Here is a 144,179-nt window from a genome sequence, read left to right on the forward strand (position 1 = left end):
AGTGATGTTGAGCATCTTTGCACAGGCATCAGTATATTTAAAGATTCCGTTTGCAACAAAGTTTGGGAACCACTGTCTTAACAGACTCCTTTTCCTTTTGTGTTTAGGGTGCTGTATAAATCAAAGCCTTTACCTGGGACATTGTTTCATTTTTCTAAGTAATGTATATTAAACTATTGAAAGTACCAGGGCTGTCTTCAAGTTGTGAACTGCGTTAACTGCTTTTCAGACAAATGGTCAATAGTGACCTCTGGTGGTGTGATGAGAACCTAAAATAAAAATCTAATTTTGTCCCTGTGGGAATGCTGTTAACACAGGGAAAAGGTGTCAATGACCACTCTCCACTACTCCATGCCCCTCTGCCACATACACATATTATCCAGAAAGGGAAATAGAGAGTAAGTTGACCAAGATCACACAAGAATCATTGATAGCTGTGGAACTGAAACTTGACTGGTCCGCCAATTTCCCCTTCCTCTCAACGGCATTCTCCCTCAGAGTGGTCTCATCTTCACAACTTCCCAGTATGAGCACCACCAGTGTGCATCAATAGTTTCCAAGTTCTATTGCTAGTTCCTAAGCATGACCTTGATTCCTGCAAATGCCAAACACAGTCACATAACTGATCTGAGCCAGAAGTGCCTGGAGAGGAGTGATGATCTCTCTCCTCTATGCCCTACAGTTTTGATTTCTCCTGTGGGGTAGAAGACAAAGGTTGCACTGTTGGCAAGCCTTCTGGTTAAGGTTAACCATTCTACAAATGGAGAGAATAAGGCTCAACGTAAGATATTGCCTAGACCATCCATCTCAACACACCCCATTCTCTCTGTCTTGAATCCAAGAGGCTTCATATCAGGTGGGGAAACTGAGGCCCAAGTACAGAACTGTCCTCTCCAGGCAGGCTTCTGAAAACGCCTGGCTAATCTAATCTCTCATTAGAGCCCCAGCTCTAATGAGACCCTAGAGGTATGACATTCTCACTATGAGGTAATATGGAGTGATGCTGAGGTAAGTACAAGGGCAAAGTATGGGGTCGTAGCGTCTGAAGGAAGAAGCTAGTATATCAGTAGAGGTTGAAGATTTAGGGACTGGAGGATGGGGGTAGGGTGGATCCTTGTACCCACATTGGCAGAGTTGAGTCCCTGAAGCAGAAATGGAGTGGAATTTGTGACTGAGGAGCAGGAGCAAGGGAGAAGGGGAATCTGGGGCCCCATTCAGGTAGCTTCCTTAGAGACTGAGAACAGCCAGCCGCGCCACTGCTTCTACCTCTCCTTCTGCAACAGATGCCCAGTGGCCACCAAGGCATGATACCCAGGGCACTGGGACCCTTGGGAACCAATAAAACCTTTCAGGCCAGCGTGAGTTGGAGAAAAACCCCAGGTCTTCTACCCATGCCTCCGCCAGGCACTAGGCAGCTTCAGGCGCAGCTGTGGCAATCCCCACCTCTTGTACTCCCTCTCCCATCTCCACTTCCCGGACCTTCTAATACACCATGACCCAACGAACTTTCAACTCTGAGCGAAACCCTGCGGGGAAGTCTGGAAAATATAGCTCCGGATGAAGCAGTTGCACTCCCAGAGGATTCTGGGAATAGTAGTTTTCGGGCTCTGGATAGCCTGCCCAACTCCTGCGAGTCACTGCACTTTGGAGCCTGGCGCTTGATCTCGCGGGCGGTAGGCAGTGAGGTCATCTCCTGAGGCTTGGATTGGTGCAGCCTGAAGGCAAGCCGGTGGGCATGCGCAGCTTTTGCTCCTCCCTCTGCCTCTAAACGGTGGCTGTATTTGACTTTCCTACAGGATAGGATTTAGTCCTTCCAAAGCTCGCAATCTGGAAAGAGCTAACAGGCAAACTGACGAAACCATGTAAGTCAAAGAGCACGCGTTTTAATTGCTGCGTTGGGCAGAAGCATGTGGGTGGGGAAGGTTTCCTTGAGCGTTTGAGGTTCTACCTGAAACCTGAAGGCCCGATAGGCAAGAACTCGGCAAGGCATGTGGCCATGTTAACACACGTTCGTGTGCCCCACGCACAGTGAGGCCAAACAAATTGAAACGTCGTAATGTGGAGCAGAGAAAGGTTTATTGCAAGGCCAGGCAAGGAGGAGAGGTGGCTCAGGCCCTGAAAAGCCTCCCCAAAGGATTTCGGCAAAGCGTTTTAAAGGCCAGGAGAGGGGTGGGTGGTCGCAGGGCACGTGATCAGCTTGTGCACAGTTCTCTGATTGGCTGATGGTGAGGCAGCAGGGTGGTGTCACAGGGGTTAACATTATCAGTCCTTAGGCTCCAGGAGGCGTGGGGATCTGTGCTGTTGGTCATCCGGTAGTTGTTCCATTTGGTGGCGGTGGTGGGGTTTCACATCTGCAAAACCACTCTGGAAATGTGCATCAAATGCTATTATCTAGGCCTTTCAGAGAGGAGCCACAGCAGAGGATACGGGAGAAGGCCTGTCCCGGGAAAGCCCCATAGGGTCCTGCTCCGTTAGGCCAAGGTCCCTGGTGGAGGAATCGCCCACAGGGCCAAAGAACAGAGCGGAAGTGATCAACACAACGTCACCATTTTGTAGGGAGAGAGATGAAGGTAAGGGGAGGGGGGCGGGGGAGAAGGACCACCTAAAGCGGAATTGAGCAACGTGACTATTATCCCGAGGGCAGTGTGGAGACATTAGAGCTGTAGGCAGAGACCTTACCTGCTCTGAATCGGATATTAGAAAAACTGGGCACCACTGTGAAGCCAATTGGAGGGGTTGAAGTTGGAGTCAGGAATTCGTGGGAAGAGATGATAATGGTCTGGGCTAGAGTAGGAGCAGTGGAGATAGATAGATGATATGATGGCAATGAGATATATGTAGGAGATGGGCTAGAAAAAGAATGGTTATTGATGTATGGGGGATGATGGATTCCTTTGGGCCGTCATGGGGTATCAAGGTGCCAGTTTCATGATAGGGAAATTCACACACGTGTACCCGAACATTCTTATACAAAGATGTCCTTATTTATAAGTAATCTCATTGTAAACGTAAACTTAAAGGAGATTCCTAGCCATGTGTACAACATGTGCCTGTGGACTCACAATCTTCCTGATAAACAGACATAACATTTACACAAATGCACATGTTGTGTTAAACAGGGAGGACACAAAAAATCAAACTTATGTCCCTTTCTGGGATCTAAGCTCCTCACCCCTCCCCTCACACACAGCAGGGTCTGTTCCTTTTCACCATGTGCTGTTTTTTGTTTTTTCTGTTTTTTTTAGAAACTTGGCTTCAGCCTCATGTGCTTCTCTCTCTCTCTTTTTTTTAAAAGTTTATTTGGCTGCATCGGGTCTCAGTTGCGGCACTCAGGATCTTTGTTGCGGCCCATGGGATCTTTTGCTGCAGCACACGGGCTTTCTCTAGTTGTGGTGCAGGCTCCAGAGCATGTAGGCTCAGTAGTTGCGGCACGCAGGCTCAGTAGTTGCGGCACACAGGCTCCAGAGAACACAGACTCAGTAGCTGCAGCTCACAGGCTTAGTTGCCCTGAGGCATGTGGGATCTTAGTTCCCCAAACAGGGATTGAACCCAAGTTCCCTGCATTGGAAGGTGGATTCTTAACCACTGGACCACCAGGGAAGTCCCTCACCGTGTGTCTTGAACAAGTCATTTAACCTCTCTTGGTTTAGCTTCCAAAAGGCAACTGCTTAGGGAGTGACTTTGTAAGGAGGATGTGACACTTTAAACATGACTCTTAAATACTAAAGGATTTCTGGTGTGTCTGTCCATGGATGATGGCACCTGGAGATAAGAGATGCCTCCTTAGAAGAGAGGAACCCAGTATGACAGCTTAAGGAGAAGTGGGAAGAAGGGTTGAGATAACACATCTTACAAGATTTGGAAATGCAAGTATGGTGGTGAGGTGGGGATGCGGGAGATCAGGATTTATTTGTGTTGATTTAACCAGATGGAGGTTATGGTGAAGAAGTTAACAAACAGCTTCCTTCTAACCACAGAACTGTCAGCATACATATTTGGGGTGGAGGTGGGGGACAAACTGGGAAATGACAGGGAAACCAAAAAGTTGTTTTCTTCTCATGCTCTCCCAGAGGCAGGCTGGGGCCACAGACAGTGCCAGGCTGAGCCAGGGCAGGTAAGGACCTTCCCTGTTAGGCAGATTCTTGTTGGCCAAGCTGAGCAGAGGCTCCACAGGGCTTGTAACACAGGTCCTTGGCAGGAGGAAAATAGAAGGGACCTAGTTTACCCACAGGGACAGAGAAGTGAAAACTAGGCTAATGGTTTTATTCCCATGAGAAGTAGAGAAGAGTACAGAGGAGACCTCAAGTTGAGCAGAGAGCGGGGGACTTCCATTTCAGAAGAAGCCCTAAGTCTCCATCTCCCTCTGGACTGGTTCCCAGATGTGAGGTAACTGAAGGGGGCCTATAGCAGGGCAAATCTTAGCCTATTGGCTTGGAGGAGATGGTGGTAGAGGGATGGTTTTTCTCTGGGGATTGTATGAGGTTTTTAAGTTCCTGAGAGATTTCCACACCTGGAGAAATCTTCCCAAATAGAGGCGGCCTTTGCTACTGTTTGTTTCTCAGACCTACCCAGGGGTCCAAGCTGCTTCCTTACAAGTATCGGCGGTGTCAGGGAAAGGACAGATAGAGGCTGCATTGGGCAATGGAGGGAGAGGGGGTTGTCATTCAGCAGAACCTCCCATATAGCTAACACTTGGGAGGCCCTTATGGCCCCAGGACGTTTATTCTTCTAAACTGTTCTTCCCAATGACTAATCAATAGGGCAGCCCACTATTTTCCTGTGACAAGCAGATGGGAATTGAATCAGTGTGACAGTATAATGACCTCCACACATAAACTAGATTGTCAGCTACTTAACACCTCCAGTGTCTAGTAGAAGGCTCTGTCACATAGGAGGTGACCAAGAAATATTTTTCAAATTACTAAATGAAAAATTGAATACAAACAGTATTTAGTGCTATCTTAGCTAATGCAATAAAATAGAGAGGCCTGAGGGGGAAATTAAGATATGTTCTCACCTGGAGAGAAGAGACCTCTCTAATTTTGACAAATCCTAGAAGAATCATACTTTAACCATCCATTATGCCTCTGACTTAATATTTTTTGAATAGGCTAAGTGTAGTCCTTATTTCTTATAGCATGTATTCTCAGGTTTTACTACCTCCAGCTTCAGGAGATAAAAATACAGTAACATTCAATGCCTATTTTAAGAGTTGTATAGATTTTCATTTGGAAGACAAGTGGAGTGAATTTTAGATCTAAATTCCAAAAACTACCTCACAACTTCTTCTACCCAAAAGATAATGTGAAACTTTTAAGTCTGAACACTAACCGCTAATTACGCAGGGATCTTCTATTCAAAATTTCCATGTTACATGGACCACTTTGAGGAACACTTTGAGGAGGACTAAAAATGCCCCCAAGAAATTTAAAAGCATCAGTAGCACCTCCATAAAAACTACAGAATGAGCAGAAAGCTGACTGTGGTTGGTCTATGCAAGAAATGTACAAATTCTAAGTGCCAAAGCCTGAGGAATGGCAGAAGGAGGACAAGGAAAGAAGAATATGAATTGGGAGACTAATTGGTTATGGGATGAGTTATCGCAGGTTCTCTGGTGAAGGAGACCTCCCTTGCTGTCCTCTAGACATACAAATTTTGTCAAGGTTGTCAGATTTGTATGACTATTTTCTTTAAAAGTAAAAATATAGGTGTATTTTGTATAAATGTAGAGAAAAAGATCTGATTGGAAGCAGGAGTGATTTGGATAAATTGTCTGAGATATCTAAGAAAAAGTTTTCGATACGTTTCTGAGAAGTTTTCGGGGGTTACCAATTATCTTCTTTCAATTGTATTAATGTAAGCATCTATAAGAGGAAGCATCTTTTATGTAGAATCGAATCTGGTTTTTACGTGATTTCATTAATTATATCAAGTGCAGGGAAAGTTAATTTGCTTCATGGATTCAATCAACAAAATTACTGAGCACCTAGACTATCTTCTAGGTACTGCAGGATATAAACTGTGAACAACATAAGGTCCTTTTTTTGGTGGAGCTTATCTAGGGAAAGGAGACAGGAAGTAATCAAGAAAACGAACAGGGTAATTCCAGTTAGTTGTAAGTTCTATGAAGATGATATAGCAGGATAATGTGATAGAGTAGGGGCAAGCAAACTATGGCCAGCTGTCTGTTTTGTAAATAAAGTTTTATTGGGACACAGCCACTCCCATTCATTTAAGTACTGTCCATGGTTGCTTTTCTGTTACTGCAGCAGAGTTGTGTAGACAAAGCTGAACATATTTATTCACTAGCCTTTTACGGAACAAGTTTGCTAACCCCTGGGAGAGAGGGTAAGTGAGCAATGAGTATTTTAGTCAAGTACTCATTTAGTCAAGGAAGGCCTTTCTGAGGAGGTGGCTTTTGAGCTGAGACCTGAAACGTGAGGAAGAGCCCAGCATGGAAAGGTCTGGGGGTCCACACAAAAGGAATAGGAATTTCAGAAGCCTGGAGGCCGGAACAATCTTGGAGGCCTGAACAAGCTTGGGGGTACCTATGCCATAAAAACAGAAAGAGGGCCGGTATTTCTAGAACATCGGGAGCCCAGGGAAATGTGGAATGAAATGAGATAAAAAAGAGAGAGGCAGGGCTAGATACTAATGTACTGTGGAAGAATTTGGATTTCATTTTAAGGCAAAGATAATTTATTGGACCATTTTTAGCAGGGGGATATGATATCACTTACATTATAAAAAGATCTCTCTGGCTGCTGAATGAAGAATGGAACTAGGAGTAGGGTTAGATGAGGAAAACAGAAGGTAGGAAGGAGTTCATTCAGACCATCGCAATATTGCAGTTCAGGTGAGAAAACAGTGGTTTGGACAGGGTGATAATAGAGAATTAGGTACATTTGTGTTATATTTTGGAGATAGATCTAATAGGAGGGATAAAATGTGTGCTGTGAGAGCAAGAGAAAATACAAGGATGACTACAAGTGTTTTTACATGCTGTTTACTGAAATGGGGGAAACCAGAAGAATTAGTGCGTTGAGGAAGGGGAGAGGTGGAATTAATAGTCCTGTTTCAGGGAATTCCCTGGCGGACTAGTGGTTAGGACTCTTGTGCTCTCACTGTTGAAGGCCTGGGTTCAGTCCCTGGTTGGGGCACTAAGATCCCACAAGCCGCCTGTTCCGGCGAAAAAAAAAAATAGAGTCCTGTTTGTAAGTCCAGCTTTGTAAATTTAAGATGTCTGTTACATATGAGTCTGGAGCTCATAGAAGAAGCTGGGGTTAGAGATACACATTTGGGAGTGATCAGCATACAGATAGAATTTAAAGTCATGTGTAGGTGGCAGTAGTTCTTAACTGAGAATAATTTTGTGCCCCAGGGATAACTTTGAAGCCAGCATGAGGAAAAAAGCAAAGTGAAACGGCTTGAAAATTTACCTCATGTATGATTCAGCCTAAGAACGGTCTCTACTCCCACCTGAAATTTTTACCTTATTTTTATAAACTGTTAATTTCACAAGTACTTTCTCAAATACCTGCAGTTTAAGAAAAACAATTATGTGTCTTTAGCTAAGTTTAGTCTGTAGTGTGATGCCACTTATTAATTTCCTTTTTTTTTTGGCATTTTTTAAAAACTTAATTTTCGTGTGCTTTTAATCTCTTTGTGTATATTTTCAATTATTAGATTAAATTGTATAATCTGGGGGAAAACATTACGCTAGTCTGGGAATCAGGAAATGAGGATTTAGATTATAGGCCTTTTGGGATAAGTAATCCTCAGTGATGATGAAGAAAAATGTGTAATTTTGTTGTGTTTGTTTTGGGACTTCCAACCACCTCAAGGATAGAAATCTAAAACAGTAATATGTGTAATGCTTCCCTTCCTCTTTGAATGGGGATATTCGTAAATAGGTAGCTATTTATATATTATGTAATCCTACTAGGATAACAACATCCTAGTTATGCAGTTGTATTACAGTAAGATTTTTAGTCAGATGTGGACTTTTATTTTTTTGTTTGCATGGTGTTTAATGTGTGGGGTGGAAGAAGGGTGAGGTGCCAAGGGAGCTAGTAGCAAAAGAAAAGATTACTTTTAGGCCAGGACATCTTCTTTTTTGGGGTGGGGTAGGGTGGGTAGGGTAGGGAACAGCAAGGGTTTTATCATGCAGATTGCCTCTTCTTCCTCTGGGGGATTGAGAAGGCCCAAGTAACAGATTACTTTACTGGTGCTTGACCAGAAAATTCCAGATGGGTGGATTAAGATGACATTTCTAGGAGAGGTTGAAACTGCAATTAGATCAGGTATTAAAACTAGGTTTGGTAGCATGGGCTTTTTAGCATGAGTGACACCATTTTTGGACTACGTTTTTCTTTTTAACAGACCAGAGTGGTGCTTTCCTGAAGCTGAGACAAAGATCCTGGGCACGAGGCAAAGGAGGGGACAGATCCCAGGCAGGCCTAATTCTTCGGCAACTCTGGTCTTCAGCCAGGTAGGAGCACAAAGTGAGCCAAGGCCCTAAAGGAGGAGGAAACAATTATCTCCTGGGAAAGGCCTCTGTTATCTGGAACACCACAGATTTCTCAGGGTGGGAGTTGGGAATCAGAGTGTCTTCTGGTTCTTGATGAAACATTTCAGTCTGTTTCAAGGACTTGCACCTGGGAAAACGATTGGCTTCTGGAAACAGTGTTATTCTGGGACTCAGGAACAACTTGCTGATGAGCGCCAGGAAACAAGCCACCATCAACGATATTCCTTGTTAAGTGCTGGAAGACTCATTAGATAATAACTCTATTACAACAATAATAGTAATAATAATAAGAGCATTTATTGCATGCTTACTTCAAGGCAGGCACTAGATATTCATGACATTACTTCATTAATAATTTACTTGGCATTCATTTTACATTACTTCCTCTACCCCATCAGCTGTTGTTCTACCCATGAATCTGCCCCCACATCTGTAGCAGTCCTGATTAAGTGTAAGAAAATTCAGTTGTAAATAACGAAGTCACAAAAGATTTTATTTTCTATCATTTCCTCTGACTTGTCTTATTTACAAAAATGGTTCAGAAATATTATTGTACCAATGTTAATTTCCTGATTTTGATCATTGTACTGTGATGATGTATGTTAAAATTGATGGGGTAAGAGATACGAGGTAACTTTTTGTACTAATTTTGCAACCTTTCTACAAGTCTAAAATGAATTAAAACAGAAAGTTGAAAAACTATAATTTCTTTATGACATTCAGTTTGTATCTTTTATTATTTCCTTACAGCAAAAAAACAATACATGTTAAATACAGAGACTATTTTACATTCATATAAGCAAAAAGAAGAAAATGTAAATCCCCTTATCAACCAGCTAGAGATATCTGCTATAAATATCTAGATGTAAATTCATTGAGATGTGTGTGTGTATATGGATGTATAGCATGTATTAATTTCAATTACTGACTTTGCAAGGACAAAACGTCATAATTTTTTATTGAACTTAATTTGTCTTAAACCTTCAGTTTGCCTAAAGGGAGGTAACTTAATTTAGTCACTTCCAGGTAGTTAAGTCATTTTAAGACTTAAAGTCAATTAAATTCAGGTTTCGAATTCAGTCTCCTTTCTCTAACCCTCTAGGGGGCTTATGTTTGGACTTCATTCATCTTCTGTGGCCACCCACTGCTGGTATAACTCATCCCACCTCATCTTTAGGCACCAGCCTTCTGCTTCTGCTTGCTAGAATTGTGATCCTGGAGACCCACCAGAGACTCCAGTAGGATTTGCAGGACGGCCTTTGGGCCCCTTGACAGAACCACCTCATTAGCCTTTATTCCTTTCCTGCCCTGGCACACTTCTGATCTCTGAGGCTTTCTCTAAGATCTGCAGAATCTTCTCTTTCTGACTTACTTCACTCTGCATGACAGACTCTAGGTCCATCCACCTCACTACAAATAACTCAATTTCGTTTCTTTTTATGGCTGAGTAATATTCCATTGTATACATGTGCCCACATCTTCTTTATCCATTCATCTGTTGATGGACACTTAGGTTGCTTCCATGTCCTGGCTATTGTAAATAGAGCTGCAATGAACACTGTGCTACATGACTCTTTTTGAATTATGGTTTCCTCAGGGTATATGCCCAGTAGTGGGATTGCTGGGTTGTATGGTAGTTCTATTTGTAACAAATACCGTATGCTAACACATATATATGGAATCTAAGAAAAAAAAAAAGTCATGAAGTACCTAGGGGTAAGACAGGAATAAAGACACAGACCTACTAGAGCATGGAGTTGAGGATATGGGGAGAGGGAAGGGTAAGCTGGGACAAAGTGAGAGAGTGGCATGGACATATATACACTACCAAATGTAAAATAGATAGCTAGTGGGAAGCAGCTGCATAGCACAGGGAGATCAGCTCGGTGGTTTGTGACCACCTAGAGGGGTGGGATAGGGAGGGTGGGAGGCAGGGAGACGCAAGAGGGAAGAGATATGGGAACATATGTATATATATAACAGATTCACTTTGTTATAAAGCAGAAACTAACACACCACTGAAAAGCAATTATACTCCAATACAGATGTTAAAAAAAAAAAAAGATCTGCAGAATCTTGAGGCTACTCTCTGGAAAATGAATCACAGTTTCCTTTTCTTGTAGGATCTCTAGGAACTTTGCTAAGCTACCATCCCTCGTTCTGTGGCTGTTGGCCCAGGCATTCCAGGCCCTTTCCCTAAGATTCACTTAGAGATTTTCTCTGAACTCTCCTACGTCATTCCCAAAAATCCTCTTCCATTGAACTTTGTCTCTATCTCCTTTTGGGTGAATGAATTGAAAAAATAGCAGGTTCTTACAACATCATATATTCTTCCAGAATCTATTAGTTATGACATAAACTTGGAAGTTTTTGTACTGAAGCCAGAATTTTGGAAAGTCAGACTCTTAAGTTATTTTCTTTGCCAAGGGCTTCAAAATTCTAGTTTTGTTAACAAACTATTAAAGCACATTTTTTGAGACAATTGTGAAAATTGGACTATGAACTCATTATTAGAAGACATCAAGGATTGATTATTAATTTTGTTGGATGTGAGAATGGCCTTATGGTTATGTATGTGAAGGCCATTATAGGCAGGGTGGGTTGGGAAGTGACAGGAGTGGGAAGTAGGAGACATTATAAAAAGCCATACATGCCATTCTTTTGTGTTTTTAAAATTTTTTAATTTAATTTTATTATCTTTTATTTTTTTGGCCATGCCGTGAGGCATGTGGGATCTTAGTTCCCCGACCAGGGATAGAACATGTGCCCCCTGCGGTGGAAGCATGGAGTCTTAACCACTGGACCGCCAGGGAAGTCCCCATGCCATTCTTTTGATTGCATGCTCACAGCATCAAACAGGGGAATGACATGTTTAATTTGCATAAAGGGGGGTAGAGGATGAGAAAGCATGCTTATGACTAGTAGTTGGGTGGCTGGCTGGAGGAATTTTTTATTCCTTCCCCTCCCTCAGCTCCCATATCCAAATCCATCAGTAAACGCTTTTGGTCATCTTAGCTTCATCACCTCCCCGTTCCAAGCTATCATCATCTCTTACCTGGACACAATCGTTTTCTAATGGTCAACTAACCAGTTTCTCCATTTCTGTTCTTGTTCCCTATAATCCATTCTCACAGAGCTGACAGAGTGAATTTTTTAAAGCCTAATCTAGATTGTCATTCTCCTGCTTAAAACATTTAATGGATTTCTATTGCATTGAACATAAAATACAAACTCTACCACAGACCATAAATTTCTATGTAATCTGGCCCTTATCTTCCTCACTGTCCTCTTTGTGACACTCTCCTCCTTACACATCAGTCCAACACACAAGCCACTGTACAGTTCCCTTTCTCTTTTTTCCAGTTACAAATGTTTATTTTTCAGAAAACATTTTCCCGTCTGAATTCGTAAGTGTTGTGACATTTTAATCAAACTAGTACAAATGGCACTTCTTTTTTAAAACTAAAAATAATAAAGAACAATTAAATGAAAGTATTCAAGTTTAAGTTCAGCTACTAGATCTGAGATGTAAAATAGTGACAATATGGACAAAAATGTTGACTTTAAATAACAAATTTTTACTTCATTCAATCCACATTCTTTAACCATGGGATAGTCATTATTCATAGGTTTCAAGTCTTGAAAGGGTCAGGTTTACCTGATAGGTATTGCCAGATTTGAAATTTATCTTTCAGTCTGACGAGCACAACTTCTTTTTTAACTTTACACACAAAACATTTTCAATTTGGGCATTTTCTGGCATATTTTTCAAGAAATTATTTAGCTCTGGCACATTCAAAATTGAACTATATTGCCATTTGCCTCATAATACTTCCAGAAGAAAGTAAAATAACTAAAATAGGGCTTCCCTGGTGGTGCAGTGGTTAAGAATCCACCTGCCAATGCAGGGAACACGGGTTCGAGCCCTGGTCTGGGAAGATCCCACACGCCGCGGAGCAACTAAGCCCATGCGCCCCAACTACTGAGCCTGTGCTCTAGAGCCCGCGAACCACAAGTACTGAAGCCCGCGCGCCTAGAGCCCGTGCTCCGCAACAAGAGAAGCCACCACAATGAGAAGCCTGCAAACTGCAACGAAGAGTAGACCCTGCTCGCTGCAGCTAGAGAGAGCCTGCACGCAGCATCAAAGACCCAACGCAGCCAAAAATAAATAATTAATTTTAAAAATAACTAAAATAACTTGAAATGCCACTCCCTTCATCTTCCTTCTGTTTAGTGAGATGAAGTAATAAGTTGCTGAAAGTTTTATTTCTCATTCTACTGCAGCTTCATATTTACAGATCGAATAGTTTAAGATAGTGAACAAATGCCTCCTGAAAAACTGTTTCATTGACCATCTCTCTTACTCTGCGTACGGAAGTGTGAAATGGACCACTCTTTGAAGGGCAAGGGTCAATACTAATCACTTTCTCAAATACATTTCCTCTTTAATCCTGCACATCTCTTGACAGTTAACACCTAGCCCTAAGCACAGGTCAGGGCCACCACCAGCTTCTTACCTCGGTGCTGTTGCTGCACCAGGTATTACACAAGGCTCCCAAGGCATAGAGACCAGCCCTGCCAGCACCTTGGCTGGCAGCGGGACGAACTGGCCCACCCACTCAAAGCTGAATTCTCCCGTCTCCTCACATTCTCAGAAGCCGTCTACGGAGCAGTCGGGAGCGACCCCTATAGTTCCCCGAGGAAAACCAGCTTCTTCCCACCCTGCAGGGACAGCTACATGCCCTCAGGGGAGGCTGGGCCACTTCCAGCTACCACCAACAAGGTTCTTGTGCTCTCATCACATTTTATGGCTTTCCTCTAGTAGAAATGAAAATTCCCCCCCCAAAAAAGGTGGGGGTGGTGGGAGAGGGGGAGAGGGAGAGATGGAGAGATGGAGGGGGAACGCCATAAATCTAAATTGCGATTAAGCTCTCTGTACCCGGTGTGGCTCATTGATTCGCTCGTGGGGCTTAAAATGCATATTTTGAGGGCAACTACCCGGATTCACCGCAGATAAACGAAGGAAAGGAGCTTACGCAGTGGAAGACACTACTACATGTCCCATAAGATAAAGGGAAAATTAGAGGCAGGATGGTGGTAGGACCTGAAGAATGGGGCCTTGGCTTAGGGCCTGAGGGAAACAGCGGAAAGGAGAGGCGTCGCCCTTTCATTGAGTCGGGGAATCAAACAGAAACGTGTACACCCCGTGCACTGCAGGCGGGCTCCTCGAACCGCGTGGCTTTCCCTCGCCCCTGCCTTGGGGGTGGGGAAGAACCCGGATGGAACCGCCCCTGCAGCCGGGACCCCCTCCTCGCGTCTTTGAATCGCTGCGCGGGGCGGAGTTGCTCACCCTTCTGTGCTCTGCTTGGTTGGTCTCCGTAGGCTCCTCCTCGGGATTGGACGTTCCGGGTGCCAGTCACAAAGCGTCGCTGGCCTCTCACATTGCTGCTGGAAGGAGACGGCGTCGACGTCTGGCTCGGCTCGCTGCGTCTTACCTTGCCGAAGCGCGCTCTTGCTTCGGCCCTCGGAACCTGTGCCAGGCTTTTCGGCCCCGGGGCCTGGAAGGAGGCTTATCCAGGCGGCTCGAGAACGAAACCGGGCGCCTAAGTACCTCTCGTCATCCACTCAGCGCCATGTCCTGGATGTTCAAGAGGTGAAGGGGGTGAAGGGGGCGGAGGGGGTGGGGCGCCGAGGGTAACGGCGTGGCCGCGTCCCCAGATGAACCTGACCTTCCCCGCGTTTCCTTCGCGTTCCCCTTGCGAGCTGCGCAGCTGGCGTTCGTCCCGCTGGCGGCTCCTATAGCCGCGGGAGAAATAAATGCAGAGTCTCCGCGGGCGAGGGGAGGCTTCTCAGGCGAGTCTCTTGCCAGGGCCTTGGGGAAATCTCTGTCAAAGGCTGTACGGGGCCTGGGGCTCTAAGCTCCCCTCCTTAGCCGGGGTCTCTTCTCGCCCTGTGCTTTATTCCACAAAACACCCATGAGATACCCACTGTGCGCCGGGCATTGTGCTCGGCCGAAAGGGCCGGGTAAGACAGCCCCTGTCCCCAAGCACCTCACAATTGATGTGTATGCACAGACGTGCAAATACATATCTGCAGAGGAGCCAGAAGCAGGACGCGTGACGTGCAAGTAGAACGCAGGGGAAATAGCTTCTCTCTGTTCTTAGCAAAGTAGAAGCTTCCTGGAAGTCTCCCAGCCGACTTCCTCTTACTTTTTGTCCAAATTGGTTTACATACCCATTCCGGAAACAATTCTCCATCGGGGGGTTGAGGTTACCCTTAAACCAACGGGAGTCGGGGGCTTGAGGTCAGCTTCCCATGATGGCACCGTTAGGATACCTGAATAAAATAAGGGTTCTAGTCGAAGGGAATTAAAGTAGTGGTTGCTGGATGTATTATTTGTAAAGCTATAAATGGCTTTGTGTAAAAAAGTGCAGTGTTTTCAAGTCTCTTCTACCTCAAGATGTATTGAAATTTTGGTGTATAGTTACAGACATCACATATATTTCAGTTTAAGTAGGTGATGCAGACTAGGAAAGAGATTTGTGAACCCTCATTGGGGTTTTCACTTTGAATACCTCAGGGTAGAAGACACATTATTGAACAGGTAGGGTTTCTAGAAACGTCCGCCACTCCAATTCTTGCTTTAACCAGAGGAACGCGATTAATCTTTATACAGCACTTCCCACATAAGATTTAATCTGTTGAAGTAAAATGTGAGAAAACAATTGGCCTTTAAATATGGTATGGTCTTTGAGAAATATTTGGTTAAATATTGTATTGTTTTTCTGTGTGTGTGGTTTTTTTTTTTGTTGTTGTTGTTTTTTTGTTTTTTTAATAGAGATCCTGTTTGGAAGTACTTGCAGACTGTCCAGTATGGAGTCCATGGAAATTTTCCACGCCTCTCATATCCAACTTTCTTTCCTCGTTTTGAATTCCAAGATATTATTCCTCCAGATGATTTCCTAACGAGCGATGAAGAGCTAGATTCAGTATTATTTGGAACTTTGAGAGGTCATGTAGTTGGACTACGCTATTACACAGGAGTAGTGAGTATAACATTAGATATTAAGTTAAAGTGATATGATATGTTATTTATGTAGAAAATGAGGATTAGAAGGTGATATATGCAGTAAATATTTACTTTAATTGAAATATATCTGGGCAAGAGATAACAAATACCTAATTATTAATATTCTTTTACTTTATATCATGGTTATAATATACAAAGCATTGTTTCCTGTATGGTCTCATTTGATCATTACAGTGTCTCTGAGGTAGATAGGACATCTGTTATCCCCTTATAGAAGTGAAGCTCAGGAAGGTTAAATGATTTGCTCAAAAAGCACAGATACTATGTGGTACACTTGCAAAATGACTTCCAAGTCAGTCCATTGCTTTCTCCTCTCCTGTCCCTTAGCACATTTCTACAGTTTAATATTTTTAATTTAGGAAGATCAATTCATACTAGATAAAGGAATTGTCTATTTTTAGGTACTTTTTTTTCTTCCTGTGTTTATCTTTTTGTATCTCTATTCTCTGCATTGTGTGTGTGTGTGTGTGTGTGTGTGAGAGAGAGAGAGAGAGAGAGAAGAGAACAGAGACAAAGATAAAGCAGTTGTCTTTGTCATGGTTGTCTAGTATGCCTCTGTGTTATCTGGATGATATATCTCTAGCTTTATTTTTTTAATTATGAAAAATTTCAGACATGCATAAAAGAAGAATAATACAGTAAACTTCCATATACCCATGATCCAGATTCAGTAGTTAACAAGCTTTTTGCAGATTAGCTTCATCACTTTTTCTCTTTTTCTTGGGTATTAAATATTCCAGCTGTATCACTTTACAACATTTAAGTGTGTATCTCTAAAAAAATTCAGGGATTTTCTTACATCGTTGTACTTAACAAAATTAATAATAATTCTCTATTACATCCTATAACTAATACATAATCAGTTTTCTTAATTGTTTAAAAATGCCTTTTTATTGTTAATTTGTTTGAATCAGGATCAAAACAAGTTAATAATAGTACCTTTGGTTGTTATGTAAGTCACCTCCCTGCTCTTTGTTTCATGTCATTGATTTATTGCAGAAACTGCATATATTGTTCTATGGAAAGTTGGATTTACCAGTTCTTCCATTCCCCCGTATTTTTCTTATGGCGAAGCTTCTCAGATCATTTTTTGGTTGTCTGAAGTATATTTTGTGGGAGATTCCTTGGGAAAGAGTTGTCTAGTGTTTTATTCTCTCATATTTTCTTTGTAATATTAGAGCTTCTCAGGTCATTCTATGGTTGTCTGAAGTGTGTTGTCTAGGAGATTCCTTAGGAAGGAACAATATTTCCTGAGTTTTGTTGTTTGTACTTGTGGTACTTATATGCTTCAAGGACAGTTTGGTTGAATATAAAATCCTTGACCCATATTTTCTCTCCATAATATCTTGGTGTTGTATAACATGTTGCTGGTTAAAATTCTGATGCCAATATGATTTCTCTCCCATGTAGATCAATTGGAATTATTTTGCTTGGATAACTAAAGGATATTTTTCCTTATCTTGAAAGTCCAAAAGTTTCATTAGGCAATGTCTTAGTGTTGACTGTTGTGTAACTTCATTTTCTTCTATTTCAGAAAACTTTAATTATGGTTTTTTGTTTGTTTGTTTTTTGCGGTACGCGGGCCTCTCACTGTTGTGGCCTCTCCCGTTGCGGAGCACAGGCTCCGGACGCGCAGGCTCAGTGGCCATGGCTCACGGGCCCAGCCGCTCCGCGGCATGTGGGATCTTCCCGGACCGGGGCACAAACCCGTGTCCCCTGCATTGGCAGGTGGACTCTCAACCACTGCGCCACCAGGGAAGCCCTAATTATGGTTTTAAATGTTTGTTTTGTTTCAGAGCTTGTTTTTCTTCAAAGGACTCCATTCTGTTCTCTCGGTATTACATCTCCTCTGCATATACGTATGCCGTATGTAAATGTTTGTTCCTCTGAAATCCTTTTTATCATATTTTTTTACTTTTCTGTTTTTCATCATTTATTTCCCTTACCATGTTTTTTACAAGATCTGTTCACTTTTGTGTTCTTTCTACTTTATTCTTTAATTCTGAAATAGTTTTTCTTTTCTAATTTTTTCCTGAATCTGTCAGTTCTCAGTTCATATATCCATCTGTTTTCTAGCTCTCGTATTCATTTAGGAACTTTCCTATTTTGGATTTGTGAAATATTTTCAAAATGTAACATTGTTTTTAAATTATTTTAAACCATTGTGAAATATTAGCTCATGCTTGTTATTGATCTTAGAACTATCACTATTTGTTGATCTTAGAATAATTTCTGTGACACTGGTAAGCTAATACAAATGTGATGAGCTGATTAAAACTAATCGTTAATTCTTTTATTTTACAAAATGTATATTATTTATTTTATAAGTAATACACATTTATTATTTTAAAATGGCTAAAGGAAAAAGTATCAACTCTGCCTGAATCCAGAATCACAACTTATGTTGTTATGTCCTCCACGCTTTACTCTGAGAAAATATACATGTGACTTTAAGTCATATTATATATTAATAAAAATGAGGATCAGGGCTTCCCTGGTGGCGCAGTGGTTGAGAGTCCGCCTGCCGATGCAGGGGACGCGGGTTCGAGCCCCGGTCCGGGAGGATCCCACATGCCGCGGAGTGGCTGGGCCCGTGAGCCATGGCCGCTGAGCCTGTGCGTCTGGGGCCTGTCCTCCGCAGCGGGAGAGGCCACAGCAGTGAGAGGCCCGTGTACCACAAAAAAAAAAAAAAAAAAAAAAAGAGGATCATATTATGTCTACTATAGTAATCACCTTTTCTAAAGTAAAATATTAGGAATATCTTTTCATGTCAATACAGATCTTTATTGTACTTTTTCTTGTTGATGTTTTCGAGTTCATAACTGACAGAAATCTTGTAATAAAAATTGAGGTATTTATCTTTGCATGCTTTTTATTATTTTCAACTTTTTTCCGCTTTATTGAGATGTGATTTATATATATATATTTATAAATGCAAGCATTTGAAGTGTATGATTCCAAGAGTTTTAACAAAGATATATACCTGATCATCACCACCCCATCAACATATAGATCATTTCCATTACCTCTAAAGTTCTTTTGTGTTCTGTTGCAGTCCTTCATCCCTGCCTCTGCCTGAAGAACCACCAGTCTGATTTCTATCACTGTAGTTTAGCTTATTCTAGAGCTTCATATACTTTTTTTTTTGGCTGCACCACGCGGCATGCAGAAATGTGAGACCTTAGTTCCCTGACTAGGGATCGAACCCGTACCCTCTGTGGTGGAAGCACAGAGTCCTAAGCACTGGACTGCCAGGGAATTCCCTAGAGCTTCATATACATTGAATCATATAGTGTGTACTTTTTAAGTCTGGCTTCATTCAAACTCACCGTAATTCAGATACGTCTTGAGTCAATTTGGGCAATTCATATTTTTAAAGAAAAGCATCCATTTATATTTTCAAACTTATTGCCACGGAGTTTGCATAGTAGTCATATACATGTAAAACTGTTTTAACTGTTTATGGTTGTATTCCTCTTTTCATTGTTTGTGTTATGTATTTGTGTCTATTCTTATTTTTTATTCATTAGCCTTGATAGAGATTTATCTGTTTCATCTTTTCAAGTAATCTTTCTTGGATTTTTTAATGATTATCATTTCTTTTTTTAAAATTTTTTAATTTTTTTATACAGCAGGTTCTTATTAGTCATCAGTTTTATACACATCAGTGTATACTTGTCAATCCCAATCGCCCAATTCAGCACACTACCATCCCCACACCCCTGCGGCTTTCCCACCTTGGTGTCCATATGTTTGTTCTCTACATCTGTGTCTCAACTTCTGCCCTGTAAACCGGTTCATCTGTACCATTTTTCTAGGTTCCACATACATGTGTTAATATACAATATTTGTTTTTCTCATTCTGACTTACTTCACTCTGTATGACAGTCTCTAGATCCATCCACATCTCAAAAAATGACTCAGTTTTGTTCCTTTTTATGGCTGAGTAATATTCCATTGTATATATGTACCACATCTTCTTTATTCATTCGTCTGTCGTTGGGCATTTAGGTTGCTTCCATGACCTGGCTATTGTAAATAGTGCTGCAATGGACATTGGGGTGCATGTGTCTTTCTGAATTATGGTTTTCTCTGGGTATATGCCCAGTAGTGGGATTGCTGGATCATATGGTAATTCTATTTTTACTTTTTAAGGAACCTCCATATTGTTTTCCATAGTGGCTGTATCAATTTACATTTCCACCAACAGTGCAAGAGGGTTCCCTTTGCTCCACACCCTCTCCAGCATTTGTTTGTAGATTTTCTTATGAAGCCCATTCTAACTGGTGTGAAGTGATACCTCATTGAAGTTTTGATTTGCATTTCTCTAATAATTAGTGATGTTGAGCAGCTTTTCCTGTGCTTCTTGGCCATGTGTATGTCTTCTTTGGAGAAATGTCTATTAAGGTCTTCTGCACATTTTTGGATTGGGTTGTTTGTTTTTTTAATATTGAGCTGCATGAGTTGTTTATACATTTTGGAGATTAAACCTTTGTCCGTTGATTCCTTTGCAAATATTTTCTCCCATTCTGAGGGTTGTCTTTTCGTCTTGTTTATGGTTTCCTTTGCTTTGCAAAAGTTTTTAAGTTTCATTAGGTCCCATTTGTTTATTTTTGTTTTTATTTCTGTAACTCTAGGAGGCGGATCAAAAAAGATCTTGTTCTGATTTATGTCAAAGAGTGTTCTTCCTATGTGTTCCTCTAAGAGTTTTATAGTGTCCAGTCTTACATTTAGGTCTCTAACCCATATTGACTTTATTTTTGTGTATGGTGTTAGGGAGTGTTCTAATTTCATTCTTTTACATGTAGCTGTCCAGTTTTCCCAGCACCACTTATTGAAGAGACTATCTTTTCTCCATTGTATATCCTTGCCTCCTTTGTCATAGATTAGTTGACCATAGGTGCGTGGGTTTATCTCTGGGCTTTCTATCTTGTTCCATTGATCTATGTTTCTGTTTTTGTGCCAGTACCATATTGTCTTGATTACTGTAGCTTTGTAGTATAGTCTGAAGTCAGGGAGTCTGATGCCTCCAGCTCGGTTTTTTCCCTCAAGACTGCTTTGGCTATTCGGGGTCTTTGGTGTCTCCATACAAATTTTAAGATTTTTTGTTCTAGTTCCATAAAAAATGCCATTGGTAATTTGATAGGGATTGCATTCAATCTGTAGATTGCTTTCGGTAGTATAGTCATTTTCACAATATTGATTCTTCCAATCCAAGAACATAGTATATCTCTCCATCTGTTGGTATTATTTTTAATTTCTTTCATCACTGTCTTATAGTTTTCTGCATACAGGTCTTTTGTCTCCCTAGGTAGGTTTATGCCTAGTTATTTTATTCTTTTTGTTGCATTGGTAAATGGGAGTGTTTCCTTAATTTCTCTTTCAGATTTTTCATCATTAGTGTATAGGAATGCAAGAGATTTCTGTGCGTTAAACTTGTATCCTGCAATTTTACCAAATTCATTGATTAACTCTAGTAGTTTTCTGGTGGCATTTTTAGGATTCTCTATGTATAGTAACATGACATCTGCAAACAGAGACAGTTTTACTTTTTCTTTTCCAATTTGTATTCCTTTTATTTCTTTTTCTTCTCTGATTGCTGTGGCTAGGACTTCTAAAACTATGTTGAATGATAGTGGTGAGAGTGGACATCCTTGTCTTGTTCCTGATCTTAGAGGAAATGCTTTCAATTTTTCACCATTGAGAATGATGTTTGCTGTGGGTTTGTCGTATATGGCCTTTATTATGTTGAGGTAGGTTCCCTCTATGCCCACTTTCTATAGAGTTTTTATCATAAATGGGTGTTGAATTTTTTAGAAGCTTTTTCTGCATGTATTGAGATGACCATATGGTTTTTATTCTTCAATTTGTTAATATGGTGTATCACATTGATTGATTTCCTTACATTGAAGAATCCTTGCATCCCTGGGATAAATCCCACTTTATCATGGTGTATGATCCTTTTAATGCATTGTTGGATTTTGTTTGCTAGTATTTTGTTGAGGACTTTCGCATCTATATTCATGAGTGATACTGATCTGTAATTTTCTTTTTTTGCAGTATCTTTGTCTGGTTTTGGTATCAGGGTGATGGTGGCCTCATGGAATGAGTTTGGGAGTGTTCCTTCCTCTGCAGTTCTTTGGAAGAGTTTGAGAGGATGGGTGTTCACTCTTTAAATATTTGATAGAATTCACCTGTGAAGCCATCTGGTCCTGGACTTTTGTTTGTTGGAAGATTTTTAATGACAGTTTCAATTTCATTACTTGTGATTGGTCTGTTCATATTTTCTGTACCTTCCTGGTTCAGTCTTGGAAGTTTATACCTTTCTAAGAATTTGTCCATTTCTTCCAGGTTGTCTAATTTATTGGCATAGAGTTGCTTGTAGTAGTCTCTTAGGATGGTTTGTATTTCTGTGGTGCCTGTTGTAACTTCTTTTTCATTTCTAATTTTATTGATTTGAGTCCTCTCCCTCTTTTTCTTGATGAGTCTGGCTAACGGTTTATCAATTTTGTTTATCCTCAGAGAACCAACTTTTAGTTTTATTGATCTTTGCTATTGTTTTCTTTGTTTCTATTTCATTTACTTCTGCTCTGATCTTTATGATTTCTTTCCTTCTGCTAACTTTGGGTTTTGTTTGTTCTTCTTTCTCTAGTTCCTTTAGGTGTAAGGTTATATTGTATATTTGAGATTTTTCTTGTTTCTTGAGGTAGGCTTGTATAGCTATAAATTTCCCTCTCAGAACTGCTTTTGCTGCATCCCATAGGTTTTGTTTGTTTGTTTTTTGCGGTACGCGGGCCTCTCACTGTTGTGGCCTCTCCTGTTGCGGAGCACAGGCTCTGGACGTGCAGGCCTGGCAGCCATGGCTCACAGGCCCAGCCGCTCTGCCATCCCATAAATTTGGATCTTCGTGTTTTCACTGTCATTTGTCTCTATGTATTTTTTGATTTCCTCTTTGATTTCTTCAGTAATCTCTTGGTTATTTAGTAATGTATTGTTTAGCCTCCATGTGTTTGTGTTTTTTACGGTTTTTTTCCCTGTAATTGATTTCTAATCTCATAGCGTTTTCGTCAGAAAAGATGCTTGATATGATTTCAGTTTTCTTAAATTTACTGAGGCTTGCTTTGTGACCCAAGATGTGATCTATCCTGGAGAATATTCCATACGCACTTGAGAAGAAAGTGTAATATGCTGTTTTTCGATGGAACGTCCTATAAATATCAATTAAATCTATCTGGTCTTGTATCATTTAAAGCTTGTGTTTCCTTATTTATTTTCATTTTGGATGATCTGTCCATTGGTGTAAGTGAGGTGTTGAAGTCCCCCACTATTACTGTGTTACTGTCGATTTCCTCTTTTAGAGCTGTTAGTAGTTGCCTTATGTATTGAGGTGCTCCTATGTTGGGTGCATATGTATTTATAATTGTTATATCTTCTTCTTGGATTGATCCCTTGATCATTATGTAGTGTCCTTCCGTGTCTGTTGTAACATTCTTTATTTTAAAGTCTATTTGATATGAGTATTGCTACTCCAGCTTTCTTTTGACTTCCATTTGCATGGAATATCTTTTTCCATCTCCATCCCCTCACTTTCATTCTGTATGTGTCCCTAGGTCTGAAGTGGGTCTCTTGTAGACAGCATATATATGGGTCTTGTTTTTGTATCCTTTCAGCAAGCCTGAATGTCTTTTGGTTGGAACATTTAATACATTCACATTTAAGGTAATTATTGATATGTATGTTCCTATTACCATTTTCTTAATTGTTTTGTTTTTGTTTTTATAGGTCCTTTTCTTCTCTTGTGTTTCCCACTTAGAGAAGTTCCTTTGGCGTTTGTTGTAGAGCTGGTTTGGTGGTGCTGAATTCTCTTAGCTTTTGCTTGCCTGTAAAGCTTTTGGTTCCTCATCGAATCTGAATGAGATCCTTGCCAGGTAGAGTAATCTTGGTTGTAGGTTCTTCCCTTTTATCACTTTAAGTATATCATGCTACTTCCTTCTGGCTTGTAGAGTTTCTGCTGAGAAATCAGCTGTTAACCTTATGGGAGTTCCCTTTTATGTTATTTGTCGTTTTTCCCTTGCTGCTTTCAATAATTTTTCTTTGTCTTTAATTTTTGCCAATTTAATTACTCTGTGTATCGGCATGTTTCTCCTTGGGTTTATCCTGTATGTGACTCGCTGTGCTTCCTGGACTTGGGTGGCTATTTCCTTTCCCATGTTAGGGAAGTTTTCGACTATAATCTCTTCAGATATTTTCTCTGGTCCTTTCTCTCTCTCTTCTTCTTCTGGGACCCCTATAATGCGAATGTTGTTGCGTTTAATATTGTCCCAGAGGTCTCTTAGTCTGTCTTCGTTTCTTTCCATTCTTTTTTCTTTAGTCTGTTCCGCAGCAGTGAATTCCACCGTTCTGTCTTCTAGGTCACTTATCCATTCTTCTGCCTCAGTTATCCTGCTCTTGATTCCTTCTAGTGTAGTTTTCATTTATTTTATTGTTCATGTCTGTTTTTTTGTTCTTTAATTCTTCTATGTCTTTGTTAAACATTTCTTGCATCTTTTCGATCTTTGCTTCCATTCTTTTTCCGAGGTCCTGGATCATCTTCACTATCATTATTCTGAATTCCTCTTCTGGAAGGTTGCCTATCTCCACTTCATTTAGTTGTTTTTCTGGGGTTTTATCTTGTTCCTTCATCTGGTACATAGCCCTCTGCCTTTTCATCTTTCTGTGAATGTGGTTTTTGTTCCACAGGCTGCAGGATTGTAGTTCTTCTTGCTTCTGCTGTCTACCCTCTGGTGGATGAGGCTATCCAAGAGGCTTGATGAGAGGGACTGGTGGTGGGTAGAGCTGACTGTTGCTTTGGTGGGCAGAGCTCAGTAGAACTTTAATCCACTTGACTGCTGATGGGTGGGCTGGGTTCCCTCCCTGTTGGTTGTTTGGCCTGGGGCAACCCAACACTGGACCCTACCTGGGCTCTTTGGTGGGGCTAATGGCGGACTCCGGAGGGCTCACGCCAAGGAGTACTAACCAGAACTTCTGCTGCCAGTGTCCTTGTCCCCATGGTGAGCCACAGCCACCCCCTGCCTCTGCAGGAGACCCTCCAGCACTAGCAGGTATGTCTGGTTCAGTCTCCTATGGGGTCACTGCTCCTTCCCCTGGGTCCCGATGCGCACACTACTTTGTGCCCTCCAAGAGTGGAGTCTCTGTTTCCCCCTGTCCTGTCGAAGTCCTGTAATCAAATCCCACTAGGCTTCAAATTCTGATTCTCTGAGAATTCCTCTTCCCATTGCTGGACCCCCAGGTTGGGAAGCCTGATGGGGGGCTCAGTACCTTCACTGCAGTGGGTGGACTTCTGTAGAATAAGTGTTCTCCGGTCTGTGAGTCACCCACGCAGCAGTTATGGGATTTGACTTTACTGTGATTGCACCCCTCCTACAATCTCATTTTGGCTCCTCCTTTGTCTTTGGATGTGGGGTATCTTTTTTTGGTGAGTTCTAGTGTCTTCCTGTCGATGTTTGTCCAGCAGCTAGTTGTGATTCTGGTGTTCTCATAAGAGGGAGTGAGAGCACATCCTTTTACTCCGCCATCTTGGTTCCTCCTGGCACAACAATCTATCATCTTGCTTTGGTCATTGATTTCTCTTTTACATTCTGTTATCCTATTTTCCTTAGGTCCATTTTATTTTATTTTATTTTATTTTTGCATTCTTGATTCGAACACTTAATTTTAATGTTAATAATAAAAGATTTTAATCTTTTAAACGTTCTTCAAAGAATGACATTGGCTGTATCACCTAAGATTTGTTATATAGTATTGGCATTATTAATTTTTAACTTTTTAAAAATGTTTTCAATTTGCTTATGTTTACATTTTTTATGTCTTGACCCATCAAAATCTTTATTTTATAATAAAGTAGATTATTTCTTTTCCATTCTATTCTAAAAGTATTGTTATAATTAGTCCTATTTCTGTCTTTTTGTTGTCATCTTAATCTTGTTTTACTAATATATCCTTTTTTGTCATGTGCTTGGATCATGTTTTCTTTGTTTTTATAGTCTCAACGTTTTGCCCTACTTTTTTTGGTTATATATTTTCTGGAATTTGCATATCTGGTTTAACGAAGATCATGCTATAAGCAGTGGCAATGGGGAGGTGGTCTGGTAGAGAACAGTGCTATGCCTCACAGAATATCTTCAAAGAGGAATTATTAGAGAGAATTATTAGAGAGGAATATTTGTCTGATAATCTGGTTGGTCAGGCTGTAGTCTCTTGAGTCAGTAAATAGATGCTGGGAGAGGTTTAAAGCAGGTTTCCTGTGTATTTTTCAGGAAGTTAAAAAAATTTAGGTAATTCACGTACCATAAAATTTATCATTTGTAAGTGTACAATTCAGTGGTTTTTAGATATTCACAAGGTTGTAAAACCATCCGCACTGTCTGATTCCAAAACATTTTCATCATTCCCAAAACCCTGTACCCATTAGTAATCACTCCATATTACTCTCTCCCCTTAGCCCGTGGCATCCATCAATTTATGTTGTTTCTATGGATTTACTTAACTCTAGACATTTCATGTAAATGGAATCATAGAATATGTGGCCCTTGGGTCTGGCCTTCATTTCCGCCTTCTTTTGTGTTAAATCTTTTGTGTTAAATATTTCCTAGTGTACCATAGTAGTTCCCTGGTTGTTTCTTTATTATATATTTTGAGTTGTTTTCTTAGTAGTTGCCCTTGGGAATTACTAACATCTTAATTCATAAGAATCTAGTTTGGATTTATGACAACTTAATTTCAGTTGTTTATAAAAACCTTGCTTTGAGATAGTTCCATTGTCTTCCTTCCTACTTCTTTATGCTGTTTTCATACAGATTAATTCTTTATATACATCATATGTTCATCAATACAGGTTTATAATGATTATGTCCTTTCAAATCAGATAGGAGGGAAAAGTTACAACTAAAAAATTTTATACTGTCTTTTATATTTACCTGTGTAATTACCTTTACCTGTGATTTTTATTTCTTCATGTAGATTCAAGTTACTGTTTAGTGCCTTTGATTTCAGCCTGAAGGTCTTCTTTTAATATTTCTTGTAGGGTAGGTCAGCTAGTGATGGATTCTGTAAGTTTTTGTTTATCTGGGAACTTCTTAATTTCTTCTTTATTTTTGAAGGATAGTTTTGCCAGATATAGAATTCTTGGTCGAATTTTTTTCTTTTAGCACTTTGAGAAGTTATCCCACTGTATTCTGGTCTCCATGGTTTCTGGTGAAAAATCAGATGTTAATCTTATTGAGGATCCCCTGTATGTAATGAGTTGTCTCTCTCAGTTGCTTTCAGTGTTCTTTCCACAGTTTGATTTTGATGTGTCTGGGTTTGAATGTCTTTGAGTTTTTTTTACTTGGAGTTTGTTGAGCTTCTTTTTTTTTTTTTTTGCGGTATGCAGGCCTCTCACTGTTGTGGCCTCTCCTGTTGCGGAGCACAACCTCCGAATGTGCAGGCCCAGCGGCCATGGCTCACGGGCCCAGCCACTCCATGGCACGTGGGATCCTCCCAGACCGGGGCACGAACTCATGTCCTCTACATCAGCAGGTGGACTCTCAACCACTGTGCCACCAGGGAAGCCCTGTTGAGCTTCTTAAATATGTAGATTCATGTTTTTTCATCAAATTTGGGAAGTTTTCAGCTATTATTTCTTCAAATATTCTCTCTACCTCTTTTTCTCCTCTCCTTCTGAGACTCTCACCATGTGTGTGTTGGTATGCTTGCTGTTATCCCACAGGATCTGTTCATCTTTCATCATTCTTTTTTCTTTCTGTTCCTCAAACTATAACTGTTCCTCAGACGTTATAGTCTCAGTTGACCTGTCAGCAACTTCATTGATTCTTTCTTCTGCCTGCTCATATCTGATGTTTGAGCCTCTCTAGTGAATCTTAGACTTTAGTTAACTACGTACATTTTGACTCCAGAATTTCTATTTGGCAAGACATAGTTCTCATGCTTTCCTTTAGTTCTGCAGACATGGTTTGCTTTAGATCTTTGAACATATTTAAAATTAAAACTTAAGTTTTTTTCTAGTAGGTCAAGCATCTGTGCTTCCTTATGGGTAGATGATTGATAGCTTTTTTCCTTTGTGTGAGCTGTACTTTCTTGTTTCTTTGCATGTCTCTCTTGTTGTTGTTGAAAAGTAGACGTTTTAAATAATATAGCAACTCTAAATCATATGATCCTGTAATCCCACTCCTGGGCATATATCCAGAGAAAACTGTAATTCAAAAAGATCTATGCACACCAATGTTCATTGCAGCACTATTTACAATAGCCAAGACATGGAAGCAACCTAAGTGTCCATCAACAGATGGATGGATAAAGATGTGGTATATCTGTACAATGGAATATTACTCAGCCATAGAAGAGAATGAGATAATGCCCTTTGCAGCAACGTGGATGGACCTAAAGATTATCATAATAAGTGAAGTAAGCCAGACAGAGAAACATAAATATCGTATGATATCACTTATATGTGGAACCTAAAAAAAATAATACAAATGAACTTATTTACAAAACAGAAATAGATCCACAGACATAGAAAACAAACTTATGGTTACCAAAGGGGGAATGGGGGGATGGATAAATTAGGAGTTTGGGATAAAATAAACACACTGCTATATAACCAAGAAGGACCTACTGTATAGAACGGGAAACTATATGCAATATTTTGTAATAGCCTATAAGTGAAAAGAATCTGAAAAAGAATAGATTTTATATATATCTATAAATTATGTGTGTATATATGTATATGTGTATGTACTTATATACATGTATAACTGAATCACTGTGCTGTACACCTGAAACTAACAATAGTATAAATCAACTATACTTCAACTAAAAATACCTATATGTGATGATGAATGTGAGCTTAAAAAAAAATAATTTGGCAGCTCTAGAAATCAGATTCTTCCTTCTCCCCTGGATTGGTTGTTGCTGATTTTGGTTATTGTTGTTTGTTTAGTAACTTTTGCTAAATTAACCCTGTGAAAGTCTTTGTTGTGTCTGGCCACTGATATCTGTATTGGTTAGCTTAGTGGTCAGGTAATGACTGAACTAGAACCGGTAAATTTCCCAGTCTTTACTGAGAGGATCTGTGTGCATTTGGGGCACTCCTTCAACCCTCAGCTTGGCAGTTGACAGCTCTGCCTTAGCCTTTATTTCCTGCCTGTTCAGAGCTTCAAGTTTAGCCAGAGGTGAGAGCTTGAGACCTTCTCAGGTCTTTGCTGAACATATTCACAGCCCTGAGTATGCATACAGCCCTGTGCTTGCATTTGGCCTTCTAGATTTCCAGGAATATGTTGGAGCTTTGAACATCTTATTCTCTGCTTTTTCCTCTTAAGCCCTTTGGTTATTGTTTTGTTTGCCCTAGCTGTTACCCACTGCCTGTAAAATTGTTTTTGACAAACACCCACCCAAGGGAGAATGTTTTATGTACTGAGTAAGCTCAGAGGTCAAATAGAAACAGCTTTGCAAGTGGGGGTCTTCTAGGGAACCACCATACAGGTCAAATAATGACAATTCTATAGGAATAAATCTTTGAAATTCTGCTCCAGTGTGCTCACTCTGGTAACTGCTAGGCTGTACTAAGAAGTGCAGCAGGTTGTTATTTTTAAAGGCTATCGTGTAACTGAGAGCTGGAGATGAGACTAGGGCACTGATATTCAGCTGTTTTCTTGAATTAAGACTCCCCAGGTTTCTACAACCCTTTGGTTAGTTTCCAGAGTTCTGAAAAAGTTGATTCAAACAGTTTTTGCCAGTTTTTTCATTGCTTTTATTATGGAAGAGAGAATTTTTGGAAGTCCTTACTCTTCCATTTTCAATTATGTCACCCTCAGGCAATTTTTAATTAAGTGGAATCAGATAATGGCATGAGTTGAAGGCTGGATGTATTTTCTTGTTCCAGTTCCATTCTCTCTTATAATTAATGCCTTTTAACCCTTTGAGATTCTGGAGAATTTAGGCTTAGGAGCCGGCCTGCCTGGATTCAGATCTAGCTCTGCTACTTATTAACTTTATGACCTTGGGCAAGTTACTTAACTTTTCTGTGCTTTAGTGTCTTCATCTGTAAAATGGAGATAATGATAACACCTACCAAAAGGGTTGTGACAGTTTTAAAAGTCAGTCTATGTAATGTACTTAGAACAATGTGTGGCCCATAGTAGGCACTCAAGAGATTACCTGTTTTCGAAGTTATAATGTTGAATAATTTTAGATAATGTGCATCTGTTAGTTTTGATTGTATTTTTTATATATCAAGGATTTGTTAACTTCCAATGAATATAAATTAGGAAAATATTGTAAAAGAATTATTATAAAATATGTTAATATTTCTATAGAAATATGAGTCCAAGAAAATGTGCATTTCTTACATGTGGTGTTATTCAGTAAGCATTAAAAAATGAATGGAAATCCCAGATAAAGTATGTTGAAGAAAGGTATCATTATATGTTTATTATTTATAATAATATCTGTTTATTATCTTTATTAGGTTAATAATAATGAAATGGTTGCATTACAACGAGAACCCGATAACCCTTATGATAAGAATGCAATTAAAGTGAACAATGTGAATGGAAATCAGGTCGGCCATATAAAGAAAGATCTTGCAGCTGCCTTGGCCTATATCATGGACAACAAATTGGCTCAAGTTGAAGGGTAATGCACTTTTGGAGTTCAGTTTTAATAATTGTGAGTTGTAGTGATCTTTGAATGTAAGGGTATGTAAAGTTGCCCTGACAGCTTTTGTTGCTATACCTTTAGTATGCATTCAATAAATGTTTTAATTCTTCTTTCATCTGCCTGCACTACCCTAGCCATCAAATAGCTGTTCCCTCACTTTCCTGGTAAATTATTACCATGGAGAAAAATAGACTTTGGTTCAAATATTAGAAAGTCCACACCATCTTTTAAGAAAAAAGCTTTTTAAAAAGCCTTTTAGTGCATTGATTTGAGAAGTTTGGAAGTGTTTGTTTAAATCAGGTTGTAAGCTGATAGCCTGTGATCAGATGTACATGAGTTTGGTTTTGCCTACACAGTGTTTAATTTTTTTTTCAGTTATTTCCGATATTCGAATATCTGGACATTCTACATTTTATGCATATTAATTTTTCCCTAATTATACAAAATTATTTATAAATATTTCTCTTGATAAATGGAAGATCTGGTAATGCAGGATACTTATTTCCACATGACGTCATTTGATTGGAGATAAGTAGCAGCTGTTGCATTATCTAGGCATATACCTTCTTAGTTCTACCACCTGTTCCTTTTTTAAATCTCCCAGTCTCTTTGGTTACATTTTCTCTTTTATGCATTTGTGTCTGTGACCTCAATTTTAGTATATTAGTATATTAGATATATTTAGGATATTAAAAGGTGAATTTGGAAGATAAATATTTAGCAGTGTCTTCTCACTTGTTTACTTGTTTTCTCCTTCCTCAGTTCATCACATTTTTCAGATATTGAGAGTAAACTTTCAGTGAATCCTGGATCAGAAATAGTTCTTGGAAATCCTTCCCCATGCTCCCAGAATGGGTTGCTACACTCAGTGGTTCTGTTAGTGGAAGCTCTGCCTTCTGAATTAAACTTGCTATTTTACCTATCTTATGATCTTGGTAATAGGCTAACTACGCATTTAAACACTTTTACCTCACCTGAGTTTCTTCTGGCATTCTGGTCCTAAAAACTGCCTTTTCTTCTCATTGTTGGTCCTAGTCCGTGTCCGTTTTCTTTCTAGTCTGCTCAGTTAGTTCCTTTCTGTTTTGCTTGCATGCAGAATTTGAACGTGGCAGTTATTTAACAAGATTTTTAATGAGACTTAAATGTAAAAAAATAACACTTCTAATTTCTCTTTTTTTTTTTTCTTTCTTAATTATAATAGGGTAGTTCCTTTTGGTGCAAACAATGCTTTTACCATGCCTTTGCATATGACTTTTTGGGGAAAAGAAGAAAATAGAAAAGCAGTTTTAGATCAGTTGAAGAAACATGGATTTAAATTGGGTCCTGCACCAAAAAGTAAGTTCAGGGTTTAACCTACTATTATTGTGATATTGTTAAGATGCTGGAATTGTAAAACATTTATTCTCTTAAGTAATACCTTGAATTTGGGTGGCTAAATTAATTAGTGCTGAAGGCTCCAAGTTCTTTTGTTAGGAATCTTTTTAAGGAAATCCTTGAATTTTTTTTCTCTTTATTTTGAAATAACTATAGATTCATAGGAGGTTGCACACATACACAGAAAAATGTGCAAGGAGGTCCCTCCCCTAACTTCCCCCAGTGATAATATCTGGAAATCCCTGATTTTAAACATTCTCTTTAATAAGTTACAGACAATAAGAATCTCCCAATAGAGAATGAAAAAGTATTATTTGTTTTTCAAAAGTTTGTTTAAATAATGTGGAATTCTTTTAATGTATTTTTTGAATAACCTAGTAGATTTAGTTTTAAAATTTTTAAAACACATATTAAGGGAATTTTTAATTCAGCTTATTAGACAAGCTTTAAAAGCTATTTACTAAAAGATAATTTATTTCATTTGGTGATTTTATTCTTTTCATTTTGTAAATTATAGCTTTAGGATTCAGTTTGGAAAGTGGTTGGGGCTCTGGAAGAGCGGGACCAAGCTATAGTGTGCCAGTTCATGCTGCAGTACAGATTACAACTGAACAGGTGCACTTCTCTTTTATTTCGTAACTAAAAGTGAAGAGTGAATTTTAAATGCTGAAGGTTGATGTTTAAAAATATAAGATAAATATGCATCTGTTAGTATTAGTGATCTTTATATTGTTATGGAACATGTAGAATAAATAAAATATAGCAAATATTTATGTAGAAAGAAAGCAGTGATAAGGAATATGTCCACATACATGCATTCATATATACATTGAAACACACACATTGCTGTATACACCTGTGATGTTTTACTCTGTTTTGATGTTTTTGTATTATTTGAAATTTTTAAAATAGCCATAATTTTTAAAAAGTTGAAGCTTGAAACTTAACTCCTTTCAGGAAGGTTGCAAATGCAGTACTAAAAAAACTGGTTCTGAATCTCTGGCCTTAGTCTGTTTCTTACTTTGTCTGCTTTGTGATCCAGGATACTGTTATGCTGGGTTAGTTTGGGGAAAAAAGGTTATAAAGTAAATTAATGCAGATCAATCTACCAATTACATCAAAATTTTTTTTGTCTCTACTCATCAGTGTTATTAGTCTTTTTATATTCTAATTGTAGTTACTGTACTTTCCCTGCTCATTGTTAGAAGGGCTTGAGCCTGTGTCTGTCATTCTTTTTTTTTTTTAAATTTATTTATTTTATTTTTGGCTGCGTTGGGTCTTCATTGTTGCACTCAGGCTTGCTCTAGTTGAGGCAGGCAGGGGCTACTCTTCCATGCGATGCGCAGGCTTCTCATTGCAGTGGCTTCCCTTTGTTGTGGAGCGTGGGCTCAGTAGTCGTGGTTCGCGGGCTCTAGAGCAGTCTTAGTATCTGTGGCGCAAAGGCCCAGCTGCTCCGTGGCATGTGGTATCCTCCCGGACCAGGGATTGAACCCATGTCTGCATTGGCAGGCAGATTCTTAACAACTGCGCCACCAGGGAAGCTCTTGAGCTTGTGTCTGGTGGGTAAACCCCAGATTACCTCTCCTCACTTTTTAGATTTGGCCTGATTTCTTCTGGGCTGTTGCTATGTATTTATTTGCTAATTTACAAAAGTAATTATAATATATATATGTTACTCTACGATTGGACTAGATCAATTTAAAGAACCAACTAAAGATTAGCATAAGATTGAAATTATCCTAATATTTTGTAGCACATAGCAAATTTCTGATTGCAGTAATAATCAATGAAATGTCATTTACTCGAAAAAGTCAAATATACTTGGTAGGATCTGCCAAAATGGTTTGAATACAGCTAATAGAATCACAGAATTTCAATGGCAGAAGGAACCTTAGAGACACTCTAAATCTAGTTTATCCCATTTCTTTTGTGGTAATAAGATACAGGGCCATATAGGTTAAGTGTCTTGCCCAAAGTTATATAAAGGTTTTTTTGTGACAGAGTTGTGACTGAAACCCAGGACTTAAAACTCTATCCTGTATTCTTTCGACTGTAACAGTTACCTAAAGGATCTATTTATTCTGCCATTATTGAGCAGCGTAGTATCTCAAAGAATTAATTTATTTTATGTACCTTTTGGTATTCGACTCTTTTAGTTAATTAAATGACTTGAAATCTCTGAATTAAGTGCAATTATTGTTTGAATTGGTTTGTTTCATAATGTTTCTTGTTGCTGTTTGTTGTAGCTTAAGACAGAGTTCGACAAATTGTTCGAAGATTTAAAGGAAGATGATAAAACTCAGGAAATGGAACCAGCTGAGGTACTGAGCCAGTATTTTCTATTTAAAAGTATTTGGAATTTAAAAATACGGTATTAATCTATACATTTTTCATCACAAGATCAACTTTTCTAGATTCTGCATGGGGTAAAAGAAAGGGCTTATTGTATTTCTATTTATGACGTTTCTTTTATTTTTAGGCTGTTGAAACACCGTTGCTTCCACATCAAAAACAAGCTCTAGCTTGGATGGTTTCACGGGAAAACAGTAAAGAACTTCCACCATTCTGGGAACAGCGAAGTGACTTATACTATAACACAATAACAAATTTTTCTGAAAAGGACCGACCAGAAAATGTTCATGGAGGAATTTTAGCTGATGATATGGGTTTGGTAATTATATTTTTCCTTGAGTTAATAACGTTTTATTTTGTAACTAAGATTTTATATGAAGTAATTTTGAAGTAGATAGAGATGGGAATATGTTGGTGCCAGTTTGGGACTCGATATCACTGTGAGTATAGAACATAATTTTTCCTGTGGTTTTCACTTAAAATAATGCTGAGCTTTTTTTTTTTTTTTCTTTTGGCTTGTTTGCCTAAGGTACAATTAAAATAATTGGCAGTAATGATATAAACATGTGTTTTTCAATTTTCTTTTGAAATTCAGGGTAGCTTATCTTTCATGGGTTTTCTTAAAGAAAAGATATGATTCCTTACACCAGCAGTCTTTATACTTTTTGGTCTCAGCAGCTCTTTATGTTCTTAAAAATTATTGAGGATCCCAAAGAGTGTCTGTCTTTGTGGGTTATCTCTATTACTATATCTATTAATATTTATGGTACTAAATATTAAAATTTTTTATTATTTTAAAAATAACAGTTAAAAAACTCATTATGTGTTAACAGAAATAGCATATTTTTCAATGAAATGTACTCCAAGACAAAAGCAATTTTGATGAGAAGACTGGCACTGTTTTACATTTTTGCAAGTCTCTTTAATGTTTGGCCTAATAATTGACAGCTGAATTCTCATATCTGTTCTTTCATTCATTCTGTGTGATACGTTGTTTTTGTTGAAGAATACAAAGAAAATTAGTCCTCATGCAGATATGTATTTGAAAGGGAGTATTTTAAAAGACTTTTTAAGATAACTAGATTTTCTTTGCTACAAGAAGATTAAGCAAATATTAGTTTATTAAAGGTTAATAATTATAATGTGGAACTTTTTTGTTTTTTGGCTGTACCATGCGGGATCTTAGCTCCCCGACTGGGGATCAAACCAGTGCTCCCTGCATTGGGAACACAGAGTCGTAACCCCTGGACTGCCAGGAAAGTTCCTATGATGTGGAACTTAAAAAATCATATCAATGAACTTTTTATACTTTGTTTCATTAATATCCATTGGTGTAGCTTGCACATTGAATGGATATTTTACCCATGCACGGTTTTTAGCATTTAGGTGTTGCTCATTTGGAATATATTGGTTCACTGAGTTACACAGATCTGCCAAATGTTGATGCATTTCATTATACAGTGCAAAAACATTTACATTAATTGATACTACTGCTGATCTTGTTAGAAAGGCATTTACATTTGGGAAGCTTTTCTACTCATAGTGTTGGATGCAAGTTTTCTAACGTAATTTTTGCTTGAAAGCTCAAATTTTATCGTTAACAACAAACACTGTCAGTTGTTTCCTTTGGAGTTGATAGGCTCATTTTATTCATTTTTTTCAAGAAAATGTCTGCCACTCAGTCATGAATAACTAGTTACCAGTCATTCTTTCAAGTTAAAATGGTGGTACTTGAAAGTGACGATGCATGGTAGCTAGTTGGGCTTGTAATTCAGTCTCACAAGTGATTTTTCTCTAGATAACCTTCATATTTTGGTATGCAAAAGAAGTATTTTGTGTACTTGCCATCTTGTTACACAGAATATTTAAAACGTGTATACTTAAGAGGTGAGATTTGGTAAAATGAATGTGTACTGCTTTATCAAGAACATTCTTTTTGTGGGCTTCTTAGTTGCAAAGTGCCGGCTCCTTAGTTGCAGCATGTGGGCTCCTTAGTTGTGGCAGGCAGGCTCCTTAGTTGCAGCAGGTGGACTCCTTAGCTGCGGCAGGCAGGCTCCTTGATTGTGGCATGCGAACTCTTAGTTGTGGCATGCACGTGTGATCTAGTTCCTTGACCAGGAATTGAAACCAGCCCCTAGCATTGGGAGTGTGGAGTCATATCCACTGCGCCACCAGGGAAGTCCCTCAAGAACATTCGTAAAGAGCATTCTTAAAGTGAAACTGTTTCTTTGGTTTGTCTTTTTTTTTTTTTTTAACTGTATGTGGCGGTTAAAAATACAGTGACCACTAGTATAATGTAGTGCCAACTGCTTTGTGTCATGCTAAGGCAGCAGCAGTTTTACCCACCATTGCTTTCTGTGGAATTACTACAGATATCAACACAAGTAAGGTCTTAGTAGAATTATTAAAATAGTTTTGACTGCACATACTTCTGAAAGGGTCCTGGGGAGCTCCTAGGACTTGTGGACCACACTTTGAAAACTGCTGCTTTACAATGCTTTCAACTTGAAAGAGGTTTATTTCTGTGTTGCTAATTATAAATTCAGCTATGGAAAATAATGAAAATTTTCATGATTCTGTTTTTAAAAAATGCACAAGAAATATCTTGTCCTGTATGCTTTATTGGTAAGGTATATAGTCTTTAAGTCTTGGAAATATCTTTAAATGAAATTTAATAAAGTAATTATCTTATGTCCATACTGGGATTACTAATCATTTTAAGTTAGCTCTGAATTACATGGCAAGCAAGTAGTTGTAGTTTTGTGATAAAGTTATTAGTTCAGGGTTAAATGTGACATTTAAATGGCAGTAATTCAATAAAGTGACATTTCCCTAAAAACATACGTTTATGGAAAACGTACATACTTGTACTGCTAGCTGCTCCAGCTTAATTCATAGTAGTCAAAAACTGGAAACAATCTAAAGGTCCACCAACAGGTGAATGCACAAATAAGTGTGCCATGTATGCATATACGATGGAATATTACTCAGCAATAAAAAAACACAATGAATTGCTAATAAGCATTTCTCTATATTACTCCATTCTTCTTAAGGAACAACTTATACCAGCTCATGTCACCACATGCTCTGAATCAGGTCTGGGCCTAAAATTGTATTGAGCAGAAGAAACTAAACAAAGAAGAGTACATTGAGTAATTCCATTTATATCAAGTTCAAAGGCAGGCAAAATTAATATATAGTGATAGAGACAAATCAGCCGTTGTCTGGTACAGAGGTGGGGAGATGGACTGCAGAGGAATACAGGGCAACTTCTAGGTGATAAAATTTTTCTGTATCTTAATTGTGTGGTGGTTACACCAGTGTATACAGTTGTCAAACCTATCAAACCATACACTTTAAGTCTGTGAATTTCATTGTATGAAAATTATACCTCAATTAAAAAAATGACATTTCTCAATGATGCTTACAGTATTTTACACAGTAAATTATTTAATACTCCTAGTAATATGGCATGGTAAAGCATTTACTAACTTAATGAATGAAATAACTTCACTAATATGTATATTATTTAGTATAATAATTAGCATACTTCTCTGGCCCTGAATGCTGTTTGATATTTTCTTACTTGATTTAAATATTAGTTTCGGAATGTTGTCTGGTCAACTGGGTTTCAGAATCTGACCATTTTTCTTTGTAAAACATTTTAAAGGGCAAAACTCTGACAGCCATTGCAGTGATTCTTACCAACTTCCATGATGGCAAATCTCTTCCTATTGAAAGAATTAAGAAAAATCAGCTGAAGAAGGTGAAGTATTAGTGTGTTTTTTCGAAAGTCTCTGGTTTATTGTAAAACCTTTTAATTTTGTCATTAAAAAAATTATTGCCAGAAAATTGATAATATCTGGTTTTTAGAGATATGATGAATGGCCTTTCTCGTGTGTTGCTGGTGAGAGTGAAAGTTTATGCTACATTCTTGAAGGCAATTTGGTAATGTGTATCAAAAGCCTTAAAAGTGTTTATAATCTTTGATTCAGCAATGCCATTTCAAAGAAACTAAAGAAGTTATCAGAAATGCATTTTTTCCAAAGAGAAAAATACAAGTCTATTTCCCCAGCATTATTTTAAAGGCAGAAAAGAAATACCTGTCAATAAGTTAACAGTTAAATTATGATACAACCATAAAATTTAATATTATGCAACTACAAAGTCCTATTTTTGAAGAATACTTCCATGATCTTTTTTAGTTAAAAGGCCAGATACACCTCTGTGTATAGAGTTTGAGTCTTCATTTTGTAAATACATATTTATATACGTCTAAGTGTAGTCACACATACTTTATGTGCCAAAATGTTAATAGTGGTAATTATGTCCTAATGATGAGAGAATGGGTGACTATTCTTGATGCTTAATTTGTGTATATTTTTATATATAGCATATATACACATAATACATGTATATTCAATTTCTAAGAATTAATAATGAATTAGTTTTGTAGGGAAAATAAATGTTACAAGAATGAAACGGTTGTTCTTCATTCTCAGCTGAAAATCCAAAGAACTTAAAGTAGGAAGTAACTAGGTGCAAGGTGTATGCAAAATATCTCTTTTTTGGACTTTTCTCTACTGTTCTTCTTATTTTTTACTTTTCAAAGATGCTGCATATCACTTTCCTACAACTGTTTATTAAGATTCTATTTTATTAATTTCTGCGCTTAGTTGCATTTCCTTCTTCATACTTTTAGTGGGAGTTTAACTCTGTTGTTAATGTCTAAGATTCAGTTCCCTACCCTGAATAGTCCAGTGCTTTCCACATCTGTCCTTTCTACATTTAGTTATTAAAACTGAAGAATAGCACCTAAGACTACTTACAGCTTCATTGTCAATTACCAATTAAAAAATTATTATCAATAAGGCTTTCCCTTTTTCTCCAAGATCAGCCATGCATTTAACATGTTATGTAGTAGGAAGGTTTTAGGATATTTAGTTTGCTATATTAGTTGAAATTGAGGCTGAAAATGTGATTTCCAGCTAAGCATTTATTGCAACAGAAATTTCATTATTTCAGATAGATTTGGATATTCCAAGCTTACAGAGTGAAGTGTTATTAAATTTCATGAGATTGGAGCATAGTATGATTTGATAGGTTGGACTTTATATCTTTGAACTCTATGAAGAAAAGGCTTACTAAGAGTCATTTAATATGAAATGAATAATGTAAAGGACATCCTTTATTTGTAGATAAACTTTAGAATTACTTTTTGCATACTATTTATTATAATATAAATGATTGTACTGATTATTGAAGACTGGGTAGAATGATGAAAGGCATATTTTTTTTAAGTGACAAACCTTTTTTTTTTTAAATAAATTTATTTATTTGTTTTTGGCTGCGTTGGGTCTTCGTTGCTGCGTGCGAGCTTTCTTTAGTTGCGCCAAGCAGGGGATTACTCTTTGTTGCAGTGTACGGGCTTCTCATTGCAGTGGCTTCTCTTGTTACGGAGCACGGGTTCTAGGCACACGGGTTTCAGTAGTTGTGGCTCGCGGGCTCTAGAGCGCAGGCTCAGTAGTTCTGGTGCACAGGATTAGTTGCTCCACAGCATGTTGGATCTTCCCGGACCAGGGCTCGAACCCGTGTCCCCTGCATTGGCAGGCAGTTTCTTAACCACTGAGCCACCAGGGAAGCCATGAAAGGCATTTTTAACATCAGTTTCTTGAAGCTAATGCTTTAAAAAGTTAATTATCTAAATAACTTCTAGTTACATATCTCTAAAAATGGTACATCTTGGATTTTTAATTTATTTAGACTCATACCATTGGAAGGGGATGGATTTTCTTTTCAACCACATTTTAAATAAAACATAAACTCTAATGAGATTTTGTAAGATGTTTAAATTTCTATTTTTTAAAAAACTAAAATAAAATATCCTTTATTGGCCCTAATTCTAGGCAAAAATTACATTGTACTCCTGCTAACCAATCCTGAACACCACTCTGAGGTTTTGATTCAAAATATGACCTACCTTTCACAATATGACCTACCTTTCTTTTTATTTTTTGTAAATTTATTTATTTATTAATTTTTGGCTGCTTTGGGTTTTCATTGCTGCGCGCGGGCTTTCTCTAGTTGCGGCGAGCGGGGGCTACTCTTCCTTGCGGCGTGTGGGTTTCTCATTGCGGTGACTTCTCTTGTTGTGGAGCACGGGCTCTAGGCGCACAGGCTTCAGTAGCTGTGGCGCATGGGCTTAGTTGCTCCCCGGCATGTAGGGTCTTCCTGGACCAGGGCTCGAACCCATGTCCCCTCCATTGGCAGGCAGATCCTTAACCACTGGGCTGTCAGGGAAGCCCCTACCTTTCTTTTTACACTGGAAGAATTAATTTAATTAAACCCAATTTTATTTGTCATTCCTACCTACAGAATCAAGTCTAGAATTAAGATTAGAGGAACCCTGCCCTACTAGACTCAGTTGAAAATATTTCACAGAGAAGTATAAAATTTTACTTTTATAGAAGTTCTTGTGCTCATGTACACATAGTTGCACTTTGAAACAAAGGAGAACACATGAAGGGAAAAGGACAAAGTCAGAGTTGGCAGGGAAAATCCCTGATAGAGTAAGGGAGGAGGCATTCTGAAACCTGACTATTTCATCTACCCATTCTGAGAATTCCAGAAAAAAAGGATGTCAATGGCAGCCTCATTAAAGATCTATTAGGGACTCTTGGTTTGAAAGTTTGTAGTCTTAGAATTCCTTCTAATTCTAAAGTAAATCCCATTTTGTGAATGTTTCTCATAGTAACTAATATGCCATTTATAATTGAGGTTTGCTTTTTGTATTCCTTTTGAAAAGGTTAAGACAGACTAGTTTTCTTTTTTGAGATACCTGTGAAAAAAATTTTTCATCAATTTGTACATTTTTCTCCTTAATGCACCTCCTTCCACTGCTCCAGAATAGGGTAGCAATTTACGTAGTCTTTATTATGTAAAGTAAAGCAATATAAAATAGGATGCATTTTTAAGTTTACTTAAAACTGACGGCAGTACTATGTAAGAAATATGCCTTTTCATCCAGGAATGTAATGTTTACGATGAATCTATGAAACTTGGAGGGAACAATACCAGTGAAAAGGCAGATGGACTAATCAAAGGTAAACTTTAATTTTGAACATGACCCCATGTTTGATTTAGATTTTTCCAATTTAATGACGTAATTCCAGCTTTGGCTTAGTACTATACAAAGATTTCCGATCTCTTTTTCTAAAGAATCTCATGAGGACTGGTAGGAAAAATTTCATCAAGGAAGCGATGCGATGATGGAATTGGCTTGGTAGCACATTAGAGGAGGAAAAGCAGTTTTGGTTGAGGAAAAAAAACCCATGAAAGGGCGGTTAAAAGCAAGACAAAACAGAGTATATTGCTCTGGGACCTCAGAGTAGTTTATGGTATTTATAATGTAAATGAATAACAGAAGAATGTGCATGAATAAACAGCAGATAAAAATAGAAAGATAGGTTAGAGCCAAATTAGGCAGAGGAGAAATGAGAAGGGATCTGTGGATTTAACAGTTACGTGGCTGGATTTAGCAGTCGGTGACGTTCATAAAATTAATTTCTTAAGATTGCTTAGAACAGAGCAAGACTGAAAATATTTTAAAATAAGACTAGTAGATGAAGAATTGTTAATAACAACTGTGTGCTGTTATGAATTTTGCTGTGTTTCAGATAGGAGAAAAATAGAGAGAGGCAGAATTGAGGGCTTTTGGGGGGCGTGGTTTAAGAAGGAAATCCATGGATAGGAAAAAATTTTGTATACAATGGAGAGAATAATTTGGTGGCCTGTGGGAGGAAATGAGATCAAGAAAATAGGTACATGAGTTAGCACGAGAAGGAAAGGAAGTAAGGTTGAGGAAAAATATAGATAATTGAGGGAATAAAAAGGTAGGAAAATTGATAATTTACGGAAGATGACATCTGATTTTTTTTGTAAAGTGAAGTAGGTCATCTGGGAGTAAAAGGAGTTTAAAATCTAGGCAGAGGATCCAGTGTAGTATAGATCATCCAGGTGAGTGGGTAGGGAGAACATGTGATAGGTAAAAGAGTTGCTAAGTGATACAAGGTGACCCTAACCCTAATACCACCTGTTTATTGTTCTTTTTTTTTTTTCCAGCAGCTCTTAGCTGCCTTGGTATAGCAGGAAATTCAGCCAGTGTAGGGATTGGCTAGATGACTACAGGGGAAAGACTGGGCACAAAAAAATTGAAGGTGCTTTTCAGTGAGAAAATACTAGATTAGGAAACTGTAGAGAGTACAGCTGGCTGATTGAAAGAATAGGAATGACAATATTAAGAAAGTTGAGCTATTGAGTTGGAAAACCAAGGTTTTAAGAAGGATACTGCTAGTCTAAGACAATTTACTAATACTCTGTATATTTGTCCTTTTTTTTGAAATGGAAGGATCTAGATGTAGTGGAGAACCCAGTATTTCAGATGACAAGGGAAAGAATAAATATCCCAAGTCAGAATTCTCTAGCTCCCGCCCCAAAAGGTAAACTCTGTTATGGTTTAATTTTATGTAATATGTTTAAACTCTTTCTCCGTTTTCTTACATATGGGAGAGAGCTATGACCATTATCTCAGTTGCAAAGTTCTTTCAAATACATTCTTTAATTTGAAACTGCTAAAGTCACTGTGACTTAGGTAGGTAGACCGTTCTCATTTTATAGGTGAAAAAAAATATTAATATATAAAAGAGCTGAATTGGTAATTTTTAATAATCACTTGTCTTTCTACTGTTTTCCTATTTCTTTCACATAGGAACTGAGATCTAGCTCTTGGGTGTTCTGCTTTTGTTAAGACTTTAGAAGAATTTTCTTTATGAATTTGAGGAGTTGAGAACTGATGTATATGTGTCGGATGGTTTGACAAAAGCATTCTTTGCTCATCTGAGTTCGTTCTCACTTTACCTTTAGTGGAAATAAGACATGATAAAGTTATTCATGGAGAGTATTATATTAATGTAGACTGGAGGGAGAATTTGAATAAAACACATAATGCCCCTCTGCTCTGCGTTTGAATCTGTTAACTTTATAAATTTTATTTACTCTCTGAGGTAGATCTAAATACTTGGCTTTTGTGTTTTATTGTCCACCATCAATATCTGCAGGCATGACCTCAAATCTGAGTCCCTCTTAGCTATTCCACCAATAGAGATTTCAAAACTGGGGCTTTGTTAATTGTTCTCTATCTTTAGTACCTGTCTGAACTGAGCACAAAACCAGGACTCATGAGGTTCCCTCTCATCTAGATATCAAATCTTATAACTCTGAACTGACCATGAGCGTTGGTAACAGGGCACTGTTAGATAGCCCAGATCAGATTAAAGGGTGTGGAAATAATGATGACATGGGAAAAACAACCACCAACACACATACCATAACTAATACATATATACTTACTGTGCAACTAGCACTATTTTAGAGGCTTTGCATGTGGTAACACATTTTATCCTACAAAGTGGATTGTATCTTTATTCCTGTTTTCCAAGTGAGGGAACTGAAGCTCAGAAGAGTATTAGGTGGCTTGCCTAAAGTCACATAGCAAATAAATGGTGGAATGGACATTTGAATCTAAGCAGTCTCTCTCCAGAGTCCATTGTTCTTAGGCACTTAACCACCATATTGTACATATTGTATAAATTCTACACAGAATTTATAAAAATTTTCACTGTGGAAGAATTATATTTTTGCCCCTTAGCTGCCTATTTCATTATATTGGAGGGTTATCTTTGATAATCAGAGTCACTTCTTTTTTGTTCTAGTTTTAATATAAATGTTTGAATTGAATTACCAAATACTGAACAAAGTGTTGAAGGGATTACTATCTTAGAATGGTTTACTTTCTCAAACTTATTTTAACGATAGTGATACTGCATTTTGTATAGTGAATGCTTCTGGCTATGAAAGCAAAATGCTTTCAGCAAATTTGACTTTCATTTGTCAAATAAAAATTTTTTTCCCTTGATATTTTTTCAAAAAATAAACTGGGGCAAGACAAAAAACATTTGTATTACATTTATTAAACATAAGTATTTATATCCCGTTTTGTTTTGGATTGATAAAAAATTTGTGTATACTTAATTTTAGGAGAAAAACTGCGGTACAGTACACTGAAAGCAGCGATTCAGAGGAAAGTGAAACAAATGAATTGCCACAGAAAATGAAAGGTAATAGGAAATGAGTTTGATTTGATAATGTGTCCTGTGTTTTAATTTCCTAGTGTGACCAACGTTATATTTGGTTTTGCTTTTAGGCAAACTGAAAAATACACAGTCAGAGACTAAAATCAGAGAAAAAGGTATGTATATCTCAATATCCCCTTTTTAAAAAAATATTTATGTATTTATTTGGTTGTGCTGGATCTTAGTTGTGGCAGGAGGGCTCCTTAGTTGCGGCATGCATGTGGGATGTAGTTCCTTAAGCAGGGATGGAACCCGGGCCCCCTGCATTGGGAGCATGGAGTCTTAACCACTGTGCCACCAGGAAAGTCCTTTTCTCAGTATCCCTAACCTACACTTAAAGATTATTAAAGTAAAACCTCACTGATTTGTATCTGTCTGGCTTGGAATTCTTTAGTAATAGGTCGTAAACTTGACTGCTTTTTACATTTGAACTATTTATGCTTATCAAGGGTGTTAAATGAATGAAGCAAATTGAAAGAACAGTTTCAAATTAAAATTTAAGAGAATATATTTAAACCAGCTTTAGACAAAACAAAGTACTCTCTACTAATAAAATGACTTCAATAAAACCTTTTTTGTATATGTATAAATTGTAGTTACAAAAGTAGGCTGAGACTGCCTTGTCAGTATAGTACTGCTATTACCGTTACTTAGCGTTATACAGATTTACAAATATTCAGTGAGTATCTTTACTTTTTCCTGTATCTTTAAAACATACGGTTTACTTTGTTTTTCTCTTAATCTGATCGTGTTGTATTCCTAATAAGTTAAGAAATTGTATTGCACTTGGAAGATAACTCATCATCATTGACTGATCTGAAAATTTGGCAGCATCTTCATTAAAAGTTAAAACACCTGTTTCATTGAAAACATTCTCCTTCCACCTGGGAGCTGAATCACTTTGCATATGGCTGCTTCTACTTTCACATCTTTCCTCAAGAGAATCAACAGTGAATCATGAATGACTACATTTCTTCTTTGAGCTGGAAAGATAGTGTCAAAGAGGCAATTTTGGTTACTAGAAATTATTTTATTTTTATTTAGTAATATAAGCTCTTAAGAAAGTGTGGAAGTGGTATTATATTTCCTATCCTTAGAAAGTACCTGTACTTAAGTACAGGAGAGAATTGGTTTTCAAATATCTTAATGATTCTGTGGTTTTCACTTCAGCAGGATCATCTAAGGTTAAAGAAGATGCAGAGTTTGCATGTGCACTTACTTCATCTACCCCTGCAACCAAAAAGAAAATGTTGAAAAAGAGTAAGTAAATCTGCTGGGTTTTTACCTTTTGTTTGGTTTGTTTTTTCTGTTTTTCAAAGAAAGAAATTTTAAATGACAAAAGTTATAAAACCGTATTACAAGAAGTTAAGAAAGTAGAGAAAAGAAAAAAGACAATCTCATTTTTAAAAGTGCACTTTGATGTATTTTCCTATTCTATTTGTTTTAGTTAGGTCAAAAAATATGATGGGAATAGGTCCCTTACTCATCTGAGTAGCATAGATATTTTTTCTAATAAAGGCACAGAGCAATTTATGGCTGCTTTAAAACTTAATTTAATTTGGATTAATTAGAATTATTATATTTATTTTTGGTATGAGAAGAATATGCTTTTCAATTAAAAATGTAAGTGATCTTTATTATTACTTTGTGTTTTGTAATTCATAGGGAAATGACAGTGCTTAAGAGTCTGAATATTTGAAATAGAAAGAGATTGAACTGTGGTTAAGGTGATCTGGGACAAGTTATTATATCGCTGCACCTTAGTATCCTCTGTTTTACGTGTTGGAGATACAGCAGACAAAAGTCTATTTTCACAGAGCTTATGTCTAATGTTCGGGGGGGGAATATAAAATAAACAAGTAAACACATAATTAAAAGTAAAAAAATTTTTTTAATTGAAGTATAGTTGCTGTATAATATTACCTGTTATAGGTGTACAATATAGTGATTCACAATTTTTAAAGGTAATACTCCACTTACAGTTATTATAAAATATTGGCTATATTCCTCATGTTGTACAGTATATCCTTGTAGCTTATCTTACACCTAACAGTTTGTACCTCTTACTCCCCTACTCCTACACTGCCCCTTCCCTATTCCTTCTCCCTACTGGTAACCACTAGTTCTCTACATCTGTGAGTTTGCGTCTTGTTTTTTATATTCACTAGTTTGTTGTATTTTTTAGATTCCACATATAAGTGATATCGCACAGTATTTGTCTTCTCTGTCTGACTTATTTCACTTAGCCTAATGCCTTCCAAGTCCATTCATGATGCTGCAGATGGCAAAATTTTGTTCTTTTTTGTGTGTGTGTGTGAAAACAGTTGTTTTATTTATTTAAAAAATTTTTTTTGGCCACACCACTTGTCTTGTGAGATCATAGTTCCCCAATCAGGGATTGAACCTGGGCCACAGCAGTTAAAGCACTAAGTCCTAAACACTGGACCGTCAGGGAATTCCCAAAATTTCATTCTTTTTAACAGGTAATATTCCATTGTATGTATATGCCACATCTTCTTTATCCATTTCATCTGCTGATGGACACTTAGGTTGCTTCCATATCTTGGCAGTTGTAAATAATGCTGCCGTGAACGTTCGGGCTGCATGTATTTCTTAGAATTAGTGCTTTTATCTTTTCTGGATATATACCCAAGAGTGGAATTGCTGGGTCATATGGTAGTTCTATTTTTAGTTTTTTGAGAAACTTCCATACTGTTTTCCACAGTGGCTGCACCAATTTACATTCTTACCAACAGTATATGAGGGTTCCCTTTTCTCTACATCCTCACCAACATTTGTTATTTGTGTTCTTTTTGATGATAGCCAGTCTGACAAGTGTGAGGTGATATCTCGCTGTTGTGATTTGCATTTCCCTGATGATTACCGATGTTGAGCATGTTTTCATGTGCCTGTGGCCATCTACATCTCGTTTTTGGAAAAATGTCTATTCAGGTCTTCTGCCCATTTTTTAATCGAGTTGTTTGTGTTTTTGATATTGAGTTGTATGAGCTGTTTATGTATGTTGGATATTAGTCCATTATCAGTCATATCATTTGCAAATATATTCTCCCATTTAGTAGGTTGTCTTTTTGTTTTGTTGATGGTTTCCTTTGCTGTGCAAAAGCTTTTAAGTTTAATTAGGTCCCATTTGTTTATTTTTGCTTTTATTTCCTTTACTTTAGGAGATGGATCCAAAAAATACTGCTGTGATTTATTTCAAAGAGTGTTATGCCTGTTTTCCTTTAGGCGTTTCATAGTATCTGGTCTTACATTTAAGTCTTCAGTCTATTTTGAGTTTATTTTTGTATTTGGTGTTAGAGAATATTTTACTTTTGCATTCTTGAACATGTAGCTGTCCAGTTTTCCCAGCACCACTTATTGAAGAGATTGTCTTTTCTCCATTGTATATTCTTGCCTTTTTTTTTATTGTAGATTAATTGATCATAAGTGTGTGGGTTTATTTCTGGGCTTTCTATCCTGTTCCATTGATCTATGTGTATATTTTTGTGCCAGTACTATACTTTTTCTTTTCTTTTTTTTTTTTTTGCGGTACACGGGCCTCTCACTGTTGTGGCCTCTCCCGCTGCGGAGCACAGGCTCCGGACGCGCAGGCCCAGCGGCCACGGCTCACGGGCCCAGCTGCTCCGTGGCACACGGGATCCTCCCGGACCGGGGCACGAACCCGTGTCCCCGGCATCGGCAGGCAGACTCTCAACCACTGCACCACCAGGGAAGCCCAGAAGTCTTTCATTTTAATTCTTCCTAATTTCTCTTCATAGAGGCACATTTTTGTCATATCTTCATTGACTTTGTGTATGTTTGAGGAAAAAAACAACAGCTGAAGTATGTATCTCCTTTCAGGAGCATCTGCAGTGGAGAGTTCAAAGAAAACTGATACTGAAGAGAGACCAAGAACAACACTGATCATCTGTCCACTTTCTGTGTTAAGCAACTGGATTGTAAGTCTTCACAGCCCTTTAAAAACATGTAATTTGTATTTGTCTGACACTATAAAAAGAGTCTTTCATTGCAAGAAATATGCTTGGTCAGCACTTTATATTTAAATTGAAGTAACTGTTAAGTGAATTGGGATTATATTTGCTGAATTGAAGTTATTTTTCTTTGAAAATTTATAGTAGAGAAAGAAACATTGTCAGTTGCTGTCATAAGATTTGGCTTGTACTTCTTCCTCTTCCATTTCTGTCCCCCAGAGTGTATAATTTAAGACCACACCTTATTTATGAACTGTTGGAACCTCTTTTTTAAGAACACCACTAATGATAACTTTTGTTTTTATAACAGCTTATAACATTCAGTGAGCTCCTATGTGCTCAGTTTTTTCCTAAGCTCTTTTCATAGATTTTCTCATTTAATCTTCACAACTATTATTCTCATTTTCCAGGTGACCGAATTGAAACACAGAGAAATTAAGTAACTTGCCTAAGGTCATCTAGCCAATAATTGATGGAGCTGGGATATAGTCTCCAACATTCTGACTCTAGAGCCTATGCTTTTAAGGCTACGTCTTTTTTTTTTTTTTCCTTCTTCTTCCAGATTGCTTTTCTGTTCTAAAACATTGCATTGGAATGGAACCTCTTTATGTGTTACGTGTAGGAGCAGCTTGGTTCTATTTCCTTTCCAGTTTGAGCTTCAAGCTGCATGTTATAATGAAATAATGACTCTGTTGGAAGCACTGTGAACAAAAAGACCACTGGATGTGAACTTCCATTCTTGCCATCTCCAAGGTTATCTGCATCTCTCCTGGCCTTTCCTCCTCTAATCTCAGAGGTGGAAGAGGTCCTACTCTTTGTAAGAGCGATACCTTAGTCTATACATTAGATTCCATCTCTTTCTGCCTTTTCATTTTGTGTGTTATTTTTCCCCTTGCCTGGTTATTCAGTCTCTCTCCACTGGCTCTTTCATGAAACATAGTCAGATCTTTTACATTTTTAAATACTTTCTCTTGATTATGTCTCACCTTTAAGTTGCTACTCTTCTTGCATTCACTGTCTTAACTCTTGGGGTTTAATTTCCACTTTATGCTTTTATTTACTAACTCCTTAGCTCATTGTAACTTGGCTTCTGCCACCAGTTCTCTAAATTTCCTTGGAAAAAATTAGTAGTTATTGTCTAATTGTCAAATTCTGTGACCTCTTTCATATCTTCTTGACTTTTATGTAGCTTTGCCTTCTTTGGCTCTTATCTTTTTATTATAAGTTTTTGGTGTATTTATTATTTTTTTTAATTACACTGTCTTCTCATTAGTGTCATTTTTCCTCTTAGGACCAGGATGAGTTTTAGTTCTCTCTTGCTCTTTTTTTTTTTATTCCAACAAAGCTATGCTATTTCTTTTGATGTGTGGTCCATTGCTGGAAAGACAGTACATTGGTACTTAAATAGCAGTTTCAGGGTGAGGTTTACAAGTATTAATGGAGGTATAAACAAAAGAACAGTGACTTTTTAACTGCTTGGGGCCATGGATATGTATTTTTAAAATCGGTAATCAGTATGTCATTATAATTTTATATTTGGAAAAAACCCAAAAGTTTAGTATATAAACTTAAGAAAGGAAACCTTGGCAAAATCATGCCTACTGAGGTTATGGAAAAACTGACTTTGAAAGGAATGAGTGATGGTTGAACATATAGGGATAAGAATTAGAATTTTGCAATTTCTTGACAAGCTGCTCTCTTCCAAGCCCCCGGTAACATAACCTAGCACTGTAATAAACAAGCTGGAAGTACCTTATCTTCCCTTCTTTGTCTTCAAACATGGGAAAGAATCCAGTTAAAGGAGGAAGATACCAATCCCACTTACACTACATAATTTTTCTGGATATTCAGACAGATTATTTATCCTCCCAATGGAAAATTAAATAATAACACCTGTTTCATTCTCACAGACACACACACACACGCAACCTAGTACAGTGACTAGAAACTCAGTACTATAATTCTCTTTCTCCAAAAGAGTTAATTTTCTTTTATGTCAAGTCTGATCTTTCCACAGATACTCTGTTTCATTTCAAGGTAACCCGTTGATTCAGTTTCCTCTTACTGTACTCTTTCTCCTTTCATTTTCCACCAGATTTCTTGATAAGATTCTCTGCATTTTCACCTTTACTCTTTCATGTTTTATGCTCTTTTCTGTATTTTTGCCTTAACTGTTTCAGATTTCATTCTCTCTTTAGCCCACAGTAAGTCTGGTTTTTGCTCCCACCTTCCATAGAAACTCTTTTTGAAGGGCTTCAAAGACTTCATTGTTGCCATGTCCAGTGAGTTCCCTTTTTCTTTTCCTCTGCCCTGACTTTGTTTCCCTTTTATTACTTTTTGTTATGTGTTATTTGTTAATCTTCAATCCTTTTGGTAAAGAGAGGGAATGAACATAAACTACAAATTAAAAAATTGATCTTGGGGCTTCCCTGGTGGTGCAGTGGTTGAGAGTCCGACTGCCGATGTAGGGGACATGGGTTCGTGCCCCAGTCCAGGAAGATCCCACATGCCACAGAGCGGCTGGCCCCATCAGCCATGGCCGCTGAGCCTGCGCATCCAGGGCCTGTGCTCCGCAACGGGAGAGGCCACAACAGTGAGAGGCCTGCATATCACAAAAAAAAAAAAAAATTGATCTTGTATTCATTCTTGAAACTTTGATATTCTTTGGTCCCCTGCCCAAGAGTTTGTTTGCTATCCCAATTTTCTGACCACTGTTTTTCTCTGCCTCTTCCTTCCATGCTTCCTATGTAGTCTGCCTTTTTTTCACTTAAAGCTTTTTTTTTTTGTATTATGAAAATTTGTAATGAGATCTCCATTAGTCATCTAGATTCAAGAATCAAAAGTTTACCACATTTGCTTTATTTTTTTCTTTGCTGGAATATTTAAAATCATATCTCAGACATCATGTCTTAGCTCCCAATGAAGCATAAGCTGTGCTCTTTAAGTATTGCTCTCTGCAGGCTCTTCCCCTAACCTGGTTTCCTCATTGTATTTGTTCTCCTTAGAAAATCTTATTCATTCCTGTAGCTTCATGTACTGTCTACTGATAACTTTAAAGTCTGTATCTACACCTGCATTACAGGCCAGTATTTAAATTTTTGGAGTATGTTTCTCTAGTCAGATATTCTGTGGTGACCAAAAATTTTAAATGTCTAAAATAATAATACTCATTATCTCTTTCTCATCTTTATGCCTGCTTTCCCTTCTTTTTTTAAACTTCTCTGTATCTTTATCACACAGTTCTAGTAGTTAAGTATCAGAGTCTTCTTTTGTCTTCTCCCTTTTCTTCATATCCCATATTTAATTAGTTCTCAAGTCCCATCAGTCACTGTCTTTCACACCAGTCCTTTCCATTCTGTTCTTACTTTTGCCAGTCTGGTATAGGTCTTCATCATCTTTTTCATTTTTCATCTAATAGTTTCCCAGCTGTGTCTCCTTAGTACCTTCTGTCTCTTTCTAATCTTTTTTTTTTTTTCCTGCTCAGAATCTCCCAGATCTACTGTTTTCTTGAGTTAAAAAAACCAAAGCAGACAAAAAATTCTCGTTTTTAAAACTGATCATGTTGTCAAGGAGGACAGGGACCAGGTCTTGTTTTTCTCTTTAGCTGCACCACCTTTCTGGTTGATACCTGGCAAACAGTAGGCCTATAATAAATGAATGAAAGTAGATACTGTGCTTGAATCTCTACCTACATTCTTGAAAATATTGCCTACTGTTCTTTCAGTGTTTAATTTTGATAATATTAAGTCACTAAATGGAAGCATTAAAGACCCTTTTTGTAAAATACTAAATTAAAAAAAACTTACTGTTTTAAAAAAGCTTGGTTGTTTTTTCCTTCTAAAAATGAAGGAGGTGCCCACTGGTAGGGACAGGAAAAATTTATAAAATGTATTATTATTGTATATATGTCAGTTTCCCTGGCAATAAAATAACTAGTATTGTTATTATCATTGTTGTTGTTTTAGTTTAGATTGCATGAAACTTGTTTTTATGCAATTTTAGTAGTTTGATTTGTGACACTATTGCCAAAACAGTACATTTTATACACATATTGAACCTGACACTAACCTACTTCTTATTAAAATATTTCTAATTTTCTTTTAGGACCAGTTTGGACAACATATAAAATCAGATGTGCACTTGAATTTTTATGTTTATTATGGTCCTGATCGTGTTAGAGACCCAGCCTTGCTTTCGAAACAGGATATTGTTTTGACTACATATAATATTTTAACTCATGACTATGGAGTAAGTATGTTGATACTCAGAGATTTTCGGAAGTTGAATTTAAGTAATTGCTTCAGGTTTCTAAAGTGTTCTAAAATTCAGGCTTTATACTCTTCCCTTAATATATATAGGAAGTAAATAGGAAATTTTTTTAAATAAAATACTTTATTAAAATTTATTTTACCTATATCTTGTTACTTTTTAAAGTGTAGCTGCTGGAAAATTTAATATGACATACGTGGCTTGCATGACATTCCTATTCGACAGTGCTGCTCTAGTCGCTTTTTCCAGAAGCATTCATGTGCATACATATCCACATAATTTTGTATATAATTTCAGGAACTGGTAGGAGTGCCCTAAATCCCATCCATGCGTTCTAGCCCCAAATTAAGGATCTCTAAATCAGGAGTTTCACAGGTTTCTTCAGGTGCGGCATTTACCACACTATGTGCACAGATTTGCCATACTGTACAGATGGGGAAACTTGAGCATCAGGCTGTCCTCACAGCCCAGCAGCTGAGCCCAGGGACTTCATCTGCTGGGGTGTGGGGCTGCCTGGCCCTCCTGTACTGGTGTGGAGGGCTGGCACTGGGGGTCACCTTTTGGAGGGTGATGCTGCAGCTCTGCCTTTCTAGTCCCCCCAAGAGAAAATTGTTTTTGAATATTCTGCAAAAAAAAAAAAAAAGAACAAGGTTTGACTTCCTTTAGATAATAATTTAGGAATATTTTATATTTAGAACACTTAAATTTTAAAATCTGAATTGTAATTAAGTGTATATAGCAATTTGCAAATGAATTCTTACTTTTTCTGATATTCTGGAATATTGTTTTCTGTCATAGTGATTTGATAATTGTTTATCTCAATTTAAAAATAAGCTTTTTTGTATCTGAAATTTGTTTCCCAGTTCATTTAGAATTCTAATTGTTGTTTGCCTATAATTCCGGTTAAGTTAAAATGTTTTCCAAAATACTTTACTATAAAAATTTTAGTCTTTAGGTAAGAACATTAACTTTTACATAAAAGTAATTATGTTATATTCAAATAATTCTTTTTACTGACAATCTTTATATCATCATATGTTTGAATCTGAGGCAGAATAAGAATAGCTCAGTGTTTTGAACCACGGTCTCATCAGAGAGCTAGATTACTTGGGTTTGAATGCTAGCTCTGCACTTCATAGCTGTGGTACTTTGAGCAACATACGTCACACCTTGGTGCTTCAATTTTCTCATTTGTAAAATAGGAGTAATAATACTTCATAAGTTTGTGAACATTTAATAATTTAATATATGTAGTGCTTAAAGCAGTACCTACCACATAATAGGTGATGATATTAAAGAATAACAACTCATATCACTTATTAAATTACATAAAGTATTATTTTACTTTCCTGTGTTTTTGATTCATATGAAACATTTATTTCAGACTAAAGCTGATAGTCCACTACATAGCATAAGGTGGCTAAGAGTGATCCTGGATGAAGGACATGCCATACGAAATCCAAATGCTCAGCAGACAAAAGCTGTACTTGATTTAGAAGCAGAAAGAAGATGGGTATTGACAGGTAATGATAAAAAATGAATTCGCAAATATGTATGGTTAAGTAAGTTATGAGGTAACTTTGTAAACTTCAAGTGGATATAAAGTCTCTCCCAAAAATCAATTACAGAAATCATTTAATAAAACATTTTGGCTTTTTTTTATAGCTGCCCATGATACAGCAACATTTGAATTATAGTTCATTTATGGGACAGTCACTATACTTATTTTTGAACTTTGGAACTCTAGACACTTTAATCCTCCAATTAGAATCTTGATTTCTCTACTTCCCATCATGGAGCTTGTTTGCTACTCATGAACCTGTACTGGAAGATGGGGACGAGAATATAAACTCAGATTAGTTTTTTTCTTCTTACTAGTGCTGCTGATTTAAAAATCAAATAAGCAAATGTTCTTGTTAAGGAGAAAGTTGAGTTTACGGGGTCTGTGGTCTTTTTGTTAGTATGGCAAGTGAGAGCTAAAAATCAGAGCCAGACTGTATTTTGAGATTGTGTATATGTTTAACAAAGGGTTATACTCACAGCTTAATAGTTAGTGGGTGCGCTTAGAACGAAGTGCCCATTTTCAAGTGTTGTCTCCGTTGATTGGGCCGGTGGATATTTTGGTTGTGTATTCTGGCTATAGAGTTATAACAGTGTTCTGTTCTTTTTAGGCACTCCAATTCAGAATTCTTTAAAAGACTTGTGGTCTCTTCTTTCCTTCTTAAAACTTAAACCATTTCTTGATAGAGAATGGTGGCATAGAACAATACAGCGTCCTGTCACAATGGGAGATGAAGGTGGACTTAGGTAAGTAATTTCAGGACAACTGATTAATATTAGCTATAAATAATTGTTCGCAGCTTGAAGCAGTTGCCACTTTCATTACTATTTTAACCTGACTGTTGGCTTTCCTCTCCAAAAAGTGTTTACGGCTTAATGTCTTTGACTGTCAAAAATCTGATGATTCTTGTTTGGGGGGATAAATATTTCTACCTACCACTAAAAGGTTAACCCTCCTTTCCCCTGATTTTAGTTAGAACTGTGAAGGCAGAGCTATATGGTCTTTGTGTGTTGCTCTTACCCTCAAAACCACCATTAATAAATTAAGTAGTGCCAGGAAAAACATTATATGCTCAGAGAATCCAATATGCACTAAATTTTCATAACTTACCTTGTATAGCAGTGGTCCCCAACCTTTTTGGCACCAGGGACCAGTTCGTGGAAGACAGTTTTTCCACTGACGGGGGCGGGGTGGGGGATGGTTTCGGGATGATTCAAGCACATTGTGTTTATTGTGCACTTTATTTCTATTATCATTACATTGTAATATATAATGAAGTAATTATACAACTCACCATAATGCAGAATCAGTGGGAGCCCTGAGCTTGTTTTCACTTGCCATTCACTGATAGGGTTTTGATATGAGTCTGAAAGCGGTCGATTTATTGTGGTCTCTGTGCAGTTAAACCTCTCTGCTAATGATACTCTGTATTTGCAGCCACTCCTCAGCACTAGCAATACCACCTCAGCTCCACCTCAGATCATCAGGCATTAGATTCTTATAAGGAGCATGCAACCTAAACCCCTCGCAGGTGCAGTTCCCAGTAGGGTTCGTGCTCCTATGAGAATCTAATGCCGCTGCTGACCGGAGGGCATTAGATCTGACAGGAGGCGGAGCTCAGGTGGTAATGCGAGCGATGGGGAGCGGCTGTAAATACAGATGAAGCTTTGCTCGCTCATCTGCTGCCCACCTCCTGCTGTGCAGCCTGGTTCCTAACAGGCCACGGACAGGTACCGGTCCATGGCCTGGGGGTTGGGGACCCCTGTTGTATAGCTTTATATAGTGATAGCTGAATGATGTGGTAATACAGTGGCAGTAACAAGAGTTTTACAAGACAGAAAGTTGTTTCTGGTGGAGATAGATAAAAACTCAACTTCTCATAAGTATCAACGTGCTGGTAGCCGTTTTGCAAGGTACTAGGCTAATGTTCAAATTTTTTGCCTGGATCAGTGGTTTTCAGACAGAGGGCTTAGGATTCATTAGCATTTTGTGAAGTCATAAAGATGGCAGCTAGCATTATAGCTGTTCATTAAAGAAAATGAAATAGAGTAGAAGATTTAGGAAAATAGCAGAGTGCATCACACACAGTATTGTTTTGTGAAATGTTTGTTTCTGTTATATGTATATGTGTTTTTGTATGTTTGATGGATGGAGTAAAATATGTTTCTTACTGTGGGTTACAGTGAAAAAGATTCAAAAGCCACTAACCTAGTTTGCAGTACTGTCTACTTGATTCCTCAGAACCAACTAGTTAAATTCTGATTTAAGAAATTGTATTTATATTTCAGTGTTAGGAAAAAATCTTTTTTTAAAGAGTTGCTTCCTGTTTTTTTTCTGATATTGAGAAGATTGTAAAGGCTGTAGAATCTAGAAGGCATTTATCCCTCTTCTGAATTGTCTCATCATGTTTTAATTTTTATTTTTGGCATTCATTACTTTATAAAAATTACTTATTTATGTACCTTGATTTTCATATTACTGGAGAAATTTTTTGAAGATAAGATCTTACTCATTTATGTATTTATGATGTTTAGTATAATGCCTTGCGCTTAATAGCTACTTTTTAAGAATTTGAGTGTCAAACTTTGGGTGGTGTAGTTGACAGAATTGAGAAGGAAAAAGAGGGTTAGTGATTAGAAAAACGGGGAGAAGAGCTTAAGAAAAATAAGGACAGGATAAAAGATTAAACTGTGACAGGTACTGAATTGAGGGCAAATTTAAATGTATTTTGTTACTATAATTTTCTCTTTGTAGAATAGGTCTGTCATTATAAGATTAGATAAAACCCCAAATAAGTGTTTTTTTTTTTTAAATCTTTACTAAGGTTATAGAATGGTAATAGATTAAGATATTCTTTTTCGTTCTCATTGAATTAACTTATGGAGAAATAAAAAGTTATGTGATTATTTCTTTTATTTTGATTAGGCGTTTACAGTCCCTAATTAAAAATATTACACTTAGAAGAACAAAGACAAGCAAAATTAGAGGAAAACCTGTTTTGGAGTTACCAGAACGTAAAGTATTTATTCAGCACATTACACTTTCAGATGAAGAGAGGAAGATTTACCAGTCTGTGAAAAATGAAGGCAGAGCTACTATTGGAAGGTATGGAGAAAGAAACTCATTTTAGAAATTAGTTTTTATTTTCTTTGTTAACTTTAATTGAATAGCATTTTTTAGGTATGTTAGCAATAAAGTCTTATTAAGTGCACTGAAGTATAATTTGTTTTTTTTTAACTATTTACTTTTTAACAAATTAATAGTTGAAGTGAGTGAAATAATATTATAATTCACCAGGTAAGTAATTCCTTAAGTTAGGAAAAAAGTTTACGTGAAATGGCAAGTCTTGGATTGCTAGTCAGAAGACCTTGCTTGCTTCTATTCCTGGTTCTGTGTCATGCGAGAAGATTAAAAACATTGAGAGAAGTATATCTAGAGAAGGACTAAAACTTGGGGAACGTTCCACATTAAAGACATAGGAAAATAAAGAGGAGCCACTGGAAGAGATTCTATCAAGGGGAGATGTATGAAGAAAGTAGAGAAACAGTTACAGAATTCCAGTAAAGACTGTAATCAAGAAAGAATATATGGTCAGTAGTGTCACATAGTGCAGAGACTTAGTAAAGGCTATTTACAATAATTTGGTGATTCAGAAGTTACTGGTATAAACTCCCAGAATGGTTTCACTAGAATGATGAGATATGTAGCCAAATTGTAGGAGTAAAGGGATTGCAAAGAAGTAGCCAGCTGTAGGGGTAGACCATTTTTCACGAAGTTTGTCTTTAAAAGGAAGAAGACTGGTAGATAGGATTGACAGTTGGCTGCTGGATCAGTTTTTTGAAGGTTTTATTTGTGTAATTGCTTTGAGAGGAAGAGAACATGGAAGAGACTACAGATACAAAAGAGAATAAAACAAATTGATGGAGAAAAATAAAGCCTACTATGTAGGTAAATAATATCAAGAGTATAGTCAGTGAACTATGAGACAAGATATCTACAGAATAAGGCAGTGGGAAGTTGAGGAAGGTAGACTGGATTTTCAGCCGTTGCAAAAAGTAAGGTTTTTAGAGTGGTAGACAGGCTCCACATGGTATTGGATCTATGTAAAAGTTAAATCAGTACGACTTTCCAACCACACATGGAAATCTGGAACTAGGAGCTGATGAAGTGTAGATTAAAGGTATTGGGGATTGGTAGGTGAGAAATTCTAGTCTAAGCAAGAGCATGTTTGATGTGAATGCATGAAGGAACCAGAATGAGTAGGAGACAAGTGAAGGCAGGACAGGGTTGAGAATATAGGGGAATCTTGAAAACATGAGAACTTCAGTGAGGTACAAAGCAGGTTTAATAGGAATTAGGAATATTGAGAAAGATTGTTCTAAGCAAGTGATTTCAGAGTTGAAAATCTTTGCAGTGGTGATTCAAATTTCCTTCATATTCATTCTTTCAACCAAAATTTATTAAGTGCCTGTGTGCCAGGCACTGTTGTACACATTGGGATACAGCAGAGTAAAGCAGACAAAAATCTCTACCCTCAAGGAGTTTATATTTCAGTGGGAGGTAACAGATGATTAAAAAATTAAGTTTTATGGAAAAAAAGTAAAGCAGAGAAAGGAGGTGAGGGAGCACTGAAGCTGTTTTTATAGGGTATTCAGGGAAGATGATTTCACTTGAGAAGGTGATATGTGGGAAAAGATTTAAAGGAGATTGGGGTTGGTGGGCATTTCTGGCAGAGGGGAACAGCAAGTGTAAAGGCCCTGAGTTGGGAGCATACCTGGGGAGCTTGAGCAACAGAGAGGCAAGTGTGGCTGGATAATATGAGCAAGGCGGAAAATAGTGATGATGTCAGAGAGCTGTTGGCGTGGGGGTGGGTGACAGTTACGTAAGGCATTGTGGCGTATTGGAAGAACTTCGGCTTTTACTGTTCATGAGATTTGGGAACCTTTGAAGGAAGGGTTTTGAACCACGAGTGACTTAATTTTACTTATATTTTTAAAGGATAACTGGCTGCTGTGTTAAGATTTACATTGTAGAGTCAAGACATAAGTAGGGAGAACAGTGGCAAAAATCAAAGTAAGAGATGATGGTGGTTTTTTTTTTTACTACAGTAGTAGTGATGAAGGGGTGAGAAATGCCCGGATTCTGTTACATTTTGAAGGTAGAGCCAACAGAACTTGCTGATTGATATAGTATGGGGTGTGAGAGAGAGGAGTGAAAGGTAACTGCAAGGTTTTTCACATGAGTGGCTAGAAGGATGGAATTGCCATTTGCAGAATAGGTCTGTAGGGAGGAGCAGAGTTTTCTCAGGGAAGATGAGAAACTCAGCTTTGGGCACATTGATTGTGTGATGCCTGTGTGATTTCCAAGTGGAGATGTCCCATAGTCAGTTGGATATGAGATTAGAGTTTATGGGAATGCTCTTGGTTTGATATAAATTTGAAAGTCACCTGTGTGTAAATGGTACTTTTAGCCGGGAGACTGGATAAGATCACCAAGAGAGTGAGTGAAGTTAGAGAAGAGTTCTAACAAGACAGGTGTAGCTGGTGAGGTAGGAGGAAACTTCTACTTCGGTATCTGGCACTCAAAAGAAATTTCTTAAACTGAAATATTCATTTTCAGTGTAAGAAGTGGTGCCAGGGAGTAATTAGACTATTGGTAAATGTTATTCTGTTTGAAAAGGTTGAAAAAGAGTAACTTTATTGAAACTGTTCTCAGAGAAAAAATGTTATTTAAAAAATATCTTAATAGGTAGTACATTTACTAACATTTATTGAGCACTTACTACGTGTTATGCATTCATCTGAGAGCTTTATGTGTATTAATTCACAACAATCCTATTAAGTCAGTACAGGGATTACCTACATTTTACAGATGAAGGATCCGAGGCACAGAGCAGTTAGGTGACTTACACTGTGTAACACAGCTAATGAATGACAGAGGTGGTGTTTAAATTCAGGTAGTTTGGTTCTAGAATTTGTAAGTTCAATCTTTATATTGCCTATTCCTTGCATTCTTGAATACTGAGAAGCATTTGTTGCCATAATACTACTCTTACTAATAATATCAGCAGATATATATCATTTACCATAGTCCAGCACTATTCTAAATGCTTTGCATGTGCTAACTTTTTTAATACAACAGTCCTATGAGGTATGTATTATACCAGTGTTACAGCTGAGGAAGCTCAAGACACAGGTTGAGAAACCTGCCCAAGTTTTCACAGTTAAATTGACAGAGCCAGATTTTGAATTCAGACAGTCTAGCTCTAGAGTCTGTCCTCTTAACCATTAGGCTATATTTCTCCTATTGCCTTAAAACTTAAATACCAGATTGCCTTGGTATATAATTTTTGGATCACCCATTGTTTCTTCAAAACCTGTATTGTCTTTGTTCTACTGTATTTTATATTGAATAGTTCCATGGAAAACCTTGATTTTTATTTTATTCTATTCTTTAAAGTCCAGGAATTTCACCAGGATCTCTGTTGATATTTTTATGGAACATGTGGTACCATTTAAATCTGTAGATTCCAGTCTTCCTGCACCCCCTTTTGGGAAAGTTTTCTTAAATACTGTTTTCTGTTCCATTATTTTATTTCTCTCTGTGTATGCTGGATATTTTTTTTCCCATAGGTATCATTTTATTCTAATCATTTACATCTTTCTGTTTAATTTTGCTTTTCTCAATCCTGTTTCCCACAATCTTATGTTTTTATCAGTGGCTAGTCTCTTTTATGCTGGCTTCCCTGTGGCTTCCTCTGATAGTTTACTTTTCTCTTTCATACTTTTTAGCTGTACCAGCTCATCTGATCTCTATTTTGTTTTGCCATACCTTTTCAAGTTTTGTCTCTGCTTTAAGCTATTGGTGGTTTTTTTTTGGCGGTACGCGGGCCTCTTACTGCTGTGGCCTCTCCCGTTGCGGAGCACAGGCTCCGGACGCGCAGGCTCAGCGGCTATGGCGGAGCAGCATGTGGGATCTTCCCGGACTGGGGCACGAACCCGTGTCCCCTGCATCGGCAGGCAGACTCTCAACCACTGCGCCACCAGGGAAGCCCTACTGGTGTTTTTTTAGGAGGAACTGTTTTATTGAGTGGTGTTAAATCATGGTAGCATTCTTGGTCATAATTTTTACTTGCTCTATGGCAACATTTTTCTGGTGAGTTTTCTTTCACTGCCATTTGTTCTCTCCCTTGCTCTTTGCTGATTGTTACTCATATATGAATGTCTTGAGCTCTTTCTGGACTAGCTATTTGCAAGAGATTCATATGACGGGACAGGAGTCATAGCTGTATCCTTGACTGGCAGGAAATATATCCTTATTTAATTATGACTCAGGGTTACATGTGAGTTCTTTCAGATTTTACTTGTGCTCATAAAACAGAGATCAGAAGCTTTAGGGTTCCTTGCAATACGGAATGCTGTGGTTATAGTCTTTTCTGAAAACACAGTAGGGCCATGTGTTTCCTATTCAGCTTGCCTTCCCTCCGTCTTGGTGTAAACTTGTCCAGGGGCGTTCAAGCCATGAGCCGTGCACATAAGAGATGGTGATTTTTTCCTTAGGGCATGCTGTTTTGAAGAATTGTGCTCTGGCAGGTCTGCTTGAGATCTGCAGTCACCTCTCAGTATCTTCCTTTTTGACTTCTACTGCAGTTGGCAGCCATTTCTCATATACTTTGCTTTATTGTTACAAATCTCTCCTGGTTTCATTAAAGATAGAGTTTACTTTTCTGTTTTCCATTCACGTTTTGAAGTGATTTCCAGGGAAGAAGAAAACAATGCCATTTTTGTTGCACTGTTTTAGAATAGGAAATATTATTGCTTAGAGGCCTTCATAATATTCAGTGTTTTTACCTCTAGGTATTTTAATGAAGGGACTGTCCTTGCACACTATGCAGATGTCCTGGGTCTTTTACTTAGATTGCGGCAGATTTGTTGTCATACTCACCTTCTTACAAACGCAGTGTCTTCCAGTAGTCCCTCAGGTAGGTAAATGTGGTTGGTTTACACATCGTATTTATTAGAGATATTTAAATCAGAATGAGACATTTTTCATATGGCCTAAATTTAGTCAAATGGACATTGATTTTAGAATAGGACTCAACTAGAAATATACTCAAGAACCTCTCAACAATGAAATGGAATATTAATGAGGTTTTCAAAGATTTCCAGTGATAGTCTTAGAAGAAAGGTTCAAATTGGATCAGCCTTTTATTCTATGGTAGTACCCACAGACGGTGTTACAGTGATGTTTCTGTGTAAGGTATGTTATGTGGAGCTTTTGAATTTTTCTTAAAATTTCACATTTAAATCATGCTTTTTGCCTGTGATAAAAAATAAATAAATAAATAAGAAGACTTAAGACTACCCAAGCAAAACTTTTCTCTATATAAGGAAGATTAAGATTGTCTAGTCATATTACAAGTCTTGCTCTGAAATTAATTTTTCAGACTTTTCTCTAGGAAATGATACACCTGAAGAACTACGAAAGAAGTTAATAAGGAAGATGAAGTTAATTCTGAGCTCAGGTTCTGATGAAGAATGTGCAATTTGCTTGGATTCTTTAACGGTTCCTGTCATAACACATTGTGCACATGTCTTTTGTAAACCCTGCATTTGCCAAGTCATTCAGAACGAGCAGGTTAGTGTTATGCTGAATACAAATTCAGTGTTTGATGGAGTGGTGTTGCAGTGTTGAGTGTAATGAAAACCCAAGTCCAACAGAGACTATAAAGAGTTTTGCACTTGGATTTACTAGTGCACCTTTTATATATAGTTAATTTTATCAGTGTTTTAATAGATACGTTTCATTATAATTAAGCCCTTTTAATATAAAAAGAGATTTTTTGGAGGTATATTTCACAGTCAATATTTTAGTTCTACTAACTCTTTAGATCATCTTTGTCTAAGAAATAGATTGATAATGTGAGACACAAAGGTAATTTAAAATTTTCTAGTAAAACAGATGAAGTTAATTCTTATAATGCATTTTTATTTATCCAGTATATCTAAAATATAAAAAACTAATGAGATACATGATTTTTTAAAACTTAAGTGTTCAAAATTCAGTGGTATTGTGCACTTAGAACACATCTCAATTTGTCTTTACCACATTTCAACAGCTTAATTGCCATGCATGGCTATTGGCTACTATAGCTAGGTAGGTCTAGATTCATGTGAAGTGGAATAATCCTGTAAGCAATCCTTCTGAGGTATAATGTTTTAAAACATTTTTATTGAGATATAATATACATATAACGAAAAATGCACATCATGATTGTATAGCTCAGTGAATTATGAAGTAAACAAATCCATATAACTACCACCCAGATCTTCCTGTGTTCCTTCCCAATCATTACTCTCTCCCTCCTCTCTAAAGGTAACTCTACTATACTGACTTCTAACATTGTTTGAGGTTCAGAATCTTTTTTATTGTAATGGTATTTGGTATGTAGTTATTTTAGGTATAATCTTATTAGTATGCCTTGGTACAAAATGGACACAACAGATAACTGCTTTGAATGAACCTGATAGGACTTATCAGATCTGGACTGGCTTTATAGGCTATTAAGAAGGAAATTATTCTTTTTTCTTCTAAAGAATAGTTCTATGCTATATTGTAATTAGGTTCAGGAAACTTATTCATGATTTATTTATCTGAAAATAGTATAATATTTATTGTTTCAAGCTCTTGCTGCTAGTCAAGATCACCTACTTTTGCTTTTTTACCAATCCCACTTACTACATTAGAACATTATATCTGCCTGGAGTTCAGCATGTACACATTTATCTCAAATGGATGAATCTAATAAAAGGTTTAATAAAACGCTGGCTATTAGGGAAATAGAATTTGCCATGCCTTTTAAAATTTTTAGGCAAATTTATATTTCTGTTCCTTTGTTAAGTGTCATTCGTACTTTGTTCTTTCTTATATAGCCACATGCTAAATGCCCTTTATGCAGAAATGATATACATGGAGACAATTTATTAGAATGTCCTCCAGAAGAATTGGCATGTGACACTGAGAAAAAGCCTAATATGGAATGGACATCCAGTTCGAAGGTAAATATACATGTGCAAATGTTTGAGTATTTGTTTTATGTTTATATAAAGAAATACAGTATTTAGAAGTAGTAATTCTGCTTTTAATCCTGTCATTTGAGTATTATACTCTGTTGGTGGTTACTGGCTTTTTGTTTCTTTCTGGTGGTGAATTTGAGAGATGAGAGAAAGCATTCAGATGATAGTATTTTTTTAGTCTCAATTTTTAAAATGGTGGTCTTTTACATTTGTATTTTAGGGAGATAACATGGCAGGACCTTTCTCTTCCAATTCAAAATGGAATCTAATGGGTATCCTAATTTTTTTCAGATTAACGCTCTAATGCATGCATTGATTGACTTAAGAAAGAAGAACCCCAACATAAAAAGTTTAGTTGTTTCTCAGTTTACAACATTTCTGTCTTTAATAGAAACACCACTCAGGTAAGTTCAACAGTGTTTCTCACTTAGAGCAAAAGGATTTTATATAAATGTTTTAATTTGGATAGTAAAAAATCATTATGTATGTTTTACCACTTTTATTCATTTCATCTATCTAAAATAACAGTAGCAATAAAGAATACTCCTGAGAACTTAGAATTTTAAAGATTAAGTCCTGAGTTCATAGGAAGAAGGTTGACTGCAGGGCCTGACATATTAGTAGATGATTAGTAAATATTTGTCAGCAGAAATGAAAGAATTGGTTGAATGAAAAGATTACAATTACTTAACATGTTTTTTTTTTTTTTACATCTTTATTGGAGTATAATTGCTTTACAATGGTGTGTTAGTTTTCTGCTTTTTATAGTGTAGTGTTACTTGTCTCTTTTGTCCCCTCCATTAGAGCCTCTGGATTTGTGTTTACTCGTTTGGATGGTTCTATGGCCCAAAAGAAAAGAGTTGAATCAATTCAGTGTTTTCAAAACACTGAAGCAGGATCTCCAACTATAATGCTTCTGTCCTTAAAAGCAGGTGGAGTTGGTTTGAACCTTTCTGCAGCTTCTCGAGTATTTTTAATGGATCCAGTAAGTAGTTTTGTAGACTTTTTGGTATGTTACTACTTCTTTAAAAAAATAAAAACAAAAAACTATTTGGTAAATACCTTTATAGTTGTAACTGATTGTGAAAATTCTTAGGCAAACTTTAGAAACAGACAATAACTTAGTAAAAGTGTTTTAAGGGCTTTCTCTTAAGTGCTTTACATATATCAACTGAAATTCTCACAGCATCTCTATGAGATGGATCTTGTTACTGTCCCCATTTTACATGTGAGGAAACTGAAACATGGAGAAATGAAATAGCTTGCCCTATCACACAGCTAGATATACAAATCAGGATCAGCGTCCATGTTTATAAGTATTATGCTGTGCTTTTCTACTGCTCTTCTATATACAGAATAAGTTTCTGTTAACTAATGCTTTAGGGAAGTGTTTTCATTGATTCAGCCCATGAATCAATGAGATCTTACTTTGTGTCAGGGAATCTTACTGGCACAGGGAATCTGGATATAAACAAGATAGACAAAGTAGCCACCATCATGGTGCTAATAGTCTCAAGCTTTAACGTGCATAAGAATTAGGAAATGCAATTTGACCTCTGTCTTCAGATTTAGGAGTTCTTGGATGAGACCCAGGAAACTGCATTTTTATATAGACCATAGGTGATTTTAGGTGCACATGGTCCAGCATCACAGTTTTAGAAACAAGTACCATTAATGGAATGCTTTGGGTAAACTTTAATGTCTAACACAGTGTAATTACTGTGCGCAATACAGGTCTAGGGGTAGAGTGGGAGTTAAAATTCACTCTGAACTTGACACATCAAACTGTGTGGCTTAGAGTTGCATCCGCACAGGAGCACTTTTTTTCTGATTGCACAAAGGGGCTTTTTGGACTGGAAGCACTCTGAGCTAATTCAGTTTCTAATTTGCATTGGGCACTGTTTGGGCTGGAGGTAACCCTGTGCTGTTTCTGTGCATTCACAGATCTAAGGTTTGTGGTTTTAGCTTGCTGCCTGAAACTCAGAAAATTCATAACAAAGAAATTTTACTAAGATACAAATTTTGAGTTATTCTGGTTAGGCTATCTAGTTGAAGCACGTACCTGTTACCAAGGCTTTTCTTCCTCACCTGAGGGTAACCTTTCCAGTAATATTAAAACCAGAGCCATACTTAGGCATTCATGGGTTTCACGTTAATGCCATCGGGATGGCAGTGGTCTGTCGTATTTTCTTGCCTTAGTTCTGTGGATGAAGTTTTAAATCTTTGCTAGAGTTTTAGTATTATGGTTATTATAAAAAATATGCATTGTAACTGCAAGTTAAGTTACATGTTAGCTAACCAGATGATAATTCTAGAAGCTGATTTTTGGAACAGATTCCCAAATTATTATTTTTTGGTTATAATCTTAGTACTTCATAAGGAAGAGGTTGTTAATACAAAATACAGTAATTTAATTAGTATTGTAAAGTTGACCAGAGACTAAACTCTTTAACAGTTATACTTTTAGAAAACTTACAGAATGTTTTAGCAGTTTCATAGTAAGTTGGTTGTTTTTCATTGAACATTTCAAGTTTTCAGATATTGTTTCTAACTTTAAAACAAAAGCCAGGTCCTAGAAAAATAAGATTCAGTTAAAAACAAACAAACAAAAAAAAAACATTGCTCATGAAGATTTTTACCTCTTTGTCGAGTATTGTATAAATGTTAAGATTTGTATTTTGATGTTTCATTGTGAGCCTTTTTTTTTTCATTATGAGCTTTTGATAAAGTTAATTGCTTCCTTCATCACTACATAAGAGAATGGGAGCTATCAGTTTTACATTATCATAAAGTAAATTTTATTATACATTTAGTCATACTTGATGTATACTGCCGTCTCACCATGAGGTTCCTAGACAAAAGACAGCAAGAGAGGAACTTTTTATCTGAGCTCTTAGTATAATGGTTTCAAAATGGGTCCAATTGTAAAATACAAAATATTCACAGAATATGACTGTCAGTTTCATAAGGTAAATAAGTCCTTTAAATCTAACTTTTATACCGAAAAACAACCCCCAAATCAAATTATAGCAAGTTAAGAGTAAAATCTCCTTTTCTCTCGATCTCAAGGGAACTTTATTTTTTATTTTTATTAAAAAAATTTTTTTTGGTTGCGTTGGGTCTTCGTTGCTGTGCGTGGGCTTTCTCTAGTTGCTGCCCACGGGGGCCACTCTTCACTGCAGTGTGCGGGCCACTCACTGCAGTGGCCTCTCCTGCTGCAGAGCAGAGTCTCCAGGCATGTGGGCCTCAGTAGTTGTGGCTCGCGGGCTCTAGAGCGCAGGCTCAGTAGTTGTGGCACACGGGCTTAGTTGCTCCGCAGCATGTGGGATCTTCCTGGACCAGGGATCAAACCCGTGTCCCCTGCATTGGCAGGCAGATTCTTAACCAGTGCGTGCACCACCAGTCCCTCAAGGGAACTTTAAAAAGAAGAAAATAACTGCCTAAGTTGTACTATAAACTTGTCATCTACATATTAATTTATGATTTTGTTTCTATTTTCAGTTGGTACTTTGCTGTATAAATGTTCCTTTTCTCCAAAACACCCTGTTTCCAGCTTCAAGAGTCATCCCATAGTTTAGTTTAAAACTTAATGATCCCCTACCCTGACAATTCATGTTATTTCAAAACCACTTGACTCCTATCTTTCTAGACTGAAGAGCTCTATATCTTTTTTGCTTATCTCCCCTTTTCAGTGCTTCATTGTTTTATTCTTCACCTTAAGACAGTCCCCGTGATAATGCCAGTGTTAGTTAGCTAATGTTACTTTTTTAGTTCAAAATAGATACTGAAAATTGTATGGCAGAGTCTTAAATAATTTTTAGGACTTCTCATTACTCCTGAAATCTTTTTTTGTGCTTTTACATAATGAAAGGAGGAAAATGAAAGAAAAGAACCAAACACCAGCAGAAAAGGAGAAAACTTTTTCATAAATGGACTCAATTACCTATCTTTTCTGATGTAAATTAAGTAATTTAAGAGAGCGTATAAACTTCCTCTGTTAAGCAGACATAGTTTGATTGTAAAATGGGTGGGGGTGGGGGATGAGAAAGATATTATTTGATTAATCAGCAATCATTTATACTGTGTGCTTTCTAGGTATCAGGCCCTGTATTAGATACTAGAAGCGGTGTAGTGAAATGACAGGGGAGAGAATACCTGCCTATCATAGTAGTGATTGGGGGAGGTAGTCAGGGGCTGTGTGGAAATTTTCGTCCCCAGAGCATTTACAATGTCACTATCTGGATTCATTCAGAAAGATTTCAGTTAGTAAAAGGTGAATGAATAATACTGCAACAAAAGGACTTGTGCAGAACACTCACAGATCAGGGTGGTAATTATTCAACTCATGTTCTTATTAGGCCTGGAATCCAGCTGCTGAAGATCAGTGCTTTGACAGATGCCATAGACTTGGCCAGAAGCAAGAAGTCATTATCACGAAAGTGAGTTTTTAAGACATCTATTTTAAATAAGGTTTTCAAAATTATACAAATAATGCGTGAATATATTGTAAAAGATTGAAATAGAATTATGCAAACTATGAAGATCTTTATTCTGTTTAGAAGGAAGCTACCATCAGTAGTTTAACATGCTAGTCAAAGTTTTTCTGTTTACATACATTCATACTTACGTATATGTGTAAATTTCAAAAATTTCTTAAGATAAATGGGATCATACTTTATTATTTTGTAGTCTGTGTTTTTTCCCCCTGAACAGTATATGTTGGAGACTACCCTGTAAGAACATACAGATCAAACTTATTATTATTCTGCATTGGTAGACAGGCAACATAATTACATCTAATTTATTTAACCAGTTCAATTTTTGCTAATAAAAACACTCCTATAATGAGCATTATGTGCATCTTTGTGCATATGTACAAGTACAGTATTTCTTCAGGATAGGTTAAGAAAACTAGAATTCTGGATTTAGAATCTTATTACATACCTGTCAAGTTGTTTTCAAAATAGGCTTTATGATATATGAGAATGATGTAAATTTATGCTTATAAGATGGTCAAAAAAGTGACCTTCTAATACTCATTTACCTAAGACCTTTAGCATATTTGACATATCTCTTGTTAATTTTTTTTCTGTGAATTGCTTGCTTGTATCTTTTGCCCAGTTTTCATAAAGTACAAATATAGTTTTATAGTATAAAGTACTTCTTTATAAATTCTGATTTTAAACGTTTTATGTATGTTGGAAATTTTTTATTCCAGGCTCTTGCTTATCTTTGAACTTTATGTGCTTTTTGTCATGAAAAAGTTTAGAAATTTTTATCATTTAAAACGTATCAGCCTTTTTCTTTGTATCTTATGGATTTTGAGGTCTTAGAACAGAAGGCTTTATCTTCAAACTTTAAGAATGAATCTCCTGTAAATTATGTAAACCGGGAGTAGTGTTTTACAAAAATGTCAATAAAAATTGCCGTACTGAAAATTTGGAGGGAAAAGAAAGAATCTCCTGTGCTTCTGATTCTTTTGAAATATTTTACCTTTTGTTTATGATTCATGATATGGATCTAACTTTTTTTCAGATGAAAAATCATTTGCTCCATTACCATTTTTTTTGGAAAAGTCCATCGTTTTTTTCTACTGATTTGAAATGTCACTTTATCATAAACTAATTCATGGGTCTCTTTCTGGACTCTGTTTTGTTCCACTGATCTCTTTTCCTTCTTTTTGAAAACTGTGTTGGTTATTAATATTATTATTTACTCTTGAATTGAACTTTGGATTTGGATTACCAAATCCCACTTAAGAAATCTTGTTTGGGATTTATTGAATTTATGATTAATTGGAAAACTGTCTTCTTTATAAATACAGAGTGTTCCCATATAAGAACTTAGATAGTATCACTCTCCGTTTTTTCAGGTCTTTTATGTATTTTGGTAACATTTTATAACACAGCTTGTATTACAGTAACTGGGACCTCTTGTATGGTGTTGAATAGTAGTAATCACAGTAATCATTCTTGACTTGCTCCTATCTTTGTTGGGAATACTTTTATTGTTTTACATTTAATATGTTATTCTTGGTAAGTTTCTAGTAGATATCCTTAAATAAGGTTGAGGACATTTATTTCTGGGTTAATGAGGTTTTTTTTTAAAGTCAAGGTTTTTATCAGGAATAAACGTTGAATTTTATCAAATGCTTATCATCTATTGAGATGATCACTTTTTTTTCTCTTAAATTTTTAATGTTATAAATTATACCAGATGAAGGCCTGTTCTTTCATTTCTGGGAAAATCTTATTTGGCTTTTTAAATATGTTACATTTATTTTGCTAATATTCCAGCTTCAGAGTTGCCTATAAAGTTTGCTTTTTTTGTATGTTGCTCTTATCTTGATGATGGAGTTATAATATGTAACTTATGTCCTTACAGCTGTATTCTTTATACAGGAAAACTATTTTGAGTGATAAGGGAAAATGGTGCTCATCTCTAGCTATCATATCATGTTCTCAATATTCTCACTGTATATTGAGAGAAAAGGGGGAGTGAAACAGTTTCTAATAGATTATTATTGACCATTTTTGAAAGCTACATAATACTGTAAGAAAGCAGGTTCTTTTAAAGTATCATTTTCATCATGTCAATTTTTTTTTTAATTAAAGAATTCAAGTATTGTGACCTAAAAAGTACTTAACCAATTTAACTTTGTTTTTCTTTTTAAAGTTCATTGTGAAGGATTCTGTTGAAGAAAATATGCTGAAAATACAAAACACAAAGAGAGAACTTGCAGCTGGAGCCTTTGGAACTAAAAAAGCAGATGCTAGTGAAATGAAACAAGCTAAAATTAATGAAATCAGAACTTTAATTGATTTATAATTTGTGGGATTTGGTAAGGTCAGTTTAATTAGATATATACAGAAGTTTTGGAAATGCGAAAAATAGTTTTAGAAATGAGGTCTAGAGTATATCTTCTAAAAGGAGCATATCATTTTATATTAGTGAAGAGGTATTACTAATACATAATCTCCTTCTATATATGAACCTATTTTTAATGACAGTTCAGGTAGCAATAAGTTCTGTTATATACTGTGGCCTAAAATAATTTTTTGAGACAAAAAGTTACTTCAACTTTTCATATTATCTATGCTGAGTATTTTCATATATCTTCCAAGTACTCAGCTTTTTCATATTTCAGATAAGGTCAAACCTTTTATACTTTTGACCAAATAGTTATTTTCTATGTTGGACACATTTGGTTATTCACCAAAGTCTCCCATTTGTGATGCTGTGGATTCACAGTCCATGTAAACGATTAATATGTGCACAGACTGTACAAGAGATTGACTTTATTGGACCTTCAGAAACCACATTTGCATTCCAGAACCTTAAATGAGAGACCAAAGTCCAGGTTAGCAAGTTACTTGGTTTTTTTTGTTTGTTTGGCTTTGTTCATGTATGTGTATGTATGTGTTTTGTTTTTGTTTTACAGTGTCATTGAGATAAAATTCACATAAGTGACTTACAATTTTATGTTCATGAAAATTGGGGATTGCGTTAGAGCACTATTTTCTCCGTTTTAGTCAGGTGGTACCATTCTTTTTGTTTAAATGTAACTTGATGTATTAGTGTGTAAATACAGTCTGTGGGGGTGAGAAGGAACCAGTTCTGCCCAATTTGATTTGAATATTTAAATTATGGAATTGCTGAATAGATATTTCTATATATAGATAATTCTTATTTATGTAGTTTAAAAAAAATAACTAAATTTTTATAATTCAGAAGACTACTATATGTGAGAGGCATGATAATCTGGATGGAAGTTGGGCTGGATGACATCCAAAATTGTTTCAACTTTTAAAGACATCTTAATCCCTGAATGGAAAATTTTCTTTGTTATTGTGTTTAGAATCAGAATTTGATTTTGGAACTTCAGTAATTCACCCTTACATCTATCTGTAGAATTACTCATCTTTTTCCTACTTTTGTTAATAATCAAACTCACGGTAGTTGCCACAGAATCCTGGATGACTGTTTTAGTCACATTTAAAACAAACTATAAATCAGTCAGGTTAGGTAGTCAGTGTTATTTTTTCCCTTAAGGAATCTTTTTTTTTAATCCAAAGAAAGAAGAAATTACTTACTATAATAGAAGCTTCATGTTTGATGATACAAATTTAAGAACCTTATATTTTACTTACAGTGTTAGAAGTGACTTGACTGAAAGATAAGAGGAGATTGGAGGCAGCGTTGTATTCTAGGGCACACAATCTTAGATTTAGCACATACCTTAGCAGCAAAATTCTTCCTTCTCTGTGCCCTGTCCTTTGCTCCAAAGGAACAGTGGATCAGACAGCAAGAATCTTCCCTGTCCCTTTTCTCTTCGGCAGCAGGTGAGGTAGAGGGCTGATGCAAAGGACAAACAGACGTTTCTACAGGGATGAGAGTGGAATAATAACTTGAGGTTGGTCCACTAGCATAAGGAGCAATAGGGAAGTTCTTTACCTTGTAGGACTAGCATTGCACAAAATATCAGGTTGATCAGGATCTCATAAAATATGATATGTGGGTTCTCTATATACCAATACTCCAGTGAGATTAAGTATAAAAAGAGTTTGCAGCAAAAAACACAACCTACTCTTCTTGCTTACAAAGGCAGAGCCTTGCAAACTCACTGTAAAGGTGAAGACTTTGCTGGCTTCTTTACCCCACACATTTACAGACTTGTGTTTTTAAACACATTCATAATGATAAATTTGGCAAGTCATTTAAAAAATACCTTTTTTGGTCTTGTATAGTTCGATTAAGTGGTGTTAAATAAAAAAACAACAAATTCATCCTAAGAAAATACATAAACTACTGGAATGAAAAGTTCACGTTATGTTTACGCTGCTAACTCTGTTTCATTACTATGTAGAGTAATAGCTTTAGAAACATCTTGAAAATATTGTATTCCCAGTTGTGGTTCAAACTGGATTTTGTTTTAAATTTAAAATTAATAAAAGTGAAAAAATTACCAGCTTCCTCAGTGCCGTAATTTTAATGAGTACTTTTTCTTTAAAGAACATTTAATCTTTCTTTATAAATCTCACACGTCTGTTCAGCTGTCTATATTATATAATTATTTTTTACTGAGAGTACATAAAAGTACTATGAGTAGCTGAGAATAACTGACTCATATTCCTACCCCTTTTTAATTTTACTAAATTTCAATTTAACTGGTTGACTTCTTATTTAGAAATCAGTGTATATATTTTTAAATTTTATGTTAAATGTCTCGATCTTCTTAAACATTAGTTTCGATTATTTTTATTTCCCCATCTGCCAGAAAAAAAGGAGTTGTGATCATAGCTATGTATAGTGGTATACTAGATAACACTCTCGATTATAGACTTTGCCCTAATTACAGCTCCAGGATTGGAAATAATCAAGAAAATAATCATCTTATGTTTAAAACCAGTGAGTACCAATAAATTTATACTCAGGCAGTGCATGTTTTCTGTTGGCATTCATTGGTGTGTTTTTTATTCATTTTATTTATATGCTTGCCAAAGTTCTGTTCATTAGTATTCGGAAGGAAGATTCATTAAAAACATTGAGGACAAATGATATGTTTGGCTTATTAATAAGAATTCAAGTGCTTAACCTTAAGTTTTCAACTGTATTAACTTTAAAATATTTGCAAAAGGTGAAATACAACAGCTTTCCTTCGTTTAATTCACCCGGAAGTATGTAGTAACTTCCTTACAAGTTCTACATTCTGGAATTTGTGACCTCATTTTTATGGTGCTTCTGAATAAAAAGACCCCAAAATTCTGATAGCTGTGAATAATGGTTGGGATGCTTCCCTGCAGTAATGTCTACTTCAAAGGGGAAACGGTTGATTAGAAATCCTGTAAGTAGACGTAATGTTTTCTTCCATGTTAAAATATTCATAGTTATTGTGTGATAATAAGGGAGAACAGTCTTCTAGATGAAGCCATAATAATTTACTGCTTTTGAAAGGGTAGATGATATCTTATTCCCAGTCAGATCTTTTTTTTTTTTTTTTTTTTTTTTTGCTGTACGCGGGCCTCTCACTGCTGTGGCCTCTCCCGTTGCGGAGAACAGGCTCCGGACGCGCAGGCCCAGCGGCCATGGCTCATAGGCCCAGCCGCTCCGCGGCATGCGGGATCCCCCCAAACCGGGGCACGAACCCGTGTCCCCTGCATCGGCAGGCGGACTCCCAACCACTGCGCCACCAGGGAAGCCCCCAGTCAGATCTTTTAATGGTTAAAATGGGATTTTAAAAAATCTCTTTTTCAGCTCCCTACTCAACCTTCTTGATCAAGAATTTTCTGACAAATTTAGACCTTTAAATTCTACCTTTAAGTATGAAAATTGATTTCTACATGAAAATAATACAGTTTTAATAATGTATGTCATTCAAATGTACATGGAACAGGACACCTCCATTAACCTGAACCAAGTTATAATAACTAGGCTACACTGGGACTTCATTTAGAAGGACAGCAAATACCAAAATGACTTCTTAGATTGGTAGATAAAACAAATTCTAGGGCATGTCTGCACTTCTGAAAAATGCAAAAATAGTGCATCTAGACTATTCCAAGAGGGTATTTAGTGTGATAGATGTGATATTAAAAGTCATCAGAGAGATTATATATTAAAACATGTGCTCTATTTGCTAAAGCAGAGATAGGACTAGTGTTTTAGGAAAGTTTCCAGTAAGTCTGCCATCTTTCAGCATTCTAGTTTATTAGAAAGGCAGATAAAATTTAACTAGGATACAGTTTCCTGAATGTTTAAACTAATTTACCCTTTTTGTTAGGGTAGGGAAGGGCTATTCCCTAATAGTACATTGTAGGATTTAAAATTTTTTTTCTTGGCACTGGTATCAATATATTGATAAAGGTAAGTTAAATATTTCATGAGAAATGGTCTAGTGAAGGCCACTTCATATGTTTCTTGCAGGTACAGGTGAAAACAAGAATTAAGATAAAACATTGATTTTATGCATGAATCACAGACCTCGATAAAGCTTGGAGCTCATCTCCAAAGGCATAAATCTGTCCTTTGTGTAGGCAAATCTGACTTATAGTCAAAGGCTATTATATCCACCGTTATTCATGGGATTAAAAAATAAGGATATATTGATCACGTCCACAAACGTATGTTCTTGTAATCTGAGTTAATGTTGCCTATTTACACATCCTACAAAGTGACCCTTGGTATTTTAGGCTCCCTGGAACAGATTTTTGCAGTATAATTGTGCAACTTTGCATGGAAAAGTTAATACTTCACCTTAATTAAGGAGTATCCTTGGAAGATCAGGGAAGGAAAAAGAATCTGTTAGTCTAATTCAATGACTTCTCAGCCTCTTTTATGCATATTATATGCTTTTTCCTATGGTAAATTTGTCACTTTCCTTCCAAAAGTTAACAGCCTTTACTAAATACTATTTAAAATAAATTACATAAGCCTTTTCAGTTTAGAGCTTTTATCTCTTATGTTGTATACAAAATAGGGACACAAAAAGTTAACACCAGGTCTTCCCTGGTGGCATAGTGGCTGAGAGCCCGCCTGTCGATGCAGGGGACACGGGTTTGTGCCCCGGTCCGGGAAGATCCCACATGCTGCGGAGCGGCTGGGCCCGTGAGCCATGGCCGCTGAGCCTGCGCGTCCGGAGCCTGTGCTCCGCAACGGGAGAGGCCACAACGGTGAGAGGCCCGCGTACCGCAAAAAAAAAAAAAAAAAAAAAAAAAGTTAACACCAGATGATATGTTTAATTCTCCTCCCCACCCCCCAGTCTGATGCTTTGATATTGTTCCTCAATTTAAAAAAAAAGGCTTTGAGTCTTGTGGTCTCTTGTGATACAGATGGAGAGTTCCAAAATACACTTCCTTGTTCAGATTGCATATTACCTGGCCAAAACAATAAGGCAGTATTACGTATCTGAAGACTAGGTTTCTGTTCATCTCAACCAGGGGCCAAGAAGCCAAAAAAGGCTTCTGACCACCTAAAATAACAGATTTCAGTAAATCCATATACTTGACTCAGTAGAAAAGGACTAGTGTTCAAAGGCCCTGTTATTGAACAGTTGCCTCTTTCCCTATTTTTGTTTTAGGCAGACAGTAGGGAGCAGTGGTAGCTGATAGACTGGACGTCAAGAAACTTCAAAAACTTAAAAGTGAACACAGAATAAGTAAATCACAAGAGTTGAGTGTCTTAGTATAGGTGTCTGGAGCCCTTATCTCTAAAGGGATGTTGACCCTGAATACATCACAGTATCGCAGCACAGTCATATAACAGAAATTTTCCCTCTTGTGGACCAATAAAACAACTGTGAAAACAGGATAATTCTGCATAGTTTTTTTTTTTCCCCTGTATAGGCTTTTAAGATACAAAGTCTATACGTTGTGAAGCTGAACTGTGTCCAAGCCAAAATTCATGACAATTCTATCCTTGAATTTTCTTACCCATTTTTATATTACAATTTCAGGCAGCCTATTTAGGAAAGCATTTGTAAAAGGTATTTCCCACGTTCTATTTCAAGGCCATTATCCTTATCTTCATAGCAAGCAAACTGAAAACTTTTCCATTATTTGTGTTACTTCCTAGATTTCTGGCATTTATATTTCTGGTTACATACAGAGGTTACTCTGATCTCTGCCCATTTCTCTGATCTCACTGTCTGTTTTGATCACTCATTCGTTTAATGCAGAGCATAGTTTTAGAGTTAGAGCATACACAAATCTGAATCAAAGTCCTTTGCAGATGATTTACCTTTCTTATTCTCTGATTATCTGCAAAATGAGAATACTGTATATATATTATAGGACTGACATGAAAATTAAGCTATAAATACCTAATAAATATTGTCTTTCCTTTTTGCTTTCTTACAGATTTTCACTTAAAGGAGATTGAATTTCAGCATCAGAAACTCAGAGAAATAAGTTATCAAATAACATACCCAAGTATAAAAATAGTAATCTATTTGTAATAATAAGCAGAGGAAAAAAAAGCAAACTGTGGCAGACTATTTTATTTAAGGAGAAGCCAAGTCTTACTTAGCTTCATGGCCCAAGTTTCAGTGACATTAAACGGTAGACATTATACAATTATAGATGTTATTTATGATGATGTTTCCTGCATCACTCAAGGAGCCGAGTTTGTCTTCTGGAAAGCCTTGACTGGTCAGCAGTTGAGTCCCCTCCTGTGTAATACCACCTCACCTTTCCAGGCGTCTTCTGCTAAAAACCCTGACTCGCTGTTGGGTTCAGTGTAAACACTTTCTTAATGTATCAAGTGGTTCTCAAATGTCATTTGGGTCACAGTCATTGCTTGATAGTTACTTGGAGTAGAGATACTGTGACCTCAACCAAGGCCCGCTGATTCATAATCTATAGTGATGAGGCCCAAGAAACTGTACTTACAAGGTGTCCAGTGTTTCTCAGGAGCAGCCAGGTTGGAGACACAGTTGCTCAAGCCTCTAGTTTCAGTTACTCCTTTTTCCTCTCTCTTCATATCCAATCCATCAGCAGCTTTACTGCCTTCACCCTGGTGGAAGGTATGTTGGATTACCACTGTCTCTCTCCAAGACCACTATTAAACTAACTTGCCTTCCCATCAGCTCTTGTTCTCATTTAAGCTCTTTTCCACCAGCTGCAGAACCAATGTTTTTAAAATGTAAATCACAAAGGTAAGACAATTAGACTCTCTTTAAGAAGGACTGGCAATGAATTGAACAAACTATATTAAAATTCATTAATTCATAATGATACTAGAATAATCCCCCTCAAAACCACCTTTGGAGGATACTGTTAAACCAGTTCCTTATTTTATATACTAACTAGTGAGTGAAGGGAGAATCAAGCATTTATCCTGCCCTTTTAATAGAAACAACCTCAGGGTAACCAAATTACTGACGAATGGAAGTATACAGAAATATTTCAGCTAATAAATGAGAGTATCACCATTTTGCAACCCCAGCGAGATACTGTATCTAGGCAATGATCATCAATGGCAGTTAAGATCATAAGGTAACTGGAGGCTTGGAAGTACCTAACAACATATAAAGTATTGCCCACCCCCACCCCCCAAATCACACCTTAATCTGACTGGCCCTCTAAGTCAGTTTATAAGAAATACAGAATACAAGGAAACATGTCAAATTGCAATCAGTAAAGTGAAGAATGTGGGAGACAGGACAAATAATCTGGTTTCTTCAGTAAATAAATTGCAAGGCAACAACAAACAAGAAGGGAGGGTTAGGAAACACGACGGAATCAGAGATCTATATCAACCAATTGCACTGTATGGGCCTTACTTGGATCTTAATAAGATCAAAGTGGAAATAAAACACAAAGTAAGGGAGGACATTTGGAATTAATAGTTTCTTGGTGAGATAATTTTCTGAAGTCCTTATGTTTTAAAGATATATATGGGAATATGAAATTTTTAATCTGGGATTTGCTTCCAAATAGTCTAGTACGGGAAGAGTTGGTGGGGATACAGATGAAACAGTTGTTGAAATTGGGTGATGGGGGTTCTTTATACTATTCTGCTTACCTTTGTATGTCTCTATAGGTCCCCGTTAACAAAAAGTTAAATATAAATTACATTAATAAAACTTCAATCAATTGCTGTTGAATTTAAAGTAAAATCCAAAGCCCATACCTTCACCTATGAAGCCACTGCATACATACCTCTCCATCCTGTTTTATAAGCCTTTATTTCCATCAAGTTCTCGCCTGCTCGCACAATTTCCTCTGAAGGGAATATTCTTCCTTCTCCTCACTCCCTTTTGGCTACCTCAGAGCCTCTCTTTCTGGCTTAATCATCATCTTGCAGGAGGTCTTTCCTGACTGCCCTAAAGCTGGACTTTCCCTGTTGTCAGTGTACTTTATTTAGCATAATTTGCAATTATATATGTTCATTTCTCTTTCAGTCTGTTTCCTACTAGAATATAAGGAACTATGTCTGTCTCGTACACTCCTATATTTCTAATGTCCATCATAGGTGTGATATGGTCAGTACTTAAGTGCTTGTTCAGTGAATTATTGTGTTGTCTGTCTTAAATATATATGTCAACTCAAATTGTGTTTGATGTGAAACTAAGATGACGGAATTAATGCTTTGGTAGATGTAATTTCTGGAATAAGCTCAAGTATTTCCTTGAAATCAGATACATCTTTATGACCATTGAGACTGTGAAAGCAACCGAGGGCTGAAATGAACTTTAAAATTAGGCACAAATAGATTGTCCAGAAATACAGACTCTATTTGTACGACTTGCAAATTACACTGTAATGAATTTAATTTCCGTTTAGCCAGGTTCTTCTATGCATTGGATTCTCATTGGAAGAGTTTAGCTCATACCTCTCAGTGCAGAGACTCTTGGGTCAGGAGTATCTTGAGGGGGTCTTTGTACCATGGCACCTGACACGCAGAGGCACTTAAATCTCTGGTAGTGCTTCACGTACTTTGAAGATCACAGCAACTCATTTTCCACAGTCCAAATAATCGTAGCTTATTTTATCTTCAGAAATCATTTGTCATTTAACAGTTTACAATTTTAGGTAAGTCCTCAGGTTCTTCTTAAGCTCTTCTGGTAGCCAGCCTCCAAGGTGCCCACCCCCCCCGCCCAGTCCATTCTTGCCCTCCAGGTTTCCATACCCTGTATATTCATTCACACCCTTATTGAATAGGGCTGACCTGTGTAACCAATAGGCTATTGTGGAAATAAAGGAAGGTGATCTTGAAGGTTAAAAGCCACTGCGGCTTCTGGCCAGTTAAACTTCTAAAGTTTCTTGTCATGGTCTCTCTTGCTTTCTTCAACAGAATGACTTCTGATTACTCACTTCAGTTTTAAAACGACATTTTAGATCATACCCTTCACTAGCTTGCCATCCTTGCAACCCAGAATCACCTGTACATTGAATAAATATGCCTTATACTCCTATCATTCTAAGCCGTGGATAAAAATGCTAGAAGACGTTGGGTCTGGTACTGATTGTAACAGTCCTGAAAGATTATCGAGTATGTTTAGAGACTGACAATGAACCTACGATGATTTTAAGGTTACAATAACTCTAAAATGTGAATACCCACTTCATACAGAAATGTGGGTGACAGATTAATTTGATCTTCCTTTCCTCCATCTATTAGATCAGATCCATCACCATCACTGGAGAACACTAGATGCAGATATCTCTTGATATCTAGAAACCAACTTTTAAAGCATGTATTTCAGTGTCAAGTTTTACACTGGTTTTTAAAACACAAATTCTACAAATTATGAAAAATTCCCTAATACTTTTTTTTCAAGGGGAGTGGGTGCCCTTAATTGAATTAGACAACCAAGATATGTCAAGAAATCTTTATTTTTCATACAAGGTGCCACTGTAGGTAACCATCACACTGCTGTTTTCAGATATACAGAACTGAACGAAAGCATTTTAGCATGCCGCCTTACTGTACATAGAAAACTGGTGAACATCTTCAGACACTAAGACTAGGAAATAAAATGGGTTAACACCATTTGTTGATATGCTGATGAGTCACTCAGCAGTGTTCTTATAGGCTGTCTTTACCTGAAAGCAGAATTACAATCACTCTGGCAGCGTCTGGGCGATTCTAAAATGCAGGTCTAGTGAAGGGCACAACAAGCAAGCAAGAGACAGGTGCTGTGTCCCCATCTGAAGGGAGACTGATTTGGAGCCTGGCTTGGCACATTTTAAGAGTTGATAACAGCCGTCTTAACCGCTTAAGATTTGAGTGTCCCTTACCACGTACGTTGGCAATCGGCATAACTGAGAATTTCTGAAATACAAGCTGAGGGTTAAAAAGCAGAACTGTCCTTCATATCACAGAATTGCTACTTAACTTTTGCCCAGCTCTCACCAGTTGTCCTGCAAGACCCCCCACCCACGTCTGATGGATTTTAATGAAAGCCTCTAACAACTGTAACAGACCTTTCTTAACCCAGCTCTAGATACTAAGTATCGGAAACAAGTGCCTGTGAAGTGGATGTGTCCACGGAAAAGGGCAGTGTTTCTACTGGAGGTAAGTGTCCAGCTTCCTCTTGATGTTGTCAAAGGAATCTGCTCCCATGTAATCAGCCTGGCCCTGTTCCCACCGCTCCTTCCGTTCTTCTGAGGATACAAAAGGCTGTGCCGTAGCCGGGATCTCCCCAAGGGACAGCTGTGATACGGCTGATGAGACATTTTCCTAGAAAGGGGAGAATAATCAGAGACTCCTTTAGAGCTGAAAGACCATTTTGAAGAATGCAGTAAACTGAAGAAGGTGAGAAGAACCAGGATGAATTATCATGCAAGGTAGCAAAAACTGAAAAGTATTACATGAAACAAAACAAGACACAGAAATACAAGGATCATGATATTTTTCCTAACAAAATGAAGACTTCTTGACTCGGTGAAAACATAGGGAGAACAAATTAATTGGGTAGGGTTAATGTTTAAGTTCTGCATACCTTTCTACAGAAGCCACAAGAGAAAGCCAGTGTATAGACCAAGTCTGAAAGCTGCAACAGTTCATTAGAAAGTGTAAGATGGATGGACAAGGGAACACAAGTCTCACGATAAGTTCTTGATCTGTGTGGGCTCAGAAAGGTTGAGAACTTAAACGAAATGATACCTCAGAAGCTACACTTCAGAAAGAACCTAAGCAGAGAGCCGCACCACATACACAGCTGTCACATTATAAAAGCGAGAGCTAAACGGTCTGAGCCATACACCAAATTTATCTTCCTGTTCAAGCTTATTACCAAGTAGTATCTATTCCTGCAGCTTCTGTTACTTTGCTTAGTTTTGATTAAGGCTTCATTTCCCATCTTCACCTTCCCTTGATTCATAACTCTCAGTCCTTGGGTTGTGGAAGGAACAAGGTAAATGTGCAGGAAATGGAGCAAACCTACTCTGCATTAAATTCGATTCTCATTACATACAGGTATGCAATTAAATTCAGTAGTATCATAAAAGAACATCAAAGTTATCCTTCAGAAAGCTCTCAGGTGCGATAGTACTGGGAATCGTAGAGAAAAAGGCAGGCAAATGAATACACACAGGTATTGTTTTTAACAGAGAAAATGGTAGAACAAAATGTTTGAGTAGCTGTTTTTGTTGCTATATAGATGTATATAGGTATAAGTATATATGTATTTAAATATCCTGGAATTCCAAGGTATTTGGGTAGATTCCACGGGATCATATTATAGCCAAGGCAACGTTAAGTCCTTCCCTTGGATTAGTCCTGCCTCTGCCCTCCACATGCCGCCGGAATGATACCAGGAGCCTCTTGCAGAGTCCTCTGCTCACAGTGCTTTCATAAGGACAGCCGTCTCTCAGACCTGGATGTGAGTCCCAGTTCTGCTACTGACTAGTCTGTTACATAACTAAGGGAAGGGATGTTAACTCCTTTAAGCCTCAGTTAATTTTAATATATAAAAAGGGGATATTAACAAAAATACTTACTTGACAGAGTGCTTATAAGGGTTAAATAAGAATAGATATCTTAAGCACTTACTATGTACCTGGCAATGTTCCAAGTACTGTATAAGTATTATTTCCTGGTCCATATAAAGCAATTAGTGTAAGAATGTAAGTGGTAGTTATTTTTCCTTCTCCTTTTTATATTTTGGCACAAGTGCTCATAAGTGAAATGGCTAAAATCTATACTGTAGCAAAGAGAAGGATCTCTTATAACCTATCGTCTCTTATAATTATACCAAGGTAATTAACTGATCTATTAAGACTTGATTATAATTTACCCATTCAGTTTTATTCTTTTTTTTTTTCTTTTGCGGTACGCGGGCCTCTCACTGTTGCGGCCTCTCCCGTTGCGGAGCACAGGCTCCGGACACGCAGGCTCAGCGGCCATGGCTCACGGGCCCAGCCGCTCCGCGGCATGTGGGATCTTCCTGGACCGGGGCACTAACCCGTGTCCCTTGCATCGGCAGGCGGACTCTCAACCACTGCGCCACCAGGGAAGCCTAGTTTTATTCTTTATATCTTAATATGCAACATAAAAGTTTAATTTCTCATCCTCTTCCAATTCTTCCAAAAGAACAAACCTCAGAGGAAGACCTTTAAAGTCAGAATTGTTACTGTAAATGTTAATGTCATCTTCCTCTTACAGAGAGATTTATTTTTCAAGATCCAATATAACCAGAGGAGTAAAACATGGCAAATCAAAATAATCCTAGAAAAGTATTTGCTGTATGTTCATGTTGTTGTAATTTTCACTTGGAATATATTCTTCTACACGATGGCAAAAATAAAATAGGTATATTTAAATACTTGCAGTTTCTAAAACATGAAATGGGGGGTTCTTTGTTTTTGTAAACCACTATTTTTGGGGGAATAATCTTACAATCTTAGGACAATGGGCTAAGAATTTTATAGTTATAACATACGGATATATATATATATAGATAGATAGATATAGACATTATATAGAGATCTATCTATCTATCCATCTAAACCTCTAAAAACCTTTCCTTTGCTCCCAGGTCTACTGAAATTTGCCACAAAATCTACTTCTGCTCTAATCTTTGCTGGTAATATTTCTCCACTCTAAGATGGACATCGTTTTCTTTCCACAAAGTCTTATTTTATCTCTTTGTTCAAAATACCACTAAATATTCCATCTCTACCATTCTACCAAATTTTAAAAAATACAGCATCAAATTACCTGAAGGAAAAAAACAGAACCTACCACGTGTACGTATGAGCGGGTGTCTTTGACAAGGCCAAACTGCTGAAGCAGAGGTAAAACGCTGGTAGTGAAGATGTCCCACCACAGGTTGAGAAACTCTGGATGAGTCACAGTGGGATCGTGGGACTCACTTCTGACACTTTTTGTTTGAGGATCGTAAGTATAATTCCACGGTTTGATTCGTCCTAGGAAATGCACAACTTTGGCATTTGCACCAAATCTGCCAAGCGAGCACAAGTTGAAGCGGTTAGTGGATTCTGAGCACTGACAGTTCACCTTCCATCCTGCAGCAGTGGCTGGAAAAAAGGTGGAGCTCACTGGAACAATTTTAGACTTCTAAAATTATTCAATTATATGTTAAGTATACACAAAATCCCAAAGTAGCAGTGGATCAGTGCAACAACCCAACACTGATCCACCGTGGATAGCAGAGGTACAGCCACTTGTTAAACCATTTGATAGTACCTAGTAAAACTGAAAATGCTCATACTGTACAACCCAGAAGGAAGCTCAGCTCCTAGGCACATACCCTACAGAAACTCTTACACGTGTGCAGCAGGAAACATAATCAAAATGTTCACAGCAGTAGCACTGTCTGAAATAGTCATAAACTGGAAACAACTGAAGTGACTACACTTTAGATTACTGTTCAGCAAGTGTTCGTGCCTTTTCCCAGTCTCCACAGGGGGAGTACACTTTCCTGCCTGACTGATATTTGCATGTCTGCATGACTTGCTTTCACCAGTGAAATGTGGGCAGAGTGACAGGGTGCCTTAAAATAGCATTGCTTGTTTCTGCTCAGCCTCCCTGAGAAGCTGCAACTTCTGCCAGCGGAAGAATGTACCCTGGGTAGCCTGCTGGTTCCAGAAGAATGAGACAGTCACAACAGATGTGGATCAAACCTGTGGCCTGGCTCCAAACTCAGCTGAGATGATCAGAGCTGTCCCAGACCACTCAATAACATATGAGCAAGAAATACATGCTGACTGTTGAATGTCACTGAAATTCGATGGTTATCCACTCTGTTTTTGTTTTAAGGACAACTTCTGGTATATTCATATCATAGAATACAATATAGCAGTGAAAATGAATGAACTGTAGCTACCCAGATCACATAGCAAAAGGATGACTTTTCAAAATATGCTGAAAAAAAGAAATTATACAAATTCAAATAGAAACACATACCTATGAATCTACTTACATAAGGACAAAACAAAACAAAAAAGTACTGTTTAAAGAGTAGAAAACTGTAATCAATGTAAATCTCATGATATTGGTTATATTGGGAGGAAAGGGGAAGCTGTGATGAGAAAGACGAAAAGGGGCTTCAAAGATACTGGTTATGTTCCAATCCTTAACTTGGGTGGTGAAGGTGTTTTAAAAACTAAACATTTTTGTATATCCTCTTGTATATACATTATATTTCACTAAATACACAACACACTTTTTATATTATCTCATAATATAAAAAGAGTAAGACTTAAGAATGGTCCTGTTCTGGCTGGGAGGAAATCTATACATGTGAAACGAAATAATGATAAAGGTGAATACAAGTGCCAAAAGGAAGATGGGAACAGTGAGTGCCCTAAGAATTCAGAAGCAAGGAGGTCACTGAAAGCTCAGGTCAGTGGGGAAGGAGGTGCTGAGATAGTGGATGTGACTTAAAATTTGGGTAGCTGGTGCTAATACAGGGAATTGTAGGCAGGGGGATGCAGGTATCAGGTGAGCATGTGTGTACCAGACCAAGTGTCCTCCAATTAGAGCCGAAGAGGAAGCTTTGATAGGGAAAGGTAAAATGGGACAGATCCCTGGGTGTTGGGCTCAAGTGTCAGATTTTAAGTGGAGTTATCCTATAGGCAACCGAAATATTTGAGCATGACGTACAGTTCAAATCAATGCAAACTCTATTCATGTAACTCATCTTCTAAAGGTTTTTTTTGTTTTGTTTTTAATGTCACAGACCTGTTATATAGCTCTCATTATCTGACAGTTTACTATGTTTGGGGCCCAAATTCTTTGAGGACACATTTGGGAATAATCGTCCTGCCAGGTAAATTTTACTAATGTGTTAAATGGAGACTCCTAGAGGCTGAGTTGCCCAGAGCCATAAGGCTATGTAGTGGCAGAGATGGGATTCGGCACAGTTTTGCCCCTCTCTCAAACCTAAGCTCTTACCATCCTACCATGCTGCTACTCCAAAACCATGCAAGAAAAAGAGAGCTTACTACAAATTTCCTCCTGAGGATAACTAACTATCCTCCAGTGCGTTTCTTTTGAAGATGAAGTGGACACCTGATATCCCCAAGCTTACTCTCCATTTTATACACGTGGTATATTTTACATGCACACACATACTTGTGCACATACACACACAAGAACTCTCAATGTTACCCTTAAAAGGATACATCATAATGCTCAAATCTGTGCACAGAGAGGGCTGTCAATTCAATAAGCAACTGTTACGTGTAAGGCACTATACTGTGGTCAGCGTGCGACCCTAAGAGGCTTTATCCAAACACGGAGATGAGTCATCTACATAAAAATAAGAAACAGTAGCACAAGCAAGGCAACAAGTGGGGCCAGCAGGGCAGTGCTGACATTAAGGGCTATGGACATTTCGAAGCAATTACTGCAGGTGGAGGTTTTCAGGAGAGGCTTCAGACGAGGCTGAGGAAGATGAGCAGGATTAAGAGACGTGCCTTCAGCAAATGTTCTAATGGTGATGGGGGAACCCATCCCAGAGACCTGATACCTGCGCACTGGTGGGGCGGGGGCATGGGCGGGGACAACAGGCACTGCCTCATCCTAGTGGTACACGGAAGCCTAAAACCAGAATAGAACACATGTGAAGGAGGTACCCCTTCCACCTCCTCAGACACCCACTCCTCCTGCCCTGACTTCCCTGCCTGGAGCAACACCACTTGTTTGCGTCTCCTTTATTAACTGACCAGTAAGTCTCAAGCCATGACCTGCCGAGCCTAATTTAAACGTCACACACACAGTCATTACATGAGAGCCATGAGAGGTAGCAACACTAATTAAGATAAAAGATGAATACAGTGGGCTTCCCTGGTGGCGCAGTGGTTGAGAGTCCGCCTGCCGATGCAGGGGACCCGGGTTCGTGCCCCGGCCCGGGAAGATCCCACATGCCGCGGAGCGGCTGGGCCCGTGAGCCATGGCCACTGAGCCTGCGCGTCCGGGGCCTGTGCTCCGCAACGGGAGAGGCCACAACGGTGAGAGGCCAGCATAAAAGATGAATACAGCATGAACTTGATTCCTTTCCAGCCCACTCTCCCGAGAGTTCACATCTGCTGAAGCAGTGGTCATCGGAATAGCTAACACTCACATGTGCCAGGCACTGGTTAACGTCTGCCTGGTTCACCTAAGTTAATCTCCAGAAACAACTGTGCGAGGACACCAAGGCAGGAAGAAGTTAACTTGTCTAGGATCATGTGGCTGGTGAGTGACAAGGCTGGGATTCCACCCAAGCCGTCTGGCTCCAGAGCCAAGGTTCTCATCCACAACTAGGCTGTACTTGTAAGACACTCCCAGAATCATACGGACATCACCTGAGAGGGTCATTTGTTCCTCCACGGATTAACTCCCTGCCTACAGACGGTCAATATCAAAGTTGGAAATGAGCCCTGGAAACACCCCCAGTATAGTCAAGGACAGAGCAGCAGAAAGTAATTAATAGGAAAGAAAGCTACAAAGCAAGCAGCTTAGCACTGTCTGAAGACTGTTCTCAGAGGGATACAGTTTGCACAAAGTTTACGGGGAAAGGGGGGAAACAAGAGCAAGAAACAGACGGTGGTGCTTCTTAGGACCCACAATTGGACTGTGCTGGGCAGTCTAAGGGCCTTCCCAGAGTGAACGCAGAGGAAGGGCACAACGGTCCAATCCACAGAAGAATGCCACTGCAAAGTGGCCAACACGCCTGCACCGCAAGACGGCCCAGTCTCTGCGGGAGGCGGAAGCGCACACCTCAGCCTCTGGCTCTGTCTGTGCCCCGAGGTGGCTCAGGGGCCTCTGCCACCTCCCTGGGTACTGGCCTCGTGCCGGGCGGATTCCTCCCCACGTGGCCCATGGCCTTCTCCTCGCATGTCAACAGGAACACCACTGCGGACGGTCCACACCCTGCATTTCACTGTGGCTCAGGCCTGGGTTCTACTTTCATGAATCCATGATGCCTAAGTGCTTCTCTAATGCTAAATCACTGTCACCTTCTGTGGCCAGGGGAAGGACCCCCTTTCTCAAAATTACCTGCTTTACCTATTCCACGCTAACAACGTGAAAAATTCTATCCACTGGACAGTCCTTTCATCAACCCAGCAGTCTTGGTTTTAAGTTTTGTTTTTTTTTTTAACATCTTTATTGGAGTATAATTGCTTTACAATGGTGTGTTAGTTTCTGCTTTATAACAAAGTGAATCAGTTATACATATACATATGTCCCCATATGTCTTCCCTCTTGCGTCTCCCTCCCTCCCACTCTCCCTATCCCTCCCCTCTAGGTGGTCACAAAGCACCGAGCTGATCTCTCTGTGCTATGCGGCTGCTTCCCACTAGCTATCTATTTTCATTTGGTAGTGTATATATGTCCATGCCACTCTCTCACTTTGTCACAGCTTACCCTTCCCCCTCCCCATATCCTCAAGTCCATTCTCTAGTAGGTCTGTGTCTTTATTCCCATCTTGCCCCTAGGTTCTTCATGACCTTTTTTCTTTTTTCTTAGATTCCATATATATGTGTTAGCATAAGTCTGTTAGAGGTAGGAACTGAGATCTCAAAGGGTTCTAAATGTGGGTAGAACTGCCCTTTCTGCTCAAAGGCGAGGAATTCCTTGGGTGCCAGTAAGATGGGGGGAGGGTGCGAAGGGTTAAGAGGTGAGCAGAGGCAGGCTGCACGGTGTGAGGTACCTTCCCAACAGCTCCCCAAATCCCAGCAACAAAACAAATTGCAAAATGCACAGGGTGAGAGGTTTCTTGAGAAAATGACTGGGGCCAGGGTACTGAGGGGCAGACCAGGAAGAGCCTGAGGATTCAGGAGGCTGACGGCAGAGAGATGCGCGAGGGAGTCAGGAAGATGCTGGGGCTTACAGGCTTCATATGTCACGGGTTCAGGCTACGGTCAGCCCTATTTCTGCACAGTAAGGAACAGGAACCTGTTTTTTAGGTCCTGAGGGCGTTACTCGAACCTAAGTTGCCATCTACCTGACAGATCTACGGGAATGAACAGGGGTGGGAGAAAAACAAGTTTCAGAGCAAGGACGCTTTATGAGAAGAGCAGACCTGGTGAGTCACTGCATGTGAAGGTTCTGGTCAGCCCAAGGGCCCTTTGAGGGGGGGAAGAAAGGCAGCTGCTGAGTGGGAACCACGGAGCTCAGACAGAAAGGTAGGAGGAAGGTAAGACAGAAGAGAGATGCAGCACTGCTGGTGCGACCCCTCCCTGGGAAACACGGCAGCCATGCCAAACATCCTCTGCCCATTTCAGTGACTCACGTTCTCTGACCCGCGGCCACTCACTCTCGTACCTCCTCGGCTGCTGTGCAAAAGGCAGTCACCCAGTAGGGTGCTCCTGGTAACCACCTAAGACTGCCCTGGGCTCCATACAAGGGGCAGCCCTATTAGGCCTAACACTGGCCGCCACAGGTGAAGGTTTATGAGTTAAACAGTTTATCTAACTACGCTCTCACTATACAAACAGAATGGTGTTTATTTACACAACCAAGGAGCCTGAACGTCCTTCTCCACTAGCTTTCGTAATAAAACTCTTTGTTTGCCAAAAAGAGGAGCAAAAGGTCTTAGTTTTTGCATCTAGAGTTTCCATTAACCTAGATATGGATTTCATGTAATTATTTTTGTCACAATCATGTTCCCTGAGGGATGTTTTTCAAAATCATTTTCTATCATTTCAATCAATTTATTCTTTAGTCATTTATGAAAAATACAAAATAACCAGGTCAAAATGAAATAAGTAAGAGCACAGGTCATAAGTAAAAAGAGAAAATTACTTCTTGCTTAAAAGAATAATTTAGCCTAAAATGCAAACCGGGGTGGGGCTGTTTCTTAGAGAAGGGTAACCCAGGATATGACTCTGGTGGTATCTCTCTCTCTCACCAAAGGTACGACAGTCAGAACTTATGTCACCTTTTTAGTCAAAAGCAAAGCGGCCGATGAACTAGAAGGGGAAATGCTGATGTCAGAAGATTAAGTTCGACTGACCTCAACTCTCAGCAAGGATAACTAGAAGATTCACTGACTCACTGCCTGATTTATCCACCAAATTGTACCAGCCAGGAAAAAAAAAGTCGGGTACATATCACAATTGTCTCTAACTTACTAAGAGCCATTCATTCTGACCCACTAATGGGGATTTGTCTCAGCTTGCATACGTCTCTTAAAATAAGTGTTCTAATTTTAACTTGATAGAATCTCAAAAGTGACGTCCAGATCACAAGACATAGTTTGAACCCAAGCCAGCAATAATAGTGCTTATGTTAGCCGTTAAAATAATCCCTGTGACCTGGCGTTACCAAAAGATCAGATAGAATTTTCATGACTAGTTTAGCAGTTGAGAAATGGGGCCGGTAACGTGTGGATGAGACTACAGAACCGGTCAGAGCAGAAAAGGAACTAATCCACGACAGTGCACACAGGAGCAATTTTAGTTCTCAGGAAGCTCTCTGTGTGCAATGTTCAATCAGGTACCAAGGAAGAGAGACGCAGCACTGCGGGTGCGACCCCTCCCTGGGAGACACGGCAGCCGTGCCAAACATCCTCTGCCCATTTCAGTGACTCACGTTCTCTGACCCGCGACCACTCGCTCTCGTACCTTCGCAGGCTCCCTCTTATACACGAACCTTTCCCCACAGCCAATCAGCCACCTCTCCTCTCTCACCAAAAAATTCCTCCTCTTACCCACTCACAGTCTAAACCAAGAGTCATAAACCCAAGTGCCCAAGGGGTGGGCCGGTCATGCAGAGAGTGGACCTGGTGAGGGGGGATCCATGGGGCAAGTGCTTTTCCTATCAGCAGAAGACAGCTGCTACCTAGCAGCAAACCACGGTGGCCTCCAGGGACCCACCCGGTTTCTCCTTGCCTTTCAAGCTAAATAACCCTCCCAACTGTGTCCTGGAAATCACAAAAACAACAGTACTCAAACCCAGACTTTAATAACCTCAACTTGGACCTAGTCAACTATGCCAACCTACCAGGCTGGCCTCTAGTCACAAAGTAGCAGGGAAAGCCTCATGATGCCAGGCCACTAGGGAGACTTTCCTAGGGGGAGTGGGTCATTCTTAGTCTCTCCGGGTTGACGGCTCGCTCATTCATTCATTCATTCAATCATTCAGCCAAAAAAATATAGCCACTTACCTGCATCTGTGCCCACACAACCACCCTAGCTCTTATCTGAAGCCAAGCTCTCCACTTGTGCACTAGGACGCATCCCCTTTCACCTGGTCGAGGACGTCACTCAGCAAGTTTCCCTCCAGATTTCTGCATTATTAGTGCTCTCTCCCTCCCTCCTTGATCATTCCCATCAATACAACAAACATGCTGTAACTTCTCACATCTTTAAAAAACCACCCCCATCCCACCCCCTCTCTCTTGATCCTACCCCCACCCATCCAGCTACCAACCCACTTCCCTTCTCCCTTTTTTTTTTTTTTTTTTTGCGGTACGCAGGCCTCTCACTGTTGTGGACTCTCCCTTTGCGGAGCACAGGCTCCGGACGCACAGGCTCAGCAGCCATGGCTCACAGGCCTAGCCGCTCCGCGGCATGTGGGATCCTCCCAGACCGGGGCACGAACCCGTGTCCCTTGCATCGGCAGGTAGACGCTCAACCACTGTGCCACCAGGGAAGCCCCCTTCTCCCTTTTAAAGAAGATGCTTCAGAAGAGTTCCGATTCTCCATTCTCTTGGACCTGCTGCAATCAGGCTTTGTCCTCCACCACTCCACCAGGAATGCCCCTGCCCAAGTCACCGGTGACCTCCACATTCTAGGTCCAGGGCCACCTTTCAGCTGTCCTCTTACCTGACCTATCACAGCATCTGACACAGAGGGATCGCTTCCCCTTCCTGAAACGTTTTCTTGCTTGGCTTGTGCAACACCTCACTTTGCTGGGTTTCCTCCTGCCTTGCTGTTCTCGGGCTCTTGTTCCTGGTTGCTCCACATTTTCCTGTCCCAGGGCTCAGTCTCCCGGACTCTTTTCTATCATAACCACTCTCTTGGTTATATCATCTTGTCTCCCGGCTATAAATATCACTTATATGCTGACACTTCCATAGCTATGTCTCACCCAGTCTCTCTCCTGAACTCCCAACTCCTGTAGCTACTTACCTCTTCCACGTTTTCACCAGGATGTTTAATACGCACCTCAAACTTAATACACCTGATACGTCTCTGGTCAGTCCCTGCCCCTGCGAACCTGCTTTGCTCACAACCTTCCCCATCTCAGGAAACGGCGGCTCCTTTATTCCACCTGCTTAGGTCCCATACTTGTAACAATCATCTTTGACATTCTTCTCCCACATCCCACCAAAGGTCTGATTTTTCAAAAGAGCTTGGAAATCTGCATTTCATGTGAAATTGCCTCATTTTTAAGCATTAACAACTGAGAAAAGAAAGAAAGAAAATTATATGCAAGGAAAACAAAATATATCTGTGGGACAAATAGAGTCTGTGGCCCACCAGCTTGAGACCTCTGAGGAGGGTGCGTCTTCCACTCCATTCCCACCCTTTTCCCCTCCCACGAGCTCCCTCTCCTGCTGAGACGGCATTTCTCGAGCCGACTCCTGCCCGTGAGATGTCACTCCTCGTGCCCTCTGTGCCTATTGTCAGACCAGCCCCTGAAGGCTGGGATGGCTCTGACGTGGAAGCTTTCCCCTTCGTGATGAAGACCCAGGTCGGGCGGCAGAATAGGCAGCATCAGTAAGATGTGAGGACAGATGATCTGATACATGCTTAGAGGTGAAGTCAGAATGAACCGACGGCCATGCTGAGAAATGGGGCGCCTGGGGCCTGACAAGCGTCACTGACACCCAGGAAGGAGAAAGAAGACAAACGTGAAACCACAGACTTGATTCTTCAACACTCAAACCACGATGGGGCGCAATCAACCTGCATTTGCCAGGCTGATGAGACTACAACGTCCTCGTTCATCTTTGTGGTCCTCAGGGAGCAGAATGTGAGGCATCCTCTACATGCTTCAGGTGGAAGGAACAGTGACTGGACCAACAAATGGCTGAAAAGCTAAAAGCTACACAGACTACAACTCCTCAGGGCTTTAGGTGAAGACGTAGGAGTGTGAAAAGATACGAACACAGAAAATGTATGGCTTCAATGACAATAGTCCCAAAGAGAGATTAATACACAAGAACAACAGAAATGAGGACACTAAAGGTTCCATTCTGCTCTTGGAAAATACTGATTTTAAAGAGGTTTGATAAGGTCTAGTGAATAAGCCACATTCCTGGGAAAGAAATAATAGATATGAATATCCTCAGAAACATTTAAAGCAGTAAACAAATGGAAAAAATATATTTTGGGTTTCTAGATCTAGTTTCTGAGATTCTACCAAGCCAGGTCTCAGATCATATTTAAACTCAAGTAAAAGAGTAAGTTAAGGGGCTTCCCTGGTGGCGCAGTGGTTGACAGTCCGCCTGCCGATGCAGGGGACGCGGGTTCGTGCCCCGGTCCGGGAAGATCCCACATGCCACGGAGCGGCTGGGCCCGTGAGCCATGGCCACTGAGCCTGTGTGTCCAGAGTGTGTGCTCCGCAACGGGAGAAGCCACAACAGTGAGAGGCCCGCGTACCACAAAAAAAATAAATAAATAAATAAAATAAAAAAGTAAGTTAAAATATTTATTTGGAAATTATTCGGTAAATCAAGCTTTGTAGTCAATCAATTTGACCAATTAATTTGTATGGCTGTTTGAGGCAATACCAGAGGATTCTTTACCTTTGCTTTAGGCCCATTTATATAGCATGATATGACATAAACAGCTTTTAGTCAGTGGATTTAACAGAAAGTAAAAACGGAACTAAATGGCTGATTTTAGAAAGACTAATGAGATTCTGCCTAACATCATGCACAAGCCAAATTCTATGCTACATGGATAAAACAGGCCCTCCAGATGGAGAAAACATAAAGAAATGAATATTAACTAAGAAGCTGCTATTTCCCAAACATTATGCTAGGCGCTTTCCGAAATATGACTTCATTAAGAAATGCAGTTATGAGCTTGTTTCTCAATGCATATATTACAAATTAACTGAAAAGTTACTTAGCCAAGCATTTTAGTTCTCAAATTAGGCTGTGTTAAACAGGATCTTCTATGACAGAAAATATTACTAATTTTGTTTTTCAGAAGCTATGTTTGAGTATCCACTCAAAGTGCTAAAACTAATAAGTGTGTTTTCCTTCGTGTTTTGTTCTGTCCAAGTGGTACGTAGAGAAAGGCTTTAGATATGCTACATCCGCAGCTCCAATTCATGCTAAATTCGATTCGTGTCAGGCCATCCTTTAGCAGAAACTTCAGGTAACAGCAAGAGGCTAGGCCGATGTAAGGTATCCAAGGAGCTAAGATTCTGGGGCATCTAAATACTGTCCTGGTGATCTCATGGCACATGGCTGCTAAAAGCTGGTGGGGCAGATTCTCGACTCCTTCCGCGAAGCCTCTAAACCACTCCTGGGTCTCGTTCTACCTGCCACCACCTGTGCTATCCTGGGGAAGGCCAGCACACCACAGAGCCACTCGGTCCTGGAGGCCACCAAGGTTACCCTGAGCCTCACAGTGGGACTGTGAATTCACGCTGAGGTCCCAGCAGTGCACAGGGCTCTTGGTTAGGTAGCCGTGGCAGCCCAAATGTCCATGACCGTCTACTTCAGCTTAAAATTTTTGGTGAACTTGAATTTTATGTTAACTTGAAACAAAAAAGAAACGTAACTGTCTGCCTTTTCAGCCCTTCCCAATTGTATGAGAAATGTAAGGAAAAATGTCTCTGGAGACAGATATCTGCAAGAAAAACAAAAGGATTCTTTGGCAAAGGGAAGGGAAAATGAGTTCTGTGATCTCGGTTCCGCATTCCTAAACAGGCAGCAGTGGGGTGAGGCCAAGGCATCGCTTTGAGAAGCTTCATCCCCAAACTGTAAGAGCTGACACCCCCCAGGGCGAGCTGCACAGAGGCAGCATTAACTTCCGTCAGGCCACACACCAGCAGACGTGTAGCTAATGCCTGAGCTGCTCCTAACCTCCCAGTGCGTCATCCACGCCACGGTTATATGGCAGTACACCAAGCAGATTTCCAAAATTCGCCCTCATTTCCTGAGCCAGGAAGAAGAAACCGTCCTAACCATTTTGCTGGGAAATTCACTTAGAGGATACAGAAACAACTGGGCTCCTGAGAGAGGGGGCCGAGGTTCCAGCAAATAAGTCTATCTTGCCCCCAAATAACTTAACTCTGCTCCACCTGCTTCTTGTTCTTTGTCAAAAGACAATAAATGCAAGCAGGGTCTGTGCAAACCAGGCTATCACTAAAGGGACAATATGTTCCACTTTGGTAGTAAGGTGAACGTCAGAGGGAGTCCCAATGAACCATAGGGGAAATGGGGCCACGTTACATGAAAAACACGAATCTTTAAACTCTATGTCCACGCCGTTTGGGAGCTGAGCCCAACGGGGGGGTGTCAGATTCACGTCTCCCCAGCATAGTTGTCTCAGCACACAGGCTCACCGGGCAGACTTGAGTGGCATGAGGGGTAGAAATGCTCACACCACTAATGAGTCTATCTCCTCTGCATGCTCACCATTTTGCTGACTCAGCTGAATCTAGTCAATTAAATTAAGCGACTGCCCTCTTATAGACTAATTCAGTTCTAGAAGGTCAAGCTACCACGGTCTGCAGGCAGGCTGTTCAAACTGGCAGGGTTAGTTACGAGGCAATAAGGATCATAAAGAATTTCAGGCCCAGAGAGACTATTATACTTAGTGAAGTAAATCAGACAGAGAAAAACAAATACTCTATGTTATCACTCATATGTGGACTCTAAAAAAATAATACAAATGAATCTATATCCAAAAGAGAAACAGACCCACAGACACAGAAAACAAACTCATGGCTACCAAAGGGGAAAGGGGAGGTGGAGGGACAGATAGGAATTTAGGATTAACAGATACAAACTACTACACATCAAAAAGATTAGCAACAAGGATATATTGTATAGCACAGGGGATTATACTCACTATCTTGTCATAACCTACATTGGAAATACAATCTGCAAAAAAAAGTAACTGAATCACTCTGCTGTACATCTGAAACTGAAAAAAAAAAGAAAAAAAAGAGTCAGGCCACACTTCCAAGCAAGACAGGCTTGTACTCTAGAAGGCCGAGGACCAGAGGAGAAAATAATGCTTCTCCTATATTCCATCCCATGATAGTGAATCCCGTTCTGTTTGCTTTACACAGACCACAGCTGGTATGTTTGAGAGTCTGCCTGTTTTGTGTTGGAAAGGGAAGAGAATCAAGAGTCTGTAACATGTCAGAGACATATGCCAAGACAACAGGGAGGGAGGAAAGAACACAAGATACTTGTCCTCTTTATCTGGGGGACGCTGACAGAGTCTACCCACAAAAGAACTGAAAAAGAAACATTTCTGCCACAGAAAGCCAGGCATGCTCGTTAACGGTGGGGCAAGGCTTCTAGAGGGGACTTTGGATAATGAAATAGGAGGAGTGAGAGGCCCTTTGCTTTCTGCTCACTCAGCCGTGTGCCCATGCGGGATGGAGATCAGAGAGCCCAGCCCCACTCAGCGAAGAGCGTCGCTGCTCACGGCTGTGTCTCAGGATCCATCTGACAGCTTGGCCTCCGCCCACGAAACCTGAATCATCTTCTTGGTTCCACACAAATGAGTCAAAGGCTAAAGGACAGGGCCCAGGCCCTCACCGTGAGACAAGCGCTGTTACTAGGCTCTATCAGTTGCTGAATTAGAAATGCACCAGAACGGTGCAAAATAAGCATGCTGCCCAAAACATACGTCCACCGAGCATCTTGTGTGTATGAACTCACTCCACCCTGACAGCCCAACGAGGAAGGGACTACTTCCCGCCTCATTCTGCATGCCAGCAGACCTGAGGCCCAGAGCCTAAACCACACGGTAGGGAAATGGCAGCGTGAGGACGCGTGTCCTGCCTCTCTGGCTGAGGGCTCACTCGTATTGCTAGACCACCTTCCGAACAGAGAGGACCCGTCACTTGCTACCTACTAAGGGTAGGCCAGGCTCTCTTTTACCTCTTCACATGAATGCCTCACAATCACCTCTGGAGGACACTGAGGCAGAGGGCTGAGCAGCAAAGCCCAAGGTCCACTACACTGCGAGTTCAGGAGCTAGTGAGCATCCAGGAAGTGGCTTCTCCAGGATGTCAAGTGAGGCAGTCCAGCTCCACAGGCCCTGCTACTGACCTTGACACCACACTGCTGCTAGCATCTTGTGTCATCTGCACCACAACCACGGAGGGAGCTGTCCACACCCTCCTCTGGCAGAGCTGAGGCTCAGCAGGTGGTATGAGGCAGAGGCTGAGTTTGTCAGCAGTCAGTGTTCTTTTTTTTTTTGCGGTACGCGGGCCTCTCACTGTTGTGGCCTCTCCCGTTGCGGAGCACAGGCTCCGGACGCGCAGGCTCAGCGGCCATGGCTCACGGGCCCAGCTGCTCCGCGGCATGTGGGATCTTCCCGGACCGGGGCACGAACCCGCGTCCCCTGCATCGGCAGGCGGACTCTCAACCACTGCGCCACCAGGGAAGCCCCCAGTCAGTGTTCTTGATCACGACACACAGATGATTCATCAGAGGGCCAGGCCCCCCAGGAACCGAGTGGAACCTTTTCCCACAGGCAGCTAGGTGCCCTCTGGGTTACTCCAAACATAAAGTGATGAATAACATCAAGGCCTCCTCCCATTACAGGCAAGTTTCTTACAAGAAAAAAAGACTTCCCCCAAAGCCTTCACCTGTTATTGCCCAAAGAATGACAAGGCACCCCAAAAATCTTAAACCCCACCCCCTGCCCTCACCAGCCCCCAAGACAGTTAAACCCTTTGCACTTACGCTTTAAATGCTGGGAGGTAGGAGTATATAGAAACGCTGCTTAGGTTATAAATAAATGGCAGGTGTTTTCTGATATCTGCTGTTGCCCAGCTGCCAAAAAACGTGTTCAGTAAACCCTGGTCCCCACCTGGAAGAAAAAAATGCATTACAGTCACATACTTCAAGGACGGGTCAACAATTTTATAGGAATACATAACTGGACCTTTACAAACAGGTATTAATTCCTTTTTTTTTTTTTTTTTTTTTGGCCACACCGCACAGCTTGTGGGATTTTAGTTCCCTGACCAGGGACTGAACTGGGCCCTCAGCAGTGAGAACACGGACTCCTAACCACTGGACTGCCAGAGAATTCCCACTAATTCTATTTTTAAAATAATAAATTCCGTGTTAGACCTCCTAAGGATATTTTAGCGGGTGGCCACTTCCCTAAGTTAATTCATTAACTGAACAAATATTGGTTGAGCAGCTACTATGTGCCAGACACTGCACCAGGCGCCGGACAGTCAACCGTGAACAGCGACACAGTCATCATGTCTGTGACGGTCTGGGTGGAGTGGGGATGGGAGGCACTGCTATCAGCGAATCAAGAGTCAACAACACCATCGCACACGGGGATGAGGGCAGTGAAGGAGAGTACCGGCTGCTACGAGGCACGTGCAAGTGGCCTGAGGCCAGGTCTAATGGGCCGGGAAGGCTTCCACAAGGAAGCTGTATTTCGGCCGAGATCTGAGGGGGACACAGGAGGGCTTGACAAATGCAGGTGGAGAGAAGGAGGGCCGACGGTGCTCCAGGCAGAACACACAGCACCACAGACCTGAGGTGGGCAGGACATGCAGCTACAGAAGGAAGACCTGGAAGGCGGCCTGGGTAAGTGGACTGCAGAGCAGGGCGGGGGTCGCCTGGCACCAGGCGAGTCTCTGAGAGGCAGGCACCGACTAGGCCACACTGGGCTCGGATTTTAGACTTCATCCCCAGTTAAAGATTTTAGACTTTATGTTAAGAGCAATGGGACAGAAAAAGAAGTCAAAAGCAAAAGAGGGCCAACTGGGATAACTCAGTTTGGGATAAACTCTGGAACTGTTTCTGGAGCCCCCAGCGTCGATGGAAGGCTGACGGACGGCAGGCCACGTCACCCCGGCACACCCTCCTGCTGCCGACCACGCCTCCGGGCAGGTGGAGGTCAGTCCTCACGGGGCCAGGGTCAGGGTCGGCCACCAGCACACTGCACAGTGCTTGCTCAGACCTGGGGGAAAGTGAGGGCCACGGCCATGCATTCAAAAGAATTAAAAGCAATAAAAACCAAAACAGCTAAGTATCTGACCTAAATCATAACTATACAAGTAATCAAACAGTCACTAAGCCATCTGACAACACATTCCCCCACGTAGCCCACGTGCTTCCCGTCTTAGGCTTACGAGATTTCAGGAAACACGCACAGAACCAGTCTCCCGTGCAGCGGAACAACTCGGGATTGTGGGTGTGTGTCTGTGTGTGCACATGTGTGTAGGGGGGCGGGTGACAGGCAAGGAGAACCCTGCTCTTTCAAAGTATGAGGCTGGTATACTGCACAGTTACTTCCCTCCTTGGTCTGCTCTGCCCTGAGACCTAGTTTCCTTTCTAAACATACAGCAGGTCCAACTGGCTGTCATTATTATTTGGTTTTTCTTGGTTTTGAAAGAGACTTTAAAAATCTGGAGAGGTATTCAGTGTTTGGAACTAAGCAGTAAGATTGGGGCATTAGGTTTAAAGTCCAAATGTACCTTACCTATCCTCTGTGTAGCCCATCCTTTCCAAATACCCTCGATCAACTCTATGGATCAAAGGCATTCACTGAACAAATGTCCATGGGGTGACCCTTCTGTATGAGGAGGCTCTGACAGGTCCACATTCCTCAAGGGACAAATAGCTCAACAGAGGATCAAGGTTTCACCCTTGAAATTTCTGAAGGACAATAAGGATGGCATCAGGATATGCTTTACTTGTTTAGCTACACAGAAGATTTTAGCTACACAGACAAATTAACGTATTTTGAGACATAAAATTTTAAGCCAAAACACGATACCACTCATCAGAGGCTGACTTTGGATCCTATGAAGTCCCCCAGATGTGGGCACAGACACTGATGGCTGAGGTACAGAAGCCTAAAGCCTTACTATAACAATTTCCTTTTTACATAAACATCAAAATAATGGTTGTGGAACTCTTCATAGCAGCTTTATATGTAATATTGCAAAATTGGAAACAGCCGAAGTGTCCCTCCACAAGTTTATGAGTGTGACACCTCCATACAACTGAATATTACTCAGCAATAAGGAGGCACAGATCATTGATACCGCAGCAACTTACACGAATCTCAAGAGAATTATGCTGAGTGAAAAACTCCCTTCCTGCAAGCTTACATACTGTTATGATTCCATTTGTACAACATCCTTCACATGACCATATTATGAAGACAGAGAACAGATCTGTGGTTGCCAGCAGTGAGGGAGGGGGAGAGGGAGAGTGGAGGCCACGGCTACAAAAGGGTAGCAAGAGGGACCCCTGTGACGGAACAGTTCTGTACCTTGATGGTGGTGGTGGTCACACCAATCTACACATGTGAAAAAATTGCATGGAAAACATATACACACACACAGACACCAATGAATACATGTAAAATTGGTGAAGTCTGAATACGACTGGTGGGCTGTATCAATGTATCAATTCCTGTTGTGGAATTACAGTTATACAAGATGTTACCACTGAGGGAAACTGGGTGAAGGGTATATGGGGTCTCTCTATACTGTTTTTTACAACTGCATTGTAAATCTACAATTCTCTCAAAAAAAAAGTTTCTTTAAAAGTCTGGGGATTAATGTAGCTAAAATGCAAAATACCATCAAGAACTGTTAGTCATTAGATTCTAGATTCCACAGGGACAGAGATTATGGCTCTTTTTGCTTACCACTGTAATTCTAGCAGATAGCAGAATGCCTTACAAATGGGTAAGTTATTTGTATAATGAATGCAAGAACCGTGAAGATGTTTGTTAACAGCAGAAAAGTTGAAAACTTTAATATTCCACCACAGAGGAATGGTTAGTACACTGTGATACTCATCACTCCCTGAATATTATTCAGCCATTAAAACCAGTGGTTTTAAAGACCACTGCATAATATACAGATATACAATGACATATAACATGATTGTAACTAAGAACATAAACATTCCTACTAGAAGAAAATAACAGTAATTGTGAGAGGGGACTGGTGATAACAGATGTTCCCTCCCCCTGACTTTTCCTTAATATTGTTATGTTATTTTTGTAATTCTAAAATATTAATAATACAATTGGGGCAAGAATGAGAATTGTGCCAAGACCGTTTCTTTCCAAACATTTGCACTTATTTATTTTCATTATGAAATATATTATCAAAAGAAAAATGTAAGTGTAGGTTACAAAGCATACTAATAATAACACTACACATCCCCAATATCCAACTAAAAAACTCAAACATTACCAATACTGTTTAAATTCTCTCCCTAATCCCATCTCAGAGCCCCCCACCCCAGAAGTAACTACTTATCATGAATTTTGTTTGTAATTATCTTGATTTCCTTTAGCACATGTGTGTATCTCCAGACAATATATGTATTTCCACTTCTTTTTGAACTTTGTAAAACTGGGCATCATATATGTATTTTTTCTACTACTTGTTTTTTCCTGCCACATTTTAAAGACCTTTTGAAAATGAAGCATTTCCACTTAAAATGACCACCGACCTCATGTAATGCAGTGAAGAAATCTAATTCCATGACGTTGGAATAGTAGTTGTAAAGCAGAACTTCCCAGTCTGACAGGGTGAACCTGAGAAACAGGAGTCAGAGCTGTTGATCCCTCAGAGCCCCTGGCTGGCCAGCCTGTTCCCTTTGACCCTCAGGTACCCTACAAATACCATCAGTCCCTCGGCCGCGTGCCACGGCAGGGCTGAGTGGCACTGGTAGGACAGGAAACAAGCAAGAAGTGGAAGAGGCAGGGCAGGAGACGTGTGCATCCACGGTACACGTTCCACTGGCAAATCCTTCAACACTCAACAAGGACCCTGCCTCTACAGGGCACAGAACATACAGACCATGAAACTTCCATGGCCACTGACCTCATCATTATGTGACTACGAAGGGTCACCATTTAGCCAAAAATTGTGGATTAAAAATAGAATTAAACACCACCTAGAAGTCTGTGGCTTCTTAAATAATGTTTAAATTCAGCATTCTAACCGTCTTTTTCCAAATACACAAGTCTACATCTCAAAGTCAGGCAAAACAACCTTTTCGTTTCACTAAAAACAATCTGTGTGGTGTTATCAATATCCTCTCTTTAAAAGTCCCTGAATTAGAGCACAATTTAAAGCAGAATGCAAATCTAAGCACATCTGTGCTACAACACATACAAGGATGTCATGAAGGCTGCTGCGTTTTCACTACGAAAACCCCAGGACTTTTGCCCAGTACATTCTGGTCAGGCTTCCAGAGGCAGCTTTATTTATTGTGACAGGTTAAGACACTTTTAATCTCAATCAGCTCAGAAGCAACAAGCATGATAGCAGACATGCCAGCAGCTGTGATCCAGCAGGCAAGGGTGTGGCAACACAGGTGAGAGACAGATAGGAAATGGAACAAGAGACACACGGCACCTGTTTTGCAACCAAAAGCTAATATCAGATTCCATATCTTCCTTCCCCCGGGCTGGCCAAGAGCCAGTAATAACCTTACAACCACCCGGTATTTTCCAGGTCTTTTGACCGGAGTCATGAACTTGGTAAACATGGACATATCACAGTATTTATCAGAAACGGTGGCCATTATTTTATGAGACAGAAATGGAGTTGAGTGCTGTTTTTTAAATCTGTGCACTTGTTCAATGCTTATGTAGTCTGTGTGCTTTTCCACAGTTTGTTGGCAGCTGGCTTGCCTACTGTGGATAGCAGGGAGGGTGGGTCAACTTTGGTTTAAACATGAACCCTAGTTTCTCAGCCCCAAGGAAATGGTCCCCTCAAAGCAAAGTTTAGGATCCAGGAGCAGGGGAATCACCTGGGAGCCTGCTAGAAATGCAGAATGGTAAGCCCCACCCCAGACCTACAGAATCGGAATCCGCATTTGAATCCCCAGGTGATGTGTTTGCATATTAAACTCTGAGTAGCACTGGTCTAGAGTCTTTTAGAGAATGACTCCTTTTTTATTTGATTATATCAGAGAATATAACTCTCAGAAATGTCATTTATACAGAAAATGTCTGAGGATATAGAAATTAGGTGTAGGCATGATAGGATGATGAATAAGACAGGTTCCAGCTCTCAAATGGTTCTCAATCTAATCAGGGGGTAGAGGAACATACACCAAGCAAAAGTAATTTAAAGCAAAATGTGCTTAATACTATAAGAGAGGTATAGACAAGCGCCGAAATGAAAATGTGACTCACACCTTAACACTGACTTCCTATAATATGCTGGGCAAGTATCATCACTGCGGCCTCTAGACAGCATGCCAAGTCTACTAAGTTACAGTTCGTGAACGGTCCAGCGCTTGGGGGTATTTCCATGAGGTTTACTAAGGATCATCGGATTAAGCCCAGGTGCCTCATGGGAATCCAGGTACTTGGAGCTCTGGTCTCAGCATCACTGCATCTCACTGGCCTCAATCCATTTAAGCCAAGAACAACTGATTTATTTTACCATTTCATGTTACAGCTTTTGTTTCTCACCTTTAAAAATATAGATTTTAATAATCAAGCTATTAAATAATAATATAGATGCAAGGGAACACTTATTTGTGGTTTAAATTTCACTTTCTCAGTTTAAGGCAGGTCCTCCTCGTCTAGAGTCTCTTAGCACTCTGAATTTTTCAGGATCATGATGACATAATTAATTGTACGGTCTCATAAAATATGTACAAGCTTTATAGAGGCAGGGATACAATCTGTATTATTTGCCAGTCTATTCCTAGCCCTTAAACTCAGTATCTTCACCAGATAGGAGCTCAAATGATTTTTTTAAATACTACAGGAATGGATTATAGAAATAAAGACAAGAGTAATCATTTCTAAGAATACTTCCAGACCCACAAAACAATATGAGACAATCAACTGTGCTGCTGATTTAAAAAGACAAAGTAACTCAGAGACAGAGAGAACAAACTAATGGTTGCCGCTGGGGAGAGGGAAAGGGAGGGCGGCAAGATAGGGGTAGGGGATTAAGAGGTACAAACTACTATGTATTAAATAAATAAGCTACAAGGATATACTGTACAGCACAGGGAATACAGCCAATATTTTATGATAACTGTAAGTGGAGTATAACCTTTAAAAATTGTGAATCACTATGTTGTACACCTGATACATGATACGGTGAATCGACTATATCTCATTAATAAAATAAAATGCATCCAATAGTTTAACAATTAAAAAAAGACAAAATATTTCTAGACATTCCAGTTTAGCAGGGAGGAACAGCAGCTGTAGAGATAGAAGACATAGCTTCCGTGTCTTCATTTCTAAAATGAGGAATTTATCAGCTGCTGTCTCTACTTATTCAGGGGAATGAATTTTAAGTAATTAATCTGTAATAAATCCAGTGTAATAGAGATTTTCCTGTATCCGTATCATTCTCTGATACATTTTCGTGACTGCTGCAGTGTGGGGTAATTGCGAGAGAAGGGACAAAACGACACTCACATAACCCAGCCACAGCATCAAGAAAGACTGTCTGGTCCAGACCTGGCTCTGCCACCAGCTCAGGGATACTGGGCAAGTGGCTGTCCTAACTGTATCAACACTGGGTGCCCAGTAGTAGCTATACAGCAGGCCTTCAATAGATATCTGTTGAATTAACATATTAATAAGTAAATGAATGACTACTTCACAGAACTGTTGAGGAATAAATGAAGAAGTAAAATGACCAGCCTAAGAGCCTATAACACTTTAGTCCTTCCCACCATCTCTATTTCTCACAAGGTTCATGATCTCTTCTGGTTACAAGGCTAGAAAGAAACAGATGGCTAAAAAAAAAAAAAATACTCAAGGGTACAATGAGATAAAAATAGCTCTTAACATAAAACTTGTGTGTACTCATTTATTTTGCTACTACATGTTATGACTTTTGCTTTTCATCTTTACTTATTCAAGATACTACCCAAACTATCAATTAAACGATAGAAATACAAGAGAAGAGAGTAATTTTCAAAGCAATTGATAAAATAGTTTAAGGGCCACAAGCAGTCTAGTGTGTGGGCAGCTGGAAAAGCTTACCACGAGCACCTGTCAGAGTGGAACCTATCAAGTCAGGGAACCAGAATGTCTGCGCTCATTTGGTTTGAACAAGACAAGTACTATCTGGGAATACCTCTCTCCTTCATTCCTTTTTTGGGCAGGTCCAGCTTGAATCCAAACTAATTGCAAAGATTAGGGAAGGTAGCACTGGGGTCAATTTTACACTTTAATAGATAGCACCGCCAAATATTTTCTGTTAAAAATTATTTTAAAACTTTACTGTAGGGCTTCCCTGGTGGTGCAGTGGTTGAGAGTCCGCCTGCCGATGCAGGGGACACGGGTTCGTGCCCCGGTCCGGGAAGATCCCACGTGCCGTGGACCGGCTGGGCCCATGAGCCACGGCCACTGAGCCTGCACATCCGGAGCCTGTGCTCCGCAACGGGAGAGGCCACAACAGTGAGAGGTCCGCGTACCGAAGGGAAAAAAAAAAAAAAAATCACTTTACTGTACTCTCCTGGTTTATTATTATTTCCAAGCACAGGAAAAAAATGTTCAGTTTAAGGGTCTCAGTGACCACTTAAATTAGAATATGTAACACACAGTTTTAATGACCTCACAGAGGATCTTAGATTCTGCTGAAAGAAAACCATAACTAATATTCTATCACCAATTTACTCTGTCCTATTTTTTTTGAAAACTCAACTACAGACCAAAATTTCATTATGCCAGAAAAAAAAAGTTTCGAGTATTTAGGTTACACTAATGAATTCCAAGATTTTTAAAAAATGGTTACTTCAAGTTGGAAAATATGAATTCCTCTTTTTTTACTTAGGTTTTTAAAACTAACATACACAAATGAAATTTAATAGACAGCGATTTTCAAGCACTGAACTCTTCAACTGTACAGGCACCTGTAATTTAGGATACCGTGGAGTCACGGGGCAAAAGGAAATAAATCTCAACTTGCATCCAGATTGATTTCGTCAAATGAAGAATCAAGGGCATCAGCTTTGTTGCACATGAGTACGTGGAGGCAAGAGTGCGGACTAGTACCTACGAAGCCTTGACCTCTTGCCTTCTCACTGCTAAATCCTGAAGCTGACCTTATCTTGTCACAGTCTATAAAACGTTAGTGTATATATTTCCCAATAGCTATTGTACAACTCTTCAGGAAACGTGTAACTTCGGTTATGAAGTAAGTGCCAAGATAGTTTGCAAATAGTTAACAGTATAGGAAACTTAGACACTTCATTGTGGGAAATTAAATGCCAGCCATAAGTTAGGTATGAAGTCACTAGTTTGAAATTCTAACACTCTAGATATTGAGGAAGAAGAGATGTCAAGGTACCTAGCATGATCTGCCATGTTAGGATTATTCTCTTGGCCAGAGGCGAGGGTGGGGTGTGATTAGAGCGCTGGTGATGAGAAGCCTGACAAGCCACATTCTTTCACATTAGAAGGGCTGCAGAAGCAGCTGCAGATACTCAGCCATCAGAGGCCGGGTGGCTCGTCAGTGGACACCAGATCCCATCAGTTCTCGATGCATGTATGCAGGAGATTAAGCAGGACTTGCAAGACATTCAGACTGAGACAGTCATCTGCGAATAGGTTTTCTTTAGTATCAGTCTAAAAATGCTGGGACTTAAGACCCCCTGTTCAGTAAAACTGGGGGTGGGAGACGGTGGGGAGATACTGTGCATATGAGAAAATGTACGGTAAGGTGAAAGGAAACACCTGAAAGTCCTCATCTCCGTGCCCATGGCATGACATCTACACAAGACAGGGCACTGCATCGAGAGCCTGAAGCAAAGCAAGCAAAGCACCAGAAAAGGATGCAGCTTACAAAGAAATATTTTATTAACTGTAAGTCCAACAAGTCTTCATGTCACACAGATATGGATTCAACAGGACGGTAAATCCCTTCAAAGAGGAGCACGCTCCCATGGTACGCAGCGCGCTTTCTTTGATGAGTAGGTAAAGCTTCTCCGGAACACATCAAGCGAAAAAACATTTCATTTAAGAGCCGCTGCTTTATTTTTCAGTTGAATTTAAACACTATATTGAGAATAGCCAAAAGTTCCTATGTGCATAGTTGAATTTTCAACTGCTTCAACTAAGCATTTCTACTAACAGAAAAAATTCCAATCCTTAGCCACCAAGGAGCCAGTAAACGGAATACCTTACAGAAGGGCCAGCTGCTAGAAACCCTGCTGCTGGATAACGAACGTGCTAGCAGGCACAGGCTCTCCCAGTTGTTTCAGATTCTGGCCGAAAGAGCAGAAAGTGCTTTCTAGTTAAGCACTTTTCACATGTTCTTGCTTCTTAACAACGAATTCGTCAACTCCTCTAGTACCTCTTGGTTCTAGAACAAGGTACACGATCCAGGTTGGTCTCTGCCAGCTAGTTAATTCGTTTTATACTCTGAAACTGTAACCTGGGTAATTGATCACGGCACACTACTGTTGGGTATCCCAACTCTCATCTTGCAACAATAAAATCGAATCCTCCTTAGGCAACTGCAGTCGTGTGGATTTTAGGCAGCTGGACCTACTTTAGAAAGTGACTCACTTACTGGAGCTGAGAATTTACACGGAATTTCTGGCAGGGTTACACTACTTCCTTTACATTTAACGACAGGAGGTGAAGAAAGCCACACGCTGACGCTTCAGCCACAGTCGGAAGGTTAAGACTTAAGGTTAGTGGACTTCCGCTAAAAATACTCCTATCTCCCTTCTGTGCAAAGGTAACGATTTTCATGCGAGCAGCAGAAATAAGGAATACATGTTTTGAACTAACATACCAATATAGCTTTCATTCCTTATACGAAAGGAAAGTAGGAGCTAAAAAAAAGCCAGGAAAGTGAAGAAGTGACATTGGGCCGTAACCACAGTGATCACTCAACACATTATTTCTTAAGGTTGCTTAAAGTAAGAAGGCGTTTCTTGTCGGACGCTACCATTCATGACGGTTCAGAAACTCCGGCTCACTGCTTTAGGGCATGTAACGACTTGACATAGAGCAGATTTTCTCACTACTGACATCCTGAGCCAGATGATTCTTTGGTGCAGGGGCTGTCCATGCATTGTACGATGTTTAGCAGCAGCCCTGGCCTCCACTCACGAGATGCCAGTAGAGCCCTCTCCACTCACTTGTGACCACCAACAGAGTCTCCAGACATTGCCAAAAGCCCCCTGGGGGACCAAATTACCCCAGGTTCAGCACTACTGCTGTAGAGTACAAACTAACCAAACAGTGAAGCAAGACTGAGACTTAAATTTCTTTGTTCTTTTCAAGGACATTTCAAAGAGCTGCATATCCCAAATCCTCAAAACACGAAACAGAATTCAATTTCTGGGAACAGCAACAACACAATTTCACGTATAACTAAAAATGTTCTAATTTCCAATCTCTTAATTTCAGCAATCGGACAAACGATTAGATGTACTCTTTTAATTCGAAAAGTTTAGATTTGAAATTTTGATTTTTAACTTTACAACTAGTTAATGGAAATGAGTCCTCATATCTGTACCCAGGGCTGAACCTTGGGTCAACTGAGGATGGCTGTTCCTGCTAGTTTAGAAAGATCTACTCACTTCAGATCTCATATCTGCTCTTGGAGAGGGAAGGGAAAGGAAAGAAGCCTCTGGCACCTGGTGTCTGGCTCAGGCCTCTGGCCACCCCCATGTTCCTCACCTGGGCGTCTGTCACAACGTCAAGTATCTAATAGTGAGTCACTGCTGAGAGGGCATCTCCTTAGTGCAAATCCTTCTTCGTAGATACAACTGGGTCTCTTCTTGATTCAAAAGATTCTGAACATTAGTTTTTAAAAGAGCTTATTTTGCATGCTAACCATCAGTATTGTCTTGTTGTGTGTGATTTACTGTTGTTGTTAAAAAAAAGTGGCTTAGGGCTTCCCTGGTGGCACAGTGGTTGAGAGTCCGCCTGCCGATGCAGGGGACACGGGTTCGTGCCCCGGTACAGGAGGATCCCACATGCTGTGGAGTGGCTGGGCCCGTGAGCCATGGCCGCTTGGCCTGCGCGTCCGGAGCCTGTGCTCCGCAACAGGAGAGGCCACAACAGTGAGAGGCCCGGGTACCACAAAAAAAAAAAAAAAGTGGCTTATTCACAGTTTCAATTTCATTGCTTGTGACTGGTCTGTTCATATTTTCTATTTCTTCCTGGTTCAGTCTTGGAAGGTTATACCTTTCTAAGAATTTGTCCATTTCTTCCAGGTTGTCCATTTTATTGGCATAGAGTTGCTTGTAGTAGTCTCTTAGGATGCTTTGTATTTCTGCAGTGTCCAATGTAATTTCTCCCTTTTCATTTCTAATTTTATTGATTTCAGTCCTCTCTTTTTCTTGATGAGTCTGGCTAAAGGTTTATCAATTTTGTTTACCTTCGCAAAGAACCAGCTTTTAGTTTTATTGATCTGTGCTATTGTTTTGTTTCTATTTTATTTATTTCTGCTCTGATCTTTATGATTTTTTTCCTTCTACTAACTCTGGGTTTTGTTTGTTCTTCTTTCTCTAGTTTACTGAGGTGTAAGGTTAGATTGTTTATTTGAGATTTTACTTTTTTCTTGACGTAGGCTTGTATTGCTATGTACTTCCCTCTTAGAACTGCTTTCGTTGCATCCCGTAGGTTTTGGATCATCATGTGTTCATAGCAATTTGTCTCAAGGTATTTTTTGATTTCCTCTTTGATTTTTTCAGTGATCTCTTGGTTATTTAGTAACGTATTGCTAAATAAGATATAAGCTTCCAAGACAGAACCAGGAAGAGATAAAAAATATGAACAGACCAATCACAAGTAATGAAATTGAAACTGTGATTAAAAATCTTCCAACAAACGAAAGTCCAGGACCAGATGGCTTCACAGGTGAATTCTATCAAATATTTAGAGAAGAGCCAAAACCCATCCTTCTCAAACTCTTCCAAAAAATTGCAGAGAAAGGAACACTCCCAAACTCATTCTATGAGGCCACCATCACCCTGATACCAAAACCACACAAAGATACTACAAAAAAAGAAAATTACAGACCAATATCACTGATGAATATAGATGCAAAAATCCTCAACAAAATACTAGCAAACAGAATCCAACAACACATTAAAAGGATCATACACCATGAACAAGTGGGATTTATCTCAGGGATGCAAGGATTCTTCAACATATGCAAATCAATCAAAGTGATACACCATATTAACAAATTGAAGAATAAAAACCATATGATCACCTCAGTAGATGCAGAAAAAGCTTTTGACAAAATTCAACACCCATTTATGATAAAAACTCTCCAGAAAGTGGATACAGAGGGAACCCACCTCAACATAATAAAGACCATATATGACAAACCCACAGCAAACATCATTCTCAATGGTGAAAAACTGAAGGCATTTCCTCTAAGATCAGGAACAAGACAAGGATTTCCACTTTCGCCACTATTATTCAACATAGTTTTGGAAGTCCTAGCCATGGCAATCAGAGAAGAAAAAGAAATAAAAGGAATACAAATTGGAAAAGAAGAAGTAAAACTGTCACTGTTTGCAGATGACATGATACTATACATAGAGAATCCTAAAGATGCCACCAGGAAACTACTAGAGCTAATCAATGAATTTGGTAAAGTTGCAGGATACAAAATTAATGCACAGAAATCTCTTTCATTCCTATACACTAATGATGAAAAATCTGAAAGAGAAATTAGGAAACACTCTCATTTACCATTGCAACAAAAAAGAATAAAATACCTAGGAATAAACCTACCTAGGGAGACAAAAGACCTGTATGCAGAAAACTATAAGACACTGATGAAAGAAATGAAAGATGACACAAACATATGGAGAGATATACCATGTTCTTGGATTGGAAGAATCAATATTGTGAAAATGACTATACCACTCAGAGCAATCTACAGATTCAATGCAATCCCTATCAAATTACCAGTGGCACTAGAATTAAAATTTGTATGGAGACACAAAAGACCCCGAATAGCCAAAGCAGTCTTGAGGGAAAAAAACAGAGATGGAGGAATCAGACTCCCTGACTTCAGAGTATACTACAAAGCTACAGTAATCAAGACAATATGGTACTGGCACAAAAACAGAAATGGAACAGGATAGAAAGCCCAGAGATAAACCAATGCACCTATGGTCAACTAATCTATGACAAAGGAGGCAAGAATATACAATGGAGAAAAGACAGTCTCTTCAATAAGTGGTGCTGGGGAAACTGGACAGCTACATGGAAAAGAATGAAATTAGAACACTCCCTAACACCATACACAAAAATAAACTCAAAATGGATTAGAGACCTAAATGTAAGACCAGACACTATAAAACTCTTAGAGAAAAACATAGGAAGAACACTCTTTGACACAAATCACAGCAAGATCTTTTTTGATCCACCTCCTAGAGTAATGGAAATAAAAACAAAAAAAAACCAAATGGGACCTAATGAAACTTGAAAGCTTTTGCAAAGCAAAGGAAACTACAATGAAGACAAAAAGACGACCCTCAGAATGGGAGAAAATATTTGCAAATGAATCAACAGACAAAGGATTAATCTTCATAATATATAAACAGCTCATGCAGCTCGATATTAACAAAACAAACAACCCAATCCAAAAATGGGCAGAAGAACTAAATATACATTTCTCCAAAGAAACACAGATGGCCAAGAAGCACAGGAAAAGCTGCTCAACATCACTAATTATTAGAGAAACGCAAATCAAAACTACAGTGAGGTATCACCTCACACCAGTTAGAATGGGCATCATCAGAAAATGTACAAACAACAAATGCTGGAGAGGGTGTGGGAAAAAGGGAACCTTCTTGCACTGTTGGTGGGAATGTAAATTGATACAACTACTATGGAGAACAGTATGGAGGTTCCTTAAAAAACTAAAAACAGAATTACCATTTGACTCCTCAATCCCACTACTGGGCATATACCCAGAGAAAACCATAATTCAAAAGACACATTCACCCCAATTTTCATTGCAGCACTATTTACAATAGCCAGGTCATGGAAGCAACCTAAATGCCCATCGACAGACAAATGGATAAAGAAGATGTGGTGTATATATACCATGGAGTATTACTCAGCCATAAAAAGGAATGAAATTGGGTCATTTGTATAGACGTGGATGGATCTAGAGACTCTCATACAGAGTGAAGTAAGTCAGAAAGAGAAAAACAAATATCGTATATTAATGCATATATGTGGAATCTAGAAAAATGGTACAGATGAACTGGTTTGCAGGGCAGAAATAGAGACACAGATGTAAAGAACAAACATGGACACCAAGGTGGGAAAGTAGCGGGGTGGTGGTGGTGGTGGTGGGATGAATTGGGAGATTGGGATTGACATGTATACACTGATGTGTATAAAATGGATGACTAATAAGGACCTGCTGTATAAAAAATAAATGAAATAAAATTCAAAAATTCAAAGAAAAAGTGGCTTATTATTTATTATTTTAGAGACTGGCATAAAATAGAAGCATACCTACTAATCAATTTACCCAAAATTCTCCAAAGGATGTGAGGTCCTAAATCACAAATAGTCAGAACCTTTCTACATAAACATATAGCTATAGATACACTTAGGCATTATGGAAAATGGATGGTGACTTTGCCTATGTTCTACTCCTTAGCCTTGCAGACCACTCTACCTGATGCACTGCCTTATAGAGAGTGACAATTCGGAGACAAAGATTATTCACATAGTCTTTCTATCTTCTTTTTCAGTGCCTCCCGAAAGAATGAGAGCCTAGGTTTATTCCTCAAATTTCCACGGAGACAATACTGGGTCCTCCTGTTAGCTCTTGTACTTAAGTTTACTCAGGTTTAAAGATAGTTGTTAAACTTTTTGAGCTGTATAATAGTCTTTTGAATTCTTGAATAATTATGGTTCATTTATCATACTCTAATTTAGACACAGGAAGGCCAATGAAAGGCAAGTCTGTAAAACAGCCTATGTACCATGTACCTACAGGAAAAAGATGCACGTGCACACACACAACACACAACACTATTTCCCAGAACGACACAACTTCAAATGCTTGCCACATCTCATGTGTCGCTATCTTCCAGACACAAGGAACCATAGCAACTCCCAGAGAAGAGCAGCCCCTAGAAGATACTCACAGCTTGTCAGATATAAAGAAAACAGATACATACCATCAAAACTACCTTGCTCAGAAGCAAGGTGCAACAGCTGATTGTACGTTTCAACTGAAGGCTGATAAACAAAGACTCCAGAATTGAAGCAGTCAGGCCACCCTGGGTCTGGTGCCGCCGACAATTCTTCTCTCTCAAAAAGATCATCGATATTTGCTAGGACCTGATTCAAGGGCAATGGGGCAGGAAGAAGGGAAAGCATTTCAGAACTGTTCTGCTGCGGTATACCCTTCTTAAGTTCTCCTTAAGTTATCCAACACAAAAGATGCAGTCTGTTGCTGGTCTTAACTACTCAGATGACAGCTGTGAGGCAGCCTGGTCCTACTCTCCTTCAACACCTGACACTTTTTACAACAGTGGTTTTATCTGAACTTTACTGTCAAGCCTTGACAGCATTCTTCAAATGCCTAACTGGTCTCAGTTACTATATCCATCTTTCCAGCCATCAAAGCCATACTCACCAGGGTATCTGCATCCATGAATACACATTTTGAATACTGTGTAAGAGACCAGCAGTGGAGTTTAGTTAACGTGATGCCCAACTCAGGCCTCTTCATTAAGGTTAGATGAGCAGAATCACCACTGTCCAAGACATCTACCGTGATGACTTCATCAAAGATAGTCTCTAAAGTTTTCCTGTCAAAAATAAAATCCAGAAAACAGCTCTCAGCATCTCTTTAGAACAAGTGACCCATTTAACATAAGACGGTGTTCTATTTAGCTTATCAATTACGAGAGAATTTGTTACTTCGGTATATTGCAATCTCTTAAGTATGTCCTAATTTACTTCAGGACAAACTGTGTTAATTTGCATGTGCAGTTAACTTCACTAAAACAGTGAGAACTGCTTACTGTGAGGATGAACCTCTTATCTTAAAACATTATCACGGAAGTTTCCTATGTTTTATTGTACCACTGAATACCAGGCAAATTGTGAAATAGCTTGCAAAAATGCGACTGATGCTTGGTAATACATCTTTTCAACAGCCTATGCCTTTAACAATAATATTTTATTACAACGGGTTCTTGCTGACCACTGAATACTTTTACAAATGATGCGGAGTTAAGTGCATGTACTATCTGCACTGAAGCCTATAACTAATAATTTTTGCCAAAGCAGTTGACAGAGAACTGCCTGAAGCTGTGTCCTACAAGAAGTTAAATGACTCAATTATTTGGTTTCCATTTTTTTTAGCATCGCACCCAGCCAGCATTTATTACGTGCTTTGCACTCCTGGCATGAGAGACTCACTTTAGTTGGTGAGGTACAACATTTCTCCCTGCCCCAAATTAACTAAAGATATATTTTAGAAGGCAAGCCTGAGGTGAGGTGAAGTGGGGTGTACTTAGGTAAGACACTAAACTCAGCACAAGGAAAAACACGTGATAAAGACAAACCATCACCTAAAGTTTATAAAAATATCCAGCATGCAGAACAAAACTGGTAACGTATCATCTACCTCCAAAGCTGTACAAACGTATGTTCTAGTTCACACAGTAAACTTGATCTCTGAAACAAATGGCGGCACCCTTTACCACAGTAAAGGGGGCTTGCTGTCGAAGACTATATCCACCTTCTTACACGATTCTCATTAAATAGACTATAGATTAGGACATACACAAAGGAGACAGTTTGGGGGGGCATTTTCCTAAATTACCCTTTAGGAATAAGGTTCTTAGCGTGAAAGATATATGTATGTATGTATAATGCGTCTTTTTCAGAGGTCCTTGGCACGGGCTTACATTTTTTGAAAAAAGTCACAAAAAGAGCATTTTCAACCTCTAAAAGGGATAGGAGAATGCAAAAATAAACACAATACAGAGCTGCTAGTGTGCCCAGATATTCTTAAGTAAGTTAGTATTAGGATCAAGGTAGTTCATTCAGATACTTCAAAATTGAATTCCAACCAATTAACATGAACTAACCCAATCAAAGAACAGCTTGTGCTCCCTCAGGGTGCTCTCCTAGCAGGACCCCTAACTCTGAGAGCCCTCTGGCAAATATTCTAGTCTATTAAATTGTAAATAAAGATCTTTAGGTTACTAATGTCAATTGGGGTGGAGAAAACTGCTACTTTCTTTCAAAGTCCAGGGAGGTTTCCCCCGTTAGAAACAGGAACAAAGTAGTCCCTGCTGCATCTGGGGAAAGGCATGCAAGTGAAGCGTGATGACATGAAGGGAATGGCTGGACTGAGTCACTCACTCGGATTACCGCAAGAGGACTTGCCCAAGGGAGAGCCCTACTCCTGGTTGGAATCGGCAAGGGCAAGGGCCAGAACACCAGCTCCCAGAGGGAGCTTGGCTGGAAGATCTCCCAAGAGCCAGGAAGAGGTTTTAGACCCAGGAATCCTTCACTCAGCAACTCTCCTCTTTCTCCACCAGCACGCAAACCCTGGAAAGGGTATGGCCTCAATGCCCACCGATGCCAGAAACAGGGGAGAGGGATGTCCGAGCCCCACCAACAGCGGGGCAGCGAGGTCCTCACCTCATGGAGTCCGAGACCTGCGGGGTGACGAGCACGGCCAGCCTCCTGGTGGTCCTGTGCTGTTTCAGAGACGAGCCCAGGACCAGGGCTCCTTTGGCGTAGGCATCGTTTGTGGTCAGTGTCACAAAGGCCTGATCTTAATACAAGGAAAACGAACACACATTCATTACACTATCCTACCTAGAAAACACCACCCCAGGACCCTTTTCAATCAATAATTTGGCAAAATCAGCTCCTCTGAGATCAACTTGCTGTATTAATAAAAGAGCAGCCTCTTGTGGGGCATTAGGGTGAGAGAGAGAACCCAGTGTCCGTTATAAGAATGGCTCAAGACCATTCTTTAGCAGGCAATCTTTGGCAACCTTCAAGAGGCTGACGAAGCTGTAAAAATTCAATCCAATTTAGAGTCCAGACATGCCAAATTCTCAGACTAAACAGCAGCTTAACACCCAGAGGGTGAACCTCAGGCAGTTAACAGGCAGTGAAGAAGAGATCAAGAAGTGCATTTTCTGTTTCTCCTACAAGGTACCATAGACAGTATTTTCAGCCAAGCACAAAGCCAGCCAACAACCTCAACTGAGAGCGTCTGAAAGCAGAGGCCATATTCTTCATTCTGATGCTTACATGTTCCACGTCTCAGGCTTTTTCTACTGTTTCCTCAACCTGGAGCAAACACTCCATGGCTATCCAACCACCACTCTAGAGTCACTCTGAGTCTCTCTGAAACATCACCTCCCCCAAGAAGCCTTCCCTCCTTGATGCCTCTATCTAAATGGTGGCCCATCGCTGTTAAATGGATTTAGGGACCACCTCACGAGCTCTAGAAAACCTGCCTCCTTTTCCTTGGAGAAGCAAGCAGTACCCCTACCCTGTATCCTGAGGCACCTCAACAGACTCTCTCTCTCTCACACACACATTCAAAAATCAATCTCCAATCATCATTTAGCTGCCAGGCCCAGGGGCAAATGCATGAATTCTCCTTCCTCCTGAACGAGCCCCACCCTCGCAAGGCCACCAGCCCAGCCTTTAGGATTCCTCCAGCCCTTCCCCGGGACGATTCTGGAGCACACTCCCTCTCCAAATGGATTTTAACATTAGCAGGTTGGTGGGCATCCATACATACAGGGTACTTAGGATCAAGCTCTGCCAGGGCTCACTTGGGGCACGGCTGCCCAAGCAGGGAGTTGAGCCATTCTGTCATGAAGTCACTCTGTTTCCGTCTTAGGTTTCCTCATTCTCTCTTTGCCCATTTTCCAAAGTGGAGGCTGGGGGCAGTAGACATTCCATTGAGAAGTGAGAGGAAGTTGTAGGCTGTCAAGTGGGCCAGCACACTCCCCAGCTGCAGCTCTGAGGGCCATCTTCACAGGTAGCGTTGAACTCTCCTTTAAGTTGTAGAAAGTCTGGTGTGCCCTCCCCCAGGGTCACTGGCTTCCCAGCTAGTCACGCTAGGAAAGCTCAGAACAGGGCCTCCTGTCCCTTGCCATACCCCTCAACTTGAACTTGTTCCTTCAACCCATCATAAGATGGCAACATTTCAGTCAGCCTGTCCCAAGGACACTTAATCTGGGGCATAATGAATGATGTTTTAACACAAAAACGGTCCTGATACCAGGGGAGCACGGAGAAAAGTTTAGTAAGTAGGGTTCAAGGCTTTCAGGAAGCTAGGATATGGATGATTTCCCAGATGAAGCGGGAAGCAGGACAAATGCTTCGGAACGGAGGCTAGAACGCCAGACCTCGCAATGGAACAGGGAAGACCAGGGACAACTGGGTAGGAGGTTCAACCTTCCCAGAGACGGCCAAACCCCGGGTTACATCTGCAACCTTTCCGCAGCTCAATGGCTGTAATGATCCCACTGTTCGCCTCAACAGCACAGCAAGGACCAGTTACCTCGGGCCCTCCGGTCTTCGGGGTGCAGATTCGCCGTGCGGCCCGGACACCTTGCAACAAGTGGGCCGGCGCCCTCCCACCACGCCGGGCCCGCTCCCCGGGGGCGCTCGCCGGGCTCCGGCTTCCCGCAACCCAGCCCCAAAGGCCTAAAAATAGGCTCGGCGTGGCGGCCAGCGCCGGAGCGGGCTGCCGAGGAGCCGGGCCGGGGCCACCGGCGTCCCCGCCTCGCAGCTGCCCCTTGCAGGAGTTCCTGCCCGCGGGCGGTGGGGGGCGGCGCCTCGCGACCCCGCCGCGCTCCGGAGCTCGGAACCCGCGCCCCCGGGGAGCCGGCTCCCCACCCCCACGCAGCCGGCCGCAGCTGCTCCGCCTGCCCGCCCGCCCTTCACGGTGCGCGCAGGAGGAAGGGCAAGGAGACGGAAGCAGGAACGGGGGCTTCGGCGGAGGGCCCAGGCGCTGCCTGGCGGACCCCATCGGCTGCGTCCGCGGGGTCCAGACGGCCGCTCGGGACCCCAGGGCGGCGGGGCAGCGGCTGACGCAAGAAGCGACACGCCCGGCTGCGGCCAGCCTGCAACTTTGCGGCGGTCCTCGTCCTGCTGGGAGCTCCCCCGGGGCGGAGCAGCGGGCGTGGGGGGAGAAGAGAGGCGGCGGGGCTACGAGGGGCCGCGCGGGGCGAAGAGTCCGGCGTCCCGGGGCGGCGGCGGCGGTGGGCGGCGCGGCGCATACCTGTCATGGTGCTGCCGGGGGTGCGGGCGGCTGCCGCAGCCGCAGCCGCAGGTTGGTGGCTCGGAGAAGCCGGGCGCCGGGAGCAAGCGCGGCCGGCGAGGAGGCGCGGCGGGAGCGGAGCGTCCGTCCGGAGCGCTCTTATAGCGGTCGTCACGTGGCCGCGCACGCTCCCCGCCCCCGCCGGCATCCTCCCCGGGAGGCGGCCCCGGGACTGCGGGACCCGGGACCTCACTCAGCCCTTGCACCCCTGAGGCTGGGCTCCGGGTCCATCTCCGCAGACCCTCTGGTCCTGCTTCTGCTCGCGCGGGGCACCTGCCTGGACCGCGGGACTCCGTGCACCCCCGAACCGGGGGTTTGGAGGGGGACTTTGGGGCAGAGTGTGGCATCACTGGGACAAACTCCCAAAGAAGCCAAGGGTTAGGGAACCTTCCAAAAAACCCCAGATCACTCTAGTTAGAATAATTCATCTGAACTGCTTGAATTAAACATAAAGTTTAATTCCACTTTCTTCACCTAGAATTCCAAATCAGCCTCTGGAAGCATTTCTTAGTGTTCTCACAACGGTTTTGTGGCCTTAACCAAAAAAAAGAATAAATCTTCAGTATGTTAGATTCTCGAAGTCCTCTGCATCAATTAGATACTTAAGTGTTTTCATTTAATTCTCACATTAACTCAGTGAAGTAGGTTCTATAATCCTCATTTTACAGATGTGGAAACTGAGGCACAGAAAAGTTAAGTTACTTGTCAATGGTCATATCATGTAAGTGGAGAACATAGGATTTGAACCATGGCAGTTTCCTTACAGAATTGACCTTCTTCGTGCAAGGCCATGATACCTCTGGTACACTGGTGCCCTAAAAGGTTAGTAAATTATGGTAACTGTGGTTGGGTAATACAGTTGTTTAGGGTAATGTGTTTCACAAATCATGAAAAGGTGAATTTGGCATTTTTCTAGGAAGTTGAGAAATAGCTCCCTGATGTGATCACACCCTTCTCTCCCCATCTCTTCTATCCAGCCCAAACACACCAGGAAAGCAGAAGCTAGTACAATTCTCTGCAAACAGTAGTTGCTCAGTAAATGCTGAATGGAAGCCAAACAGGAAGTTGACAGCATCAGTTGAAATAATGAAATAGATGCTTTAGAATAAGTGATTTATTAGTAAAGGTGGTATTGCTATTCTCAAACCATTTATATCACTGTTTCTTCAAGTGTAAGCCTGGACCTCCTACATTAGAATCACTTGGGGCACTTGTTAAAAATGAAAATTTTTGGTCCTAAGCCCAGACCCCTGACTCAGATTCTTAATGGTAGAACCCAAGAATCAGCATTTTAAATGTCACCCTCTGGGAGACTCTCTTGAATCCTTTCCCCCTTCCTGATTATGGCAATGGAGACCACTGATTCACTTGGGAAGACCGCCTGGTTATTTGGCATTATAAACTTCCTTTGCAGGAAGTGGAAATGTGGGGCAAAGTTGCAGTGGGTGGGTTTCCACTTATTCAAGGCCTGTAGGCTTAGAAGAGTTGGAGCTCTTTAAGGACTGTAAAGGCTATAGTTGAATCGCACCTGTCTGGGGAGAGGGAAAACAGTGTTGCTTCCAGGTCTGAATTGCTTTTTCCTGAAAGAGTGAGGTTTCCATCTTTCACCCAGGAACCCTCCAGCCATCAGTGGCCCTTAACCACCTGCTGCTTGAAGTCTAAGTATCCAGGCTGGCTTCTGCAGGGTGTGGTTCTAGGGCCAAAGGGCAAAGCCTGGAGGAAGAGCTGGGAACAACTAGAACTGGCAAGCTTCCCTTGGGAACAAGCTCCTCTCTGCTCCACCCCACGGTGTGTTTCAGTAAAAGCGATCACCACAGCCTCCTTTCCTGTGTTTCATGTATATTTACAGAAATGGAAAGTTTACAGCTTTTACCACATTGAGTCAAACAGGGACATTTCAAGGTTGCTACAATCTCCTCTTGTATGTTGTCTTAATTGATATTAGTATTGGTGACGCACTGACCAGTTTTCCTGAGGCTGTTGCACATTGAGCTTCTTAAGGTATGAGATCAAGACCTCTCAAAATATAATGTGACCACGGATTGCCTGGGGAATTTAGTAAAATGCAGATTCTGACTCAGTGGTTTGGGGTGAATCTTTCAGGTGATGCCCAGGCTGTGGACCAACTCTGAATAGCAAGGTATTCGAACATTCTGGATTATAAGGCTTTGCAGGTAGTAGATAGATACTACCTGCAATTCTACCTCAGTACATATTGTACTGAGACAAATGTTTGAGATTTTCATTTGTTTATTTTCTCCTGTGAAATTTAAACTTGTAGTATTTCTGATTCTTAAAAGAAAGATTTAAGTTAAAAAAGAAAATCTGTACTCTACATGAGTACACAGAGCTATTAGCCATTTAAATCAATGCTAAATGCATAGATTCAACATGGTTGGTCCAAATTAATTTTTAGTTGGCTTTGGAATGCATTATGTAATATTTTGGCAGGATACTTACCTTCCTAATTATGTTTTGTTTAACATGATGCCGAGATCGGTTTGCATTCCCTCGAGCACACACACTAATTGATGGTGGGAGCAACTGACCTGGAAATATATTCCAGAGGAGGGCACCCTGCTGCCCTAAGACACAAACGGTTCCCACAGACAGCCCATGAAATAGTTATACCACATCTGGCCAGACACAGGAACTAACTAGTTAACTAACTACTTAAAAATTTGCCCTTAATTGATAACAAACAAAAAATCCATACCTGGAATTGTTGCCAGTGACCAGAACCCTGATCGTTTCTAATTGGATGCTTAGTTTCAAGAAACATTATCCTTGGAGGCCCAAAGCAGCCCATTCTTTACTTGAGAGCTGGAATCCCAAACTCCACAAGTTGCAAGGGCCTGGTGACTAGTTACATTGCTTTAAAAAAAATCTTTACTGAGATATAATTCACACACCATGAAATTCAGCCGTTTAAGGTATACAATTAAATGGTTTTTAGTATATTCACAGATTTGTGTTAAATATCACCACAATCTAAGTTTAGAATATTTTCATCGCCCAAAAAGAAACCTATACCCACTTGCAATCACTCCTCGTTCTCTCCATTTCCCTCAGCCCTCAGCCAACTACTAATCTTTCTGTCTCTATAGATTTGTCTATAGAGATTTGCCTGTTCTTTTTTTTTTTTTTTAACTGGCTTCTTTCACTTAGCAAAATGTTTTTATGATTCTTCAATGTTGTGGCATGTATCAGTATTTCATTCCTTTTCATTAAGGAATTTCATTGCCAAATAATATTTCATTATATGGATATATCACATTTTAGTTATCCATTTCATGGGTAAACATGTTGGTGAACATTTTGGTAGTTTCCACTTTTTAGCTATTATGAATAATGCTGCTATGAATATTTGTTTCCAGTTTTTTGTGTGAATATATATTTTTCTTTCTCCTGGGTATATAACAAGAGTAGAATTGCTAGATCATATGGTAACCCTATGTTTAACATCTCAAGAACTGCCAGACTGTTTTCAAAAGTGTAGATATCATTTTGCATTTCCACTAGTATGAGGGTTCTAATTTCTTCACTTCTTAACAAATACTTGTTATCATCTTTTTTATTATGGCTATTCTGATGGGTTTGGAGTGGTATCTCACTGTGGTTTTGACTTGCATCTCCTTAATGACTAGTGATGTTGAGCATTTTTCATGTGCTGATTGGCCATTTGAGTATCTTCTTTGGAGAAATGTCTATTCAAACCCTTTACCCATTTTTTAACTGAGTTTATTTATTTATTTAATTTAATTTTTTTTTTTTTTGCGGTACGTGGGCCTCTCACTGTTGTGGCCTCTCCCATTGCGGAGCACAGGCTCCGGACGCGCAGGCTCAGCGGCCATAGCTCACGGGCCCAGCCGCTCCGCGGCATGTGGGATCTTCCCAGACCGGGGCACGAACCCGTGTCCCCTGCATCAGCAGGCGGACTCTCAACCACTGCGCCACCAGGGAAGCCCGAGTTGATTTATTTTTGAGTTGTAAGAGTTCTTTATAAATTAGGAGTTTGGGATTAACTTATACACACTACTATATACAAAACAGTTAAACAACAAGGACCTACTGTATAGTGCAGGGAAATATACTCAATATCTTATAATAACGTATAGTGGAAAAGAATCTGAAAAAGAGTACAGGTATATATAAAACTGAATCACTTAGCTGTACACTGGAAACTAACACAACATTGTAAATTAACGATACTTCAATTAAAAAAATCTGGAAAAAAGTTCTTTATATATTCTGAATACATATATATCTCTTATCAGATATATATTTCATGCATATTCAGATATATCTTATATGCATATGTATATGATTTGCAAATCTATCCTCCCATTCTGTGGATTGACTTTTCTTGATAGTATATTTTGCTGCACGAAAGTTTCACATTTCTACCTAGTCAAATTTATTTTTCCTTTTTGCTTGTGCTTTTGGTGTCATATCTAGGAAACCATTGCCTAACCCAAAATCATGAAGATTTACCCCTAAGTTTTCTTCTAAGAGTTTTATAGCTTTAGTTCTTAAATTTAGGCCTGTAATCCATTTTGAGTTAATTTTTGTGTGTGGTGTGAAGTAGAGGTCCAGCTTCTTTTATTTATTTATTTTGGGCTGCGTTGGGTCTTAGTTGTGGCATGCGGGCTCTTCGTTGTGGTGCACGGGCTTCTCTCTAGTTGTTGCGCACGGGCTTTTCTTTAGCTGTGGCGCACGGGCTCTGTAGTTGTGGCGCATAGGCTCCATAGTGTGTGGGCTCTGTAGTTGCAGCGCTGGCTTAGTTGCCCTGCGGCATGTGTGATCTTAGTTCCCAAACCAGGGATTGAACCTGCATCCCCTGCATTGGAAGGCGGATTCTTAACCACTGGACCACCAGGGAAGTGCCCCATCTTCTTTCTTTTGCATGTGAATATTGAGTTGTCCCAGCACCATTCGTGGAAGAGACTATTGTTTCCCCTTTGAACTGTCTTGGCACCTTGTTGAAAATCAGTTGACCATAAATGTGACAATTCTATTTCTGGACTCAATTCTATTACATAGACATATATGTCTATCCTAACGCTAGTTCCATACTTTCTTGATTTCTGCAGCTTTGTAGTAAGTTTAGAATTGGGAAGAGTAAGTTCTCCATATTTATTCTTTTTTCAAGATTGTTTTGGCTATTCTGGGTCCTCTGCTTTTCCATATGAATTTTAGGATCAATTTATTAATTTCTACAGTAAAGGAAGCTGGAATTTTGATAAGCTTGTGTTGAATTTGTAGCTCAGTTTGGGGAGTAATGTCAACTTAACGACTTAAGCCTTCTGATCCATGAATGTGGGATGTCTTTTCACTTACTTAAATCTTTAATTTCTTTCAACAATGCTCAGTATTATATTGTCTTTTAAAACACATAACAAAACTCAAACAAGTCAGGCCCATTAGTTGCATAAATCCCACAGGCAGGGCAGTTGATTTTCATATCTGCTAGATACTCTAAATTTATATTCTTGACTAAAATCTGATTATCGCTGAACTTTACACATAGAACAACAATGTTCTGCCCCATCACAGGACAACCTTTACAGAACTTCACTTTGGCCTTATTAGTAGTAATAGCCAACACATACCTGACACTAAGCTTCTTTTTTTTTTTTTTTCTTAGTCATCGTTTTTTTTTTTTACTGTTTCATTTTTTATTTTTTAAGTTTAATTTTTTTTGTTTAATTTTTATACAATGTTTAAAGGTTACTTTCCATTTACAGTCGTTACAGAATATTGGCTCTATTCCCTGTGTTGTGCAATACATCTCTGAGCCCATCTTAATAGTTTGTGCCTCCCATCCCCTCCCACTACATTGTTTTAAAATGAACTAACTAGTGGGTGACAAAGCCTGTATGTGCAAAAGGCAGCAAGAACTAAAACATGTTCTCCCCAGAGTGACACATCCCTTTCTCCTCACTACAATACCTGACGTGCTTTTGGAGTTTCCGGGTTTTCTACTCAAAAGGCTACCCGCTTCCTCTTGAACAGTCTTCCTGTGCTACAGCCCTGCGTAAGCTTCTTATACGTATTAAATCATTTAACCTTCCCAACAATCTAATGAGGTAGCCTCCAATCCCCACATTAGAGGTGAGGCACAGAACTTGCCCAACATTATACAACTAGTTATTTATAGAGCTGGGATTGGAACCAGGTGGCCTGCCTCTCCAGTCTGTATTACTAAGCACCATTTGGCAGTGTGTATAGGTTGCGCACTCCTCAAAAGCTTCAAAAGGATATGTGTATAGTGAAAAGTAACTCTCCCCTGCCACCTTTCCCCGCCAGTTACCATGTCCCCCTCCTAGAGTGGCATTATCTTCTTGACTTTTTCTGTGGCATTAAGGATGGCACAGAAAACTCACTGTTGTGGCTTTTCCTATGGGCTCTTGAAGATGTTTGTTGGTGTCTCACAATTTCCTCTTTCAGAGGATCCATGGGAAAAGTTTCACGTGGGTCTTGGTATCAGAAAGAGTGTTGCACTCCTTAATACTTAGTTTTTTCTTTATCTTATAGGCATTTTGAGTCATATCAATACGTTTCCCTCTTTTTTTAGGCCACTTAGAGGCCTAGAGCAAAATTTGTAACTACTTCCCGTAGTTCTGTGGCTCTTCACCCTGCATTTATTTGTGCTTTAACTTTTTTCTCCATTATCACCCTGCCTGACTTGTTTATGAAGTTGCTGAGATCCTTTGGAAGTGGGGAAGGAATGTGGAATTAATTAGTAAATAATTAAATGATCAGAGGTTTCTAGTGGGAGTAGAGCAGGGAAGATGAAATTTCAGCTCATTCTGGGTGACTCCAGAGGTTTTTGTAGTGAGTTGTCAGTAAAAGGAAAATTCCATAAATTAGAGAGACAGGGTTAACTGATCCACACATGGGAATAACCTTCTGTAATTGGTTTAAAATCTTAAAAAGACAAAGTAATTGCTGGATTTTTCAGTCTTACTTTTATCATTTATTCTACCAGTAATATAATAAAGAGATGATAGTGGTTAACAGGGAAGGATAGAGTTGTCCAGGTTCTCAAATATATTTCCATTTTTTTTACATTTCGAATTTCAAATTTGGAACATTTCAAATATTTTTCACCTTTCAAGTTTTAGTTACTGTACTTGTGATCTTTTAGTTGGTGGATTGTCCTGTAAATTAGCTAGTTATAAGACTGAAAATTAAGAGAATCTCTTTGGCAGTTAACTTTTCTTCAAAATGCTTTATGATGGTATAACTTATATACAGTGATTTCGCTTTTTAAAAGGATACAATTCAATGAGCTTTGACAAGTATATACGATCATATAACCATCACCACAATTACCTCCAAAACTTTCCTTTTGCGTCTTTGTGGTCAATTCCATCCCCTCACCCTGGCAAACGCAGGTCTGATTTCCACCCATATAGATTTGTTTTTTCTAGAGAAATGCAATCATACAGTATGTAGGCTTTTGTGTCTGGTTTCTTTTACTTAGCATAATGCTTTTGGATTTATTCATGTTGTTGAGTATTAGTGGTTCATTCCCTTCTGTTGCTGAGCAGAATCCTTTTGCATGAATATACCACAATGTATTTATCCACTCAGCAGATGGACATTGGAGTTGCTTCTACTCCGGTTTTATGAATAAACCTACCGGGAATATTCAAGTACAAGGAGTGGGATTACTGGATTGTATAGTTTGGTATTTTAACTTTATAAAGAAACCATTAACTTTAAAGGAATGGCAGTAAACTTTCAAAGGTCACTGCCAAATTTAGATACGATCATGAAAAATAGAAGTTACTGTTTTTATACAAATCAATTATGTCTTAATATGATCTTATGTCCATTCATAGTACACTGAGAAAAAAGGGGACGTAAGTCCCCACGTGTATTACTGGAGATTTAGTTTTTCTAAGCATGCCAGAGCCATCTGCTTCTACTTGTCCAGCATGTGTACATGCAGGGCCTCATCTGAGAAAGATTAGAAAAGATGACCCCAAGGTTCATTACAATCCAAAGTCTCAGTGATCTATCAACTGCGGGGGTTTTGCCTGAAGAGCAGAAAACATGGAGAGAGAGAACATTACCAAACCTCAAGGTCACAATATACATTATAGAAAGTACTCTCCTGAGGATTGTATCATTTGATCCTCAAAACATCCCATCAGGTAATCCAGCTAGATATGTGATATTTTCACAAGTCCCCTGGGAATCTAGCAACAGTTTTCTTCTTCTTTTTTTAAAAAATTATGCTTTCAGTTTAAAAAAAATCCTAAAGGCTGTAACAAGTACCCTCACCCAACCCTGAGCTGTCTTCACATCACTGAACTACACCCCACCCCTCTGACTCACTGCATCTCCGATTCAATCCCGGCCCTCTAAGGTGAGGGTGAGGGATGTATATTGAACATAATGCTTGAAAACAAAAAGTTTTATTTTTTTGTTTTGTTTTTTTCTTTTCCATCAGAAAAATTACTTTCTTTAGTTCATGCAGAATTATTGTTTGTATATTACAAGTGACGTAACTGAGACACGGAGAAGTTAGCAGATTGTTCAGGGTCATTTTAGTAGAGAGTGGTAAGTCTGGGTCCTCTTAAGCTGTGCTGCTTCACTGAAATTTAAGTGGGAAGCAAAACATTCATCAGAAGTTAGGACCTCAGAGATATTCATTGCCAATGTAGGCAATCGGTATGTCAATAAGTTCCCACCGTCTGCTGCTTCTTTCGCTGTAGAGGAAATGAAGGAATGAATGGGGCACTGGCTGTTTGAAGAAGATCTCTAAGACTCTCTAAGAAGAGGAAGAAAGGCAGAAGTAGAAGAAGATGGATGAATGCAAGCAGGAGTCCGAGAGAGGCTTCTATCCCATGGGCAGGCGGAGAAGGAGCTGGGTGAGAGTGTAAAAGAGCAAAGAAGGCTCCAAGGTCATGAAAAAGCTGGTGTCAAAGGACATAAGTTACTTCACTCCCTGTAATTCTCAAGCAGCTCCCAGAATAGACCCTGCCACTCACTCCTGGTTCCAGGGAGAGGTCATTTGATCAAAGGCCTAATGATTTCCTAGAATGTCCTAAAATCCTGAAATATCTCCACCTGTCTGAAATTCCTTTTATGGAGGACAAATATTTTGCATACAGTTAGAGAGAAAATAAATTCTGGTTGAAGGAGGAGAGACACTTATTCTGAGAGCTAATTAGTATCAGGCACAGTAAAGAATAAGTACTACATATATGATCTCATTTAATTTTTCCGACAGCCTGTGTGGGAGATTAGTAGCTCCATTTTGTACACAAAAATGATGAAACTGAGAGGTTAAGAAACTGTTTACCTTCAGTGTGTGAATATGCCTTTTATGAGCCAGTAAATAAGACTCTGTGTCCAGAGGTATTTTTGTCTTATATAAGTACACTTGGTTTTGCTTGAAATGATCACTGAAGATTTTTGAAAACGAACTTCTTAATAAAGCAACACATTTTCAGAAGATGCATTGATCGAGGCATCGCTGTTTTGCACATAAAGCAATTATAGTAACATCTAATTCTTGGAACCATGAATACCTAGTGCTGCTGTGGTCATTTGTAAATTGAAAAGGTGTTTATGTAGAAGTAGAAATTTCCTCAGTCCTGGTACTAAAACTTTTTAAAGAATATTTAAGTTTTTGTTCCAAATATGTATGTTAAGCCTTTTTTCCAGTAAGGTGAGAACAAGTGACTTTTTATTATTCTGCACAGATCAGTAAGGTCCTTGAGTTATAAAATACTAACTCACTTCTCTTTTGTATTACGTGACTCTTAAAGCTATGCATCTGGTTGCTTTCACTTTTGCTTCTGATGTACTTTCAAGTTCTTTATGACCAGATGAATGTTTGTTTCCCCAGACATTTCAGGTTTTGTTCTGTTGGATGACTGAGATCATTTTTGATTTGGACTTAAACAGCTTTAAACATTTACTAAAGTACCCACCATGTTAACCTTCACTGGTAAGGGTTTAGGACTCACAGTCTCCTAACATCTATGTTCTGGAAACAGATTGGCAATCAAGAGTTTAAGGATTTGTGGGTAAACCGGCTCCATGCAGCATAAACTGCCTTGAACTGAAGATTTTTCTCTGCCAGTTTGCAACAGGAAAACACCTCCTGCAGCCCAGGATCTTCCTTGAATACTACAGAGCAAAAAGATGTCACCAGAATTTGATACTACACCTCTCCATTGCCAAATAGGATACTCCAGCCAAAACAGTTCTGTCACGGTACATCATTAGGACTCACCCGGCTTCTGGCCTGGCCAAAAGCTTAGGAGGGATGATAGTATCTAACCTCCCTAGGCCTATCAGAAAATCAGCATGTGAGCTCCTTGGCAGGTTCTGTTGGTGTCAACTGAGGGCAGCCCTTTCTGGAGGCAAGTGGGTTCTCCCAAACGGAGATGACGCAGAGCTGCCTAGCCACCTGCCCTAAAGTGATACTCCTTTATGATTCTGGTGTGTTCGCTTAGACGAATTCATCAAGAAAGTGTGTGACTACTGTATGTGAAACTCACAAGGGGGTGTCTGTAAGAAAGGCACTACACATTCCAGGGACAAGCATAAGAATCGCTTTTTATCAAAGATATTGGTTCTAGAAAGTTGACCAACAGACCTCCTAGACAAATAGGTTCTGAAAGAAATAGAATTTGTCTAGAAAAGGTGTTTAGATGCTTTTTGAGGTCAGGAGAAAAATGTTTCAGAAGAACAGAGGCCCTGCAGTTCCCAAGGAATATGCTCAGCTAGTAAGGACAGCTGGGTGTTTCTGACACACCGGTGACACAGCACAATATGTTCCCTGCCCACAGAATCTTCTTGATTGTAGGCTTAAAAGTTAAGGCCTTCAACGGCAGATCAATAATCAAGACTAAAGGTTGATGTTTAAGGTGAAGTTTAAATAAGAAAAAAATGGAAGGCAGGGGTTAATACAGGAATCCACATTCGTTTAAGATTTGATTTTTCTCTTTTGGAGATTTTATAGGATTTTCTTTACATTTTTGTTGGTTTCAAGAAGATTGAAAATTGGGTCCAGACTTTCGGGGTTAAAATAAATAGGCCATTGTGTAATTGTCTCAGTTAAAAAAAAAAACATGAAAAGAGTTAAGTATTTGGAGCAGTATTTCAATACTGAAATGGATTTTTTCAAACTGACTGTAAGAAAGGGAGAGAGTAGGCTATTTATTATTATTGTAAATGTACTTTTAATTATTTTACTTAATTTTTGAATAGGTAATTTTTTTTTAAGGGTTCAAAATAAGTATAAAAAGGTCTATGGTGAAAAACCTTTTCCAAGCCCTGTCCTGCTTTCCACAGGTAACCATTTCATGTATATATGACACCCCCATTTGTATGCAAATGGAAACATCCTATACATCTCATTAAGTGGTACCTTGAGAGGGAGTGGCCAAGCTGGTGGAGTAGGAAGAACCTGAGCTCACTTCCTCCCGTGGGCACGCCTAAATTACAACTATTTACAGAGAAACTGTTGATGAGAAAAACCTAAAGACCAGCAGAAAAGATCTTCTATAACTAAAAATATAAAGAAGGAACCACAGTGAGACAGATATGAGGGGGTGGAGACATGGTACAGCCAAGACCCACACCACTGGGTGGGAGACCCACAAATAGGAGGATAATTAAAATTGCAGAGTTTCTCCCCAAAGAGCCAGTGGTCTGAGCCCCACATTGGGCTCCCTAGCCTGGGGGTCCTGCACCAGGAAGACAAGCCCCCAGAACATTTGGCTTTGAAGGCCAGCAGGACTTATATTGAGGACAGCCAGGGCTGTGGGAAATAGACACCACTCTTAAAGGGCGCACACAAAATCTCACACACTCAGGGACCCTGGTAAAGAAGCAGTAATTTGAAAGGAGCCAGGGTCAGATCCCCCTGCTGACACTGGAGAGCCTCCTGGAGGGGCAGAAAGCAGCTGGGGCTGGCCCTGAGGACACAGACACTAGCGGCAGCCTTTTTTGGGGAGCTCGTTATACCACGAGGATACTGGTGCTGGCAAGCATCATTTTGGAATCCTTCCTCTAGCTTATTAACACTGGGCCCAGCCCCACGCACCAGCCTGTGAGCACCAGTACTGGGACGCCTTGGGCCACGCGGCTAGTCAGGCTGAGAAACAGCCCCACCTACCACAGGCCTGCTAACCTAAGACCCTCTGAGCGCACAGCCACCCTAGGACCTGGCCCTGTCTGCCAGAGGGCCCAGGACCTGGCCTTGCATACCTGCACTGACACTAGCCCCCAGCCCCCAGGGCCCTGAAGCCAGAGACCCTGGGACCAGCCCCACCCACCAGTGAGCCAAAACACCTACCCCAGGACCCCAGGGCCCTGCAGCCAGAGACCCTGGACTTAGCTCCACTCACCAATGGGCTGGCACTAGCCCCAGGACCTGGCCTCACCCCCTAGTGAGTGGGCACCAGCCCCAGGACCACCACAGTTCCTCAGCCAGCTGCCCCAGGATCCAGTCCCACCCACCAGCAGCCAGCAGCCTCCATATAGGGCAGGGCTTGGCAACCAGCTGGACTGAGGTCCAGCCACAGTTACCAGACGGCCCACAGTAGTCAGCCTGCAACAACAGAAGGACCCACACAGCCTAAATGTGGGGCACCCCTAGAGAATATAGTGTTGGTGCCCAGGGGGGAGTGTGCTGCTGGGACATATAGGGTATCTTCTACAAAAGATGGCTTCTCCAAGGTCGGGAAGTGTAACCAACCTACCAAATATATAGAAACAAAAACAGCAAATTAGGCAAAATGGGGTGACAGGAATATATTTTAAATGAAAGAACAAGATGAAAACAGCAGAAGAAGAACTAAATGAAGTGGAGATAGGCAACTTACCTGATAAACAGTTCAAGGTAATGACTGTAAAAATGCTCAAAGGACTCAGGAGAAGAATGGATGAACACAGCAAGAAGTCTAACAGAGTTAAAAGATAGAAGAATCAAACGGAGCTGAATAATACAATAACTGAAATAAAAAATACACTACGCGGGGGAGGGAGGGAAAAAAATACACTAGAAGGAATCAACAGTAGGTTAGATAATAGAGGAATGATCAGTGAGGTGGAAGACAGAATAGCGGAAATCACTGAAGCTGAACAGAAAAAAGAAAAAGTAAAAAGAAATGAGGACACATTAGAAGACCTCTGGGACAATATCAAGCATACTAATATTCTTATTATAGGGATCCCAGAAGGAGAAAAGAGAGAGAAAAATGGCCTGAGAACATATTTGAAGACATAATAGCTGAAAACTTCCCTAACCTGGGAAAGGAAATAGACACCTAGGTACAGGAAGCACAGAGAGTCTCAAAGAAGACCAACCCAAAGAGGACTACACCAAGATACATTGTAATTAAAATGGCAAAAATTAAAGATAAAGAGAGAATATTAAAAGCAGCAAGGGAAAAGTAACAAGTTACATACAAGGGAACTTCCATAAGTCTATGAGCTGACTTTTCAGCAGAAACTCTGCAGGCCAGAAAGGAGTGGTACAATATATTTAAAGTGATAAAAGGAAAAATCCTACAACCAAGAATACTCTACCTGACAAAGCTTTCATTCAGATTTGATGGAGAGCTCAAAAGTTTTATAGACAAGCAAAAGCTAAAAGAGTTCAGCACCACCAAATCAGCTTTACAAGAAATGTTAAAGCGGGGGACTTTCCTGGTGGTCCAGCGGTTAAGACTCCACGCTCCCAATGCAGGAAACCCAGATTCAATCACTGGTCAGGGAACTAAATCCCACATGCATGCCGCAACTAAGAGTTCACATGCCACAACTAAAGAGTCCACATGCCTCAACTAAAGAGTCCACATGCTGCAACTAAGAGCCTGCATGCCACAACTAAGAGCCCAAATGCCACAACTAAAAGATCCCTTGTGCTGCAATGAAGATCCCAAGTGCCGCAATTAAGACCTGGCACAGCCAAATAAATAAACATTACAAAAAAAAAAAAAAAAGAAATGTTAAAGGGACTTTTCTAAGCAAAAAATAAAAGGTCACAACCAGAATGATGAAAATTACAAAAGGAAAAAGCAAATATACAGTAAAAGTAGTAAATCAACCACACCAAGAGCTAGTAGGAAGGTTAAAAGACAAAAGTAGTGAAATCATCTATATCCACAATAAGCAGTTAAGGGATACACAAAACAAAATAATGTAAAATATTATGTCCAAACCAGTAAATGTAGGTTGGCAGGGGGGAGTAAAAATGCAGGGTTGTTAAAATGGGTTTGAACTTAAGAGATCAGCAACTTAAAATAATCATATTTTATATAAATAAAATACATATATATAGCTATATATAAACCTCACACAGTAACCACAAACCAAAAATCTATAAAATCTGTCTATCTATCTATAAATCTATACCCACAGAAAAAAGAAATGCAAACATAACACTAAAGATAGTCATCAAATCACAAAGAGAACAAAAGAAGGAACCAAGAAAAAAAAAACTACAAAACAACACAAAAACAATGAACAAAATGGCAATAAGTACATACATATCAATAATTACTTTAAATGTAAGTGGACTAAATGCTCCAATCAAAAGACATAGACCCACATATATGTTGTCTACCGGAGACTCACTTCAGATCTAAAGGCACACACAAACTGAAAGTGAAAGGATGGAAAAAAGCATTCCATGTAAATGGAAGCTAAAAGAAAGCCAGGGTAGGAATAAGTAGACAAAATAGACTTCAAAACAAAGACTGGGAACTTCCCTGGCAGTCCAGTGGTTAAGACACCACGCTTCCAATGCAGGTGGCTTGGGTTTGATCCCTGGTCAGGGAACTAAGATCCCACATGCCTCGCAGCACTGCCAAAACAAAAAAACAAACAAAAAAAACAAACAAAGACTGTAATAAGAGACAAAGAAGAACATTACATAATGATTAAGAAATCGATCCAAGAAGATACAACAATTGTAAATATATATGCACCCAACGTAGGAGCACCTAAATACATGAAGCAAATATTAATAGACATAAAGGGAGAAATATTGTACTATTATACAATAATAGTAGGGGAATTTAACACCTGACTTACATCAATGAACAGATCATCCAGACAGAAAATCAATAAGGAAATGCTGGCCTTAAATGACACATTATACCAAATGGACTTAGTAGATATGCATAGTATATTCAAACCAAAAGCAGCAGAATACACCTTCCTTTCAAGTGCACAAGTGATACCTCGCTTTTTAAAAAATTAATAATCTTTATGTCTTAGAGCAATTTTAGGTTCACAGCAAAACTGAACAGAAAGTACAGAGGGTTCCCATACACCCTTTGTCCCCACTCCCCCTGCCACACACACAACCTCCCCACTATCAACATCCTTCACCACATTAGTAATTTGTTACAATCGATGAGCCTACACTGACACATTATTATCACCCAAAGTCCACAGTTTACATTCAGGTTCACTCTTGTTGTTGTACATTCTAGGATTTTGGACAAATGTATAATAACATGTAACCACAATTGTAGTATTATACAGAATAAATTCACTGCTTTAAAATTCCTCTGTGCCCTGCCTATTCATCCCTCCCTTCCTCCAACCCCTGGCAACCACTAATCTTTCTGCTGTCTTCATAGTTTTGCCTTTACCAGAATGTCATATAGCAGATTCACACAGACTTTTCAGATTGGCTTCTTTCATTTTGTAAAATACGTTTACGTTTCCTCCATGTCTTTTCATGGCTCAATAGCTCATTTCTTTTAATGCTAAGTAATATTCAGTTGTCTGGATATATCAAAATTATTTATCCATTCACCTACTGAAAGACATCTGGGTTGCTTCTAAGTTTGGGCAATTATGAATAAAACTGCAATAAACATCCGTGTGCTGGTTTTTGTGTGGACATAAGTTTTCAGTTCCTCTGGGTCAATACTAAGGAGAGCAATTGCTGGATCATATGGTAAGAGTACATTTAGTTTTGTAAGAAATTGCCGAACTGTCTTCCAAAGTGTATATTATCATTTTGTATTCCCACCAGGAATGAATGAAAATTCCTCTTGCTCCAAATGCTCACCAGCGTTTGGTGTTGTCAGTGTTCTAGATTTTGACCATTCTGATAGGAGTGTAGTGGTATCTCATTGTTTTAATTTGCGTTTCTCTGATGACAGATGATGTGGCACATCTTTTTTCATAGGCCTGCCACCTGTATATCTTCTGGTGCAGTATCTGTTAAGGTCTTTGGTCCCTTATTAATTGGGTTGTTTGTTTTCTATTGTTTACTTTCAAGAGTTCTTTACATATTTTGAATAACAATTCTTTTGATATTTTCTCCCAGTCTGTGGCTTATGTTTCCATTCTCTTGACAGTGTCTTCCACAGGGCAGAAATTTTTAGTTTTAATTCGGCTTATCAAGGCACAAAGGATTGTGCCTTTGGTGTTATAACTGAAAAGTCTTTGCCAGACCGAACGTTGTCCAGATTTTCTCCTATGTTATCTTCTAGAAGTTTTATAGTTTTGTGTCTTTTAAATTTAGGTCCATGATCTATTTTGATTTAGTGTTTGTGAAGGAAATAGGTCTGTGTCTAGAATCTTTTTTTTTTTTTTTTTTGCATGTGAATGTGCAATTGTTCCAGCATTATTTGGACCATATTTGTTTCCATTTTAGTGCTTTTGCCCTTTTGTCAAAGATAATTTGACTTTGTTTATGTAGGTCTATTTCTTTATTCTGCTCCATTGATCTATTAGCCTATTCTTTTGCTGAAACCACACTGTCTTGATTATTGTAGCTTTATAGTATGTCTTAAAGTCAGGCAGTATCAGTCCTTCAACTTTGTTCTTATCTTTTAATACTAAGTTTGCTATATGGGCTTTTTGCCTCTCCACTTTATACCCAGTTTGCCAGTATCCACAAAATAACTTGCTGGGATTTTGATTGGGATTGTATTGAATCTATAGATCAAGTAAGAAGGACTGAGATTTTGACAATATTTAATCTTGTTATGCGTAAACATGGAATATCTATTTATTTAGTTCTTCTTTGATACCTTTCATCAGAATTTTGTAGTTTTCCTCATATAGATCTTACACATATTTCGTTAGATCTATACCTAAGTATTTCATTTTTGGTGGTGCTAATGTAAATGTGTTTTAAAATTCAGATTCTGCTTGTTCATTGGTGGTATATAGAAAAGTGATCAACTTTTGTATATTAACCTTGTGTTCTGAAACCTTGTCATATTTTTTTGTCAATTCTTTCAGATCATCATCTGTAAACAATGACAGTTTTATTCCTTCTTTCCCAATCTGTATATGTCTTATTTCCTTATATCCTCTTATTGCACTAGCTGGGACTTCCAATATGATGTTGAAAAGCAGTGTTAAGAGGGGACATCCTTGTCTCGTTCCTGATATTAGTGGGAAAGCTTCACATTTCTCACCACTAAGTATAATGTTAGGTGTAGGGTTTTTCTCAGTTGTTCACCATCAAGTTGAGGAAGTTCTCTCCTATTTCTAGTTCACTGAGGGTACCTTGCTTTTCTCCTTAATAATATAGTTTGGAGCACTTTCTATTATGGACATTAAGAGCTGCTTTATTATTAGTAGTAGTACTTAAGCTGCATGGTCCTCCATTGCATGGATATACTACAGTTTATTTAACCTGATTGCTGTTGATGGGTATTTAGATTGTTTCCACATCTCTTGTTAGCACAAACAATGCTGCAGTGACTAACCATATACATAGATCATTTTGCATGTGTGAAGATTCCTAAAGTTGAAATAGCAGCTAAAATCATATGTACGCATTTGTTACTTTAATTACTAAATTACCCTCTATTGGGATTGTACCAGTTTATACTCATACCAGTAATATATGAAATATTTGAAAAGTTGTATCTCAGTGTAGTTTTGATTTGTATTTCCCTTACGATGAGCAAGGTTAAGTATATCTTCTATCTCTTTTTATATTTAAGAATCATTTATATTTCTTTTTCTTTCTACATCTTTTGCCCATTATTTTATTGGACTGTTGGTATTTTTCTTAGTGAGGTATAATAGCTCTTTACATATTATGGAGATCATTCATTTGTCTGATATGAATTTCAATTGTGTGTATATGTACAGACTGTTTTAACACAGAGCAGATTCTCTGCCCCAGTGGTGTTCAGACATAAGATCACTTGATAAGAGTTTTATAGCAGATATTCTTGGATCAGTTCTCTGGAACATACAACTTTTAAAGTACATTGTAGGGACTTCCCTGGTGGTGCAGTGGTTAAGAATCCTGCCAATGCAGGGGACACGGGTTCGAGTCCTGGTCCAGGAAGATCCCACATGCTGTGAAGCAACTAAGCCTGTGCGCCACAACTACTGAAGCCTGTGCATCTAGAGCCTGTGCTCCGTAACAAGAGAAGCTACCACAATGAGAAGCCTGCACACCACAACGAAGAGTAGCCCCCGCCCGCCGCAACTAGAGAAAGCCCGCACACAAAAATGGAGACCCAATGCAGCCAAAAAAAAAAAAAAAAAAAAAAAATTAAAGTACCTTGCCATTCTCAGCTTTTATACTTTATTGATCAAACATTGCCTTTTTTAGACTAGAAAACCTAGGTCTGGTTAACTATGCACTCTCCATATAAAGAGCTTGTTTTAAACATAGTCTACTCATCATCTTCTCAGAAGACAAAGCCTGAACACTTGGTAACCACACATTTGTCCAGTATCCAGTGGCCTGCACCTTTGTACCCTTTTCCCTAGAAAAGAAGAAGCAGCTGTGGCCTATCACCTTTGAGTATTTTGGCCAGCAGCCTGGCACCTTGGAAATTTATCCAGCATGCTTTTCAGAGGTATTTAGACCCTTTTGGTAAGAATGCAAAGTCATGAAAGGAAACCAAGAACATTAAAGATTTATGCCTCTTGTGTAATTTGGCTGTAAGAAACAAAGCCAGTTTCTGCTCAGCACTTCCTGTAAGATGAACTGAAAACTGCAGAGAAACATGTTTAAAGGTAATTAATAAATTTGTATAATATTTTTGTCAAATCACTCACATCACACGTTTTAGAGGCAGCTTGAAAACATTTTGCACACTAAAAGAATGAAAGCATTTGATATTTATTTCCTGGAGGTGGAAGGACAAGAAGAGTCCTGGGTTTCTGAAATCCCCAGAAGATGATTTTGCATATACTGCACATAGCTACCAACTGCTCAAAATCAGCGAGGCCTCATTTGGGATTTTGGACGTGTCAAGAAACAGTATGGGGCTGATTGAAGTAAATGGCAATGAGAGGTCAGCAACCGCTGAGGATTTTTGTTCAAGGTTCTTTTTTTTTCTTTCCTTCCAAGTTTAAGAGCAAGACCTTGCTAACTTAGAGTGATTAAAGCCAGAACTTTTCTAAAAGGGATGAAGTTAGTTTAGGTCATATCAAACAGTTTGGTACTTCAGTTTTTCTTTATTTTTTTGGAAAAGCTTTCCTTCTCTCAACTCTTTCCTAATTAGCTTTCTGACCCCTATAACTCTGTCCCTCATTTTTTTCCCCCTTCAAATTCTATTCTCTCCTATCTCCAAGCGAGTCTAATCAAAGGAATACATTCTTTACTTCCTTTTTGTTTTCTTTCCTCGAAGGCACATCACTTGTGTTTATGGACCACCTGATATTCAAGAAGGATGAAATCTGGATCTAAAAAAGGTGCTAGATGCAGCAAAGTGCACAACTTTGACCACAACCCCTGATTGGGAGGTGGTGTTAGGGAAGGCCAAGAGTGAACTCAGTGACGCCTGATGAGGTTGTAGACAGAAGCGGATGTTCTGGGAAACCATGAACGAGCCAGGCCCTGTCAGGATTCATGCAAGTCACATAATGGTTGGATCCACTATACTTGGCCAGCCATGGAGAACACTCCAAGACACCTCACCTGTTAGGCACCTGGCAGAAACAGTCAATCTCTTCTGTCAGTTAAAAAATGAGGGGAGTAGGTGGGAAGGAGTGGGAGAGAGAGAGAGATTAAAAAGAAGGAGCATTTTTTTCTTACCAAACTTACAAGACCTCCAGGTTGAATTCACAATAATGACAGGGAGGAGAAAGTTCAAATGGATATCCCACGCATGGCATTAAAAATGAAGCTTAAGGGCTTCCCTGGTGGCGCAGTGGTTGAGAGTCCGCCTGCCGATGCAGGGGACACGGGTTCGTGCCCCGGTCCGGGAAGATCCCACATGCCGCGGAGCGGCTGGGCCCGTGAGCCATGGCCGCTGAGCCTGCACGTCCGGAGCCTGTGCTCCACAACGGGAGAGGCCACAACAGTGAGAGGCCCGCGTACCTCAAAAAAAAAAAAAAAAAAATGAAGCTTAAGCATATGCAAACAGCATGTCGACTGTAGCTCTGAGATGGAGAAGCACAGGCTCTGGGGTGAGAAATAAGCTTGTGCTGAGAAACCATCTGGGAAAACAGACTAATTTTAATTGAACCAAGCTGACACCTCTAGCATTTCTTTCCAATGAGATCCAAGCTGAACAATGACACAAGCTGATGTTCAGTTGTGGAGATGCCCGTGTGTCCTCGCCTAACAGCTGTCACGGTAAGTCCATGCTGCTCCGGAAAGCTAGATAATTAACTGCCATTTGCTTTGAAGTCCATGGAAAGCTGCTTCCTACTGTGGTACATTTACAACTTCTACAACTGCCATGTCAAATGTTCAGTGCCTCAACCATGTCAGTCCCACTACCTCCATTAGATGTTCAGCTTTCTCAAAGGTATTCAAATCCCTGAAGCTGCCATGTGAGGTCTTTCAAGACAGATGTTTAAAAAAAAGTGACTTTTTAAATCATTAGATTATTAAATAAGTTTTCCAAAAACATGGCTATAAGTCACAGATGTTTGTAACTTTTTTTTTTAATCGAGGGAGAGCTGTTTTCAAAGGGATCAAATTTGGGAAGAGTGGATATAGAATTGTTAAATCTATACAACGGTCCAGGTAGTAGCATTACACTAAGAAACATGAAGAAGACCATGTCAGTTTATTATTTTTTTTAAGAGCTTAATAAGGGGGCCAAATTCACTTCTCTCTACCTTAGAAGTTTCCAAATAGGCTTTGGGAAAAAATATATTTATAAAAAGGTTCAGAGTAAAGTTTCAGAATGAACCTAAGTTTAAACTAGTGCATGTTTGCATTGAAGGTAGCAGGGAATATAGCACAACTGAATGAACATTTTGATTTATTTGTGTTCCATAGATATCTCTCTGTGGCAGTGTGACAGTTGGATCTCTGTAAAGGACTTTGGTCTCTAGATATTAATCATTCAAGCCAAAGTGAATACAATTTTACTCTGAGACTGCTACAAAGGGAAAGGAATTAACGTGATATTTTAAAAGATAATGTTTCACAGCACAATTTTTAAATGGATTACTAAGACTTTTAGTGAAATTACATTAGTTGATTCTATATACATTACACTGTAGTAAGAATACACCAGTGTTTTCACGCTGAGATTACTTGGTAGGGTTACCCAAGGTTAAGTGCCAGTTTGGGTTTATCTTTGTAGTAAAAATCAAATGTGGACTGCATCGAAGCAGAAATTCAGGACTTAACCTGTTCTGTGGAAATCATCTGCTCTTAGCAGAGCTTCATAGTTATTTTTCTTTTAAATTTACGTTGCTTTGCCTTTAGGGAATTGATGGAAAGTCATTGTGAGTGTTTTTGTGGATAAAGTGAAAATAGTTTCATTAAATGTTAATGGACTTAATAGTCCAGTTAAAAAGAGCCAATATATTAGCCTGTATTAAGCACTTAATGCTGACATGGCTTACGTTCCAGAATTGCATTTGGGCCTGTAGAGCTGAACATCAGATGTGAGCATAGGTTAGGGACGGGTTTTGTTCTTCTGCCATAAGGAAATAACCATTCTATTTATAAATGACTCATTTTAAACAAAGCAGCTATTTCAGATGCAGCCAATTGGTTTATTTTGGCCCAAAGAAAGATGCGGACATCTATTTGAATATTAGGAATGCAGCATGGCTCACTGGGCTTGACAAGAGAATAGAACGAGAGCTATATACAATCTCATAATATGTCTCTAACTTTCTTTAGCACCTTCACTATCAAATAAGCTAACAATGCTCTTGGGAGGAATTATCGATTTTAAAGTATTTTGCAAGTGTGCAAGAGATTTTTGCTGATTGCTTTTTTTGGACAGGAAACTTATGCCATAGTAAAGATATATATTGAAAAATGAATTTGTTCTTGGTTGATTAAGAGACTTAAAAGGTCATTTCCGCCAGATTAGATGAGAATAATTATTGTTTGCAGTTTTGAGCAGTTAAGGATACATTATGCAGAGTGAGCAAGGAATGCAGTCTCAGTTTAGCCCTCAGGTCCACAGGACCTCCCTTATTCTTGTCTTCAGGTATCACAACATTGTGTGTCTTTCGATACATCGTTGTCAGCTCTTTTGAAATCAAACGACACTCATTTTAATACAATCTTAAACAATTGGAAATAGAAATACTTCATGGTTTCACAATACATGAACCACATGTAGTTTTGAACCATATGGACTCTATGCAGGCTGAAATGGTCATACACGAGGGCTTCCCTTTCCTCCTCCTACTTTATAAAATGGTGGGGAATTCAACAATGAGATCGCAAGATGGTATGAAATGAAAGCTTTAAGAACTTTCCCTCATTCATTCAACAAGTATTTCTGAGCACTGACTGTTTTCGTTTCCCACCCAGAGAAATATAAAATCAGTACAAAAGTCTACAACTGTCTTTAGTTACAAAAATTCTAGTATTAGAACTATGAATTTGTCCAAAAGAGTTCAGAATAAACAATATATGCAAAATGATGACAGAGGTAGAAAGGACAGAGAAAGAGCTTGAGACTAACCAATGGGTCCTCGAGGAAACAACTGAATTCTCTCAGCGTTAGTGTCCTCAGCAAATGAGGGCTGGATTGGTAACCTGAGAGGCTCCTTTTCACTCAGCAATTCTGTGGATCACAAGAGAAATCACCATCAATAAGAATAATAATAATCCCAGTACAACAGAAGAGATTGACACTCTGGGTCCTCCCAGGGGCATGAAGTTTTCTAAAATTCTCTGGTTTTCAGATGCTTTGAATGTATGTTATACCGTTGTCTAATATTCAAGCGCTTTGAAAACTGCTGGGCACTTGATGAATACAAGGCATATTTCTTGAAATATCACAATTCTTTAGGATGTAAGACACAGTCCATGGGTAACTTTCTAAGCTCAAGTCTCCACTTTGAATTTCTTTTATAGGCAAATGGGGGAAGCTGATAGAAGGAACATAAGGTATTAAAAATTAGCCAAGCCTGCATGGTCATTCATCTTTTGCTTGAATTTTATATAGTTAAGTTACCTTTAGGAAGCCATGATAAAGCTACTACCTTCATGACCTGAGAATGTTTGGGTCTTCGAGAGCTTCTACATGGTAACTCAAGAATTTTGCCAATATCAGAGCCTTAAAGGCAGTCAGTTATGGGCACACAACAGGACAGATTTGTTTCTTTCCTTTGTCAGGTACTTTTTAAAACTTTTTACATGTCTTAACTCATTTAATCCTCATAGCAATCCTCGGGTAGGTACTATTATTATTTCTGTTTCATGGATGAGGGGATCAAGCCACAGAGAGGATACAGGACTTGGCCTAATATTACTTAAATTGTAAGTGGCAGAGCTGGATTTGAACCTATGTGGTCTGTTTTTAAGGCTCATACCGATGCCTACCATTAAACAGCTACCTTCCAACATGACTACTGACGTGCTGTATCGACAGTGACACACACTTAGTAACCAAGAGTTTCCACTCGTTGTTTAAGCCAAGCACTGCTGAGCTGGAGACAGGGCCAACTCTATCTTTCATGCATAGAAGGCCGGGGCCTAAGACCCAGGGTACTTTTAGGTACCCAAGAAAACGTTTTAATTTCCTCTAAAATCAGAAGGAAAAAAAAAAAAGAACATAATCGAGCCTGGATCATGTTTGTTTATATTGGCATAGCCATAATTTATATTTTATATATTGAAAAATGTGCCCGGGAACATCATAGTGCGGGCCCGATGGGAATAGAAGTAGGTGGGTGTGGACAAAGCTGCTATTTGCAAGCCCTTCTGGAGGCTCCTCAGCTGGTCCCTTCCTCTCCTCTGCAGGCTGGTACTCAGGCACACCACCACACAGCCCATCTTTGGCCAAGCTGCTCAGCTGCTCAACACAACATTAGACCTTTGGCTTCTCCTTGAAGTCCACTCCCCTCCCCACCCCAGCCTCTGCCTTGGTCTCCAGGTAGATGCTGGCTCTTTTCCCTTCTCTCCCGCTCTGTACTGAGGCAAGCTTGCTACCACCTTTCACTGCTGGCCTGCAGGTGGGTCTGGTCTGGTCTGTATAATGTTTTAACAAAGCAGAGTTAGTTGCCAACATTAAAAAAAAAACTGGGGGCTTCCCTGGTGGCGCAGTGGTTGAGAGTCCGCCTGCCGATGTAGGGGACATGGGTTCGTGCCCCGGTCCGGGAAGATCCCACATGCCGTGGAGCGGCTGGGCGCGTGAGCCATGGCCGCTGAGCCTGCACATCCGGAGCCTGTGCTCCACAACGGGAGAGGCCACAACGGTGAGAGGCCCACGTACCATAAAAAAAAAAAAAAAAAAAAAATTGGGAGGTTTCACATACAAACCTGGATTTCTGTCTTCTCTTGAAAAATCAGAAGGCTTAGTAGCATTGGGCCTGTATTACACAGCTCCATTGGGCTGGGGCTGAGTGGAGCTATTTGCTTCAGCCCCTCCTAGCTCTTCCTGGCCCTGTAAACGTGGGAATTTCAATCCTTGCACTTAGATATAAATGACAGCTTAAAACATTATCTTTCCTCAAAATTCTTGCAAGTTTACAGAGAAGGAAGGAAGCTGTAGAGAGGATACAATGATAATGGAATTGAGGGCCTCAGCCAGCGGGAAGACATGGAGGACATCAGGGCTTCAGCATTTCACATCAGGTGAGGCCTTTGCTACTTTCACTGTGAGAAAGGCTTGTCCTGAGCTTCCCATGAATGGTGTGACCAGAGCAGCCTGGCTTTGCAGGGATGAAGGTAGGTGGAAAGTGAGGCAGGGGAGGCAGCAGAAGTTGGTGATTTGCCACCTAACCTCACCCACCCTTCTTTCCACGCTTGGTCCTGATGAAACCAGGTGAAATATGAACTTAATACAGAATTCCTGCATCTTATTTTTTAACTTTATTGTGATGATTATTATTTGAAAGACAGAACTTCAAAGAAGCTGGCAGGTGCTAACTTCAAAGAACGCATGTAAAACGCTGTCCAGACAGCTCAGTTCCACCGGGCGACTCTGTGCAAGGCCAGCAGGCACCCAAAGGTGAAAAGAATTTTTACTTTAGCTTCTTGTTGGAAGCCCTTCTATTTAGGAATGAGATTTTATATTTTCTCCATAACAATGCAGGCTTTTTAAACTTTGCCTATGTTTTTATTGGCACCCATGCGAGCTTTCTGTGTGGGCAAAATATTGCTGTTGCCCAGCTTTTGACATTGGTGCTGAAGACTGAAGAAATGCAGCTTCTCATCCACACTTTTATAAGGCTCTTCAGATCTACTAGCTGAACTCCTAGAAGCCCAGGTAGGCAGGTACAGTTTTCATATTTGGTTTGACCACATCGATAGTGTTACTCTA

General features: G+C 39.5%; 2 protein-coding genes across 7 annotated transcripts; one reads left to right on the forward strand and one right to left on the reverse strand.

Annotated features, from left to right (window-relative positions):
• Nucleotides 1–13,954: 13,954 nt before the first annotated feature.
• Nucleotides 13,955–73,115, forward strand: HLTF (helicase like transcription factor). 4 transcript variants are annotated; one of them, XM_033402760.2, is made up of 25 exons: nt 13,955–14,183; nt 15,369–15,576; nt 30,145–30,311; nt 31,537–31,670; nt 32,227–32,324; nt 33,956–34,030; nt 34,189–34,380; nt 37,732–37,827; nt 41,089–41,164; nt 42,469–42,559; nt 44,157–44,236; nt 44,323–44,367; nt 45,422–45,511; nt 48,113–48,210; nt 52,348–52,491; nt 53,897–54,035; nt 54,684–54,819; nt 56,999–57,178; nt 61,930–62,054; nt 62,520–62,710; nt 64,006–64,131; nt 64,441–64,553; nt 64,954–65,134; nt 68,508–68,588; nt 70,825–73,115. In XM_033402760.2, exons 1-25 carry the CDS (start codon nt 14,164–14,166, stop codon nt 70,975–70,977), a joined length of 3,039 nt encoding a protein of 1,012 aa, XP_033258651.1. In that variant the 5' UTR covers nt 13,955–14,163; the 3' UTR covers nt 70,978–73,115. The 4 variants fall into 4 exon arrangements, with proteins under 4 accessions (XP_033258651.1, XP_033258652.1, XP_033258653.1 ...); XM_033402761.2 differs by having other exon boundaries at nt 45,425–45,511; XM_033402762.2 differs by having other exon boundaries at nt 13,956–14,183; nt 45,425–45,511; nt 62,532–62,710.
• Nucleotides 73,116–80,464: 7,349 nt separating this feature from the next.
• Nucleotides 80,465–118,596, reverse strand: GYG1 (glycogenin 1). 3 transcript variants are annotated; one of them, XM_033402763.2, is made up of 8 exons: nt 118,465–118,594; nt 115,851–115,986; nt 113,827–114,001; nt 113,366–113,528; nt 97,940–98,066; nt 83,836–84,055; nt 81,593–81,643; nt 80,465–81,330 (listed from the first exon to the last, which is right to left on the reverse strand). In XM_033402763.2, the coding sequence occupies exons 1-8, from the start codon at nt 118,469–118,471 to the stop codon at nt 81,157–81,159; spliced, it is 1,053 nt and encodes a 350-aa protein (XP_033258654.2). In that variant the 5' UTR covers nt 118,472–118,594; the 3' UTR covers nt 80,465–81,156. The 3 variants fall into 3 exon arrangements, with proteins under 3 accessions (XP_033258654.2, XP_049566167.1, XP_004278242.2); XM_049710210.1 differs by lacking the exon at nt 118,465–118,594 and adding an exon at nt 116,974–117,690; XM_004278194.3 differs by lacking the exon at nt 81,593–81,643 and having other exon boundaries at nt 118,465–118,596.
• Nucleotides 118,597–144,179: the final 25,583 nt, after the last annotated feature.

This window comes from Orcinus orca, chromosome 5 (assembly GCF_937001465.1).
Source record: "Orcinus orca chromosome 5, mOrcOrc1.1, whole genome shotgun sequence".
In the NCBI taxonomy this organism is placed as follows: Eukaryota; Metazoa; Chordata; class Mammalia; order Artiodactyla; family Delphinidae; genus Orcinus; species Orcinus orca.

Bases quoted from the DNA above. Each gene is read 5' to 3' on its own strand.
- GYG1 (XM_033402763.2), bottom strand. The intron at 98,067-113,365 runs GTATGTATCTGT...TTTTTCTTCCAG, and splicing joins TGAGCAAGGTAGTTTTGATG to GTGGGGACCAGGGTTTACTG. The intron at 81,331-81,592 runs GTATGCAGAACT...TCCCCTTTCTAG, and splicing joins CTTGTGGCTTCTGTAGAAAG to GAAAATGTCTCATCAGCCGT.
- HLTF (XM_033402760.2), top strand. From the start codon at position 14,164: ATGTCCTGGATGTTCAAGAG. The intron at 48,211-52,347 runs GTAAGTCTTCAC...ATTTTCTTTTAG, and splicing joins CTGTGTTAAGCAACTGGATT to GACCAGTTTGGACAACATAT. The intron at 68,589-70,824 runs GTGAGTTTTTAA...TTCTTTTTAAAG, and splicing joins AAGAAGTCATTATCACGAAA to TTCATTGTGAAGGATTCTGT.